At 40.6% G+C, this 144,179-nt stretch overlaps 3 protein-coding genes across 3 annotated transcripts in view; 1 reads left to right on the top strand and 2 right to left on the bottom strand.

The window, feature by feature from the left end:
• Positions 1–1,228, bottom strand: part of C5H7orf78 (chromosome 5 C7orf78 homolog) — an 89,542-nt gene extending 88,314 nt beyond the window's left edge. The window contains exon 1 of the mRNA XM_075211414.1: positions 1,075–1,228. The gene's annotated coding sequence lies outside the window, so the exon portion shown is untranslated. The remainder of the gene's footprint in view (positions 1–1,074) is intronic.
• A 25,244-nt stretch (positions 1,229–26,472) lies between these two features.
• VWDE (von Willebrand factor D and EGF domains) lies at positions 26,473–106,812 on the top strand. Its single transcript, XM_075214044.1, has 31 exons — positions 26,473–26,774; positions 41,820–42,004; positions 46,603–46,834; positions 49,850–49,912; positions 51,309–51,559; positions 54,306–54,395; positions 54,772–54,916; positions 57,126–57,340; positions 57,985–58,058; positions 60,134–60,407; positions 63,644–63,852; positions 64,712–65,679; positions 65,775–65,911; positions 68,039–68,194; positions 70,299–70,403; positions 71,788–71,902; positions 73,058–73,308; positions 76,532–76,751; positions 78,050–78,184; positions 79,907–80,041; positions 81,316–81,882; positions 85,480–85,575; positions 85,665–85,760; positions 86,856–86,951; positions 89,539–89,634; positions 90,753–90,848; positions 91,530–91,625; positions 92,874–92,969; positions 94,595–94,690; positions 94,793–94,896; positions 102,783–106,812. Exons 1-31 carry the CDS (start codon positions 26,696–26,698, stop codon positions 102,795–102,797), a joined length of 5,493 nt encoding a protein of 1,830 aa, XP_075070145.1. The 5' UTR covers positions 26,473–26,695; the 3' UTR covers positions 102,798–106,812.
• Positions 106,813–115,599: 8,787 nt separating this feature from the next.
• TMEM106B (transmembrane protein 106B) lies at positions 115,600–136,569 on the bottom strand. Its single transcript, XM_075214042.1, has 8 exons — positions 136,469–136,569; positions 132,341–132,562; positions 127,658–127,721; positions 123,384–123,543; positions 123,084–123,224; positions 122,940–122,989; positions 118,742–118,795; positions 115,600–118,046 (listed from the first exon to the last, which is right to left on the bottom strand). Exons 2-8 carry the CDS (start codon positions 132,552–132,554, stop codon positions 117,941–117,943), a joined length of 789 nt encoding a protein of 262 aa, XP_075070143.1. The 5' UTR covers positions 132,555–132,562; positions 136,469–136,569; the 3' UTR covers positions 115,600–117,940.
• Positions 136,570–144,179: the final 7,610 nt, after the last annotated feature.

The following is a 144,179-nucleotide window of genomic DNA, read 5'->3' as shown; positions in this document are numbered from 1 at the left end:
ACTGTGCGGAGGTGGTGCGCGGAGTAGTATGACTGTCAGTGAATGGAGACATGAAAGATGTGTGAAAGGTGTGTGAATGGTCAGTAACAATGGTTGAAGCCTTGGCATGGCGTTACTGCTCACATGGAGGATATCCATGTGCTAATTCAATCTGTATGTGTGGCTGGAATATCAGTATAGTTCTCAAGGGGGGGGGGGGATCCGCGCAGTGTATTACTGCGCAGTGTATGACTGTCAGTGAATGGAGACATGAAAGGTATGTGAATGATCAGTAACAATGGTTGAAGCCTTGGCGTGGTGTTACTGCTCACATGGAGGATATCCATGTGCTAATTCAACCTTTATGTGGTTTACTGGTACCCGGATCTGGCTCACGCAGCAGCAAATAGTTACTAGATTGAGGGCTGACTCAAATGTAGGCAACTATGCATTTCCTGCAAAATACCAAACAATACACAGATAGAGAAGTAATGTTAAATATATACTTTTACATTCCAACTTCCCACAGGACACTGGGTGCAGACGACTTCTACACACAGTTTCTTATTTCAAGGGCTCCTTAAACTGATAAATAGGCCGGAGTGGTGTTTCTGTGGTCACAATGAATCATGGATCATGGTTATTAGTAATTTTTCCAGCTGCCCAGTTGGCTGTAATGCTTTAGTCACCTATTCATTATGGAGGCACATTTGATATCAGCATTATCTGCACTTAAGTAAGGCAAAATAAAGCAAAAGGCTATATGGACTATAGTCAAATAGACATACAGCACAAACATCTCAATGGAGCCTAATTAATAATTGCCTTATAATAATAAAGATACTTTAATCCTATAAAAATAAAAGTTTGATAAAAAATGCCTATTTATAAACATTGTGATGGATCACTTTGAAACATTAAAAAAAAAATTGTGTTGCCAATATTCAGATGTGAACGATGATGATAGATCATTTACTCATGTAGCGCCAGCATGTTCTTTACAATTGGGACAAACATTGCAATAAAACAATACTGAGTAATACAGACAGGTAAGAGGTAAATGAAAACATTACTACTGCTACCTACACAATTTACTGTCAGATCTGTGGTCTTCATCTCTCATAACCATCTGCTGAAAAGATTGAAATCTCTCTTTTAAGTATCATTTCAGAAAATCCTGAAAATGTTCTATTGGGTTCAGATCTGTTGAGAAGGAAATTACATATGGATAACATCGGTGTCATGATCTCCAAATCATTAGGTGACAACATGTACTCTGTGAATGGGGACATAATTATCCTGGAAGACACCCCACCCATCAGGAAAATAAAGCTGGACCTTGGCGAAGCCACCATTGGTGCAGCAGGTGAGTTGCCCATGGAGATAATGGGGCCCGCTGCACAGGGAACTAGTGAGCTGTGGGCCCCAGTTCCCTCCTCCTCACTTCCCTGCACCGGGGCCCACAGCTCTCTAGTTCCACCTCTGATGAAGATGATTGCTCAGTAGCTATGATGAGCATTGGCATTTTCTTCTAAGGGAATAACTGCTCCCAAACTATGCCAGGAAAATGTGGACATTATGGAGCCACTTACCCTCCCTGCCGGTTATAGCGTTTCTGACCCAGTCTTGCTAACCTGCTCCTGTTGCTGTACTCTGTCCTGTGGATACTCTGTTGGATTTCCTGTGTGTGACCCCTGCCTGGACTTTGGACTCTGCCTGTGTGCTCGTGACCCTGACCCTTTTGGCCTGTACCTTGGACTCCACTACCTTGCCTGTGACCTCGACATTTGGCATGTTTATTGACTACCCTGCTTGCCTGTGACCCTTGACCTTGGCTACCATTTGACTATGCACTGCTTTCTACCAGTCTCCTGGCCTGCTGCCGTTGTCTGCACTACCAACCCACACTACATCTGGAGCTAAGTCCTGGGGGTATCTCAGTAGCATCAAGCTCTAAGGGAAAGGCTGCTGCTATAGGTGAAAACCTCCGTCATATATTTCTGTGGGTTGGTGATCATACCAGCAGCCTAACACTCTGTTAATAAGAAGCACTCAGGGCTGTAGAGTTCTTTAGGTTGGCGCAACATATACACTTGTCCATTGGTTAAGAGCATGGTGAGGGATGACGCATCTGACTATATCTTCCACTGCTCAGCAGTACATTGCCTGTGCTCTTTGCACTACTGAATTCTCATATATGCATTGACAGGTATGATGGGCAGTTTGTGCACTGCAACCCAACTACAATATTCTGCTTTGTGGGGTTCATATCAGATGTATCTGGTTAACGCGGATATTTTCACCTTGGATTCCATGCAGACATTATCTTAGACACCATTGTCCATGAAACATTAGCAAGTTATTTTTAGAACTGACCCTGGTTGGGTGTCATTTGCTTAATTAATACATGGCCCATATCTGTGTGTAAGAACTTGTTTTATATATGCTTAGTGTCCCTCAATTACCCCGGTGTTTCTGATAGTATGCATAGCTTACAACATTCAAATATGCAAAATCAGGATAAAATAAGCCCCGATCCTCTCCAAACTACACCCAAAATATGCCAAAAAAAATGCCCACACTGGGAAGAAACTCCATCCATTTTTGAGTAAGCCTGGCTTATCTGAAAGTGTAGTTGGGGCACATTCCGACAAAATCAGGACAGTTGGAAGGTGTGATCTGAGTCTGGGAACCCCGGCTTAGTGAGCAGGGAACATTCTTTGCCACCCTTTCAGATTGGGCTGTCATACCTTAAAAAGGACATAACTCCGCCCAGTTACATGAGGAGGGGGTGGAGCTATCAGACTCCACGGGGACTTAACCCATTCCTCCCCCAGCTGTTTTTATAAAACGCAAAATAATCCTGGTGGCTTCTACCCATTCATTGTGTACATGTTAGACAGTTAGTAAGGGTCATATTCACTAGTTACAAATGTGCCACAGCTGTGCATTGGCCATTAGGTCATGGTGACATCTGTGGTGCTGCAAAAGTCTTGCATCTTCTGATGGCAGTAGGTGGCCGAATGGGGTGCCCCAGCCAATTGGAGACGGAGTGCATGAAACTACCTCACATTGTGCTCCATGCAAAAACAGGATTTAATTTTGTGGCACACGATATTTAAATAAGATTCAAGGGGTGTAGAAGGTATATCTACAAGGACCTACCTAAGTTTTAAGCTGTTGCAGTTCATCTCTTTTTCTGCAAAAAAAACACTTTTCACAGGCACTCAGGAGGTGCCGATAAGCAGGACTCAAAGGGATCCCTCTATTACATCCAGGTACATTTATATGCACATAACTACCCATGTAATCAAAACAGTCCTGAACTCCCATAACTCTCATTATTAAAGACATATATGAGACTGAAGCAGTATTTTAGAAGAAAAATGAAAATGTTTAATATAATGAAGGGAGCACAAGTAGGCCATATGTTATACTTATACTTATTTTAAATTATGCTTTTCCAGCCATCCCGCAATCTTAATTTCCAAAACAAAGCGGTAGATTTAGCAAACCGTCTAAAGAGGGAAAGTGGAAGTGTTAACCATCGCAACCAATCACCAATCAGATTCTATCTATCATTTATCTAGTACATTCCTGAAAATGGTAGCTAGACTCTGATTGGTTGCTATGGGCAACACCTTCACTTTTCCTTTTTAAATGGTTTGATAAATCCCAGCAGCATGGTGGCTAAGTGGTTAACACTTCTGCCTCACAGCGCTGGGGTCATGAGTTCAATTCCTGACCATGGCCTTATCTGTGTTTGCATGTTCTCCCCGTGTTTGCGTGGGTTTCCTCCTGGTGCTCTGGTTTCCTCCCACATTCCAAAAACATACTAGTAGGTTAATTGGCTGCTATCAAAATTGACCCTAATCTCTCTGTCTCAGTCTGTGTGTATGTTAGCGAATTTAGACTGTAAGCTCCAATGGGGCAGGGACTGATGTGAGTGAGTTCTCTGTACAGCGCTGCGGAATTAGTGTCGCTATATAAATAAATGGTGATGACGATGATGATGATCTATGCCTTAGAAGTGACAGAAATGGTATGTTCCAATTGGTCATGTACGTTCTATAAACAATTATTTTCCCACTAAGCACATATTAAGGTAAACAGCAGGAAATAGTGAGTTTTGTGTGACGTTTTAAAAAGTTTACAAATGAAGTTGAGTAACTTTTATGTACATTAAAATAACTCAAACTAGATGCCTAAAGGTGAATTTTTATGTATTTTCCACCCATTTCATCTATCTTACTTAGTAAGTCTCTATTATATGAACATGACATCTTACAGGCACAATTCTTCCAAAACCCCAAAGGTGTGTTTAGGACTCTGCTCGGTTCTTTTTCACTTTTATGCAACGTGAAGCAGAAAATAATCTACGCCACTGATATTTACTTAATACATTCCATGTCACTCTGCCATGCATTAGTATAGCCTTAAGAATTGCCCATGCAAGAATGCATGCAATAAACTGATGTACAAAGGTGTTCATGGCTGAGACACAACACAGTCTCCTGCCAGACACTACAATAAACTTGTGCAACTTTGACCTCTCAGACAGGCATAAAATGAAGCAGAGTTAAAGCGGTAAACGCCAGTGATGTGAGAGTTACTTATTCCCTTCACCCTTGTAACAGTAAAATGAGTCCTGCTCGTGTTGTACAGATTCCATCATTTTTATTTTCCCTTCAGGGTTTTCTTGGAACCAAAAGATGTTTGTTAGGAGAATTCAAAGCATGTAACATTTCTAAATAGAACTTAGGAAATAACCGAAGGCAAAAGGACCAGGTTCATAAGTTTAAAGGCTGAATCCATCCATTCCATAAATGGAAATAATTATGTACCTGGGGTCCAGAGGTACACCTCATCTGTTGGGTCCTTCAATGCGTACAATGGTCGACGGAGGCTCCTACCGTTGCGTGTTGTTGATGGCCAACACACGTCCTCTATGATAAACTCCCGCGTTGACTAAAGCTGGGAGAGCGTCCTTGGACCATGGCAAATATCAGTGGACGCTCCACACTCCTGTTAAGGTAGCCTTTAATCTTACATGCAGCGTGTTGCCCAACGATAACTTGCAGCCAGCAGGCACAACGTCAGCCCATGACTGTGGCCAGACGTTGGGGACACCACTGGTTGAGGTGAAGACAGTTAAGTAATATTATACATTTATGTTTATGAATTATTTACTTTACATGAGAACTATGGGGACTTTTTTTTATCTATCTCATTACGCTAACTTGCGGAACCCCTGAAACCTGCACTGTAAGCTGGTGAAGCACCCCAACTTCAGATTTCCTATTTCAAAAGAAACTTTTTTATGATCTATCTTTACTTGTTCCAGTGAGATTACCTCCATAGTATTGTCCTTTCTGAGCAAAAGAACCATGGAAATACTCTTTTAGGACCTGAGTCATAAAGGAGAGCATAGAAAAAAAATGAGTAACTTTACACCTTGGCAAAACCATGTTGCATTGAAGTGGGAGATACATTTAAACTGTGTGGATAGCTTTATAGTTGGGGTAGGGCATGTCCTAAATCAACTTTAAATTTCAGTTAAAAACTAAAGCTATCAAGTATTTGTGTGCTACATGGATAAGCAGCCAGTATTTACCTTGTATACAAAATAATAAACTAATTTGCACCCCTTGCATTGTAACATGGTTTGTCTTGAATCAATTTACTTCTTTTTTTTCCTCACTCTCATTAATGAATCAGGCCCTTAGTTGACAGCTCAAGCAGAATGGTTGCTATGATCAATCATCAGGATGAGAAATTAGTAAATATTCCAGAACAATTGGAACACTGCATTACATGATAATGCAGTTTAGAGTCTGTGCACATGTCATGTACCTTATTCAATAAATATTGGCATCATTGTAGTGCCCCTAGAACAGAGATGAGACACATTTTCAAAACTGTTCCGCAAAACATTCGCTTCATTCCCCTTTTGGCCCAGAAATTTTACATATTTGACAGGCAGAAATATCCTATTCCTTCCACTACTACACCACACAGCAGAATTAATTGACCATCATCAACCCAGCTTTATTCATAGACTATAAATTTCTAAGAACACTTAAGGCCGAATTCCGCTGGTAATTCATGGAACATTTTAAAGTCAAATGTGAATAGTTTATGGAACAATTTTGCAAATTTCGGTCATCTCGACTGCTATCCAGCAGTTTAGGTGGTATGTAGTGAATATAGAGGAATTACAGTTATAGATATTAACCCATAGCATGACTGTTGGGAATAAGGAATAATTATAACTGCAGTGTAAATATGGCATATCAAATGAATCAATTAATAAATTGAGCTACTAAGGTGTAAAATGTGAAGTCAGAAGGTCTGATGTGCGTTTACTTGGTGGTTCTGCCCACCTCTATGTTAAAAGATAACAGCATCACTTTCAGGGAAAGCTGAGCAGCTTCCCTGAGCAGCTTCAAATGCCCCTGGGGTGAGCTACATCCTGACATAGGAGAGTTTTTTGACACCTAAAGAGACTTTGGACAGAAGAGAGGGAGCCGTTCACAGCTTGTGGTCTTACACAAGGAGACCATGTGATGAATGGCTATATTGGGTATTGGCAAATATATTTCAGTTTCCAAAATACCACTTAAAATCAATAATGGTAGTGATAAACCACATATTCTGAATAACATAATGAAGGGCAGCCCATACGTCAATTAAAGCATTCTGTCACGCAGAGAAGTTGAGACAATGAGTAAAAACTCAACTAATACACTGGACCTAGGCCTGTTTGGTATCAATAAATTGGTAAATTCATAGTGGAACTATTAAGAATAAAATTGGGTCTAAACAGGAAAGTTAGGTCACATAGGCCTAACCAAGTAGAATTGGGTAGTAAATCAGGTAACATGCAAATGATGATTGTAAACAGTGTCACAAACCACATCCCCTGGAGGTGGGGACAGGTGTGGAAGTGTCTTCAAAAAACATTTACAAGAAATTGTACCTTGGCACAAAATATACCACTTGTCTGTAACATATACGCTGAAATTAATACCTTTATTTTAAATCTGTTTTGCTTATGTATGTCATGTCAATTGTTTATTAATTGTTTTTTTTATAACCTGTAAGCATTGTACTATTTGTATATTAAATCTATAATTTAATTAGTGCTGTCTTTATTGCTCTAAACGAGTTCACTGCCTGCTTAGAAGAAATAAATTGCTTGGCTGGGTTAACCCTTTAGATACCAGTATGTTAAGTGTTAACTGTTTAACTACCAGAGCTCAGAGAATAGACATATATCTCTAATAATAACAAAACAGGTTTCAAGGAGATAACTGGTGGAAAATAGTAGACATATTAAGAGTGTCAACCATGGTTTATATTTAGAGAGGAGAAGGTAGCAGTACAGAACAGGAAAGCGATCAAGGGAGGAGGGAACGGTATAGAGCCCAGGAGGAAGGTGAGTAAGGGAAGGGGAATAGGTATATGAAAACAAAATGTTTTATGAAGGGGAAAAAGCTTAAGATATTAAAGGTAGTTGGATATTGTTATGTGGCACCCAGGGTTCCCAGGTGTTTGTAAAATATTTTACAGAATTATTAATAATGGTTGTCATGTGTTCCATATATATTCTCTTTAAAACGGCAGCGAAAGAAGGGGGGCTTGTGATTTCCATTCTGCTGCAAGCTGGCAGGTGGCAGCCATGGCACATTAGCTTGATTAGGTGTTTCGTGGCATCAGGAGGTGCTAAAAGAAGTAGGAAGAATTTAGGGGAAAGTTAAACTGTAGAACAGAACTAATTAGGTCTCTCACAGCAATACAGTAGGTCATTAACTTGGGACAAGATCACCAAATTTGTAAAAACATACCAATAGCTGAGCACCCTCTCCTGCATCTGTCAGAAGCATCAGGAATGAGTTTACATAATCAAATTGGAACATAGTATCAATGGTACAACAGCTTCTAAGCATTTTCTTTGATTTTTACAAAAATGGAGATGGAGGAGGTGCGCTCCAAAATTTCTGACTAGTCCTCCCCAATATCTTGTTCCCAAGCACTTTCATGCGGGTCATCAGACAGAAACCCGGGGAGAGAAAGAGAGACCAAGCCTTTTGTGGAGACCTGTCTCATACAAAGTGATTCAAATGTAGTGGGAATCCTTGTCACAAATCGAAAAAACCCAGGGATGTGTGAAAGTTTCTGATTTTGAGTGGAATGTTGAGTGAAGCTTGTAAGTCTGTGAATTGATGGAAAGAGGTTGAACGTGTCAAATCGTTAAGAAACTTGACGCTTGCTGCCAACTAAGGAGTGGAGAATGAGGGGCCAGGTGAAAAGTTGAGGCTGCCAAAAATTGCAGAACAATTGTGGAAGGTTCTGTGGCTAGAGCATAAACTGTATTAACCCTTTCCCGGACTGAGAGGGATAGCGCCACTACAGGGTGGGATTAGACTTGTATAGATTTACGAGCTGGAAGAAGTGATAGGAGAGAGGAAAATGAATGAACCTGATGGAGTCAGCTTCCAAAGTAATCCAGCTTTTTAGTGTGGATATTCCATTGGACACACTGGGCGAGCAGAGCTGCTTGGTAATATATTTTAAAGTTTGGAACTTCCAGTCTGCTTCAAACCAACCCCAGGCTGTTTAACACGGGGCTGAGTTCCCTAGGAAATGGGGTCCACTATTAAAGTATGTGGGACCCACCTCTTGGGAGACCCAGCCTTGTGCTGAAAGAACTAGGACTCTTCCTACACCCCTGGGGCGGCAGGTGTAGGGTAATAAAGTGTAAAATAAGAAAGAAAAGGTATAAAATGCCATTTTATTTTGTGGAACTGCAAGTTCCAGCCAGCCCAGGCTGCCATTAACAGTCTGGGTATGCTGTTGCTTGTTTAACTACAAGCACCAGCATACCCATGGCAGCCAAATCATGCTAGCACTTGAAGAACCACAAATGCCAACATGCCCTGACACCCAGGGCCCACTGAGCCATGTAGTCCCACAAAGTAAAATTTAAATAAACCATACAACCTTCGTTACAACCACATAACTTTAATAAAAATAATAAAACCCCAAAATTAACTACACACCACTTTAAAACCACATATATTTATTAAAAATAATAAATCCCCAAATTCTTACCTTCTGATGTCTTCATCTGTAAACGATCCAATCTTGAAAGCTTTTACTCCAATAACGCTTGTAACCAACCACAAAATAAACCATACTATTCCAATGGTCCTGGAGTAGTCCAAAAAATAGCATTCAAGGTCCTGGCGTAGTTCAAAAAAGAGTGAAAAGTATGTATGTAAAAATGGTGCACATATCTGAAAATCACTCATAGCAATATTATTAAAAAATACTGGCATTGTGTACAACTTCCACAACCCATTATGTTTTTAATGTTTTGAATTATCAATAAAAATATTATTTTAATTCACTTTGGGTTGTGGAAGCTGTACACAATGTGCCATTATTATGAATATGAGTTTTACTATGAGTGATTTCCAGATATGTGCACCACCTTTACATACATACATACTTTTCTCTCTTTCTTTGCATATGTTAATTTACGTATGTTGGTAGCACATCCCAAAGATAGCCAATGAATGCTACTTTGAATATATCAGTTTGAATAGGGAGCATCTGACTCAACCTCTATAAATTCAATTTATTTATTCTGGTGCGACAGTTACCTTTCTTCTTGCCAATGTAGTTAAAAAAAAATAAGCCACAAAAATATTCCAAATGGTCTTGAAAATAATCTTCTTTTCTTCATTCTAAAAGACCCCAAAATAATCCAAAGGATCTGGCTTGGTAAAGTAAAAAAAAAACCTTTTAAGAATGAACGCACTAGGATCTTCTATGGAAGATCAACCGCCGCAGAATGAAATATCAACAGACGCCAGGTCTATTTATACTATAGGAGAATTCTCATGACAGTGTTTGTGGGCCCTCATAAAACTCCCACGCATTTTTTCCCCCCGATTTACCCCAATTTCGTGGCAACCAACCAGCACTAGGTTGGCAGCACTAGGGTTAGTAGCATTAGGAGGGGGGACCCCACACATTTTTTTAAAATGTATTTTTAACACTGTTTTAAAGCCGGCGGGTCAGCCGCTGCCAGGTACATACCTGCACCATCCTATGTAGTAGAGAAGTCCTAAACCCGAATTCAACAGGACACAGATCTTAAGATCCGTACTTTGACAAATTCGGGTACACTCAACGCCTAAATACGGGTGTGTAATACTCAGCGCAGAATGCGCTCAGAATACGTGCCCTAATAAATCAGGCCCTCTGTACCAATTGTGGAATTTTTATAATCCTCTCTGGTATAATAATGAGGATAAGATTCAGAATTCTTCTTTTACTGAAGATACCAACAACACTTTACACACCATCATCTTCATATCCTCTTGTAAAAAAATAAAAGAACATTTCAGCATCTGTGTCCAAAGAGCTTTTTTATTTAATATAGATTCAGATACAGAAAAGACAGTTATAACATAGCATGACGTCCCTCAGGGTTGATTAACTCTAACATCTGCGTGCCAATTTCTTGCCAGGAATGCATGGCCAATTTTTTAACAAGAGATCACTCAATATAAGTAAACGCTGAACAGTGGCCCCACAGCAGGTGTTCCTCAATGCGTTGCCAGCTACGTTGGCTTCATATGGGAAAGTCAATCTTCTGTCATTCTGCTTTGGAAAAAAAAAATATAGATAGATTATTTTGTAACAATATTACAACAATATTACATACAATAATAATTAAAGTGTACCTATCACCTACATACAGTGGAGACCGTCATTTCATGGGCTAAATCAAAATTCATGAGAATGTAGCTTAGAAACTAGGTTTCTGTTATCTAATTAAACTAGATTGTGATATATATAATTGTGTATCGCTATAGCTCAAGTTGTTTTAGATTGATGCAGGGACTCAAGTGGAAGCAATGTTGCAGTAAAGATTGGGACTGTTAAGAGATAATGCTAGTGAAGCTATAGAGCTTGGGTTAATGAGTATGATTGAGGAGGAGCCGCAGCTCGTGGGAGGAGCATTGCTCCTCATAAAAGAACTATATTTGAAAGAACAATTCATAGACCAATGCATCATGGATGTGTAGGGTGCTACAAGAAACACACAAACATACAGGGCCAAAATAAGGGCCACATGGACAAGGGGCTGAAAATGACTAAGGGCCTAATGTCAGCAGCCATGTGTGCCGCCAGAGGGGGTGTGGCCACCATCATGGCGGCCATGGGTAGTGACACTCTCCAACCACCTCCATCTCCCTATCTCTTACTATACCAACCAAAGACTCGTTGAACCCACACAGAAAAAAACTCAAGAAAACATTATATCCAACATTCAAACATTGTAATTAGAAAATACTTTAGAAAAGTTAGCTTAAGAGCTTGTATATAAAACGACAGTTACTGTGGAGATAACAAGCTTACACACCCTTTTCGAAACTGCAGCTTTTTATGATGTAAAGTCTGAAATAAAGGTAAATCATATCAGACCTTTACAATATTCTTTCTAGGGAAGGAGCTGCCTTGAGATATGCAGAGACTCTGTAAGTTCAATATCTATTTCGACACAGAACAAGCCTTGAAGTCTCACTGGGGTCGTGAGTTCAATTCCCGACCATGGCCATATCTGTGTGTGTAGTTTGTATGTTCTCCCCGTGTTTGCGTGTGTTTCCTCCAGGTGCTCCCACATTCCAAAAACATAGAAGTAGATTAATTGGCTGCTATTAAATTGACCTTGGTCTCTATCAGTCTGTGTGTGTGTTAGGGAATTTATACTGTAAGCTCCATTGGGACAGGGACTGATGTGAGTGACAAGTATTCTCTGTACAGCACTGCGAAATTGGTGGCGCTACATAAATAGATGATGATGATGATGATGGTGATAATGAATCCAGGTTTGAGGGGATAATTGGCCTCTATGCACAGGCTGTGCAGAATATTATATTAGGTATCTGTAACATTGTAGGTGAAACAGAGTAATGTTCTGCAGATCTGTAGAGAGGTGAAAACTAATAAACAGTAAGTAATTAATACAAATAAGGAAAAGACGAGCATGAAGACATGTGCACAGGACTGCGGAGCAAACACTGGGTAAGGCTGGGAGGGAGAAATACCATAGTGAGTCCTCTAGTGGTGCGTTTAATAACCCCACTGATCCAAATAATATTCTTTCACAAAAGGGTTTCACATTATCATTCTGCCCTTAAAATAAGTGCAGAAAATCAAATTAGGATAAATATAAAAAACAAAATAGCTGTCAGGTACAAAAAAATGATCCCTCCTAAATACATTTATTCCCTAAATGGTCCCTTCTGTGTTTAACACAAACACAACTTTGAAGAACACTGTGGCAGCGTATGTACAGTCATGGCCAAAAGTTTTGAGAATGAGTATTGGTTTTCACAAACTTTGCTGCTTCAATGTTTTTAGACCTTTTTGCCGGATGTTATACTGAAGTAAAATTACAAGCATTTATAAGTGTCAAAGTCACAAGGAAGGTGCCAGTCTGAACAGGGCAGCAGGAAGATGTGTGACATCCCCGTCACATGCTTCATACTAGAAAAAGCTGCATTCTCAGTGAGAAGGCCCTCTCCCACCAGGGCTGCTGATTCAATTCACCGATAGTGAAGCCTGGCAGCCTTAAGTTACGAGTCATGAGTACCAGGGCCCTCTTAAGAACCTCTTGGGCCCCCGGGCACAGCAGTGCACCGGGGCCCCTATATATACAAAGAAAAAAAAAATGATTATATATATGGGCCCTGCAGCCCAGGGGGGCCCTCCGGAGGCAGGAAAAAAAAAAACCCTGCAAAAAAAGTAGAAAATACTTACCGTGCTGTCAGCTGGCGATCCGGCTCCCTCCCTGGTCTCCTCCTCCGTCGCGCTCCGCAATGGATGTCGGGCGGCCGTGATGATGTCACGCCCGACATGCACTGCCAGCGCGACGGAGGAGGAGACCAGGGAGGGAGCCGGATTGCCAGCTGACAGCACGGTAAGTATTTTCTTCTTTTTTTGCAGGGTTTTTTTTTTTTCTGCCTCCGGAGGGCCCCCCTGGGCTGCAGGGCCCCCGGGCACCTGCCCAGCATGCCCAATAGGAAAGACGGCCCTGATGAGTACGACTTATAACTATCAGGCCCATCCGAAAGAGGCTTTCTTGGTCACGGCCAGGAGGACCGAAAGATTCAGCAGTTAAACATTGTCTAATATAAAAAATATAACAGACGCTGATCTTAATGGGCCTAGTTGACTGTGGAGGCCTGGGGCAGCAGTCCCATCAGGCCCATTATAATCCTGACATGCAGGCATAGACGAGGCTTCTAGATTGGTAAACAAATTTACAGACGTTCAATCCCAATCTTGGTTGAGGAAATGGAAACGCATGGGGGGTACATCACGTTGGAGGAGAGAACAATGACCTTTCGTGAAAAAATAAATCATACCGTCTAGCATGTTCTGTTCTGTTCCGTTTGCTAGGTTTCAATCTAGTTATCTCCTATATACCAATACCAATAGAGCTTGCTTCGGACATGGTTCCTCAGGTCATTTGCAAGCCACCTACCCCTTGAGAAAATCTTACTTATGTCATCTTAGAGCTCTTTGACCTGTAGCTTCAGCAATGCAGAATACTTAAGTTCAGATAATGCGTTGACCATTGCTATAAGAGATAGTCCATTGTGATGCTGATCACAACCATGGGAGTGTATGGCCTTGTTGGTCCAAAGCATCATCTCGTATTAGGAATGGACTGAAGCAATCTGACAAAGAGACAGCAACATCTTGTGAGAGTTCAGTAAATGGACATAGCAATGTTCTGAACTCTTTGCTGAGCTTCATTTTATGCTGTATTTCCAGGAGATCAATACCAGTAATACCGACTAGAGGAATCAGCTAGGACTTATGTGTAGTCCATATCACCTTGGACTGCTTATATAATTGCTGTAATGCAGGATTTATCTGTTTTTTGGCAATGATGAGGTCAATCCTGCTGCTGACTCCTTCACCCACTTTGGGCCCAGTGCAAACAAATTGTTACGAACTTACCTGTTCCCCGCCGCTCCGTCCGGAAGTCACACTTCCGGTTTCAGCGGTAACATGACCGCAATCCGGAGGCGGGAATTTTGAATGCCCGTCTGTATATAACTTTCACTCTGACACTCGGTGAGTGTCAGAACAACCTTACCTGTTCCTGGTTCCTGTTTCCCTCATGGATTCCTGTGCTTCCAAGCCTCCTGTTTGCCTCCTGTGTATCGATTCTGCCTGTCTGACTATTCTACCTCTCCAGCCCCTGTGTACCGACCCAGCTTGTTGACTACTCCTCTAATCTGGTGACCCGTGTACCGACCCAGCTTGTTGACTACTCCTCTAATCTGGTGACCCGTGTACCGACCCGGCCTGTTGACACCGAGCCTGCCTGCTGATTCTGTCTTCATTCCCTTTCTGTGTATTGACCCGGCCTGTCTGACTACGCTTCTCCTGCTCCTACTCCCAATGTGCTACATCTTGAGGCAAACCTGAGGACCGCGACCTACGACTCCTGGCAGCGAAGCCCATCCTGCCTTGCCGTGGTTCCCGGTGGAGATAGTTTGACTCCGCACCTCAGGTAAGCCAGCGCTAATCAAGATGAGTGGTATTATCCAGTAAATCCGTTACACACACTGAGGGATGCAAGCAGTGGTAAGCAGAAGGGGAGGTGAATGGATTTTATGTCCAGGCTGAAAACGCTGGAATTCAAAATGAAACAAAGACAATAGAATAAACTTTGCATGGAGAAGTTGAAAAATTGAATTTATAAACTAATGATGCGATAAGGCTAAAAAGAGTAAATACTATCAAATGTCAGCTCAGGATTGCAGAAATGCCGATGTAGAAACCTAAGCACTAGTATGATTACATGAAAATGATGCAGAAGTCGGTCGTTTTAGAGTAAGAGAATAAGAAATGGCTTCTACAGCAACTGTAATGGAATCGGATCTATCTAAGAGCAATAATAAAATAGTCACACTTAGAATATAACTTCAGCAAGAACCAGAAGAAAAGGACATGACTTTAAAGATGAAAATGTGTCAAAACCACATTTGAAGCCCAAGAAAGCGCAGACTAGAAGCACAGGAGCTCCAATACAGACTATACTAAAATATGAGATAAATAGAATTCATCATCTTGCTTAAAGGACTGACTTGAGTTTGTGTTTAGAGAGTCAGAAAGTCAGATAACAAAGATATATCTCCATGGACCTCAAGATGCAGCAAGTTCACAGACTTATTATGGAAAGACTGAAAAAAAAGACCAAAGAAAATGTTATGACACATTCACGTAGCAAAGTGAAGAAAAGTTGCTTTAGAATTTGACTTGTATGGTCAGGAATTTACTGTAATTACAGTCTACAACCCATTAACTTGGCTCCGCCGGGTGTCTGGGGATAATGGCAAGTTATTAAGCTGTAGTGTGGTTTTACTGTGACATACTGTTCAGCATTGAAAAGGACGAGAGCTAAGGAATGCTAGCGGGCTCTCTCACCAAGAAAATGTAGGGTTAAATATATGTGTGAGATCAATTTTGTCTGAAATAAAGGTGGGTGGAAGTGTGTGACACATATATACATGTATCTGTAGAATGTGTAACATTCATTACATTTATTTCTATAGGCTGGTTGCTCAGTGGAGTAGAAATGTTTAGTGAAAGGTTCTTTGAGTCAGATGCTGTTGGTAACTCTATGGTATAGACTGGGAAAAAATGCTTAAGGTGACGATGTGTTGTGTTTGTATTGCACGCCTGCATCTTGGCGGCTCTTGTTTCGGTGTTGTTCATGTAGGCACTTTGGATTATGGGGCTGGTCGACTGATGTCATGGATCTCCAAGGGCATGGAGGTTGGGCATGACGGAGACAGGAATCTAGCATCTTGGGGTGTATGTTGGATCTGTACTTGCGACACACAGGAGTGATAGCAATATCTATATATATGTATATTGTCTGATAACCACTAAGCTGCAGTGCAGGTGAAGGTAACAATCTGTAAGGATATAAGTATCCTTACCATTAAAAGTGTGTCAATGGAACAAAATTGATAATGATATAATAAGTATTTGAGTGAGATAAATGTTGCAATAATGTACATATATATCCAGATACCCAAACAGATCTCTACATAGTCCAAGGAGAGGTCATGTATATCATCATCATTCATTTATATAGCGCCACCAATTCCGCAGCGCTGTACAGAGAATATTTGTCACTCACATCAGTCCACCCCCGTGCTGTAGGGCAGAAGGACTAACCACTAAGCCACCGTGCAGCCCATATGGCTCTGTGTGCCTATACATGTGCATATATATATATATATATATATATATATATATTGGTGGTACTCGTATTTACAGTTACCACTATTCCAACATGAAGAAGCCCTACAAAGAACATCCGAAATTATGAAAAATTATTGGAAAATAAACAGACTTACCTTCAACCCGATGCTGGAGACCTCCGATGGGAGCACCATGCTGACAGCAAGTGATACCGGTTGGAGAAGTGTTCGGCACTGACGTCATTGCGATATCTTTGTGCCTATTACCACCACACTATTTCAGACCCTTATCACTAAGCTATATCAACCTCCACTTGTGCTAATATGCCACTAACCTGTCTCAGACAAATAAACTGACTATCTCAACCCCTACATGTGCTACTATATCACTGACCTGACCATCAGCCTTTATTTATATTATAATACCACAGCCTCTTCTTAGGTTAATAGCCACTGACCTGACTCTCTCAGCCTCTACTTCTGCTTTTAAACCATTAACCTGACTGTCTTAGGCCCCTACCTGTGTTATTGTACCACTAACCTGACTATCTCGACCTCTACTTATGTTATAATTCCACTGACTGGAACATCTAAGCCTCTTTTTATGTTATTAGACAACTGATCAAACTATCTCAGCCTCTACTTATGTATAATACCATGATTCTGAAAATGTCAGCCTATACCTGTGTTACTATACCACTATCCTGACTATTTCCAACTCCATTTGGATTATTATAACACTATATTTCAGTCCCTACTTGTGTCCAGGGAAGGGCTGGCAAATTTTAGCCCGGGGGGGGGGCAAGAATCGACTCAGCAGCCTATTAGGAACATGTGTTCTATTTGTGTTTGTAGACCAGTAGCCAGTCTTCTTCATACTTTACTTGTATTAATATAGAACTGACTTGACTATCTCAGCCTCTGCTTCCGTTATACTGCTGAGCGGATTCTCCCAGCCTTTACCTGTGTTATTATGCCACCAATCTGACTCTCAGTCTCTGCTTGTTTAATTATGACCCTAACCTGACTATCTCAATCTTTCTGTGTTATTATACAACTAATGTGTTTACCTAGTAGCCTAATTGTGCTATTATGCCCTTACTCTGGTTACCGAAGCCTCTACTTATGTTAGTATGTCACTAGTCTCAGATCCCTTCCGTTTTACAATACCACCAACCTGACTATCTCTGCCTTGATCTCCTTTATTAAACCACCAACCTGACTATCTCTGCCTTGATCTCCTTTATTAAACCACCAACCTGACTATCTGTGTCTTGATCTTTTTTATTATACCACCAACCTGACTATCTCTGCCTTGATCTCCTTTATTATACCACCAACCTGACTATCTCTGCCTTGATCTCCTTTATTATACCACCAACCTAACTCTGCCTTTATCACTTTTATTATACCACTTAACTGATTACCTCTGCCTTGATCTCCTTTATTATACCACCAACCTGACTATCTCTGCCTTGATCTCCTTTATTATACCACTAACCTGACTATCTCTGCCTTTATCTCCATTATTATACCACTAACCTGACTATATCTGCCTTGATCTCCATTATTATACCACTTAACTGATTATCTCTGCCTTGATCTCCTTGATTATACCACTAACCTGACTATCTCTGCATTGATCTACTTTATTATACCACCAACCTGACTATATCTGCCTTGATCTGCTTTATTATACCACCAACCTAACTATCTCTGCCTTGATCTCCTTTATTATACCACTAACCTGACTATCTCTGCATCGATCTGCTTTATTATACCACTAACCTGACTATTTCTGCCTCGATCTCCTTTATTATACCACTAACCTGACTATCTCTGCCTCGATCTCCTTTATTATACCACCAACCTAACTATCTCTGCCTCGATCTCCTTTATTATACCACTTACCTGACTATCTCTGCCTCGATCTCCTTTATTATACCACTAACCTGACTATCTTTGCCTCGATCTCCTTTATTATACCACTAACCTGACTATCTCTGCCTCAATCTCCTTTATTATACCACCAACCTAACTATCTCTGCCTCGATCTCCTTTATTATACCACTAAGCTGATTATGTCAGCCTCTATCTGTTTTGTTAGGCTACTGGTTTAAATATATCAGCATCTATTACCCCATTCACACTGCCTCAAAAACCCGGGTTATTGCTGGGTCAAGCCCTGATAACCCGTTTTTTGGAGGATTATTCCCGGGTCCAACCCGGGAAGCCTCCAGTCTGAACCGAAACCTATTGTAAAGTTAAAAAAAAATCACAAGAGGAGCCAATCAAAGCTCCTGTTGTGATGTTGCCATGGAGACCCAGAAAGACCCGTGTTCAGTGTAAACACGGTCTACCCGGGAATTTGCCAGGGTGTCCTGCACTGTCACCCAGCAATATCCTGGGTTCATAAACCCGGGATATTGCCAGGGGGCGGCAGTGTGAAAGTGTTATATGTGTGTTATTAAACTATTAACTGGACCATCTCAGCCTCTATATGTACCAATATACCACAAACCTGCACATGTCAGCCTCCACTTAGACTACTAAACCAATTCCCTATTTGTATTATTATTATTATTATACCACTACCCTTTCTATCTAAGCCCCTACATGACTTATAATATCACTAACTTGAAAATCTTAGCTTCTAGATATGTTATTAAACCTCTTACTCGATTATCATAGCCTCTACTTGTGTTATTATATCACTGGTCTGACTATCTCAACTTCTTCTTATGTTATTATGCTACTGACAAAAATATATCAGCCTCTACTTGTGTTATTATACCACATACCTGACTGTCTCGGCCTGTACATGTTTTGTAGACCTCTCTAAGTGTCACTAATATTGTCTGTACACTTTGTTACTTTACTACTCACCCAATATTGATATTTTCCCAAGGATTCTAACTACATTATGTCCCATATTCCTCTCTTTTCATCCCAGCACTTAATGGCCATGCACATTATCTCTCCCATTCATTATCCTTTTCCGCTCTCTCATTATCTGTCTGTTCCCATATACACATCAGTGGTACGAGAACGTGGTGTCTTAAACCAACTGTAAAGAAACAGAGATTAAAGGAGAACTGCATTCCTCCAAGGCAAACCAGTGTCTTGGCCCTCTGCCACTTTGAGATATTCTCACCCCCTCCCCGTCCGAAGGTCTTCACAATGGTTCAACCCAATGGTGTCGCTGTAGCCGTTGAATTGTGAATCTTTGCTTAGGTGACACTTTTAAGTTGGTATCAGCGATTGGCAGCGTTACTACTGACTTTCAAAGTTCTCCATCTAGAAGCTGCAGGACAATTAGAACTCACTGTAGAGAAATCCAATTAAAAGGTAAACATTTGCACCTGTACTTTCCATGTGGTGGAAAAGGAGGTGCAAATGCAAATTTTTGGCATATAGAGAAAATACTGCAGGCTTGATACATAGAGGAAGGCAAAACGACGTATTGTGCGCTTTTTTTAAAAACACATATATAGGTTATACGTCCGTCCGTATTCAACAAGGAGCGTATCTGAAGATACGTCTGGTGATGAATACAGGTCTAGGTGCGCTGTGCTCTAACAAACAATACACTGCAGGATACGTCCGATACATATGTGAAATATCAAGTCACATAAGAACGCACAGGAAAAAAACTATTCAATAAATGTCACCTGTTAATAATATATTCATCAATGACAAAACATAAAAACAAAGGTTTTGGGTTTTTTCATTCCCCCCCTTCCCCCCCCCAAAAATAAATTTATTAGGAGATTATTATTGTCTACTGTACATAAAATAAATTTTTACAGTTGCGCCTGAATGCAGACACATGATATACACAGCTGTCATCACTAGTAATCAGCACTTACACCTGACCTATAGCTGGTGCAAGTGATATGACTGAAAAACACTTTGAGAAGCGCAATGCTTGAATCAGACACTGCTGCGTGCGCTTGAGCTTGGCACGCCCATTCTGTACATTGACTACATGCATGAGCCCCTTACCCTCCCCGGTCCGCCCCTGAAATGGTAGGCTGTAGTATGTGTGCTTTGCGCTTGATGATGAATTGGACGTTTCTACATCCTCTGGCGTATGATTCATTTCTGGGCACGTGCAGAGATATTTTACACAAATATGACACGTATCGGCGTTTTACGTTCCTTAATCAATCAACTCCTGCATGTAGCATCATGCACACAAATACTGGGCAGCTTTATTTTTATACTGTGATTTGGTATTGAGCTCTCAACTCTAAATCTGTCCAGACTTTTTAAATGTGCCGCGCCTCTAGCGTAACACGCTTTTGCCAAGGAGCAAATTCCTTACACCTATCTCTAAATGAGGCCCATAGTGAAGTGCTAGGTGTGAATATATACTTAATAGATGGACTAACATACTTTATATTGCTGTTCTGCAAGTTGAAGTGATGGTTGATCTGCCCATATCCACTCATGGCCAACAACAACATTTTAATGGCTGCTATTCCATCTTACTGTACATGCAAAACAGGGACAGCCATTTGCCTCTCAATAATTATTAGCTATACTATCAAGGGAGAACCAGTATTTTAATTTGCGGCTAGAAGATTATTTTCTTTTTAAATTGTTTCCATAGAAATGTTTATGGGGTCTTGTAGGTCTCCAGGTTGCAAATGCTGCGAGGAAGAAGCTGTTTTCTTCTCTGTATTACAAGCGGTGTCTGACAATACAACATAGATGACCATACACCAAAGTTACCATGACCAACTGATGACAGAAAAGTGGACCTAGGGACCAGTAAAAACGTTCCTGGGGGTTCGGCTGTGCTGAGCCTCCACATGACTTGGGCGATATCTGCAATTTCTGGGGACAACCAGCACTGTGACTACCTCTCTGCTTCTTTGTACAATACATGCTCGCAGCACAGGGTGAACATAAAAGAGTGCATGCATCATGTTAAGTCCATGGTCAATAGTTACAGGGTTGTCACTGGGAGTCTTCATATTGGTCAGTGCAGAAAGTGGGTTCTGTGTAATGACGATATGGTGTATGCAATATGGTCCTGATTATGGATCTGCCATTGTGGTTTTTGCAAAGTGCTTGTCGATGGGTATGTCAATACTAGATGTTGCAGGCAGTGGTGTCTGCACTATATAGCTTGTAATAAGGTCTGTACTATATTGCTAGTAATGTCACATATAAAATAAATAAAAATAATTAAAATGATTGCACATGATATACAATCAGATGCTTGGACGTAAAGCATAGAATGACAATAAGTAGGCAAAAATCAAAATTTGGACTGAAAGCAAATGAAAAAATCTGCAATGTACTCGCTAAGAATTAAATGGTCAATATCAACAGCCAACCAGAGAATTCAGGGACCAATTAGGTTCCACTTCAGGTGCCTTTTAGGCCAATAATGAATGGTTATACTGTGCTCTGCAGTATGTCAGCAAACTGGACTATGTTCACAGTCCCACCAAACAGAGAACATATCTCCAATACATAGAAACAGAATACTGAAAGTGATTAATCTGTGATCATGTATAGTAAGTGCTAATAAAATATATTGCAGAGAAATGTGTAGCAATCTGTCCTCCAAATGCCAGTCAATAATAACATGTACATGTACAAAACATTGTAGAACTACATAGTATTTTTGATGCAAGTAGGATGAAATAAGTCACTATTGTATCAAGGAACAGCCACCAGTGATAATAACATAAATAGATATGCAAACCAGATCTAAACGTCTTAGCTTTATGAGGGGACCGATGCGTTTCTCCATTTCCTAATTGGGTTTTCATCAGAGGAGAAGTGAACATGGTCTCCAATGACCGGCATTTAAATATTCATACTGGCTAATAAGCGGGCTTATTGGGAGAACAAATGCTTAATAAAGACTAAGGGGTCTATTTATTAAGACCTCTACATTAATAAAATTTATAGTCACTGCTCATCGCATGGATTAAAAATCTTTTTTTGCCCAATTTATTAAGAAAATATCTTTGGCACAGCTGTGCGATGCTCAGTTCCTTGGAGATATTGGCTGCAACATTAAGAGGAGTCTTACTGCTTGCCAAGCCAGTCCTGGGACCCTTTGCACATGCTTGAGTGGATTTTTTTTTAATAATACGGCACTTTTTCCAGTGGGATGGCATTAGTGATTTGAGGACAGTGGCTGTACTTTTACCAGCTCTTTTTCTTGGTAAGGGAGGACCCCGGTTATGGCTACCCATGGGCAAAAGCATTCACTGGAAGGGGGCCTTGGTAATTAGCTAAATCCTTTGAAAACATATGTATTTATGTTATAAAAATTGTATAAAATTTAAAAAGCATTTTAATGATACAAAAGTCTGCGAATCACTAGATTACAATATGGTATAGAGTTACAGTGTAATAAAGTCCATGGGTTACTTAAAGCAAAACCTGATTGATCATTTTACCCCCAAATGTAGACTCCAACAATATAAGTATATGTAGTTAGATTAAACATATATATAAATAAGTAAACAATGAATTGTGCCTAAACGGAAGAATGATATGCATATAATCATCATCATCACTTATTTATATAGCGCCACTAATTCCGCAGCGCTGTACAGAGAACTCACTCACATCAGTCCCTGCCCCATTGGAGCTTACAGTCTAAATTCCCTAATATACACACACACACACAAACATAGAGACAGAGACTAGGCTCAATTTGAGAGCAGCCAATTAACCTAATAGTATGTTTTTGGATTATGAGAGGAAACCGGAGCACCCGGAGGAAACCCAAGCAAACACGAGGAGAACATACAAACTCCACACAGATAAGGCCAAACTCATGACCTCAGTGCTGTGAGGCAGAAGTGCTAACCACTTTACGGTGGTATGTCATACATTCACTTCTCCTACTACCATCATTGTAATTGTATCACATTCCAGTCAATATATATATATATATATATATATATATATATATATATATATATATAAACATAGATAGATATATATATATATATATATATATATATATATACATACAGAGCCGTAACTTAGAATTCTAGTGCCCTGGGCCAGAAAGACAAATGCCGCCCCCCTACAGGGGCAAACTCAGGATTTGTAGAGGGGGGTTTCCACACCACACCGCCAGTGGGCGTGACCAGCATGCATGGGGGCGTGGCTATAATTTTAGACCTTGCTTGGCTGCTCTCCAACTCTTCCTATCCCCATAATATACATGAGCAATGCTGCATGCACTACTGTTAGGTGCACACAGCTCTCCCTTTTCAAGCAGAGCTATGTGTAGCGGGAGCAGAGTCCAGCCACCTCAATTATACAGTGCCCCAGGCTTGGAGGGGGGTTTCCAGGCACTAGGAAACCCCCTCTCGGTTTGCCTATGCCCTAGCCCTCAATTTTAACCAAATTAACCTAAAATATTCCTAAATTTCGCCCTGGCGGTCGCCCCTTTCGCACAGCCCTAGTTACGCCCTGTATATATACAGTGGTGGGAGTGGGGGGTATACAGGGGTATGTCATACAGCCACTTCTCATATTCTCATACTGCTATCATTGTAACTCTATCAGATTCCATTCACTTACATTTCCATTACATTTTTAATGCTGTCACTTCTAAATTTTCATACCGCCACTTCTAAATGTCCACTTCGACCACTGGTTAGAAGCAAGAGTGTAGACGAGAAATTGTCAGTGTCCGTGTGCTCACGACACAGCCAATTTTATTCTTTATAATAACCTGAGGAAGTTATTAGAAAGTACAAGACTTTTGTCAATGTCATTCTAAGTGCGAGAAAATTTTTGTGACTCGGGAGTATCTGTAGTGTGCTATAGGTGAAGTCTTGGTTGATGCTGAGAATAAAGAGTAGCTGTAATCATTTAATGAATTACTAGGCTTATTTTCCTCTCTCGCCGTTCCACCTCTGTCTCCCCACTCTACCAAGCCCTTCACTGGCTCCCCTTCCCCTACAGAATCCTTTTCAAGCTCCTCACTCTGACTTACAAGGCCCTCGCTAACTCCACTGCTCCCTACATCTCTAACCTTATCTCTATTCACACTCCCTCCCGCTCACTGCGATCGTCCAACGATCGTCGCCTCTCTTCCCCTCTGATTACCTCCTCTCACGCACGTATCCAAGACTTCTCCCGCGCCGCTCCCCTCCATTGGAACAAGCTCCCCCGCTCCATCAGGACTTCCCCTAATCTGTCCTCTTTCAAACGAACATTAAAAACCCACCTTTTCCTTAAAGCCTTCCAGTCTCATGCCTAAACTCCCACCGGTCGGCTACCTCTCTTTCTCATCCCTTCTTCCCTTCTCCCCCTTCCTCCCGTCTCTCCGTCTCATCCATGTGTCTGTCTGTCTTTCCCTCCCTTTAGATTGTTCGCTCCTTTGAGCAGGGCTCTCCTACCTTCTGCTTCCATCACTTTTAACTGCGCTCTCCAGCTACTCAGCTCACCTCCTCTCAGTCCCTCTGCCCTCTGTCTCCTCTCGCTTCTCTCCGCTCCCCTCAGTGACTCTCAACCTGTCATCCGTGCCCACCCTCTTGGGCCATAGTTACCTGCCTGTACTCACTTTTCCCCTCCCTCCCTCTCTTTCATGCTGTGCCTGAGCCCCCAGAGTTATAGTGCTTACTGTTACTTGTACTGTGCTGTTTCACCTTGTACTGTGCCATTGTTTGTCCTTGTACGGCGCTACGGATACCTTGTGGCGCCCTATAAATAAAAATTAATAATAATAATAATAATAATAATAATAATAATAATGAAGAGATGTTGCTAGGGTTTGGTTAAGACGTGGTACTGGCAAATTAGGAAAGGAGAATGCAGAAATTGAGATTTCTGTGGGTATGAGATACAGTATCAAGGTAGTAGCCATCATGCTGAGAGAAAGATTAAGGCACTATGAGAATGCGGATATACAATTGGGCTGTTGAAATAAAACAAACTGATGATGGGGATGTCAGAGAATAAGAAATTACACAGCCAAGCTGAGACATGTGCAATGAATTTCTGGTATTGTCCAAAGGGCAATAGATCAAAACAACACACATTGAGAATGGGTATATAAATAGATGCTGATATAAGTAGGTCAGTGGTCTAATAACACAAGTAGAGGCTGAGATAGTCCGGTTAGTGGTATAATTATATGCACACAGATGCTCTGTGTGTCATGTTAGTGTTATAACACAAGTAGGCAGGGAATCCCCGTGTTTGCGTGGGTTTCCGCCGGGTGCTCCAGTTTCCTCCCACACTCCAAAAACATACTGGTAGGTTAATTGGCTGCTAACAAATGGACCTTAGTCTGAGTGTGTGTGTGTGTGTGTGTGTGTGTGTGTGTGTGTGTGTGTGTGTGTGTGTGTGTATGTGTGTGTGTGTGTGTGTGTGTGTGTTAGGGAGTTTAGACTGTAAGCCCCAATGGGGCAGGGACTGATGTGAGTGAGTTCTCTGTACAGCGCTGCGGAATTAGTAGCGCTATATAAATAAATGGTGATGATGATGATGATGATGATGATAATCAGGCTAGATTTAAATTAACACGAACAGGGGCTGAGATACTCAGTTTTAATTTTATTCATATTTAGTGGTATAACTTATGAAATTACAATATCCAAGTATACACATCCCTTCCTAAATCCTTTTGAACGCCTAACCTATTATATCTTGCATGCTAATATATGTGTTTGACCTCACAATTCAACAAAAACAGTTTATTTTTATTTATTTTACCTATAACTGCTACTATGACATTAAAAAGATATTACTCACAGATTAATATATAATTAGGTGCCCTTAAATGGTTTTCATATTTTTTTTCTTATAACTTTTGTTTAAATATGCTTCCATTTAGTGCATCATATAATTAAATGTTAATTTAAAAGGTGCAGTTATTAGCATTTATAAACAGCAGTTGGGAATGACACTTGTGCGCACTAGGTGCAAGTTCTGTAGCTAGAGATTAGTAGAATTGCATGCATTGCTTGTTACACTATTTGCATTTAATACTTAGCAACAATCAATATTTGAATTAGTGAAAAATCAATAAAAATTGTTGCAATTGACACAAGATCGAGAACAGATACAGACAAAAGAACATGTACTTTTTTTGTGTGTAATTTTCAATAAGAAATCCATCTCAGCTCTTCCCTTATCCCCCTGTGCTGGTCTGTGGGGGGCGTGTCAGGCTAGTATTAGAGGTGGACAAGCTCACAGTCCTGTACTCTGTGCTCACTACAATGTTGCTGGAGTGTGGATACGTTCACATAAACTGACCTCAAGCACTAATGGTATCCTCACCGCTTTGATTGTTGCTATTCTTCAGCTTTTTGCAACACTGGAAGGAAAAGGGACCAAACTGGATTGTTTCTAGTTTTTACACTACAGGGAGCTAATTCTGCATTATCCCTCTGTGGCTGTGTATTGCAATGCTGCTAAACTCTCTGCAGGCACATTCTGTCGTCTGGAGTCTGTGGATTATTCTGCAAACTGGGAGCTGTCAGCAAGGTAACCAAAAACAATTATACTACTGATAGCATAGGAATGTGACTGTTAATACGTTTCATCAATTTAAATCTGTCAAATTTTTGGGGAGAGAAAACAAGACAAAAAAACAATTTCAGATTTATAGCACAGTAATAAGTCAGTTACATGTCAATTATATAATCAGTGTATCAGTTTAATGTGAATAGTGAATGGTTGGAATTTAACATTTTTTTTTGTGCTCTGATATGATCGTCAGTTTTATGTTGTGTGCAAACATATTGTCTTTTGCATTCATTAATGTGATGATCCCAGATTTGACATCTCAGGGATCCCTATGAAGTAGCATACAAGACATATATGTCTTGTATATTTCTGTATATGACATGTGGAATTCTCCATAGAGATCAGTGGTTTCTATTCAAATTATGTTGATGGTGCATTCTGCATGAGGCTGAAAGTAAATAAGGCTGAACAGACCACAAAACATTAAAACAATTGTTTCATTAAAACAATCTATGGGTTTGATTCATCAAGGGATGTAAACAGCGATTTTGTGCGTTTTATCAGCAAAATCACCCAGGACCCGACCACAGCAGGCAGTCACGTTTAGTTTAAGGACACTTACTACAGGCTACGATTCCAGGGAGGGGACTGGGTGAGGAAGGGGTGTTTGCCCATAGTGTACGTGAAGGGCGTGCCAATCGCGAGCGCACACAACAGCCTCCAATCCAAGATCTGGGCATCTCTCAGGTACTTGTTTTTCAGCCGTATCTCTTGCTCCAGCTACAGGTCAGGTGTACGTGCCGATTACTAGTGATGACGGCTGTGTATGCAGCTAGAACATGTGTTTCCAATCAGTAGCAACTGTAAACAAATATTTTATGTACAGTAGACATTAATAACAAACTAATAAATGTATTTCATAGCGAAAAAAATAAAAAACACTTTTTTAAAAAATGTTTTATTGTTACTTCTATGTTATTAGTGGGCAACACGGTGGCTCAGTGGTTAGCACTTCTGCCTCACAGCACTGGGGTCATGAGTTCAATTCATGATCATGGCCTTATATGTGAGGATTTTGTATGTTCTCCCTGTGTGTGCGTGGGTTTCCTCCGGGTGCTCCGGGTTCCTCCCACACTTCAAAAACATACTAGTAGGTTAATTGGCTGCTATCAAATTGACCCTCATCTCTCTCTCTCTGTCTGTGTGTGTATGTGTGTGTAGGGCAGCACAGTGGCCTAGTGGTTAGCACGTCTGCCTCACAGCACTGGGGTCATGAGTTCAATTCCCGACCATGGCATTATCTGTGTGGAGTTTGTATGTTCTCTCTGTGCTTGCGTGGGTTTCCTCCGGGTGCTCCAGTTTCCTCCCACACTCCAAAAAACATACTGGTAGGTTAATTGGCTGCAATCAAAAATTGACCCTAGTCTCTCCCTGTCTGTCTGTGTGTGAGTGTGTGTCTATAGTAGGGAATTTAGACTGTAAGCCCCAATGGGGCAGGGATTGATGTGAATGAGTTCTCTGTACAGCGCTGCGGAATTAGTGGCGCTATATAAATAAATGATGATGATGATGTGTTAGGAAATTTAGATTGTAAGCTCCAATGGGGCAGGGACTGATGTGAGTGAGTTCTCTGTACAGCGCTGCGGAATCAGTGGCGCTATATAAATAAATGGTGATGATGATATTAACAGGAAACATTAATTGAGTTTCGGGGTTTTTCTGAGCCTTCTTTTGAGATTTTATATTCCATATATATATTGGACGTATCCAGCAGTGTCCGTTATAGTAGAACACAACAAACCTACAACCGTATTCATCGCCACACATTCCTTGTTGATTTCGGACGTACCTATACCTGATTTAATTAATGAATCAGATCCAGTAGGTTCATAGCCTTAGATTGTTGTCTTACAATAATTAGATATAGTTTTATATAATCTAGAAACTCCCAAAATAAAAAAAGGTTTGCTGAGAGTCCCCTCCCTATATTAGTTCGTTTGTTATCCTTTCTAGACAAATGCAGAGCATTGTTTTGTTCCAACTATCCTTACACATATTAATATACCCTGCAGAGTATCTCAGCTGTACATCCCAGCAGGAGTCCAGGAAACTTTTTTGACACATTAATTATTAAAATTACTACTTTCACCACTGATTTGTGAAATAAAGTAATTGACCATGAATAATAAACAAAGCCGGTTTTATAGTGAATTTGTTCCATTTTATTGGATGTGTTTAATGAAATACAGCGCTAGCTAAAGAGGCTACTGACTGTGTAAGTGAATGTAGATAGAAGATGTGAGCAGACTTGTTGCCGGCTGGAGTGCATGTTTATTGTACCAGGAGTGAGTTACAAAGACTGTCTACAATTCATAGTAATGCCACACATGGCTTGTTATCAGCCATTTATCTCTCTCTTTCTGTAAAGTGTTCCTGGGTGCTTTAAATTGCTTTATAACCTTCAGTATCTGTGGACAGATGTTTTTGGTTTTGTAAATAAACCTCTTCAGATCAGTCTGTTATAGTACAGATGTCATTGAAAACATCTCTTTAGAATCACCACGTTCCCTTCTGGGTAATAATAAATAATAATTGTTATATAAATATCATTCAGTTATAACGGGCTGCAGTTACTTTGTAATATTGTTCCTACAGTGTTGTATTTGGCTGTCTGTCACATTAGAAAAAATGGTTTCATCACTGCAATAAGTGATATATTGTAGCTGTTTTACCTAATGTTTCCCATATTATAATAAGATATTATATATAAAATAAAGTAAATAGCGTAATGATTAGTAATGATTAGTACACTGTTTTATGTGTATTTCAAATGACAACATTCTGTTCATTGTAAATATGCTTTACACGTAATATGTTTACTTTTTGTTTAAGTATTGTGACCTATAATTTACTTTATACATAGCTGATTTTCTGTATACTTATATTTATCGACAAGCTGCATATTATTAAATAATTCAGTCCCTAGTGCAGTGGTTCCCAAACTGTGTGCCGTGGCTCTCTGGGGTGCCACGGCCAGGGCCAGTGGTAAGCAAGGTGGGGGACTACTTGGCAGTTATTTTGACTTAGGGGTGCCTTGAAAAAATTATGGAGACCTTAAGGGTGCCTTGAACTGAGAAAGTTTGGGATCCACTGCTCTAGTGGCTTATATGTGTCCTGATTTTTCCATAAAGCCAGTTTTTTTGCACAGAAAAATGTTTCAATTCTAGAATGCTTATTAAGAGTTCAAATAACAGATGCAATGACATTAAAGGATTAGTGAAAATAACTTTATATATCTATGTTACTTTCTTTATCAAGCAAAAGGAAAGCTCCATGTTACATCGGAATCCTTGGTTTCTGTTCCAATAAAAATGGGAATTTCAACTTGCTGGTCATGTACAAAACTGTACATATGCAATTGTAGCCATGATATGCTAGTAAAATATGTAATATTTGGACAAATGAACTTTGTTTAATATAGAGATGTATATGATGGCACAATCATGCTATTTTGACAGGAGCTTCACGTCACTACTCTGTGCTGTTGGGGGACCCTGCTCCTTCTACTCTGTAACTCGCAGTCTGTGTCTTCCTGCTGTCTCGATTCCCCTCCTCACATCATGTCACTGCCCCTGTCACATACACACTAACACATCACTCATCTCCTGATATACTCTGTGCTGCTGGAGGAACCTGCTCCTTCCACTATATAACTCTCAGCCCTGTCCTCACTAATGTTTTTTTAAAACAATCGATAACTACTAAGCAGATATGGAGACACATTTCCACTCTTCCCTCCATATTTCCTTTCTCTCTGTTGCTTTGCTTTGCTTGGCTGTCTGCTGGGATCGGCAGGGAGTAGTCAGGGGGAGATAGGGTGCACACATATGGTAATGGTTTTATCATTATAATATGACATGTGCAACACTCCTTATCCTGTTCTCTACACCATAACCAACCACAGAAGTGCTGGTGATCAGCTCTGTTCCATTTTTCTGCAGAGCTGCATTGTATGTAAATAACATAAGGCATCATCTTGTCCAAAAACTGAACTCACTGGCTTTATTTGCTTTAGTACATACTTTTATTACGTACACCTTTCTAGCAGAGCCGTAGGTTAAAATTTTAGCGCCTGGAGCAAGAAACAAAACTGCCTCCCCTAGCCTTCAATTTGAACCAAATGGACCTAAAATATTCATAAACTGCGCCCCTCTTCAGCGTTGCGCTCAGGGCGGTCGTCCCTATCACACAGCCCTAGTTACCACCTGCTTTCTAGCACTGGGTAGGGCCCCCTTTAGCCTCAGAAGAGTCTGCATTCTCAGTTGCGTGGATTCTACAAGGTGCTGGTAACATTCTTTAGATACTCTGGTCCATGCTGACATGATAACATCACGCAGTTGCTGCAGATTTGCTGGTTGCACATTCATGCTGTCACTCTCCCGTTCCACCACATCCCAAAGGTGCTATATGGGGCTGAGATCGGGTGACTGAGGAGGCCATTGGAGGACACTGACCTCATCGTCTTCATCATCATCATCATCATCATCATATCATCATGCTTGTGGAACCATATTGAGGTGATGTGTGCTTTGTGACATGGTGCATTATCCTGCTGGAAGTAGCCATCAGACGATGGCCTTTACCATTGACACAATGCAGGATGGATCCATTGATCATGTTGTTTATGCCAAATTCTGACCCCTACCTACAGCAGAACTTGAAATTCACCAGACCACTATAGCCTGTCCTGTTATTAGCTGACAGGAGTGGTCCTCGGTGTGGTCTTCTGCTGATTTAGTCTATCCAGTTCAACGTTCAACATGTTGTGCGTTCAGAGATGCTCTTCCTCATACCAATATTGTAACACATCGTTATGGAGTTACTGTCATGTCAGCTTGAACCAGTCTGGACATTCTCCTCTGACCTCTCTCATTAACAAGGCATTTTCACCCACAGAACTAACGCTCAGTTGATGTTTTCTGTTTCGAGCACCATTCTCTGTAAACTGAGACTTTTGGGTATGAAAATCGTTTCTGAGATACTCAAACCACCCGGTCCAGGCACCGACAATCTTTCCACGATCAAAGTCACTGAGATCACATCTGCTCCTTATTATGGTGTTTACAACTTAATAACAACTGAACCTCTTGACCGTGTCTGCCTGCATTTAGGCATTGAGTAACTGCCACATGATTGCCTTATAGAGTATATTTGCATTACCTAGCAGGTACAGGTATACGTTATAAAGTGGGCACTGAGTGTAGAACCATTTTTTTTTTGTTTGAACCAGTAATTAAAGATCAGTGACTCTATATGCTAAAAGGCAGAACTGGAAGCAAACCACAGGACACTCATTCATTTTTGTCATTAATCTACAAAACCAGCACTTTCCACTCCATAAGATGCACTGGGATTGATATCAGCTTTAATATGAGCTTGCAAAGCTCTTACAATCAACAGACAAACACTTTAAAAGAAGCCAATCAGAGCCATTTGGATTGCAGTTTGAAAATCAATGTGTAAGGTCATGTTGCTTCTAACATTTTAATGTATGTATCAAAACCAATACTACCGTTAAATTCTATCATGTAGCATACTAAGGTTAGTCAGCTACATGACTCTATTGTTTGTGAAGTTGCTGCAAAGATAATGACAATATTTTGGTTCATGCATTTGCAAAATCCCTGTTTATACAAGTTGTATGGTATTCTATTATCCATTGACATGTAAGCTTCACATAAGATTGATGTCAGAGAAGTACTAAATTGACATTTGTTTCCTAAAATTCCTGACAGGACATTGAGCAGATGACTCTATGAACTCCAAGTAGGGATATTCAGCACATTAACATTAAAGAATCTAAACTCAAAGCTGCCTGGGGGTTCAGATAAGGCTTAGTAGACATGTGGTTAGGGGCAGCTCTTGTTCTGTAAAATGTACATCTCAGGCCTTCTCTTCTTTCAATTGCAAGAACCACAAAACTGTGACAATACATCTGAAATTGAAAAAATATGTGGATTTATTTGGAGAAAATTCCTACAAATTTCAAATTTACTATAACAGGACTAGTATGTATGGCTATAGGAAGGTAAATCTCCTATTGTCTCCACCAGGAGAAAAAAAATTAAAAACAAAATAACCACTTCTCATTCTATCACAACCCCCCACCCCCACCCCAAATTGATAAGTCCTAACCACTGTTGCTGCAAGAAATGTATAGTGTTTAGTGATAAGTTCTGCATTGGTGTGACTAGGTTATTGAGAATGGTTGTACGCCCCTTAGATTGTACGCTCCCTTGAGCAGGGCCATCTCTCCTGTTTCCTTCACTTCTAACTCTGCTCTCCAGCTACCTTTCCCCCCACCCCTCTGGGGGTCTCCCCGTCATCCGTGCCCTTCCTCTTGGGCTCCAGCGCTTGCTGGTCTTCCCTCCCCCTCTCTCTAGCTGTGCTTTGAGCTTACTGAGTTACTGTGCTTATTGTTTACTGTACCGTGCTGTCCCACCTTGTACTGTACTTGTTTGTCCCTGTACGGCGCTACGGACACTTAGTGGCGCCCTATAAATAAAAATTAATAATAATAATAATGGTTTAGGGTGCTCAATGTTGTCAATTTAGTTCCGGAGGCTAGGGACATTCTGAAGAATTTTCCGACCACCGTCTTATCTACAACGATTTTACGGACGACCATAGGTCCGATTGCTCCAGCTATTCATGCGTACGCACTTACACGATTCACCTTCAGATCTGTGCTCTTCATCTGGTCCTCTAGTCCTTCAGAGAATGACAGCACAATAGTCACTCATTTATTCCTGTCACACTGGTTCAAACCGCCTTGTTATAGCTATCCACATGTCCTTACGAATATCGTTAGCTTCTGTGACCCTGAAACAAAATGTTCAGTCTCCGAACGAACAAACAAACTATTCCATCTACAGCGCTCTACATTTAGTCACCGGGAACTTGCCCGCATCGGCTGAAAAGACCACGGAGTATATTTACTAAACTGTGGTTTTGAAAAAGTGGAGATGTTGCCTATAGCAACCAATCAGATTCTAGCTGTCATTTATTTAGTACATTCTACAAAATGACAGCTAGAATCTGATTGGTTGCTATAGACATCTCCACTTTTTCAAACCCGCAGTTTAGTAAATATACCCCCATGACTCTGTAAACTCTATGGACATCGTGAGTGCATACACTCTGAATGATTGGAAGGTGATTGGAACGAGATTGTTAAACAGTACGACTAAGTGAATGAAACGACAATCGGCACTTTAGAACGATTGTCCTTCATCGTGTGATTATACACACTAACGCGATATGTGGACGAGCGGTTCGTTTGTCGGGTGATTGACCTCCAGTGTATACCCAGTTTTATTTAGTTTCCCTGCCAAACAGAGCTTGCAATCTAGTTTTTTGGTGCATCGATGACCAGGTGGTCAGTGTGATAAACCCAAGGTCTCCAGCAAAGCTTTGTGTTAGTCCCCTTAACCACTGGGTAACTTCTGCTGCATGTCTCCTGAATTACCAACCCTTGTAAATACTATATACTGACAATGATATAAAATTGACTGACAGTTTATTAAAAGGTTATATCATTGTATCTTGAAGAGTGAATTAAGTAATATCTGGGAGATCAGTAGGTTCGGTGAAGGCAATAAAGGTTTATAAGCTTTTAATGTCTCTAATTAATTTGTCTAGTGCCCCTACTTGCGGTGTAAACATTTTTGTGATCTCTATTTTGCTCTTGTTGGTGGATGTACATTTTACTAACAGTAAATTTACTGACGATTGGTAGCCCTGTATCTCTCACAGTTGCCTTAGATAAACTCATTGCTTGTATTATGCTCAAATACGTATTGAAAAGTCTTAGAAACTAAGTGAAGATATTTGACAAAATGCTGTAATTATGGGAATAATATTTAGTGCAGATCAGACATCATCTCTATAACCCTTGATGGACATTACAGAGAGAATTTCAGACCATATATGCTGGCTCATAATTGTGAACACCAGCTTGCAGGCAACTGCTAAACCAAGGACTGTAAATCATGCTTGCCAACTTTTCCTCGTTGGCTTCAGGGAGATCCCGGGGGGAGGTCGGTGTGTGGGCGCGGGGCTTGACGATTCCCATCATTTTGGCCCAACCCCCTAAACGTTTGTCCCGATTTTGCCCAATTACAACAGGGGGCGGGGCTAAGATGACACAATATTTGCGTGATTAAGCCCCACCCCCACAATTGTGGGGACGAGAACCGGGAGGTTGCTCTGCTCTCCCGGGAGCCCGGCAGGTCTCCTGGACATTCTGGGAGAGTAGGCAACTATGCGTTAAAGAAAAGCAGCTAATGAATCTCTAGAGACTGAAGTGTGTTTTACATTTCTGTCTCCATTACTGAAGTCATGTTATCTTACCTGTCAGTCTTTGATTAAATCTTGGTCTCCATGAAAATGGCCACCTCCATAGGCATCAATACATGGACATAGGACACAATTTCTGAACTGTGTCATCGTGCCACAGATGGTGAAGCCAACCACGTCTTGTACTGGCTCAGCATCAGGGAGAATGCCAGACTCTTCAGGGAGTGCGGGAGATCACCCCTATTTCAGGGAGTCTCCCTGACATTCAGGGAGAGTTGGCAAGTATGCTGTAAATGCCAAGCAACTTAATTAACAAATATACAGGGCCTTTAGCATATACAAGCAGGGTCACCCGCCGTTATACGGGTCCAATTTGTAATGTGTAGCAGTTTCTATATATTAGCAAATAATTTGGTAAATAGACCAAAAATGCTATTTAGAAATTATACAAAAGCACAGTTTAGACAAATAAAATACAATTTTAAGTAAACACAATTTTAGTTCTGTAACATTATATTTAATACTGATTTGATTTTAGTGATCTGAGTGCTTTATATAGTTTTAATCTTGATTTAAGAATCTTCTAGAAATGTAGATAGTTTGGCTGAAGATAATGGTTGACTCTAGAAAAGTGTTATGTATTCTATACGTTTCTGAGATGAAATTGAAAATCATAGTACTGAATTTTATATCTGGAAAAATGATAGAATTTAATAGAACCTACTTAGGTTTTTTTTCCAAGTTAATAGATTATGGGGTGTATTTACTAAACTGCGGGTTTGAAAAGGTGGAGATGTTGCCTATAGCAACCAGTCGGATTCTAGTTATCAATTATTTAGTACATTCTACAAAATGACAGCTAGAATCTGATTGGTTGCTATAGGTAACATCTCCACTTTTTCAAACCCGCAGTTTAGTAAATATACCCCTATGACTTATATGGTTCTGTGCACAAATGGCATCAAATTTAAATATGATTTAGCTTAATTTTGCATCAATCATAATGTAGATTATTCTAAAAATTATCCTTCTTTGTGACATAATTAAGGGACTGAATTTTCTGGACAACACTCTGAAAGTACCCAAGTAACATTTTAGCAAATTATGGTTAAATATTTTTATTATTAAAAGAGATGTAAGCTTCAGGCCGTAGTAGGATACTTATCACTATTAGCTGGGAAATTTAGCCAAAAAGGGTGTCATAATATTGGCTGTGACATCAGATTAGTAGCTCACATCCGTCGCTGGGGCGCCCTCTTCAAACAGGTACCCCGCTCTGCTACAAAGTCCCCTCCTGCAATTTGTGATGAATATTGTTATAACAGTTAGGGACTTCCATGCCATTTAGGTAAACATATACTTATATTTTGATAACGCTGTTAATGTAACAATATAAAAATGTCTTTACTATCTTTTTTCAAGGTCACCTTCTTCTAACCAGAATTATAGGGAGAGCTATGTGTTGTTCTGTTATTACGAGGACGTCAGATGACAGTATCAAGATGCTAGCAGTGATGGGCAGAGGGTAAACATACATTGACAGCAAATGATACAGGTCAAAAGTCACAGAGAGGTCATAGAGAGCAGCTGTCATTTGTACAGAGATAAAAGCACAGTAAGCACAAAATAGGAAAGATTAAATGCACGCACCGGGGGGCGGGGGGGGGGGGAGTGTAGAGTGTGATCCAGCTGCCCAAAAACCACCCGCTTTTGGCCCAGAACTTGGCTTTATACCATAAGTGAAATTTAAATAAAGCTTGTTTAATATATAAAATTTTATTCAAAAGAAAAAAAATAAATATATATATATATATATATATATATATATATATATATATATATATCAAACGGACACTTTATTACAGGAGGATTTTGGAAAACCCACTTTTACCGTTGACCCTGGATTTAATCAGATACTGACTATTGCAATTATAATAATAGTCTTCTTACAACAGAAGGTATTCACATGCTTCCTACTGTAAAATAACATTGCCTCTAAATTATTCCTTATGTAACTCTTGGTGTAGATGTAGAAATTGCTTTGTATAAGTCCCTTTTGACTAACTCAGTGTCCTGAACATAGGTATAATTAGCTGAAATAAAGCCAGATATGTACAGCTATAGGATCTCATTTAGAGTTGGGCTCTCATCATTTCATATCTAGATTTATACATGTATTAGGCTTGTGCCCCCTTATGCCTGGAGAGGAGTGTGGTCATACAGTCATAGGAGGACTACAGACGACCGGTGGCAGCGCACCGACAACACTGACTCCTGCACAATCTACATCACTTACTGCAGTCAGCACTTCTGCTAAAAGTCATGTCAATCAGACCTCACTTGTGTGCAGCCTGTTTAAGGCCCTCTCTCCTGCCAAGTTTTGCACAAGCAAAGTTTAGATTGGTGTATTTTTGTTGGCCCTTCAAAATTCTTGTTTTGTTTGCATGTTTATCGACTTCATCCATCGCTATTCTACCTTCTACAACCCGTTGGCTTCAGCTTCGCATCTCATGTTGATATCTTCTCCAACCCGTTGGCTTCAGCTTCACATCTCATGTTAATACTTTCTCCAACCCGTTGGCTTCAGCTTCACATCTCATGTTGATACTTTCTCCTACCTGTTGGCTTCAGCTTCGCATCTCATGTTGATACCTTCTCCAACCCATGAGTTTCAGCTTTGTTCCTCTCAATTCTGCCATTTCCAAGCATTGGCTTCAGCTTTGTCCCTCCCAACCATCCTATAAGGACTAGGTAGCTTAACCAGATGTGTTGTACTGAGCTATCCCAACCAATTTTTCCTCTCCTGGGAGCAGCCAGCGATGTGACACATAAGTTGAGTACAGTAAGGCCATGTTCACGTACGTGGAGCACACTTCCTGGAAATACTACATAATTAGATATGGAGTTATCCCTAGGTATGCCACTTATGGATGTATCATTTTTTGGGTACTGGAGGCCTGGTGTAAAGAATAAGATACACAAAAATGGTGTTGACACCTGTAGTACTATCTAGCCACTTCTTATTGGCTGTTTGCACATTCTCCACTCCAGCTGATAGTACTTATGTCATTAGCATCACATCTAGATTAGGACTAGTGACTGACAATTTTTACCGGATTACCTATTTATCTACATAAACTACATTAGACTACAGCAGGAGAGACACATAAATGCTGCCATTTTGGAGTTGGATGTATCTTGAGATACCTGTGACTTAACATACACACTTACAGTTTTTTGAGAATCTTTATATATTCATTTGGAGAGCAAATGCATCAAATGATAATGGAAGCCCATAATATCCAACCTAAATAAAGTAGTTTTAGCTTTATTAGGCTTCATTAATGAAGCATGGGCCCCTGGGCGGTGAAAACATTGTCATGACCATTTGCACTTTCTAAGTACTTGAAGTTTACACCAGCCCAAAGCTGGCGACCTATGGGTCTTGTCCTATACTTTTAATGGGGCACATTTTGGTGGGGGTCAGTGTAACCACATGATTCCCATCCTCATGGCCCAGCCCTCCACTGTGCAACATGGCAACGCACCATTGATGAAACAATTATCTGAAAATCGTATCGTCAAGCCCCACCGTCTTACCCACTTTATGTGGATGAGTGGACAATTCCAGGAGGGTTCCTGCCCATCCAGGAAATTCCCTTAAATTCAGACTTTCCGGGAGAGAAGGCGAGTATGATCCATTGTCTCATAAGTAAGCAGATTGCAGAAGTTGTTAACTCGTTTTTCATTTTGTTTGTTTTTTTTCTGGGGAGAAATAGTTTGTTAGTGACTGTTTGTTAGTATTATACATCTGTGTACTGTCTGTAGCTCTGTGTATCTTTACAGGTTTTCTGTTTACTGTCTTGTTTTTTACTGGCTGGATATCTTTTTTTTAATGTGAAGTTACATTCCATTTAGATGTGATGGTGAATCAGATTTTCAGCTAATAAAATGCCACCAGTTTGATCAAGGACTGGCAATGATTTGGATTGTTGAATACAGATGGAGCAGAATGTATTGCGGAAAATTACCTGAACTATCCTAGGCCAATCACAAATAATCTAGTCAGAGATATGTCACAGGATTTTACACCATGTACCAGTTGGCAGTAGTGCATCATTTACTGTTATAAACTCCAGTCCACTACCTGCACCCACTATTAGCATAGATCTAGTGCAGTGAAGTCCAAACAGAGCTACATTCATTTTTATTATTGAACTAAGAGCAATATGCTCAATTCTGATTTAAAAAAAGAGTATATCTAAGGCATCAAGGATGCATTGATGCCTCAAATAAATTTGTGATACTGTGTTAATAAATTGTACCATTGCATTTAAGACAAGATTGGGACGGTTAACCCAAAGATACAATTTGTTCAGTGATAGGAAAATACGATTGTTTAAGGTAAGTAGTAAGCTTAGCTCAGAGCACCGAAACACCCCCCCGCCCTCTTCCATTCATCCTACCCTCAACCCATTAATATATGCCTCCAGTTTAAAAGTGCTTGTTGCCTGGTTCTTGTCAACGTTGGGTGCGTTGCCTATCTATGCCACCACCAACACCACGACCACAGAGTAACTCATGACCTGACCATACTTCTGCTGTCCCTGATGGTTCCACAGTATGGAGAGGTCAACAGCACTCATTTACTAACCCATACCTCCCAACTGTCCTAATTCAGACTGGACAGTCCCAATAATATACCATCTCGACAGTCGGGACTGTTGACCTTGGTGACCTGACAATTGTGCTCATCCAAAAGCAGGGATAATTATTGACAGTGCTAGGTATGCCCTTGGAGACACGGCATGCCCAAAGATGGCCATACCCCCAGTGTAAAGTACTCACTTTATTTGGAGCTGAACCGAATTACAACAACCGTTGGGAGGTATACTAACATTGCATCCAAACCACAGCCACTAATCAGACCCTTGCTTTCATTCTCCAACTTGCACTACATCGCCCCCTAGCTGCTGATTGGTCGTCATGGATCAGTGAAGATGTTGCACCCAAATGCAACGTCAGTTAAATGTACATTGTAAAGTTAGCACATCAGTACATCTCGTACATAAATTTTAAATCAATTAGTTGCTAACCACACTGAGATCCTCTCTGTAATGCTACATGCAGGTCTTGTTAACTGTATCCACTTTGGTCACACAATATTAAAACCAGATGAAGTCTAGCGTTATAAATTGGTTACGGACCCCAGTCCAGATGTCTCACACATGTGTTTTGCTTTACGTTTTATTCGTATCAAAGAGGTTTAAAAAAGTAACACACATGCTTTCACGCCCTGTATTGTGAAGTGTATGATACCTGCAGTGAGTGACGTTTGATATTATGATATATATAATGAGCTGATGCTCAGGGTCTTCATAGAGCTGTACTGCTATCTTCCTCATTAGAAACATTTGTTTCCTTCAAAATACCTGTGATAACTACAGAGTACCTGTGTAGGCTTTAAAAATAGAACTACATTAAAGGTGAATGCCTATTTTAATGGGATTATCCACTTTCAATCATCAAATCAGCCCCATGTGGAGGTTCCTCCATCTGTACCTTAAATTATACTTCATAGATCTGCAAAATGTCCATTTGAGGCTTGTGCACATATGCGTTATTTAAGTACTTCTCAGCCACTCATACAGACAGATGCAGAAGCTTGTGAAGTTCATTGATCTTTATGGGGAGAAACTTTTGCAGTGTCGTGCTCCCTTAGTAAGGCAGGTTACGGAGCAGGAACAAGGGGAAGTAGTGTTTTACTAATCACCGTCCCACGTCCACCATCAGTTGTGGTAAACGTGCACTGCATAGGCATCGTTCCATAGAGATCAATGTTCTCTTTGGGATCTTCTATCTCTCTTCTGTTCACTGGCCATAAATGGAACAGAAGAGTGTGGACTTAAATAGCACACAAGCATTTACTGTGATTAGGAAGGGGGACTGGTCAAGTGTGGAAATGTTGCATCCAAAGGGATGAAACAGTAATGCACAGCATATCATTGGACAAATGAGAAGGTTGTTATTTAAGGTAAGGCTGGTGAGGCTTCATCTCAGTGCTATATAGTAAGTACAAAGTCGAAGGGTCAACAGTGGAAATTCCTTCTTAAATCAAATCACATGCCTTTATGACATATCTAAAGCTAGCAACACATATTATATGATGGTTTCTCGTATGTGGGTTAGAATCTATTGCATTTGACTTCTATTTGGATTTTATCAGGCAAGCCAAAATATCTTGTCAGTCAATAACCACATTTGAGTCTGTGTGACCTCAGTTGCCCATTAATAGTTAATAGCTCAGTTGCCCATTAATAGTTAGTAGCTCAGTTGCCCATTAATAGTTAGTAGCTCAGTTGCCCATTGATAGTTAATAGCTCAGTTGCCCATTAATAATTGCCCATTCGATCAGACCACTGAAGGATGACTTTGGGCAATCTGGAGCTTTTTATTTATGCCCAAAATTGGCCACAAATCTGAAGAATGTTGCCGAACAACAACGTCAGTGCTGATGGGTACCATTAACCTTACTGATCTTCCAGATACTCTTATTGATCTCCATGGTAACAAAACTTGGAGACATCGCGCTTCTTGTCAGATCATTCAATAAACTGTTACAATGTTATTTTATCTTCTTCTCTATGGTTGTTTTGATCATTGTAAGTGTAATCCTCTATAACATTGTATAATGTGTCTCTGCAGCTCCGGAGTGCTTGTCCACCGGACACAAGTTCCTGCAGAATCCTTACAGAAGTCTGGACTTTGACTCCAGCAGGCTCCAGCAATCTGCTATTCATGACCTGATATGTGATCATTCTCTGTCCGCCGGATGGTACCGATTTATGATCTTTGATAAACCGGCCGAGATGCCAACCAAGTGTGTGGAGGTATTGGTCCTACTAATCTTGATGAATGTTCTGCCTATTCTATGTAAATACAGTCTTGCAAGCCAGAGCCAAGTAGCACAATATTATACACCCTACACTCCTGATTTGCATTGAACAGTCCCAGTTTCCCGTGGGAATATGATACAAAGCCTAATAACTTAGAGGTATAGTGGAGTGTTGTTGGATAGATCATGGATGTGGGTTGGTAGATCTGGAGCATGATCTCATCATCATCATCAGCGCCACTAATTCCGCAGCGATGATCCGGGTAGATGTTGCATGCAGACTGATTTGTCTCGATTTTGGAATGTTAAGAGTTATACAACAGACAGTAATTTCTGATAACTGAAAGTCTTAAGATGGTCAAACTCATTTTTTATTATTATTATTAATATTTATTTATAAGGCGCTACAAGGCATCCGCAGCGCCGTACAGAGACAAACAAAATCACAATACAATGGGAGACAGCACAGTACAGTAAACACAGCAACTCAGTACGCTCAATGCACAGCTAGAGAGGGCGGGGAAGGGGGAGGGAGGATCCGAAAATGACGGGGCCCAAGAAGGGGGGCGTGGAAGACAGGGAGACCCCCAGGGGGGAGGAGGGAGCGAAAGTGGATGTGGGGTGGAGGACCTTTGAGGAGGAGGGCTAAGTAGCTGGAGAGCAGAGTTAGAAGTGGTGGAAACAGGAGGAGAGATGGCCCTGCTCAGAGGAGCGTACAATCTAAGGATTGAATCAGCGTACATTTGGCATGATTACTGTACAGTTGGCCACACAAGTAGGTTCCATGTGGTCCGGTGATACCCATAAGCACAGTCTGATTATTGGTGACCTTCTGACTGCTTTGATTGCAATCAGATTATTATTTTCATGTCACCCAGACTGTATTATCAGAAACCAATTGTAGGCTGTGGGACAGTCATAAGCGGTGGTACTCATTATTACGGCTCTGGAAAAGCCGACATAGTTTTTAAACGAACCCAGCATAACGATTGGTACAACAGCGATACTAATAAAAAGCCTACTTACTATATGACAGGTACTAACTTTGACCGAAGGTTTCAGTGAAGGTTTTAAATTTTGTCATTTTCCATAGACAGAGTGAAAAGGCCGGTTTCAAAGCGGCGATACCCACAACCCACGCATGTATAATGCAGTACACATGTGGGGTCCGAGTATCGCCGCTTTAAGACCAGCCTTTTCACTTTGCCTATGGAAAATTACAGAATTTAGCACAGTACCTATTTAGGACATTCGGATCTTACACGCGACGCTCATTGAAACCTTCGGTCAAAGTTAGTATCTATCATATAGTATCTGTGGAGCCACGTCCAAGTCAGACTCAGGCGCACACAGAAGTACGCTGGTTTTCTGCCGTATATCTTGCTCCAACTGGGGAGCTAATTTAAGTTCTGAATACTAGTGCTGACGGCTGTGGTGCATGCTTTAACATGTGTTTGCAACTGCAAAAAATGTATTTTATGTACAGCAGACATTAAGGACAGCCTAATAAATGCTTTTCAGTGGAAAAAATATATAAAATATTTTTTTTTTGAAAATGTCCATGTATACATGACTATATTATTCACAGATAACAATAATTGATTAACAGATTTTTTCCTGTGCATTTTGAGATTTTATATTGCACATAGGTAGCATACGTATCCTCTAGTAGAGCAAAGGAAAACTACACCCTTCCTTGTTGACTTCGGGAATATGCAAAGCCGATTTACGTGCGGTTTAAAACAGACGCACATTGCGCTCAGTATGACGACCTTAATGACTCAGACCCAGGAAGTTTTATTTGGCTGCAACAAGAAACTATAGAGAACTAGTCCTATCCTGTTCATAAATAGACCCCTAAACTAAATGCAAATGATCATTGATACAAAATAACAAATCATATTACAGCACGTTGTTTAAGCAGCGTGGACACAAACAGGAGAATGGACTTCTGCTATACCCCATTAGTACGTAATAAGCACGAACTCTGGATATCATGCATGACACACGATAAATCTCTGCCTACGGCATAATATGACTTTCATAAATCATCTGAAATACCAGCAGGGTGGTGTAAAGTGTTTATCTTAAAGTAGTACTTGTCTCTATACTGCCATAACTAAACTCCTGTGTTATAGCCTAATGCAACTTGTAAGTAATGACAAACATATGCTCAGTGGTCTCTTTTCACTGTTGTTCATGTCCACCAACGTAGGTCTGTGCGGAAAATGAATTCCAGATGGAAAACGAATTATGCAGACGATCCAGTCCGTTATATACAGTAGTTATTATTAGTTGGATAACGGTGGATATTTTTGTTTGTTTGCTTTTTAAGGCTTGCACTACTTTCATTATATTTCCAAAACACAAGATTATGAACCAATGAAAATATTGACTTCAGTTTTATTCTAAATCCTAGCCACCATCCCCATACTTACGCCTTCTAAATACCGTACTATAAATACTACCACTATTTTCATGATATTATGTAAAATGATAAATACATTGTGGCAATGAGTCGCTGTTTTCCTTCACTTTAATAGTATAATATAATATTTTTCATTCACCTGAACATAACTATCTATATATCATGATAGTCATTGGCTTCAGATATATTATATTTTAATAACTGTTTTTGGTGATGGTCCAAAGATACTCCGGTCATTTTATATGAATATGGCTGAAAGACTTTCGTCCCTTTTTATCAATCTGCGGCGATAAGGATGATTTTATATTGACGCTTATTGCGACGATAGTAAATACTTATTGCCGCAATTTGTCAGTAAAATATCGCAGAAGCAGCTTAGCAATACCCAGTTGCCTCAACGAGACTCGCCAGGGTGGGTGAGGCTTAAGTAATTGCTTTGTCGGGTCAGTCTCGGGGGAAATACTCTCCAGGTTTGATGCATATTGTGTACCCTTCCAAAAAAGAGCCATCGTAGAAGCTTCGGCAGACTAGACATGGTACAATGGGATCAATGGCTTCCCGATACTTATGAGGCCATAATTGAAAATCCTTAGACGGCTGACACCTGGTGGCCAAATCTGCTCATCAGTTTAATTAGGTGACACTGTGATTATGTGGATATGGTTATAAGGTGGGGTGAGGTAAGGTGAGTTAGAAACAGGAGCCGGGAAGGACTCCGTATAGTAAGTGCTCATTAGTGCTTCCAGGCACCCAATAGCACAGGAGCACAGTGATCTCTACAACTCCCCAGTGCGCCATGAGTAGTAACGGCTGCCGATGACAGCAGGAGACCTTGGTAATGTGATCGCCAGGTTTACGGTAGGAAAGTGATGACACACACGTTACCGCCCTACAGCACTCCTAGTGGTTGCGCTTCAATACCAACAATAATGCATAATTTATCAAAACCAAAGATTAAAATAATACATAAGTAAACAAAATATAATTTAACAACTAAATACACATATTAAAAATTGGAAATATACATAAAGACTTCACTATGACCAGTAGCAGAAGTGGAAATCTTGATGTCTATAATGCCAGTATAGAGATGTGAGTGGCTGGAATGTGATTATGACACACCAACATGCACCCCACTTCCACCATGTATATATATAAAGAAGTGACAGTATGACATATCACCATATAGGCCCCACTTTCATCCACTGAAAATACAGATCGAATGAAGTATCATCATCATCATCTATTTATATAGCGCCACTAATTCTGCAGCGCTGCACAGAGACCTCACTCACATCAGTCCCTGTCCCATTGGAGCTTACAGTCTAAATTCCCTAATATAGACATATACTCACACACAGACATAGACAGACAGAGAGGGAGACAGACAGACAGAGAGGGAGAGAATAGGGTCAATTTTGATAGCAGCCAATTAACCTACCAGTATGCTTTTGGAGTGTGGGAGGAAACCGGAGCACCTGGAGGAAACCCACGCAAACACAGAGAGAACATACAAACTCCACAAAGATAAGGCCATGGTCGGGAATCAAACTCATGACCCCAGTGCTGCGAGGCAGAAGTGCTAACCACTAGGCCACTCTGCTACCCACAGTATAGATATTTGTTATCCCTGTAAACAGAAGTCACAGACCACTGAAAATGCAGTTTTCCATTTTGGCTAGAGAACATTTTGCTAAACCATAAATATGAATATTTCTGACCTTGATCAATCTGGGTCCCTGATGTCTATAACAATGATACCCTCAGATTTATTAACAGCAACTGCAGTTGTTAAACCCTCTCCTCTGTGAACTACCCGTTCCTGTGATGTTCCCAGTGGGAGGGGCATTGACAACACACTCTTTGAATGAATATCTTCAAAACAATAGTAAAGAAGTTTTGGAACCCACTGGATTAGGAGAAACCCCAACTAAGTAGTATTCAGTATTATTTATACTTCATTCGATCTGTATTTTCAGTGGATTGTTTACACAGTCCATTCAGTAGACACCCGGCAACTGCTGCTTCCCTCATTAGTTTTTGATTATCATACTAACAAAGAAATAGTTAAGATGGATTAACGTGTTCCTCATCTGTGTCTAATAAAGTAATACATCACTGTTTGGTAATAATGCTCTTTCCATCCTCTTGCTTCTCCCCGTCAGATGAATCACTGTGGGACACAAGCTCCTGTATGGCTGTCTCTACGGGATTCGGAATCTCTCCCTCCACCTGGGGAGATAAGACAGCTCACAGCCTGTGCCACCTGGCAGTTCTTCTTCAGCAGTACAAAGGATTGTTGTCTATTCCGCATCCCAGTGACAGTGAGGAATTGTGGTGACTTCTTTGTCTATTTTTTGCAACCTACCCAAGGATGTATGGGATACTGTGCAGAGGGTAAGGAATGATTCAAGTCTACCATGTAACAAGGGAGAATTGGCTAGGTTGGAAGTATGACAATGGCCTCTAGGCCACTTTTGGTTTAACAGTTAATAGAAAGGGGCCATTGTGCTCCAATAATCATATGTAGAACTTCCCATGTTACAAGAAAAACCATCCTAATAAAAAATGTTCCCCCATGTATAGTAAATAGGGGGACTCTCCCATTTACCGTAAGCTGTGGACCACCCATCAACATGGCTTTTGTTCCTAGGACTCACAATCCATCTATATCTCTGCAAAAGAGCTATAGAGGTTGGACCAAAAAGCTATGGACAGTGAACTAGCTGCCAATTGGAGTCCCTGTGTTGTTCTAGCACCACCCACTTTGTCTCCTGCTCATCTGCTTATTTAGTTGCCACTGTGATTATGTGGATATGGGTACTGGGGTGTGTGGGGGGGTGAGGTATGGTGAGTTAGACGGAAAGAGAAAGGAAAGCCTAGTTGGAGATGCAGCAGAAGCAGGCGAAAACAAAGTCAAGGGAGTGTCCATCACAGTGAGAGGAAGCTAAGACCAAAGGAGTTAATAATCGACAAACTTTTGTGGCAGCAGAGACAGTGAGTTTGGCAATGGGAATGTTGTAATCATCTTGAATGAGAGTAGAGTGGTCAAAAGATAGGAAATATGTGAACCAGGCAGCAAAGTTGTCAAGGAATCGGGAGAGTGGTCCTGGAGGGAGACAAATGACAGCAACAGGAAGATTGAGTGGAGAGAAGAGTGGTGTGGACTTCAAAGGAAGAGAAAAAGAAGGAGGTTTCTGGGGATAAGTCTTGGAAGATGCAGCATGGAGAAAGTATCACCTTGTCTTCCTCCCAAGTATGGGAGTATGATTTATGGAGGGTCTTGCCTAGGACAGAGATGAAGGGAACTTATTCAGGTTTCTGTAATGGCAAGGGATTTTTAAATGAATAGATCATGGATGGATGTAAGCTTGCTACATATGGATCTCACGTTCCAAAGTCCACAAAAGCATATGGGGGATGATTTGTAGGTGTGAGGTTTACTTCTGCTCGTGCCAGTGGGAGAGGGAAAAATGGGATGCTGGAGAGAGAACAGGGGTTTGAAGGGAAGTGTGATGAAAGTGAGTAGTAGAACTAGAGATGGTAAATGTATTTTACAAGGTGAATTGATGAGAAAGATGGGAATGAATGGAGATTAGTTGGGGTAGGTATTAAGAGAGTGGGGAGGAACACATGATCTAGGTAATACAGAGTAGTTGAGGAGGTGGAGTACCCTTTGGCATCCCCTAGTTGGGGTAATTGTGTAGGTAACGTCCGGAATTTGGACACAAGTTCCAGGGCGCTGATAGTTGAGCAGTGCTTACAGCAGATGAACAGAGATAGAGGTCTAATAGATTTCTTATTATGTGGGAGGTAGGGCACAGAGCTTAACTAATTCACATCTATCACAATCTGCCACCCGCATTTCAACATAAGCAATAATTAATCAATGATAAATTTTTATCAAGCTCACATTGTAGTGATTGTGGTTCTAGAGAACTAACTTCTGGATCGGAATGACTGTTAGCCACACTCCCGGAATACACATGGACCATCTGAGGTTCTGAGCACTGACCCCTTTATATAGTTATAGATGTTACATTTTAGACATAAATCTTGATTGACTTTAAAATTAATGAGAATTTGTGTATAGTTGAAGAACTTAAAATCTGGAATTCCAAACCTGTTAAAGAACTCAGAAAGTGTTAATCTAGAACCATTGGAATATAGATGGAGCAGTCTTCTACCAGGTAGACGTCAATTCAGAGTTCACTTGAGGAAAAGTGGGCAGTTAAGCAGAGGGAGAGAGGAGAAATTGAATTACTGAAGCCGCAGGTTTGTAATGTTTGTAACAGTATTTGGAAGAGGAGCTATATTATGGATGGTACAGTGGATGAACCCATGAAAACCCAGTATCTGAACAGGGGGAAATTACAACACTAAAACAGGCACAATGGAGGCTCTGGGTCACACTGCGCCAACCTGACAGACCAGTAATGTCTTTTTTTAAAAATTTAGGACCAATACTCCCCATTTCTCTAATTACATTTTTGTACATAATTTGACAGTTGATCCTCAGGATTTTATTTTTGCTGAATACTTGTACTTGAACAGAGCTGATTCAAAATCTGAAAGGTGTTTAATATTAATTAGACATATTAATAATAATGTCTTTGGCCGGGTCGTCGTCCTAATAGAAAGAATACTTCCAATCCTTAATATCAAAAGCCCCTTCCCTGCAACCAACACAAAGGACATTATGGGGCATATTCACTTAGCTTCTAGGGTCGTGGCTGCGCACATACAGTGCAATTACGGTACTGCCTTTGGGCTGTGAAGAGAAGTCTGTTAAGTAGCAGTATCGGGAAGGGGGGCAGCCGCTCGTATCCACGATCCTAGGAGCTAAATGAATAGGTCCCTATGACCCAGGAAATTCAATACATTTGACAACTATTCTGTAACAGGGAACATTTACAGAGTCTGGGAAATATTGTTTGCTGTGGAATAAAATTTTCCCATAATGCACTGATGCGTGTCTAGGAGCCATGAATTTCCCCTCCTCAGTTACTGGTCAGGATACCGCAACACCCTTACAGGAAATCTACTTTTCCTTCTATAAGCTCCTCCAGATTCCAGAGTCTGTACTTAGGATACAATATTTCTATGCTAAAACTGCAATCAAACCAGATCAGAGAGTAAATTTATCAAGTTGCAGGTTTGAAAAAGTGGAGAAGTTACCTACAGCAACCAATCAGGTTCTAGTTCTAGCATTTATTTAGAACATTCTACAAAATTACAGCTAGAATCTGATTGGTTGCTACAGGCAACATCTCCACTTTTTCAAACCTGCAGTTTAGTAAATATAACCCCAGGCGTTGTCTTTTATCAGTATCTTCTGAACTTAATTATTTTATATACTGTAGCGATAGCTCTGCTGTGATTTCAGAATGATTTATGTGACGAATGTTTCAGTGGTTTCAGAATCCAGGTCACAGTGCGATGATGATGAGATGGAAGTCAACGGTGTATGTACAGGTAAGACTGGTAAACATTCACATTAATAATATAACTGACATTGGTAAAATGCTGTACAATGTGTTTTTATAATACACAAGTGATGGTAATATATTATAAAGTTCTGTAAATAATATTTGTATAAAGAGTGAGCTCCGATGTCATCACATATCAGTGAGTTCTGATGTCATCAGTGTTTTATTGGGAAAACTTGTATATTATAATGAATAATGCACCCTCTACAATAAATAATATGAGTTAAATTTCTGTGACTATTATTATTATTACCATTTATTTATATAGCACCACTAATTCCGCAGCGCTGTACAGAGAACTCGCTCACATCAGACCATGCCCCATTGGGGCTTACAGTCTAAGTTCACTAACACACAGACACAAACAGTCACACACACTAGGGTCAATTTGATAGGAGCCAATACCAGTATGTTTTTGGAGTGTGGGAGGAAATCGGAGCACCCGGAGGAAACCCACGCAAACACGGGGAGAACATACAAACAAACACACAGATAAGGCCATGGTCGGGAAATGAACTCATGACCCCAGTGCTGTGAGGCAGAAGCGCTAACCACTTAGCCCGGTGCTGACTTGTATAAAAGATCTCCGTCTGTGACCCTAGGCCTAAGCCTTTATGTGGTACTCCTTGTTGGATTCTAATATCTTATACTATACATTATACCATATATAATCCACAAGTGTAAAAAATATGTGATGATGTAAAAGTTGCCAAGTAGCTCTGTGACTATATAAAGACACAAGACCGCAGGCCAAGTGCTTTTATACATGTCCTGGAAATCCAAAGTTCCAATAACAAGCAGCATGGGATTAGGGGGTATATTTACTAAACTGCGGGTTTGAAAAAGTGGAGATGTCGCCTATGGCAACCAATCAGATTCTTGCTGTCATTTTGTAGAATGCACTAAATAAATAAAAGCTATAATCTGATTGGTTGCCATAGGCAACATCTCCACTTTTTCAAACCCGCCGTTTAGTAAATCTAGCCCTAGATGGTTTAACCTGAAGTTCAATAATGGTAAACAATAATATTTTTTATTGTTTGTTATTCAGATAGATATATTATATATATATATATATATATATATATATATATATATATATACATATATATATTTCGATATCTTGGAAAAATATGTATTATCTGTTATTACTGATGATCAGGGGCTGGCTAGGTTGGGGGCAGGAGGACATTGGTCACATAATGGGCTAGCTTGGGCTGGGCCACTGGGCTAACTGCATTTTTTTCCCTTTAAAATGTTCCTAATAGGCTGCTGAGCCGAGTTTTACCCCACGGGCTTAAATTTGCCAGCCAACCCCTGCCGATGTTTTTATTAATAATGCAGCCAAGATTTAGACATTGAAACTGGGTTTCATTGTGCAGGTAAACTGAGCTCGCACAGTCTGCTGTCTGAACCTCCAACCACCCCGGAGATTGTGGCAGAGATGGTCGGCTCCAGCGTCTATCTCAGATGTTCCTTTGATGCTCCCTCTACAAACAGCTCAATGGGATTTATTATCAGATGGTCCAGACTTGTCAGTGATGGTGCCAAGGAGGAACTGAGGCAGGAGGCCGTAGTTCTGCCATCTTCTACCATTGAGCTGGATGGCATCAACGTCAGGCTGGGCGACCGGGTGAGGACGTTATTTACTTGTAGTGTCTTGATACAACTTGGTACATGACTGTCATGGTGGAAAAAAATAATACCTGAAATGTAAATGATTTGTAACCGTGTTTATTTTATTTTTTACTACAGGGGCAAAATTATGTCTCTGGGACGTGTTGTTTCTACCATATTTTTTATTTTAATTTTTAAACTATTTTTAACATTTCAGTTTACGTTGTTATTAGAGACCACAGACCATGTATTATGATTAATCATTACATTGTCTTTTTATTATTAGTACTGATTATTATTATTATTATTATTATTATTATTATTATTATTATTATTATTACTGTTTAATGTTGTTATTATTGTTGTTATTATTATTATTATTATTATTATTATTATTATTACTGTTTAATGTTGTTATTATTATTATAATTACTATTTAATATTATGAGTGTTATTATTAGTAGTAGTAGTAGTAATGTTTGTTATTATTATTATTATTATTATTATTATTATTATTATTATTATTATTATTACTGTTTAATATTATTATTATTATTATTATTATTATTATTATTATTATTATTATTATCATATTTAGAAATGTTTCCATACATTATGTTGGTATATGCCTAGTGACTTGCTTCTGATTAAAGTTAAATGTACATTAAACTCCACTTTTTTTTTCTTTTACAATATCCTGATCATTGTGTATCTGCCAAGGTTTTGGGGGCAGAACCTTACATCAGAGAGCAGAGTTTTAGGGGCAGCAGACAAGGATATACTTTACACAAACAAAAACTTTCTGTTGATAAAAATGCTGTGTAAAATAAAGGGCAGGTAATGGCAGAGTGTGATATGCTGGTATAATTCATTTGGGAAGTGCAGGTGTAATCAGTGGGTGCAGAGCTGATATCGTCAATGTCAGTAATGCTTTTATAGCTACCGGGGAGTGCGCTGATGTTATAACTGCAGGCACCGCTGAGATCAATATTCAGGCACTTCCAGCACCATCAATATGGTGGTAGAGTTAATATCATCATTGTTTATTTGTAAGGTGTCATAAGACTATACAGCATGGAACATTCAGTATTGGTTTTCACAAAGTTTGCTGCTTCAGTGTTTTTAGACCTTTTTGTCAGATGTTACTATGTTATACTGAAGTAATATTACAAGCATTTCATAAGTGTTGAAGGATTTTATTGATAATTACATTAAGTTTATGCAAAGAGTCAATATTTGCAGTGTTTACCCTTCTTTTTGAAGACCTCTGCAATTCGCTCTGGCATGCTGTCAATCACCTTCTGGGCCACATACTAACTGATAGCCGCCCATTCTTGTCTAATCAATGCTTGGAGTTTGTCAGAATTTCTGGGTATATGTTTGTCCACCCGCTTCTTGAGGATTGATGACAGGTTCTCAATGGGATTAAGGTCTAAGGAATTTCCTGGCCATGGACCCAAAATTTCGATGTTTTGATCCCTGAGGCACTAAGTTTACTTTTGCCTTATGACAAGGCGCTCCATCATGCTGGAAAAGGCATTGTTTATCACCAAACTGTTCTTGGATGGTTGGGAGAAGTTGCTCTTGGAGGATGTTTTGGTACCATTCTTTATTCATGGCTGTGTACTTAGGCAAAATTGTGAGTGAACCCACTCCCTTGGCTGAGAAGCAACCCCACACATGAATGGTCTCAGCATGCTTTACTGTTGGCATGACACAGGACTGATGGTAGCGCTCACCTTTCTTTCTCTGGACAAGTGTATTTCCAGGTGCCCCAAACAATCTGAAAGGGAATTCATCAGAGAAAATGACTTCACCCCAGTTCTCAGCAGTCCAATCCCTGTACCTTTTGCAGAATATCAGTTTGTCCCTGATGGTTTTCCTGGAGAGAAGTGGCTTCTTTGCTAGCCTTCTTGACACCAGGCCATCCTCCAAAAGTCTTCGCCTCACCGTGCGTGCAGATGCACTCACACCTGCCTGCTGCCATTCCTGAGCAAGCTCTACACCCGCAGTTAAATCAACTTTAGGAGACGGTCCTGGCACTTGCTGGATATTCTTGGGTGCCCTGAAGTCTTCTTCACAACTATTGAACCTCTCTCCTTGAAGTTCTCGATGATCCGATATATGTTTGATTTAGGTGCAATCTTACTAGCCGCAATATCCTTGCCTGTGAAGCCCTTTTTGTGCAAAGCAATAATGACTGCACGTGTTTCCTTGCAGATAACCATGGTTAACAGAGAAAGAACAACGAACACTGATTTCAAGCACCACCCTCCTTATAAAGCTTCCAGTGTTATTCTAACTCAATCAGCATGACAGAGTGATCTCCAGCCTTGTACTCATCATCACCTGTGTTAATGAGAGAATCACTGACTGATGTCAGCTGGTCCTTTTGTGGCAGGGCTGAGATGCGGTGGAAATGTTGTTTTTGGGATAAAGTTCATTGTCAAGGCAAAGAGGGACTTTGAAATTAATTGCAGTTCATCTGATCACTCTTCATGACATTCTGGAGTATTTGCAATTCGCCATCATAAAAACTGAGGCAGCAGACTTTGTGGAAAATAATATTTGTGTGATTCTTAAAACTTTTGGCCACGACTGTATAGCAATGTGTCAAAACTGCCACAAATCCAATAAAAACCCCTGGATATTGTGTAACACTCAGCTAATCCAAATATCTCTGTTCTGTGAAACCTCACATTGCCAGACTACTGATTATTGTTTCTATTAATTACACTGTAACAACATTTATTTTATCACAGATATATTGCAGTGTTTCCAGCTTTTACTTAGAGCAACCAGATGTTCACGGACTCACGCTTGAGAGCGAGGAATTTTATGCTGGCATTAAGGTAAATTGTAAAATAATATTCTATAGTCTATTGTTACAGTGAGACAGATTTTCCAAAACAGCCTTTGTTCATGACTAATTGCATAGCTAGACCAACATTCCGCCTTGACCAGCACCAAGCTGAGACCTTGGTCCTAACAGAGCATCCTATAGTCAGCTGTTACTCCATTTAATGAGGAGCAGTCTGCTACTAATTTATTAATCCTGTACTTGTTCAGTGTTGAAAATGAATTTATGTAGAAGTGATTTTGTTGCTGTAGGATTATTTTTAAGTACACATGATACAATTGTGCAAATTTATATTTTATCTACTTTTAAAGGTTTGTCCATATTTTTATTTATTTGTGTAGGTTCTAATCTTCTATTTACTCTTATAGCTGCATCCAGAGTCTCTGAGCATATCAGAGGATGGCAGAGAATACAAGATGACGTTGGAGAGCACGGTTCCAGTCTTATGCTCAGAGTCAAGTCACTTACATAATGAGTGTAAGGTCACACTGAGGTTTCACACAGTCAATGAAGGTACGTAATGATATGGACACACAAAGGATCCATACATTATATTAAGGTCACACTGAGAATCCATACATTATGCTATGGTTACAAAGAAGATCCATACATTATGTTATGGCTACAATGAAGATCCATACATTATACTATGGTTGCAATAAAGATCCATACATTATGTTATGGCTACAATGAATATTCATACATTATAGTATGGTTACAATGAAGATCTATAAATTATACTATGGTTACCATGAAGATCTATAAATTATACTATGGTTATCATGAAGATCCATACATTATACTATGGCTACCATGAAGATCCATAAATTATACTATGGTTATCATGAAGATCCATAAATTATACTATGGTTACCATGAAGATCCATACATTATACTATGGTTACAATGAAGATTCATACATTATGTTATGGGTACAATGAAGATCCATTCATTATACAATGGTTACAATGAAGATCCATACATTATGTTATGGCTACAGAGAAGATTCATACATTACATTTTGGTTACAATGAAGATCCATAAATTATACTATGGTTATCATGAAGATCCATAAATTATACTATGGTTACCATGAAGATCCATACAATATACTATGGTTACAATAAGGAACCATAAAAGATCCATACTTTATGCTATGGTTAAAATTAAGATTTATTCATTATGTTATGGTTACTATGAAAATTCATACAATATGCCATGGTAACACTGAAGATCCATACATTATAGTATGGTTACAATGAAGATCCATTCATTATGTTATGGTTACAATGAAGATCCATACATTATACTATGGTTGCAATGAAGATCCATACATTATGTTATTTCTACAATGAAGATTCATACATTATAGTATGGTTACAAGGAAGATCCATACATTATGACATGGTTACACTGAAGATCCATATATTATAGTATGGTTGCACTTAAGATCCATACATTATAGTATGATTACACTGAAGATCCATACATTATAGTATGGTTACACTGAAGATTCATAAGTTATACTATGATTACAATGAGGATTAATATTGACACTGAACAATCACCTGCAGACAACCTTATTTAACCTTGCCACTACACTGCACTTATCTTGAAGATGAAGAGTAATGCTGTTGTACAGTGAACTGGTGATCCACCCGATAATGGCCTATGGCCAAGAGAATGGCAGGAAGAAAGCCTGAGTTGCTATGTATTCCTGGAGATGTCTGGACAGTCACCGAGAGTTGTGAGCTCCCTCATTGCCATAGTCAGCAGCCTGGCACTGCAAGTCTACTTTATTTCTGTTACATTCTTTTCCATGTACTGTGTTAGTTAAACAGTTGGGGCTTGACTTATGTTGTTTCAATGTCTTCTTTTAGAATGTTGGGGTTTAGAATATGAGAATACAATTTTGACTTAAGTATTACATACTGTAAACATAACTTGAGTAACAGCCCAGGAGGCTTTGTGTACCCTTTTGTAGGGGGTCAGGGGAACCCCGAGGCAATTCAAATCAAAGGACTTAAGGAACTTGAAACTAGTTAAAATGTTTTTCCTAAGACGCAATAAGTGTTTTTGCCCCAGGCACCTGAATATTAGATTATGTTGGGGGGAAGGGGGTTATTTCCATTTTTCTTGACTTTATGTAAACTTTCAACTGTTTGGACATTCCTATAGACAGGAGGAAGGAGATACAATATTCTTTCCATTGGGATTGAGATATTGAGAATTTGAGCACTGCTTTAGCAATTTTCTGATTTAAAGATAATTGGAACTCCCAAATCTGAGATAATGTGTAAAAAAATAAAAAGATATAAAATAAATCAAGGCTTGCAACAACAGATCTTTAAATAAAACCAGGTAAAGTTTGTGATGCAGTGACATTTATATAATATAATATAACAGTGTATTTATTACAGTGCGATCAGCCATTAAGATGGATAAAACAGCAGTAAAAATGCCATCACACAATTTATAAACGGTTTAGGGCAGGAAAAATAATACATTTGCTGCATAGATCCATAGTGAGATATGAAAATGAAAATAAACACATAAAATATTTATAAAAGTAACACATTGCTGGACAATATTTGGCATTTTGCTGGTTGAGCACACACATTGCGGATTGTTTATTTTGGATACTGTTTAATGAACAATTGCTTCACTCTGGCCTCATAGCTGTAGTGAACTTGGAAATGTCCCATCATTTTGTTTTTAACAGCTGAAGAAGAACATGACTCAGATTTGGCCCTCTCCTCTTGTGCAGTGGATCTCCTACAATCGCTTTGCCAGAACGGAACGTGCGGTCAGGCCGTTCTCTATTATACTGCAGTGACAGACTTTGCAGCGGATGGAGAGAAACTGACCCTCATCGTCGCTGATCCCATCGTCGACACCAGTTTCCTGTGGAACGGTTATACACCAGAATCCGTACAGGTGCTGCCATCACAACGAAAACTGTAAACAACAGTAATATATAGGATAACTGCGCTGATTGATCTAAAATCAAAGGAAAATATATTGTATTCCAAGGTCAACTGTGTTTCCACTTAATTTTCCTATAAATGTTAGTAAAGTAAATCACTGTATGATATTCTGAACAGAAATCCTGATCTCTCTCTTTGATGTGTTTCATTATAAACATATCTGTGACTTCAATATTTTACCTTCGGTTCAAATGAGTTTGACCGAGATTAATGACCACGGATAAGAAGCACATACAGTGTGAATAGGACACTTGATCTTGAGGAATAAGCGTTGGTCAGAGTGCAGCAACAGTGTTGCAATAATGTAAAACTCTTACAGAAGTTTACCAAGTTCTACTGTAGTGATAAGTGAAGGAAGCAACTCCCTACCACATCTGTATATGTGAATGTTGCTAGTACTAGTAGCTCTTTGATTTAATGCAGGCTGCTTTTATTATGTGTTCTGTTAAACACAGCTATAATTCATAGGACACATTCAGTGTGCTCAGTAACCCAGGGAGCCACAGTTGGATGATTCAGGTGGATATATGTGATAATATTTATTGAATGTGTTACAATGCAGTGTTACTATCCATATCTCTTCTTTTTGGTTAGATTACAGTGAAGGACGTTCCTACCGCTCACTGCTACTCATTCACTGACCCTCATATCATCACGTTCGATGGCAGGTAATGTGCTATATATGTATAGCATTCTCATTATAACATAGGCATAGTTTGCCAAGTCTGTGTGACACTGGGTTTTTTTTCTTTGGAAATGTGCCAGTGTCCTCCAAAACCCACAAATTGTCAACTCTGGCCCTTAAACTAATGCTGGACACGGTGAATGAATGACCTAAGCTGTTTCCAATTAGGCCATGCGTAATTGGTTAGGGCTGGTTACTCTTCGTTCAGGCAGAGTGACCGGATCACATGGAAACCAATTAGTGCGGTTGACAGATGACCGTACACACAGGTATAAAGCTGTCATCTCAAGTGATTCAACGATTCAAGTGATTCAACGATTCAAATGAATCACAGATGATTCAGCCAATTTGACATGATTTTTTTTTAATCATTACATTTTTTTTGTGTGTGTGTCCAGATTATGTCTTTCCTAACTCTTCCTCTGAGCTCCTACTGATTTATGTACAAACACTTCTACAAGGGGCACCCTGTCTATGAGGAATTATACATATACAGTCAATGCCAACAGACAAGTTATTAAGATATTAAGACCGAAGTGCAGAGATCAGTTACGATTTATTGATGTACTGTGTAGGGTCTATAGGGGTATTAGCTACGACCTAGCACAAAGTCTCAGGGCATATTGGGTCTGTGGTGGACCTGGGCTCATTTAACTGTATTCTATTTCTGCCAGAATTGCTAGTAAGCTGGTGCCCACAAGCTGACCCACGGTCTTACAATATATGAGGAATTGATGAAGATGGGGCATAGGCAAGTGCAACATTTTGGAGGGGATTCCAATTGTAACATACAATAGAACAGAAACAATCAAAAGAGACAAACACACCTTACTTTTTGCTTAATTCCAAAATTTTCATATATCCATAACTTACATATAATATATATAGACAAGTATGGTTCATATGAATGTTGCAATGTGAAAATGATTATACTGTGTTTATAACATACTTGCCAACTTTTCCTTGTTGGCATCAGGGAGATCCCGTGGGGAGGTGGGGGTGTGGGGGCGGGGCTTGATGAATTGCACCATTTTGCCCCCGCCCCTAAATGATTGACACAATTTTGGCCAATTACAGCAGGGCGTGGGGTTAAGATGACGCGATATTTCCATCATCGCCACTTATCTATTGCGGGGGCGAGACCTGGGAGGTTGCCCTGCTCTCCCATTCCGGGAGAGTAGGCAACTAAAGAAAAGCAGCTAATGAATCTCTAGAGACTGAAGTGTCTTTTACATTTCTGTCTACCTTACTGAAGTCATGTTGTCTTACCTGTCAGTCTTTGATTAAATCTTGGTCTCCATGAAAATGGCCACCTCCACAGGCATCAATACATGGACATAGGACACAATTTCTGAACTGTATCATCATGCCATAGTTGGTGAAGCCAACCACATCTTGTACTGGCTCAGCATCAGGGAGAATGCCAGACTCTTCAGGGAGTGAGGGAGATCACCCCTATTTCAGGGAGTCTCCCTGACATTCAGGGAGAGTTGGCAAGTATGGTTTATAAGGACTACTGAATTTGTTTATCTAGGAGAATTCAAGGCACCTCATGTTTTGCTTTTATACACGACAACAGATGAGTAGGTAACCAACAAGTCTATGCATTGGGCAACATGGTGGCTCTGTGGTTATCACTGATGACTCACAGCGCTGAAGTTCTGAGTTCGATTCCAACCAGTGATCTATCTAGTTTGTGTGTTCTCCTGTGTTAGCGTGAGTTTCCTCCCATCATTCCAGAGACATCCTGATAGGTTAATTGACTTCTGACTAAATTAACCCTAATCTGTCGGTGTGGTAGGGAATATAGATTGTAAACTCCACTGGAGCAGGCTCTGTTGTGAATGATTAAATATTCTCTGTAAAGTGCTGCTTAGTATGAGCTATATAAATAACTATTAATACATTGGAAAGAGCAGCTGTCGAATCTATGAACAATGAAATTTTTCTGGGCACTAGAAAAGTTTAAACTTTTTTTTAGTGTAATAGACAAACTGACCCCAAAATAACTTATCATTATTATTATTATCGTAACATGAAATTCATTTTTCTCTGCAGATATTATGATAATTTTAACACCGGCACCTTCGTGTTGTACAAAAGTGCATCCCGAGATTTCGAGGTTCATGTCCGGCAGTGGGACTGTGGGAGCGTGGACCACCCAGCTTCATGTAACTGCGGCTTCGTCGCCAAGGAAGGGGGAGATATTATCACGTTTGATATGTGCAGCGGGCAGCTCCACGAGTCCCAGCCCCATTTATCTGTGAAGAGTCAGGATTCTACCGATGCTAATTTTAGGATTACTGAGTCTTACCTTGGCAGGAAGATCACGGTATGAGATCACCTTAGTAAACATAATATACAACCACTAGCATTTTAATAAGTGTAATAATTTCACTGGACCTGGGCACAATCTCATATATAACGAACATATACACTCTAGTAAGTAATATTTGTATAAACGTCTGCTCAGTGATGTCATCACTTATAAACAGTGTTTTACTGATTCTACATTTCTATGTAAAAATAATATAACACTTTTTTTTTTAATTATATGGATATAAGAAGTAAGCGTAGCTTCCATTCCCTGTATAACAGCCCTCTGTCTGGAAACTAATTAATTTATTATGGTCACAGAAATGTTCATTCAGTTTAAATTACATTGTGCAATTCTCACATATATGATTTGTATTATTTGAAGTCACTTGTTCCTGGAGAATTGATAGGTTGACTTTTGGTCCTGTCCTGATAATAGCTGTCTCCACGGTGTAGACAGTGATTCATTAAGGCACGCTGAGCGCAATGTTTTAAAACGCACGTAAATCGGGTATACGCAGATGTGAAGATACGTCTGGTGATGAAAACGGGTCTAGGTGCGCTCTGCTCTAACAGACAATACCCTGCAGGATGCGTCCAGTATATATGTGGAATATCAAGTCACAAAAGAACGCACAGAAAAAAACACTATACAATTAATGTTACCTGGTAATAATATAGTCATTAGTAATAAAACAGTAAAAAATAAAGAAGTGTTTTTTTTAATTGTTGTTTTTCCCATGAAATAAATGTATTATTAGGTTATTAATGCCTAGTGCACATAAAATGCATTTTTTAAAGTTGCTCTTGATTGCATACACATGTCCTAGCTGCATACACAGCCGTCATCACTAGTAATTGTCACTTAGACTAGACCTGTGACTGGAGCAAGAGATACGACTGAAATCCACCTACCTGAGAGACACCTAGAGCTTGAATCGGACGCTGCTGCATGCGCTTGCTCTTGACACGCCCTTACTGTACATTGACTACGGGCAAATGCCCCTTTCCCCTTAATCATAGGCTGTACTAAGTGTTCTTTTGCGCTCGAAGATGAATTGAACGTGGCTGCGTTCTGTGGCGTATGGTTCTGGAATTGCTCAGAGTGATTTTGCGGATTGTACGTACCTTAATGAATCAGGCCCAATGGGTGCATTTTAAAGCCTACATTCTAGGAGATTCCCAAACTTCGGGTAGTTTTCCTGGACCCCGGGTGAGCAGTTCTTTCTCCCTCGAATTGCTGCCCCCCTTTCCAGGTCTTCAAAGTGTGCTTTAAAGACCTTTTATGATCTGTTCCATTACAAATCCATTAACTATCCTTGACCCGTCATCTAGACATTTTACACACTGCAAACAGATGTATCATTTCAAGGACGACTTAACATATCAAATTATCTGACGTTGAAATACATATGTATCCCCCTGTGCGATATTAACCTTGCACAACGAAACAACTGGCAGCGAGTAGCCTAGAATGAGCCCCATTCTATCCACATTGGATGTACGATATTTGATACATGAAAACTGAAAATAAGATTGTGTATCCTTTGTCCTATATATCAGTAGTATATTTGCTAGAACATGTATTTTATTTTATTTAGTCCTCTTAAAAACCCTCCAATAAGGATCTTTCCTGCGACATTCTGAACACATCTGTTTTCTGACAAATAGATTCCTACTTTCCCACAGGCCATAGACTTAACCCCTTAATCGGTGGAAGCCGTTAATCACATTTCAAAGTGTTGCAGTCCCCTCCGGCCTTGAGCTTGGTAATAAATCACTTAGTTATTCCCCGGTATTTGAAGGAATATATATACACAGTTACAGTGGAAGTGATCACAGCAGCTACAAACTATATATTTAACTTTGGGGAACATAGGAGACCACAACAAGCAGTGATAATTTGCATGTCCTTATGGAAATCAGCCGTATCTGCACAGGCTTGAGTTACCAGAGCACATGCTTAATGGTCCTTGTAATGTAATACAACATTGATTGACAGCTGGCAACATTTTTTGGGAAACAAGAGAAAGTGAAATCAGCGATATTTCTGCCAGTTTCATTTAATGTAATCAGTTTTGTTTTTCAATTTTCTTTGCGATTCCAAACTGCTTGTTGTGAATCTTAAACACACAAACCTACCCAGCAAATATGGAGGTTTACAAACTGATTATTTTAAGAACCATCGAAATGTCAGGTTTTAATGGCAGCCTGACTAATTAGAAATATAATGTATATCTGTTCATTGACAAACCTGGTATAATACAGGGATAGGTCAAAATGATGTCATTGGTGCTTTGCACAGGGAAGCCCAGCGATGGTTACCCACCTAGGAGACCAAGCGAAGCCTTTATTGGCTGAGGGCTTTGTTAATAGGGAGGAGCCCTAAATCCTGCGAAAAATCCAATTTTCACAGAATTTAGGGCTCCTCTCCCTTTCATAAATAGACCCTATATTCTTCAGGACCTGCAGAACTGTATAAACGCAGAACTGTGCATATCCAGAACCCAGGTACTATAGGCAAAATATTATTAAGGACATCCAACTTTTTTTGGAATAAGTTGCACAACGCTGAATATATTTCCCACTCTCCCTAAAATTCAAGTTGACTTCTGCATTAGCTTTCTGACTCCGAAATTCAAATGACAGTAAACAACGCTGCTGCATTTCACAGTTTTAATGAGGTGGGTGGTTTTGCTCAGTCTGAACTTGCATATTTGGGGGCTTCGATTGTTTTTTAAAAGGACCATGCCATCCTCTGTGGGGATCTCCTCTCCATACTTGCCTTCATAGTCCAGCGGCTTTTCTAAACACCATAGTCCCACCATTAGCATTACTGTACATTGACAGCAAAATATGTTCTGTACATAGTGTCAGAGCTGAAATTAAAGTCCATCAAAGACCTTGGGCTAGATTTACTAAGCTGCAGGTTTGAAAAAGTGGGGATGTTGCCTATAGCAACCAATCAGATTCTAGCTTTCATTTATTTAGTACCTTCTACAAAATGACAGCTAGAATCTGATTGGTTGCTATAGGCAACATCCCCACTTTTTCAAACCCGCAGCTTAGTAAATCTAGCCCCTTATGTTGTTGGATGTCCAGGAAGAAACTACTGGAACCTGTGACTGTAGGATTTCAGTGTAGTCTGCTACTTATAAAAGCTTACGTCTCAAATATTCTGATTAAAGGAGAGTCTACATTTTACTTGGTTTACATAACATTAATAAGTGAATGTTCTTCTTTTGGGTCCAGATCTCTTTCTCGTCTGGGGCTTTTATTCGGGCCGACGTCAGTGAGTGGGGATTGAGTTTGACTCTCAGGGCGCCCAGCTCTGACTTCAAGAAGACACTGGGACTGTGCGGAACATTTGATGGAAACGCAAACAATGATTTTCATGACACCAAAGGAGTCCAACTGGAAGAGACTGCGCACAGCCGCCTTTATTTCATCAACGAATGGAAGTAAGATATTTTCGGCCTGATTTAGAGTGAGACGCAAGCGTAAGTGTAACTTGTGATTGAAAAAATGCTAGTTCAGGTGTTTGTCATCATATGATACTTACACCTGCGTCTCACCACCCGCAAATAAAACCGTGTTTTCAGGGGTATCAGTGACTACGTCCCAGTATGAAACTATATGCAGTTTTTCAAACTCACCCTTACTGTACATTGCCTACGTTAGAACACGCTATCCCTCACCCGTCAACCCTATTCAGGAGTAGTGAGCAGTAAATGTCAAAATGTCTCAGGTCTGAATATCTGCAGTTACGAACGTTCACATTCTGAGCAATGCGCAGTGCATCAAAAACGCAAAGATACGTTATGCCAAGGGGTGTATGTCTCACTCTGAATCAAGCCCTTTATCCCTATTCTTTAATCCTGCTAATTGTATGGACATGTATAGCTTAATGTGAGTGTATGCTCATCTAAAATAACACACTTCAACATTTGTTGCATAGTTCTTCATGTTCGTCGCCATCATCAACATTTAATTATATAGCGCCAGCAAATTCGGTAGCGCTTTACAATTGGAGACAAACACAGTAATAAATAATACTGGGTAATGCAGACAAAGAGGTGAGAAGGCCCTGCTCACAAGCTTACAGTCTATATTCAGCCAATCTGTCTGTCTGTCTGCCTGCATGTTCCCAGGAAACAGACCCCACCCACTACAAGAGATAATCATTCCAACGAAAGTGTTCTATAGTGAAAAGCATAATCAGCTTAAGCTTGGAAGACTAAACACACCTAGAAGTTCTGAGCATTTCTATAAACCATCTTTTGATTTAAATTTCTGACAACTTTTTTCTTGCCCCTATAGGATTGCAGCAGGAGAAAGTTTCTTTGATAAAATTCCTACTTCCAAGCCGCCAAGCATGAAAAATACCAAGTATTGCAGCTGCTCAGCAAAGAAAAACATTCCGCATCAATCCCACGGTATGCTGTTCAGCAATTCTCCGCAGGATGATCCCATCTGCACAGGCAAAGAAAATGTGAGGTTTCCTATGTTAATACCAGTCTTGGACGTTACTAATGAGTACACCTTTTCGGCTGACGAAAGTCGAGATCTAAGGAAGCGCTCATTAGACAACGTTCCTCTGGAGCACGGCACCTCGTCTGTTGAGGATGGCCTCCAGGAAAGTTCCTTCAACTATCTACAGCATACGGATGAACTAAGGAGAAATGTCATCTCCAAGAGACGAACACACAACCCGGGAAACAGTAGAAGCCAAGGTAATCGACTGATTGGCAAAGAACATGTTACTGGGAAACGCACTAAACGTCAGAATTATTATGAATACCTTTCAACGTTTCCATATCAAAGTCTTAGTCAAAGTGACTTGGAAGGGTTCAGTTACTTTTTCCCCGAAGACCATTCCACCGGCCCACACCAAGAATTTTTGCCATCTTGGCCCACTCCGTCAGGGCTGACTCATTCCTATGCTTCAGTTATTTGCCAGCAGGCAGTTTTTAATTCAAGTATTGGGAAATTGTGCATTGGATTTCTGGAGAAACGACTTATGGATGTGATTGACATGTGCATTACGGATATATTATTAAAGGACGACCTTGGCTGGGTTGAAGCGGGTGTGGCCCTCCTAGAGAATGAATGTGAAAGAAAACTGTTAGAAGTAGGACATGACGCAACAAAACCCTTCCGAACACCAGTGGATCGCATTGTCCTAGTTCTGAAATGTCCCAACCTCTGCAGCGGCAATGGGCAGTGTATGGATTGGGGTTGTTTGTGCTTTGAGGGTTATGGATCATATGACTGCAGCGTTTTGTCTGGTAAGTCTGTCCTTCATCTGATCACTAAGTATTTAAAAGTATGTTTAACTGCTTATATATTTAATGTATTGGGTTTTACTGTTATTCTTGTAAAGACCAGGTGCCTGAGATTTCTGAGCTTGAAAATTTTGGACTTTGTGATGTTCGGAATTACGATTGTACGTCTGTTAGAGTTTTTGGACTGGGTTTCAAAGAAGCAGCTAGTCTAAAATGTGAATTTACAAAGCAACAGGTATGTAGTTTCTGGGAGTTTGGTTTCACACAAATTTATCAGTAAAACTTATATCAGCTGTTCATTCTTCTGAGCCGGGGCTGTCCAACTGGGAGGTGGGGTGCACAGACCACATCCGTCCCTCCAAAGATTTTTTGTGGCCCTCAGATTCCATGAAAGCCAACATAGACTCTGATATATGACGCCATTCTTTTGAACATTATTTGGCTTGTGAACTATTTTAACTGACTAGGGCATGAATGTGCTTACTTATGCACCCATAGAGGAGCGAGATTGCTAACATGAGATAAAGGGATGACAATGGAGTTTTTTTGGGGACATTCTCTGTTTTAGCGTAGAGTGCACAGCTTATGTCTGGTAATCACCTCTCACTCCCGTCTACAGGGAGTGAGAGGTGATTCTTATGTCGCTACCCACTTACAAAATTCCCTACCATGCCTGATCAGACACCTCTACAGCCTTCAAATCTTTAAATGCTCTCTGAAAACTCACTTTTTTAGAAGAGCGTACCCTACTCCACCTATACTACTTACACTAATGCACCGTCACACCTACCCTACACCCACCTATACTACTCACACTGGTATACACTATCATCTTACCCTACTCCCACCTCTGCAACTCACACTAATGCACGCTCACACCTACCCTACTCCCATGTATACTACTCAGACTGGTACACCCTAGCTCCTTACCCTACTCCCACCTATAGTACTCACACTGGTACATCCGAACACCATACCCTACTCTGACCTCTGCTACCCACACTAATGCACCCTCACACCTACCCTACTCCCACCTCTACTACTCACACTGGTACACCCTAACACCATACCCTACTCCAACCTCTGCTACCCACACTAATGCACCCTCACACCTACCCTACTCCCACCTCTACTACTCACACTGGTACACCCTAACACCATACCCTACTCCGACCTCTGCTACTCACACTAATGCACCCTCACACCTACCCAACTCCCACCTGTACTACTCACACTGGTACACCCTTTCACCTTACCCTACTCCCACCTATACTACTCACACTGATATACCCTTTCACCTTACCCTGCCGCCACCTATACTACTCACAATAATGCACCCTCACACCTACCCTACTCCCACCTATACTACTCAGACTGGTACATCCTTGCACCTTACCCTACTCCCACCTCTGCTACCCAAACTAGTGCACCCTTACACCTACCCTACTACTATCTTCACTACTCATACTGGTACACCCTAACACCTTACCCTTCTGCCACCTATACTACTCACACTGATATACCCTTTCACCTTACCCTGCCGCCACCTATACTACTCACAATAATGCTCCTTCACACCTACCCTACTCCCATATACACTATTCACACTAATACACCTTCACACCTGTCTTACTCTCACCTACACTACTCACACTAACAAACCCTCTCACCTACCCTACTCCCACCTATACTACCCATAATAATGTACCCTCACGTCTACTCCCATCTATAATGCTCACACTAATGCACTCTCACATCTACCCTACTCTCACTTATAGTACTCACACTAATTTACCTTCATACCTACTGTACTCACACCTATACTACTCACACTAACATACCCTCACACCTACCCTACTTCTACCTATACTACCCATAATAATGTACCTTTACACCTATCCTACTCCCATCTTTAATGCTCACACTAATGCACCCTCACACCTACCCTACTCCCACCTACACTACTCACACTAACACACCCTCACAACTACTCTACTCCCACTTATATTAGTCACACTAATACACCCTCACACTTGTTACAGTCTCCACTCTGAGCCACAAACACTCTGCTTGTTTCAGCTGTGCCCTCCTCCACTTAGAATGTAAGTTCTCTAATGAGCAGGGTCTTCCATTCCCTTTCTTTTCAAGTCTGCATTTATTTTGTCTACCTTGTATGTTCCTGTTTTATGTATGTACTGTTTGTCCGACTGTACGATTCTGCGGAGCACCGTAGCCTACAAATCAATGATAATAGAAGTAGATATAAAAATAAGTTACATGAATGAAAGAGGGTTGTCATACTTTCAGATAATATGATTTTGATGTTTGCAACTAAGCAGTTTCATAGCCCATTTTCTCTCAGTACAGCGGTGGCAAGTGGACTCTTCTTGAGCCAGTACTGATGGATGCCATCTTCCGCAATTCCAAAGCTGTTGACTGCCATATTCCTGCAGATGTCGCCCAGTCTGACGGCATAGATCCTGTAGATGACAAGCCCATTGCAAGGTGGCTAATTAAGGTATTTGCTCCAGCTTGTAAACTTTGGAGGGTGTAAGTCAAAATATAGTAGTTACTTCATCCCTGCTGTTCCGCTTGGTAAAACAAATTGACACAACCCTAATGAGCATGTAACCTATTAGTTCACTAGGGACAAGTGGCAGTCTTTGTGCCTCATAAAGTCAGCAGTGTCTAGTGAATTCATAGTCTGCATTCTCATGGATATTGGTTGAGCCCACATTGAGCAATGGTCATGGGTGGTGCTGATACTGGGAGGAATCTCTGACTTCCCATTATGCCAAACAAAACTGGGCTTTGCAAAAACTTTATATAAAAGGGATAAACCGTGCATCCTAAAGGGGTATGTAATAATGCTGCCTTTACGGGAAATACCTTGTAATAAGGGGGGGGTCCATTCCCCTATAGAAACAGAAACAGCAAAACGGTATAACCTGGTGCAAAAAATGAAGTGGATAAAATCAAATGTAAACAAATAAAACAAAAACATGATTGGATGATAAAAGCATCACAAGTGGTCCGGACCAAAAATTACCAGGTATTACTACCCATGTAAAAACACACAAGGGGTATAATGAATCCAATAAGTCCAAAAGATATATGTATGTATATAAATTGTACACCTTGAATGTATCCAAACTAGATGTTCTCTTCGAAAGAATGGATTAAGGTGACAAAAGTAGCCAATAGGCGTGTGACCGCTTTTATTACCCCTTTATGTGTTTTTACATGGGTAGTAATACCTGGTAATTTTTGGTCCGGACCACTTGTGATGCTTTTATCATCCAATAATTTTTTGTTTTATTTGTTTACATTTGATTTTATTCACTTCATTTTAATACGCCAGGTTATACCATTTTGCTGTTTAAAAAAAACTTTGCTGGCTAACTACAGGGAAAAATTAAGTAGCCATCTGGAAAGGAATTAAATAGCCAGTGTACAAAATTATTTAATATAACCAAGTTCATTAATAATGTTTATAGTTACTGGGCCTGATTCATTAAGGAAAGTAAGGCAAAAAAAAAAGTTTTCTACTGGACTAAACCATGTTACAATGCAAGGGGTGCAGATTAGTTTACTATTTTGCACATAAGATAAATACTGGCTATTTTTTCATGTTGGATGAAAATACTTGATATCTTTATTTTTACACTGAAATTGATCTAGGACATGCCCTACCCCGACTATAAATCTGTCTTCACATTTTAAATTTGCCTCACCCTCTAATGCAACATGGTTTTGCCAAGGTGCAAACTTACTCATTTTTTTTGCTTTACTTTCCGTAATGAATCAGGCCCATTATGTTTAATTACTAAGTCATTATTCACCTTACATACTACATCCTTGTCCATTTAAATATACTAAATAAATCAGTTACCATGGAAAATATTAAAATACTTGGCTTTAACAATTGACAATTTGAAAGAAAATGTATAAAAGAGACACTGATTGTATAATGATCTGATTATCTGATTTCTCAGCTTAGTTTGGGTGTTGATACAGATGGAGCAGTTTTTATTGCAGTGAACAGATAATTTGTTTTATGTTGTGACAGATATCTACTTATACCCCATTCATACTGCACCAAAAACCCGGGTTTTTGCAGAGGCACGCTGAAAAACCCGGGTCTTGGTGCAGTATGAGTAGTCCAACCACAAAAATCCCGGGTCTAAAATCCCAGTATGAAAGTTGTATTAGTTTAGCTGTAATTAGCTTGGAATATTAGAGCAACTGTAAGCTCTGCTTGTACGTGGGTGATCCATAAATTGCCATCAGATTATAGGTGTTGCAGAGCTCAGATTTCTCAGGTTACTCCTGGAATAGTTTAAATCACATGAAAGAATAAATTATTTACCCAATTCAACCCTTTAGTTAGTGTCACTGATACGCAGAATAAAAGAAGGATTATATCCCAGTTATTAAATTATTACTTCTTATAGAAAATAATAACAATCCACAACCTTTGTTAAAAATAACTAAAGAATAATAAAAAAAACTAGAGCTTGCAGCTATTATTGTGTTACAAATTGCACCGATTGTTTGAAGTATAACGACACTCAGTACTTATGTGTTCAGTAGTAATTTACATTCCACACATTTATCCGCAGGTATCGAATGATGGTTCTATATTTAGTAACTTCAAATCAATGATGTTATACGATGGAGCCTGCCAGACCTGTGACCCCTTGTCAGATGGGCTGTGTACACTAAAGGTATGTTAATCACTCGTTATCTACTGCTTGAGTGGCAGAGACCTCTGCTAAGTTCTGCAAATAATGGTCTTTATCTTGCATTATTTTAGTATTGTGTTCTTTTTTTTTTTTTTAAATCAAGCTGTTAAAAGCCAAAATAGAAAATCCAGGTTTGTGTTGAAATAAATAAGTTAAGCATAAATGCTAATTTTTATTTAACTGTGTACCTGAGATCTTCCTGATTTGGCAGAGTAGCAGATGTCCCCTCGGTCAGGGGGCACTGTCCTCGCTCCTGCCAGTATTGTCAATGTACAACATCATCATCATAATTTTTTTATATAACGCCACTAATTCCACAGCGCTGTACAGAGAACTCACTCACATCAGTCCCTGCCCCACTGGAGCTTACAGTCTAAATTCCCTAATATAGACACACACAGACAGACAGACAGAGAGGGAGACAGAGAGACAGAAAGAGAGGGAAAGACTAGGGTCAATTTTTGATAGCAGCCAATTAACCTACCAGTATGTTTTTGGAGTGTGGGTGGAAACCGGAGCACCTGGATGAAACCCACGCAAACACGGGGAGAACATACAGACTCCACACAAATAAGGCCATGGTCGGGAATCGAACTGTTAGGCAGAAGTGCTACCCACTGAGCCACCGTGGTGCCCAACATGCCGCCTCTATTGTAAAATATTTCCTTGGCAAGAGGTAGAAAGCCATTCTCAGACTTCAGCAGACATTGGATACTCTTCTTACTCGTGCCAAGAGAGCAGTCGCTGAACTATACCCCATGCAAGGGCTACATAGGGCTTGGAGGTAAGGGCGGATGTACCCTCCACACTCCCATGCATTGGCGGTAGTTCCTGCACCCACTATCAGGACAGAGCAAGCACAGCGAAGACAAAACAGTCCCAGTGCATGCTCATAAGAGCAGAGTGTGGAGGACGGACTGCATCACCTGGTACCAGAAGTGTAGTGATACAACACTGCAAAGGGTGTCTTCATAGAGATCCATTACAACACACTGCTAGCGGGAGCAAGGAAAGCCCTGTTGACGGCAGCAGAAGTCAGAGGACTTAATCGGATAGATTGCCGGAAAAGAGGCAAGTAACATTATACATATATGTTTAACTTATAGACCACCACCCATAACTGAATTATTAGTTTTAAATGCTAAATGGAAGATCCTATTCTATGATGTAATGTCAGTCCCCAGGTGATTCAATAACATTTGGCCAAAATGGGCGATGAAGTCACCGCTCCCAAACTAATAACTTGAGGGACTCTGTCCAGCTGTGGTGACGTCACCGGGTGGGAACGGATGACTCAGTAACAGAACAGCTGACTCATATTCCAGAACAGTCATCTTTTGTGAAGATTATTTCCATTGTCTTCCAGGACAAAACTTGTAACATCGATGGACTGTGCTATGCTCAAGGTGATACAAACCCGAGCAGCCCATGTTTACTCTGCAAGCCGGATGTCTCAAAGTTGACGTGGTCAGTCGCTGAAAGTAAGGTCTTCTACTGTAGCTCTGTGGAATATTCCTAACTCTGTAGAAGACAATATAGCGATGAGCTATTAATAAAGTATTTGTTCCAAAATAAGATATTATTGCATATGTAAGCACCCTATGCAATTAGTTGCTCACTTCAGCCATTTAGCATTACTAGAGAAACCCAACAGTAACTGCCTTAAATTAAACTGAAATGTAATTACTAAATTACTTTATTGACAGAATTCAATAACTTTTTTATACACTACATTACGTGTAGAAATTCTACCAAAAGAGGGTAATGAATAATTAACTATATTATCAATCACTATATTAAAGCAACTAAAGAATTTCGTTATACACTACAATATATGTAAAACTTCTTACATTGCTGGGCATGGCCCCTGCAAGACGCGCTGATATATGTGGCTGTAAATAACTGTCACAGTTTCCAGACCACACAGCAGGCCATAAGTTCCAGGTCACCCAGTAGAGTCGCAAATAACTGTTACAGTTTCCAGACCACCCCACCCAACAGGTCACATGTTCCAGGTCACCCAGCAGGTGCACAGGGAGAGTGCACTAACTGTCACAGTTTTCAGAGCAACCACGGGTGTATTGCTAATTGTCACATTTTCCCGAAGACAATGGTAATGCATTGTTGTAAATGGTGGGCAGACGTTTTGAGAAATAACTCTGCAACGATGCAACGGATTATAATGCCAGTATGTTTCTGCAAATCTACATACCAAGACCTTTGTTTTGGTATATGGTGTGCCCTGCACAATGGCCACATAGAAATAAGTCACTCATAAAAGTCATACTTATGGTATTAATATACAGATCATTATTATTATCCTTTATAGAGCACTAACATATTAAGTAGCGCTGTACATTGAAGGGATCATGAAACAAACAAATTAACAGATAATGACATGAAACAGAAGATAAAGATGGCCCTGCCCAAATGAGCTTACAATCTAAGAGGTGTGGTGAACACTTGATACATACACAGGGAGAAACAGGTGGTTGGAATAGATATTGTATAAACCCATTTGTATCTTGCCCTAGGAGTGTACCTAGGTTGTCTATTTAGTAATTCCAGTGCTACTTGTTTGTTACAAATAATTCTACATGATGAGAGGTATGATAAAATACAGTGTTCTCTTCCAGGTAACCGGCCTCCTGCCATTCATTCCTTACCTGACAAATTGCAGACGTTTTACAGTGAAAACTTCCTGTACCAATTCATGGGGTCAGATCCGGAGGGCTCAGCCATCCTATTCACCTTAGAATCAGGTCCGGAGGGGGCCACATTGTCTCCGGCAGGACTGTTAATCTGGAAAGTGATGTCGCAGAGCACAGAAAAATTTGTGTTTTCCGTATCAGATGACTGCAACGCAAAGACGACAGTAACAGTGGAGGTACGTAACACTTTTACAGAGATAAATCATCATCATCAGTTATTTATATAGCGCCACTAATTCCGCAGCGCTGTACAGAAAACTCATTCACATCACTCCCTGCCCCATTGGAGCTTACAGTCTAAATACCCTAACACACAGAGACACAGAGAGAGAGAGAGAGAGACAGACAGACTAGGGTCAATTCTGATAGCAGCCAATTAACCTACCAGTATGTTTATGGAGTGTGGGAGGAAACCAGAGCACCCGGAGGAAACCCACTCAAACACGGGGAGAACATACAAACTCCACACAGATAAGGCCATGATAATGGACTTTATACTGATTTCCATCAATTCTATAATTGTTGCTTCTATTGATTATATTTCTCAAAGTGGCTGGTACAGTGGTGTATATATAAGCATAGGGTGCTGAGGCTCTCCATTTGACCCTGTTGAGTGACTTATATCTGAGACACTGATGTAGTCTCTAAAGTACTGCTACACTCGCTCAGTCCTCTGTTATCATAATAATACTGCGCAAGGAAACTGAGGGAGCCATTGTTTGGAATGAGTTGCTCATGGGTGCAGACTCAGCACCAGATAAACAAACCACTGGCAATGGCTTATCCATAACTCACATCTCAAGAAACAAAGCCTCAAGAGACTTGAGTACAACCACTAGGAGATACTGATGCAGATAGCGCCAAGTCCGTGATCTCCGAATATATAAATATGGCATCCCCTGTTGGCAGGAATGCAGCAACTACCTTCCTTGTTCCGTAAGTGCAAGTCTAGATGAGACCTTCTGGCCCTGCGCTTGACACCTCCATGCTGGTATGTTGCTCCAAGAAATAGAGCAGATCCACAAACTATACACACCTTGTGTCAAGGTCTGGAAGATGTTAGGTGAGATGTTGGCCTAATCAACATGTTTTATAAAGACTACTCATAGTGGCATAACACTCAATCGCCAGCTCTTAAGTGGCATCCATAGCGAATGGATCAGCATCGCCAGGGCCCCTCACTGCTGGACCCTATAGAAACCTTGTGGGCTGCTCCAGCAATAGTTCTGCCGTTGGCTGGTAGACAACAGTACTATGAAAGTATAAGTGTCACGCTTCAATGCTGGAAGCTGGAAATAACAGCTATGGAGCCTGGGATATGATGAAAACATAATATTTGTTAGAACTGCTATGAACCAGAGAATGCAGGAAATTATACAAATTGAGTACAGCAGACAATAAACAAGGATTCAAAAGGTGGGAGGAGGATGCACTGGACAGCAGGTGAAAGTACGAGCTGCAATATGGACGGGGGTAACCAGTCCCCTCAATTACATTGCAAGAATAGGATGGCCCAAAAGAGCTCAGTACTATAATGATAAGCAGAACCAAAACAAAACAAAACAAAAACCAATACAAAAGTAAATTCAAAACAGAAAAAATAAACAAAAACAAACGAAAGACTAGAGCAAAAACACAAGTGATTCAAAAACAAGTAGATATGTGACCATGAAATAGTTCTTGTTACAATGCTGTGCATATGTAAAGGTGATGATATTGACCACGTCAATGGTCCTCATTTTTGTGACATCATCATTTATATAGCGACACCAATTCCACAGCGCTGTACAGAGAATATTTCTCTCTAACATCAGTCCCTGCCCCATGGGAGCTTACAGTCTAAATTCACTAACACACACACACACTACCATTTTTGACAGCAACCAATTAACCTACTGGTATGTTTTTAGAGTGTGGGAGGAAACTGGAGCACCTGGAGGAAACCCACGCAAACGAATTAGAAGTTAAATTTTTTAATCATAGTTGATTCCAGCTGACTATCACGGTGTGGTGTTTGTGCTTAGATCCTAACCACAACAAATAAAAATAAATAGACCGCATAGCTGCATTAATCTGGTGATAACTGAGCATGTCTTGGAGACAGACAGACGCTTTTAGGAGCCAGTAAATGGGGTTTTCCATAACAATAATTATACAAGTCCCAAAAGAGAGACATTAGGACAGTCTGGGTTATATTTTATTATAAACATACAGATTGAGGTACCTCAAACGTTTAGCGGTTGGAAGAGGCTGCGATCATTTATAATGTCACCTGGATCAGAGAGATACAATCCCTTTGAAGTCCACAAGGTGGTGATTTATTTAGTATAGTCACTCAATAAGCTACTTCACCTGACATTTCCTGTACATCAAAGGCCCAAACATTTCAGAGGAGTGCTCGTGACTGCATCCTTATCTACACCCTCAAATAAAGGGAATTAAATGTATTCTGTCTGTCTTTTATGACAGGTTTCAGTGCTAACAACAGATAAGGCTTTTATTGTATGTCCCTAAATGCAGTTCAATTTGGGGACAAAAATGTGCAAAACCAAATGTCGGTACAATCAGGGAAAAAAAGTCCATCTGTATCATGAAGTACCTTTATTGATAAATCATAACAACTCCACTTTTTCCTCCATAGTTTCTTTATTTCTTTCACAAATCTCTCCACTGTCATTATTCTGTTAAACATTACGTCCACTTACTACAACTAGTTTGTTCGGATTTAGCGTTATACACAGAAGATGTGTTTAGGGTGCATTGTGGCTATTTCCCTGCACCGAGCAGAACTCAGTGATTTTCTTCTTTTGGGGCCTATATAACAATTAACTGGGTTTTTGCCCCGTAAATTATCATCTGTCATCGCAACCATGATCATTGAAAATTATGGGGACTGCCGTTTAATACGAAACTTAACCTAATGCAGTAGATATCTGTGATACCTCCTTTGTTGGGCTTTGTTAGATACTTAATAATGCCTAAGCCATACATAAAAAGCATAAGGACGTGAGTAGGTTGCGGGTGATTGCCCTGCTTTCCTGGGAGTCCGGGAAAACTCCCAGAAATTGGTGAGTCTCCTGGACATTTCAGGAGTATAGACAACTATGGCCTAAGTACATGGTCTGGATTTGTTATAAGGCTGTATAGGCCTGTTGCTAAAGAGACATAATTGCATATGGAAGAGGTGGGTGGGGCTGTCCCTTTTTTGTAATCTTACCACATTGGTGGCTCAGTGGTTAGCACTTCAAATGGTCGCTATTGCCATCAAAAACCCGCGGGAGATTTTTTTTTTTTTTTACGCGGCAGGGGAAAAAAACTTGCTAACAATTGAATACCCCCCTTAATATATGTGATAAGTACATCTCAAGGTAACAATTTAATGTTACAATGTCTTTGTAGGTTTTTGTCAAGGCCTGTGGCTGTCTGAATGGCGGATCCTGTGTAGCCAACGTTAACTTCCCACCTGGAAAAGGGGAATATCTCTGCATCTGTGCATTGGGGTTTGAGGGAGACAACTGTCAAACTGACATTGATGATTGTCAGCCAAACCCCTGCGGTACAGGAAAATGTGTGGACGAGACTAACGGTTATCACTGCCAATGCCCCCTTGGTCTGGAAGGTAGGAAATCCGGGGTAACTTCACGGTATCTCCAAGAGAAGGTGGAGAAATCATTTTTAAGTATTCTTTAGAGTAGAGGTGCTCAAAACCAGTCCTCAAGAGCTACCAACACGTCATGTTTTCAGGATTTCTGTCTGTAGGAACAGGTGGGATAATTACTGAACCAGCCAAATGGATGAACTCACCTGTGCATGATTAAAGAAATCCTGAAAACATGAACAGTTGGAAGCTGTTGACTTCTGAGTTTGGCCACCTCTGTTTTATAGGATGTTGGTTTTTATACATTTTGTTTCATATATAACTTGCAATTATGGTTACACCAACTACCCCTTTAAAAGTACTATAAAGTTAATGCACTGTAGTTATATCATTTATGTCATGCATCATTGTTGTGTCATATAATTATATGTAATTCAAAGTATATTAGATGGATATATTAAGTCCACACATTTATTTATATTCCACAAGTAATAATGAGATGATTTGCTAATTATTGCAATTAAAGTGGTTAAGCGCACAAGAATAAGTGTGGAATTTTTTTTAAAAATAAAAAAGAGCCACTTACGCTCGACCCACCTGCCCTGATGCTGTTTCCCATGGGGGGAGATGCAGCGGTTACTATGCAGGAGAGCCCAGCATGGTAATCTGATATAGTTCACTATTCATCTGCACGGAATGTGGATATTTATAGCAAAAATGCCACACGCACTAAAATATCAAAATATGTATATGCTGCCTTCCCGGTGAAAAATAAGCATTTGTTAAAGTTGTTTTTAATTGTAAGCAGAATATTTTTGAATGTTTCAACCAGGGCCTGATTAAGGGTCCATGCTGTTCTTGGCTAATAGGGTCGTAGCGCCCCCCTCGACAACAACGCTAGACTACTACGCAGTAGTTTAAAACAAACTTGGCCTTAATTTAACTGCCCCCCCCCCTCCCAAAAGTTTATGTTCCATTGTTTTAAAAACTCAGTCGCAGTTGGCTTTTTAAAGGGGTAACGGAAATCTTTGCCACTCATTTTATTTTCATTAAAATCAGGACTGTATAGTAGTCACAATATTGCACTCAAATTTTTTTTCTATGATTAAATGTGTTGTTTTAACTTATTACTGAGATTAAAGGTAATGTGCGGCCCGTTTGACGTTTAGAGGCCCCCCTATGTGTCCCCTGACGGGTAACAGGTTGCCTATCACTTAATTTTTTACTTTGTTGAAACAATGTTGCAACTCTACAGAACAGTTACATTTATTCATGCGCAGTTCTACAAACACATAAAAGAAACGTGTGCTCTCTTCCAGGAAAAGCCTGTGAGGAAGATCTGGATGAGTGTTTATCCACCCCTTGTTATTCGGATGTACTTTGCACAAATACATTTGGTTCATACGGCTGTGGTCCGTGCCCAGAGGGTTATGAAGGAGATGGAAGAACATGTGGTAATAAAACATATTATATAAATGCCATATTATTGGGATTATCTACCAGCAAATGTGCAGGAAACCACAGCAACCAATCAGCAGTGAGCTTTGATTGATTGATCTGTTAGACAATTTAAGCAAACTTCTGACTAACAAAGATAATTGACACTTTGTTAGTCAATCACATGCTTTGTGTTATTTGCTGAATTTTCACATGGGGCCTGATTCATTAAGGATCTTAACTTGAGAAACTTCTTATTTCAGTCTCCTGGACAATACCATGTTACAATGCAAAGGGTGCAAATTAGTTTTCTCTTTTGCACATAAGTTAAATACTGCCTGTTTTTTCATGTAGCACACAAATATCAACTTTAAATTCAGTGTACAAATAAGCTATCAAGTATTTGTGTGTTACATGAAAAAACAGGCAGTATTTAACTTATGTGCAAAACAGAATGCTAATTTGCACCCCTTGCATTGTAACATGGTTTTGTCCAGGAGACTGAAATAAGAAATTTAAGATCCTTAAGGAATCAGGCCCATAGTTACTAAACTGCAGCTTATGACAACCTGATCTATTGCATGTTTTTCACATAGTTGGGGAGGGTGCATTTTTTCTGTGTTTTTATATTTCAGCCTTTACTACTGAAGGTGCTCATACACGCTGTGGTTTTGGTGTATGGGCCCCAAAACTACTGCCAATATTGGTCTGATCAGGCTCTGTCAGATGTCTGTTGGGCCGGACAGGAAATGTAGTCAGTCTGACTGTGGGTCACATTACAGAGGCACTAATTGTGCCCTGTCCCATTAGACCACCCGGCTGAAGAGCTGAATGTCCAGTAACCCTATACATTTATGTCTGTGTATGACCAAATCTTACAGAGAAGTGGACAATTAGAGATCGAGATGATAAGTGGGATCTAAAAGAATGTGTTTTGCCAGATTAAAACAAGTTGGATGTGTGAACTTTGTTTCATATAGAGTTACATTGAACACCACAATCTTCTTGAACTCATTTGACAGGAACATCATGTTACTTCAGTTGAAGACAATGCTCCTTTCTTACAGCCCTGTCCTCACCAACATAATCACACGAATATAGAGGTCACTGACTCTCACAAGTTTCGGCACACTTTTCTCCTGAAATACTCTGTTCTGTGGACTGCAAGTAACAGGGGCAGTGACATGATGTGAGGAGGGGAATGGAGGCAGCAGGAAGCCACAGACTGAGAGTTATATAGTGGAAGAAGCAGGGTCCCCCAGCAGCACAGAGTATATCAGGAGATGAATGATGTGTTAGTGAGGACAGGGCTGCATATGACAGGGGCAGTGACATGATGTGAGGAGGGGAATGGGGGTAGCAGAAAGCCACAGACTGAGAGTTATATAGTGGAAGGAGCAGGGTCCCCAGCAGCACAGACTAAATCAGGAGATGAATGATGTGTTAGTGAGGACAGGGCTGCATGTGACAGGGGCAGTGACATGATGTGAGGAGGGGAATGGAGGCAGCAGGAAGTCACAGACTGAGTTAGATAATGGAAAGAGCAGGATCCTCCACCAGCACAGAATAGTGATATGAGGTTCCTATCACACTGATGTGGGAACATTGTGATACCAAACACACAAAGTTCATACATACAACTTGTTTACATCCTTAAGTAACACTAAAACTTGAAAATAAAATATATTTCTTGTACATGATATTCTAGGAATGTCACCTGTTTTCTTCATCTCGTACAGTGCAAATATTTTTGACAACTCAGATCCCCACAACTGAGCTCCCGGGAGATTATCACGACTATAAGAATAACGGCAGCGGGAGCAACAAAAAAAATGGTCATAATGAAATTATTCAGACCCACACAGAACGAAATGGTGAGTTCTGCAAATAGTCCATAGACATATTAGTTGGAGATTCTAATCTATTTTATATAAAGTTAGAGAGGGGCCATTTCTAATGAAAGGACTCCCAGAGAGAGCTTTGATGGTGCAATTTTATGTATTAATCTCTTAAACATGACATAATAAATGTTACATTGTATTTACTTATAGTACAATGAAACATCTCTATTATTATTATTATTATTATTATTATTATTATTATTATTATTATTATTGGAGCTTACAGTCTAAATGCCCTACCACACCCAAACAGTCACATACAAACTAGGGTTAATTTTTTCAGCAGACAATTAACCTACCAGTATGTTTTTGGAGTCTGGGAGGAAACCGGAGCACCCGGAGGAAACCCATATAAACTCCACACAGATAAGGCCATGGTCGGAATCAGGGGCGGGCCGGGCCGGGGGCCAGGGGGGCATCGGCCCCCCCTAGCCGCTCAGAATCACGGCTGTTAGGGCCGCCCGCTCCCCGGAAGTAATTTCAATGTGATGCGGCCGCGTCATTGATGACGCGGCCACATCACGTGTCATGTGATGCGGCCGCCTGTGCGGCGTGTGCCCCCCGGGTTGATGGACGTCAGCCCGCGCCTGGTCGGAATCAAACTCATGACCCCAGATTAGTAATTGTAATATTTATGGTGATTGATCAGAGGGCTCGGCAGCAGCAAGCCGTTCTTTCCAGGGCTGGAACAGTGTATTGTTGGGTCTTATAGCAAAATCTGGGTAAGTCCCCAGCGATTCCCACTCTAGCCTCCAGGTCCCCACCCCCCTCTACTCTCAAAATAGTGTTTGTATCTTCAGAAGTGGTCTGAGTGGGATTCTCGGATGGAAGCAGGGGCCTAGAATCGGTGGGGCTCAAATCTGACCCTCGGAAGCCCTCTTTGGCTACGTACGCCCCTCTGCTGCTAAGCCCCTCAGACAGTTACAAGGATGGGTGTATTAAGCAGTAACTCTTAAAGGTTCACATCTGCTAATTATCATGTCAGGAGATCTGGAAAAAAAGCTCTGAGTAGGGGTGAGGACAAGTGACTATTGAATTCATTCATCCCAATCTATAATATTTCTGTTGCTATAGGTGAAAAGTTACTTTTTCTCACGGTATCTATACATATATACAAAACGGAACACATATGTACAAACTCAGTCCTGTAATATTCTATTGTTTCTTGCAGAACACAGAATGGCCAAGGTTTTATTTTTATTTGTAAAGTATAAGTATAAATCTCTTTCTCATGTATATTCACGTAGATTCTCCTGCTGATCCTAACTACAAAGCCAATGATAAGGGTCCAGAAACTGTAACTGTACCAACCACTCGGAAGGTTCCATCACTTCTGACCATCAGTGACCCAAAGAGAACCACATTTTCCAAGGTGCTGAATGGTCGAAGGACGACTTCCCACCTGTCCCGCAGTGGATGGATCACTAGTCACCTATCCAAGTCTAGTTACAGAGGAACTAATGCACATGGGTTTCCTACTGCACAAACTGTAACCAACCTCTCCAGATATCGGCCATCCTTTCAAGAGAAGACATCGAGGGAGCACACTGCTAAGAGGACCGAGGACAGCTTAATCCCAAACAGAGTCATCGATGACAAACTAGAGCAGAGTTTTCATGCAGAGTTTTCACCTCCCTTCAACAGAGTGGAAGGGCATGGAGAGCTGAAGAGTCCGTTTACTGTGGCTCCGGAGAAACTAACTTGTGCCGATTCTCCATGTTTCCGCGGAGTTACTTGTGAAGCAAGTAAAGATGGGGGATTTAAATGCGGAAGATGCCCGTACAGCTATTTTGGAGATGGAGTTACTTGCAAAGGTATAAGATAACAAAAAAAAAACCTTTAGTTTAGGAAACGTGTGATCCCATTTGTAGCTGAGCTACAGTTCCCAGCAAGTTATGCAGGTTTCTGTTGAAGGCGCATGCTGGGAGTTTTAGGTTTTGGAACATCTGAAAAGTGGTTACTTCCCTACCTTAGTGCTTCAGTCGTGGTCCTCAGGGTCCACTAACAATCGAGAGAAAGAGAATGTGCCACAAGTTCATAATACTGCTTGCCACTGAAAGCTGGCTGACTACAGCAGGGTGAGGAGCAGAGGTGCGAGTTCCAAAAGTTATAGTAAGGTAATGCCAGGGGATTTCACCTAATTGTGACATGAGAGAGCGAGGCCGGGGTTGGTGCTACAACTAGATGACTTAGGCAGTCGCCTCCAGTCCCCACACTGAACACAGCCCACTTACATGGAGGGGCCAGCCCTGGGGAGGCCATGATTTAGGCATCCCCATTAAAAAGAACATGCATTCAATTATATATCTTACTGCTGTTGTAAAGTTTATACTTTGAGTTTATGTTTTGTGGGGGTGTCAAAGCATTCCTAGAATTGGGTTTAATTGTATAGAACTTTTTTCCTTTTTTTTGTGTTTTTAATATGTACTGTACAGTAACCTCAGTATTCATCTTATTGGGGGGTTCTTAAAAAAAATGGTTGCGTTCCAAAATATGGGTTACTATGCCATTTAGGGTTGGTACCCAGGATGATCATAGAAACACAGAATTTGACGGCAGATTAGAACCGCTTGGCCCATCTAGTCTGCCCATTTTTTAACCTATTGTTACCTCAAACCCTATTTGATCCTTAGTTCTTTATAACGATATCCTTATGTCTATCCCAAGCATGTTTGCATTGCTCTACTGTATTAGCCTCTACCACCACTGATGGGAGCCTATTCCACTTATCCACTACCCTTTCTGTGAAGTAATTTTTCCTCATATTTCCTCTGAACCTACTTCCCCCCAGTGTCAGTACATGTCCTCGTGTTCTAATACTTCTCTTCCCCCCAGTGTCAGTGCATGTCCTCGTGTTCTAATACTTCTCTTCCCCCCAGTGTCAGTACATGTCCTCGTGTTCTAATACTTCTCTTCCCCCCAGTGTCAGTACATGTCCTCGGGTTCTAATACTTCTCTTCCCCCCAGTGTCAGTACATGTCCTCGTGTTCTAATACTTCTCTTCCCCCCAGTGTCAGTACATGTCCTCGTGTTCTAATACTTCTCTTCCCCCCAGTGTCAGTGCATGTCCTCGTGTTCTAATACTTCTCTTCCCCCCAGTGTCAGTACATGTCATCGTGTTCTAATACTTCTCTTCCCCCCAGTGTCAGTACATGTCCTCGTGTTCTAATACTTCTCTTCCCTCCAGTGTCAGTGCATGTCCTCGGGTTCTAATACTTCTCTTCCCCCCAGTGTCAGTCCATGTCCTCGTGTTCTAATACTTCTCTTCCCCCCAGTGTCAGTACATGTCCTCGGGTTCTAATACTTCTCTTCCCCCCAGTGTCAGTACATGTCCTCGTGTTCTAATACTTCTCTTTCCCCCAGTGTCAGTGCATGTCCTTGTGTTCTAATACTTCTCTTCCCCCAGTGTCAGTACATGTCCTTGTGTTCTAATACTTCTCTTCCCCCCAGTGTCAGTACATGTCCTCGTGTTCTAATACTTCTCTTCCCCCCAGTGTCAGTACATGTCCTCGTGTTCTAATACTTCTCTTCCCCCCCCAGTGTCAGTGCATGTCCTCGTGTTCTAATACTTCTCTTCCCCCCAGTGTCAGTACATGTCCTCGTGTTCTAATACTTCTCTTCCCCCCCCCAGTGTCAGTACATGTCCTCGTGTTCTAATACTTCTCTTCCTTTATAGAATGTTTCCCTCCTGCACCTTGTTATAACCCTTGATATATGTAAAAATTTCTATCATGTCCCCCCCTTTCCCTTGTCTGCTCCAAACTGTACATATTAAGATCTTTTAGTCTTTCTGGGTAATTCTATTTATTAAGTCTATTATGTGCCAAACTCTAAAATAAGTCACCTTCCATCCTGTGCGTAAAATTCTGGCCCCCGAATTGCCCATTTAATTTACAATCGAAGTACCTGGGCTGAGCTAATTAATTGATGATGAGGGGTTTTTTTTAACATGCATTAATTAATTATACCCAGGTAATTGCAATAAGTGAGAAGTTCAGGTCAAGAGCTTTGTATACTGTTGTAGAGTCTGATGTATTATTAATGTAATATATTAATTACATATCTTAATAACATTAGAGTTCCCCATAATCTTTTCATTATGTTTTTAACAATACTATAGATAAAATTTGTAGACAGCAGTAAAATCATGAAAAGATTACTCTACCATTGGGTGTAAAAATGTAACGTATTATCACTAACCCCCCCCCCCCCCCCCTTTCTACCCACTACCTTAACTCATACTTACCTACTTTTCCTACTGATCACTGAAGATGGGTGTGAAGGGAGGGTGGAAGGGGACGGGGTTTTGTGATTTGCATCATTTTGCCCCCCCCGGTGATGTATGCCTGTTTGGGGTCTTTTTGCAGTGGTAAAAAGACCCAAAGCAGGCAATTATGTCTCTGGGGGTGGGGCCCTTCCGCCCCATACACCCCTCCATCCCAGCAGATGCGGGAAAATAGCCAGCTCTCCAGGGATAATGGGAGACCTACTCAGAATTCGGGAGTCTCTCGGACATTCCGGGAGAGTTGGCATGTATGCTGTGTGTGTGTGTGTGGGGGGGGGGGGGTTCTCGTCTCTGAGACCTCTATCCTTTATACTGTCGGGTTCCTTTAATCATTTTGGACCCTTAAACGAGGGCCTCTCTTCCCCTATTCCCGTCATCCGACTTCTTTAGGTTGCTGACTGCAATGTTCCCAGTGTGATAATGATCGACGCTGGAACAATAAACGTTTGCGCCTATAACGTGATGACAGGGTGGTGGGCCAACTTGGGGTTCTGTAAGAGGCCTTCTCCAAATCAGCCCTTTTTTGAGGAGCCTAATTGTTTCATGGCTCCCTACAGCCCTGTGGATAGGGGTACCAAGATTTCAATTGAATAGTAGCAGACGTCTGTATTTCATAAATGGTGTATTTGTCCTTTAAATTATCCCTTAAAAAGAAGTAAATAGTTCCTAAAAATTAAGCGGTGGATTTGATGAGTGAAAATAGCTGTGTACCCTTCCGTAAAGCAAGGAGCACCCTAAAACTTCCCTTTCTCTAGCCCTTTATCGCATGTTAATAATCTCAATCCCAAAATAAAAGTGTATTCCGTAGCTAGAAAGGAACGCCCTCGCTCCTCCCAAATCCTTACATCTATTTCTTAGCCAACAACGCTCTTGGAAATCTAAGTGCACCTCTGCTGTTTTGCTCTTCGTCAATGATTCACACATAGAACTTGGGTCCCGGGTGAAAATGGTTAAGAAGCTTTGGAATAATTCTCTTAAATATTTTTAGAGGATGTAATAAGTTGTTAAGGCATGCGTTAAATACTTTGATAGATATTGTTCCAAGCTGTTTTTCTCTCTTGTTTACATGTTTGACTTATGTTAATATAGCTTTAATCCTCTCATTAATTATCCGCCCTTAACGTAGCAATTTGCCGGCATCCATGTGGAAAAAATATGGAATGTGCAGCGCCGAACGTCTGCAAATGTAAGCCTGGCTTCTCTGGATACAACTGTCAGACGGGTAAGCGGCCGCTCACAGTCATTTGTCCCAGTGAATGTTTACAGCTGAGAGTAATGTGCATCCTTATAATTAGACCTGATCTCCTACAGCTGTGTGTCGGCCAATCTGCAAGAACCGTGGGAAGTGTGTGAGTCCCGATGTCTGTGAATGCGCTGCGGGATACGGTGGGGCCACGTGTGACGAAGGTGACTGTTACCTGCTGCTAACCATCCATTTATTAGCCATCTTGTATTGTGTGGTTTGTATGTACCGGTTAGATGCCACAAACAGTGGTCGAAGTGGAAATTTATAAGTAGTGGTATAGAAAATATAAGTGACTGGAATGTGATAGTGTTACAATGAAGGCAGCAGGTGAAGTGGCGGTATGGCATACCACTGTATATTAGCGTACTTTGACCACTGGCAACAAGCATACCCAAAACATTCCCAACAAGGGTGCTATTGCATTATTTTTACTTTTGCAACTTAGCATTACGGACTGTAACTTTGTACCATTAAGAACTTGAAGTACCCCTTTACAAAGTGCCTGCATACAAATACTTGATAGCTTATTTGTACACTGAAATTTAAAGTTGAGATTTGTGTCCTACATGAAAAAACAGTCAGTATTTAACTTATGTGCAAAACAGAATACTAATTTGCACCCCTTGCATTGTAACATGGTTTTGTCCAAGAGACTGAAATAAGATCCGTAATGAATCAGGCCCATAGTCACTAATGAAAAATACATTTTTTACGTGAAATTAGGATTTTATGAATGTCTAATGTACATAAAATGCATTTTTACAGGTTGCTCCTGATTACAGACACATGTTCTAGCTGTATACACAGCCGTCATCACTAATAATCAGCACTTACACCTGACCTGTAGCTGGTGCAAATTATACGACAGAAAAACACGTACCTGAGAGATTCCCAGGGCTTGAATCGGACAATGTGCATGCGCTCGAGCTTGGCACGCCCTTACTGTACATTGACTACGTACATATGGCCAGTCCCCTCCTCGTTCCGACCATGAAATCTTAGGCTGTCAGAAGTGTTCCTGTGAGCTCGAAGGTGAATTGGCTGTATCTGCCTTCACTGGCGTAAAGTCTGGTTCTGGGCTTGCACAGAGCAATTTTCAGTTTCTTAATGAATCATCCGAGAGTGTTTTATTCCACAGAGAGAATGTTGAACAACCATTACAACTGTCCTAGGTGTAAAATTCCAACATATTCAGCAGCAATAGCTGTGTAGTAATTGAAACTGCGTATTTACGTCATAATTATCATTTTTGTTAGCATATTGCGATCCGCCCTGTGACCACGGAGGCATCTGCCAAGCTAGAAACGTCTGTTCCTGTCCATTTGGTTACGTTGGACCACGGTGTGAAACAAGTGAGTGTTGTACAATATTCGCTGTGTAATACAATTGTACTAGTGTAACACGATAAAACTCTGGGCTTCCTTTTGTTATTGATTATCCTAAAAATCCCCAGAGTGTGTAACCGAAGTTATCTTACATCCTGTGCGGGACTAAAGTGTCCCTTTCACAAACCTATAATAAAGCTTGTGGTCGATCTCCAAATAATTCCTCTTCCTACTAGCCCCCTCCCCCCCTTCAGGGGCAAACACAGGATTTGTAGAGGGGGGGTTTCCACACCATGCCACCAGTGGGCGTGACCAGCATGCATGGGGGCGTGGCTGTAATATTAGACAGTGCTTGGCTGCTCTCCAACTCTTCCTATCCCCATAATATACATGGAGAATGCTGCGTGCACTACTGTTAGGTGCACACAGCTCTCGCTTCTCAAGCAGAGCCGTGTGTAGCGGGGGCAGGGTCCAGCCACAGGGCCGGATTAACCCGAGGTCTAACTGGGCTATAGCCCAGGGGCCTCGGGCATCCAGGGGGCCCTTCAAACTCCTCAGCAGCATTATTGATCGGTCGGGGGCGGGGGCGCCCCCGGCCCGATCAATGCTGCTGAGTACTGTCAGTGCAGTCCTCCGTCCCAGCGCGCTGTAGTCTGCTTACTGAGGATATCTCGCGAGAGTTCATGAACTCTCGCGAGATCTCCTCAGTAAGGAGCTTACAGCGCGCCGGGACGGAGGACTGCACTGACAGGTAAGCGCTTGGGGGGGTCCTTGCGGGGGGCGGCGAACGGCTTACATTGGGGGCCTCGCGGGGAATGGAGGGCCCCTTAGCCCAGGGGCCTCCATTCCCTTAATCCGGCCCTGTCTAGCCACCTCAATTATACAGTGCCCCAGGCTTGAAGGGCGGTTTCCGGGCACTAGAAAGAAACCCCCCTCGGTTTGCCTATGCCCTTTACAGCTTTGTGTGATGAACTTTTTCGGGTATCCAGTGCTGCTTGCGCTGCCCCTCCGGCTCCCTCTGAGACAGCGCAGTATAATATATATGAGGAAATGCACCAGTGCTGTGATATATACAGATATCAGGGGTCTCTGAGGAATTCTGTAATGTAAAAATCTTCTCTACGGCGCTTGGAACTCTGAGGTCTCTTCTCACATCCTTATATGTCTCTGTAGCGAGTTTTATTCCCTAGAAGGATTCCCAGGGTTAGGGCCACATTGTAAATGATGTCATCAAACAGGGAAACTGGGAGCACCTAATCCCACAATTTGCTGCCAGGGTGTGTGGGTCACATAGGTGGGGCAACAGCGTGCCAGCCCGGGACCCCAGCACAAAACGGGCCCCACAATCTAGAAAATGGCTTGCCCACCCTGCCAGGAAACGTTGGCTGCAAAGCATCATGGACTATGTGGACTGATATTGCTCTAGGCTGCGTTCACAAGACCAGCACAGAACCCCTGGGGAAAAAAACGATGACCGGGGGCCCCCATAAATCTTACTCCAGCCATAGTGGATGGTGCATTTTATTTGAGATTATCAACAATAAAAAAATTTTGGTCAGAACTATTTATGTAGTAGACATGATTACTATAGATGATCAGCAGCTTGGTTTTGCTTTGCTGTAGTTGACGTATATAGTTTATAAAGGTTTTCAAGGTTTAATGCTCCGGAAGCAGGGGCAAACGCAGGATTTGTAGAGGGGGGTTTCCACACCACGCCCCCAGTGGGCGTGACCAGCATGCATGGGGGCGTGGCTATAATATTAGACAGTGCTTGGTTGCTCTCCAACTCTTCCTATCCCTATAATATACATGGACAATGCTGCGTGGACTACTGTTAAGTCCACGCAGCTCTCACTCCAGTGCCCCAGGCTTGGAGGGGGGTTTCCAGGCACTAGAAAACCCCCTCGGTTTGCCTATGGGAAGTGAGAAATAACCAATAATTTCTAGATAATTTCTGAGTGTCTGGTTCAAAGCTTACTGATTTCTCAGCCCGTACACAGCAGCAAATATACAGTGTCCTATATACTGTAGATAAAATCTAGACTCAGTCAATCAGGAACTTGATCAAAGCCAGTCTAATAGACGTTGGGTGAAAACAAACTCGTCCTTAATTTAAAACCCAGCTTCCTTCACCTCCCACCGCCCCACAACCAATTTTTATGTTCTCATCTTTTCAAAATTAATCTCAATTTGGCTTTTTTTGGGGGAATACTTCAAGATTAAAACCTAACTACATTTTTTATTTTACGTTTTGTTTTTTACTTTAGAGAACAACTATTCTCTTATGTTTTATAATGAATTTCAGTTTATACCTCTCCCTACCACAATTTTGCATCCCTTCAAAATTTTGCACCCCCCCCCCCAAAAGCCTTGCACCCTAGGCTGCAGTCTAGCTAGCTTATTGGATAATCAGGCTCTGCTTGCGGGTTAAACTATATTATACTGTAATTACAACACTCTCTAAAGGTCCGGGAGCATAGTATAAACTTAAAGTGCACCTGTTACTAGCACATGGGGGACGCACTGAGTGTTAAATAGTCACCACAAGAATAACGCCTCCTGCTCAACATTCGAAGTGACACATTTCTAACTGATCTCTTATTGTCTTGGGTAGTGGTCTGTAATCGACACTGTGAAAACGGAGGTGAATGTGCGTCCCCCGATGTGTGCAAGTGCAAACCTGGCTGGAGTGGTCTCACCTGCGGCACAGGTACAGTGTGTGTCACCGCTCTGCGCTGTATAGACAAGCTGGCATCACTTTATGTCAGCAATAATAAATTACTGTTTGTTGGTGGTGGTGGTGTGGTGGGGGGGGGTATTGGATAGCACACTGGGTCTGAGTCATTGTGAACGCAACTGGCGTCTAAAAAAACCGCGCGTAACTTGTATGTACGTATACAAATCCGAGCAGATCTCAAGATGCGTTTCCATTTGAATCTGGGTATAAGTACACTGTGGTTACACGTTACTTGTTGTATGTAGACAGATAGAACACACTGCAGGATACACACATGCATGTTAAATGTGTCCCATTAGAATGCATGCCAAACAAATATTCTATAAAATAAATTAACAACTACTAATTCTAAAATCGGATATATATAAAACATATATGTTATAAATAAATTATAGATATGTATATTTTTTTAAATTTAAAGACATAAGTCAGGATGTTCTTAATATGTACTGTACATAAAATGCATTTTTATAGTTCCTATTACTTGCAAACACATGTTCTGGCATACATACGTGTAGTCATCACTATCAGTCAGCACTTACACCTAACGTGTAGCTGGTGCAAATGACGCGGCTAAAAGCAAATGAGTGCAAGATGCCCTGAACTTGAATCGGTCGCATCTGCGTTAGCGCCTTTACTACGTCCATACGCCAATTCCTCACCCTTTCCTCTCTTCAAGTCGTAGGCAGTCCTAAGTGGCATTTGCGTACAAACATGAATTGCATTCAGTTGCGTTCACTGGCGTAAGTCCTGTTCTGGCGCATGCCTTTCACGCAAGATGCGCCATGCAAATGGACTTACTTGCGAAGATGAATCAGGTCCGTCGTTATTAATTCTTTGTTTATGGGGGGGATTCAATTAACTGCAAAGTGTCTTAAAGACTTTCAGGAGACACTTTGTGGCGGAGATTTGGCAGAAATCTCCGCTCATCATTCCTCGCACCCCATAGAGGTGCAAGTTAAAATGATCGGAGATTTCTATTGAAATAACCGCAATGTGCGCAGCGCGATTACCGTGCGCCACATCGCCGCCAGTTGAATTCCCCTCTAAATGTGTCCAAGTAATTTTTTCAGTTTGATTTCTTTTCCTAGCGGTGTGCCAGCCCGTTTGCCTCAATGGTGGCATTTGTCTGAAGTCCAACGTCTGCCTCTGTCTCAACGGCTTCTTTGGTGCCCAGTGTCAGAATGGTGAGTTCCACGTTGTATTATATTATGTATAAAATATGTTGGGTAATGCGCTTGTCACTACTGAGAAAAACCACTGCTCAAAATGATTGCCTTTACAAACACGTTACATATTTGTATAAACATCTGTAGATAATATTTGTATAAATAATATCTAGTGATGCCATCAATTATGGTGGTGGTATTATTGTAACTTGTGTATTATTATAAGAAACAATCTACCTTGTCACTGGAGATTATAGGATCTATGGCGGCAGGGAGTGGTGACCGCATTACCCCAGTCCTCCACCGCTGTGAGATGGCGCATTTTGCATCATTACAGAGCAGTGAATAGGCCATGATCGTGGGATCATAGGGAACTCTTCCCCCACCCACTTCTAACACCATCCGGGAGCATTGTAGACTGTCTCAGAGCCCCAGGAGAACAGATTCCTGGAGTCTCCTGAATATTCCTGGAGAGTCAGCATATATGAATTTTATAAAGATGTATTTGTTTTCAACTGCAGTGGTGACAAACATTTTTTTGGGCTGAGCTGATTCATGACGATTCAGCTTATCTGGAGGACTCCCCAAATTTCAGGAGAGTAGTCAGGTATTCTGTGTTTAGGTGACAGATACGCTTTAAGTCTAGCAGCTAGTACATGAATGCAAAATAATTCACCGTACTGTATTGTTTTCCCCCAGCGGTTTGCAGTCCTCCCTGTAAGAATGGCGGTCTGTGCATGAGGAATAATATATGCAGCTGCCATGATGGATATGTGGGTAAAAGGTGTCAGACAAGTAAGTGGTAGCTCTCACCAGTGAAGAGATCCGGTGGCTGTCTCTGGCGGTACATGTACTGCGCAATCCTCCTATCACTATCGCAAATGAAAAAATCAGATCAATCTGCAAATAATTCTTTATATATACAACAGGTCTCCCAGTTCCACTGCGCACGCAGAAATTATTTTGCTACTTACACAAGAAGAAATATTACATCTGCTGTATTGTATTAAGTGAATGTGTTTTTCGCTATCAAAATAAAGGTTAACAAAGTTTTCTTGCGCTTGCAACCTGGTTGTGTAAATGTGTGTGGGTGTGTATGTGTGCCTGGCGTAAACCTGGTGTATATGATACACGTGCAGCATGTGTACCATATACATTATTTTTAAGAGCGTCTTTATTGAGCGTAAACTACACCGAGCATGGATCAATCAGGCAAAATTGTATCGAGCCACTCACTTTTTTAATAAGTCACCATAAGCAAACAATAAGGACTGAAGCTGATAGAGGATCGGTTGAAAGTTTATACCACGACAGCAAAGCTGTTGAAACAGTGTTTTTAAGAATTATATCCCCCAGTTGATAAGCATGTATACATTAAGTTGTCTCTAACAATTTTATTGTATTTACCAACATCTCCGATACTGAATTCATTTGGGGCCATAGACTTTAACCTACAGTAGAACTTTGCAGACAGAGAGCTGTTGTTTTTATTTTTACCGTGTTACAACTCTGCTAAACCGTTTTCAACTGTAAGGAAATTATATAAAGCCAGAACCTCTGTCTATCCCCTTCAGCAGTAGGGAGAGAGTGTCAGGACCATACTTGCCCATCTTCCCGGAATGTCTGAGAGACTCCCGAATTCCGGGGAGGTCTCCCAGGCTCCCGGGAGATCAGGCCAGTCTCCAGCATCCTGCTCGCTTCCTTTTGATGGGAGCCTGCATGACGTGACTCTCAGTTAATCATGTCATTTTGGCCCCACCTCCCACAGCAAAATGACGCTTTTGCATGATTGCATCACAGGGCTTAGGCAAAACAACGCAATTTGAGGCGCCCGCCCCCTTCTGTCCTTACACATCACCTGCCCTCTGTGATCTCCCGGAGGGAACGAGTAGAAAGTTGGCAAGTACGGTCAGGACCCTTCTATATATAGAGAATGGTGGGTGTGCTGGGGAGAGGTGATATAGTTACATTTATATTATAAGCTGAATGCTCCTCTACATGAACAACGTGACATCTAAATTCTGAACCTATTATTTGTTTTAGGTATTTGTGACCCAACATGTATGAACGGAGGGAAGTGTGTGGGACCCAATATTTGCTCGTGTCCATCGGGCTGGAAAGGGAATCAGTGCAACACACGTAAATGTTTTATTAGTTAACAATATGATCTTTAATAAATTGCAAATTGTAAATTCCATATCGTTAACTGTGTTTTAGTAATTTTATCTTTTCAGCAATAATAATGCTTTATTTTATGTATATTAAATAAAAGATAGGGTTTTATTTTTTATGTAATGTTTATTTTATGAAACGGAATTCTTGTGGGCACCTTTGTGAGCCCTAGGTTGGGTTCTAACACTGGGCATGGTTCAGGGCAAGTTCTGCTTCCTAAGTTCTGCAATATTGCTGTGTCCAGTGTAGAATCAGAACACGCACTGTGCATCTGCTCATTGTCCTTTGTGATCTGTAATTTATGTACACGGGGACTTTCTGTAACGTGGTAATAAGGGAGAGAGATAATATACAGGTGTAAAGTTTATTGCAGAGAACAGGACCTCCAGCTGTCTCCACAAGCTTACAATCTATTGGCATGCATGGTATATACAGTCTTTGGTAAATACATACCTCCCAACATGCAAGCCCACCCTCCGCGGGAAAGGGGGCGTGGCCACCTCACAACGGGGGCATTGTTAACGCCCCCAGAGGGTTTCCAAGTTAGGCTGCCCATTAACTGTCTCCATTCCGCAAACATGTCCCCGGCAATATAGAGCCCTAAATTTGGTACTGTCCCACTGAAATTGGGACATCTATGAAGTTATGGTAAATAGGTTTCAGAGTATACTGTTCTAGATAGAAGATAAGTAACTACGTATTAAAGTCAGGACTTTTAAACCTCCTGGCTGTTAGTCTGGGCAAATCAATTAATAATAATAATAATAATAATAATAACAGTGATAATAATTATTAATAATACATATACGGTGGCTAAGTGGTTAGCACTTCTGCCTCACAGCGCTGGGGTCATGAGTTCAATTCCCGACCATGGCCTTATCTGTGTGGAGTTCGTATGTTCTCCCCGTGATTGCATGGGTTTCCTCCGGGTGCTCCGGTTTCCTCCCACACTCCAAAAACCTATTGGTAGGTTAATTGGCTGCTAACAAAAAAAATTGACCCTAGTCTGTCTCTCTCTCTCTCTCTGTCTGTGTGTGTGTGTTAGGGAATTTAGACTGTAAGTTCCAATGGGGCAGGGACTGATGTCAGTGAGTTCTCTGTACAGCGTTGGGGAATCAGTGGCGCTATATAAATAAGTGGTGATGATGATGATGATGATGATGATATAAGCGTAGCTCAAGTACAATTCTGGATGTAGATGAAGATATTATCCCTGCCAGGAAACATATTTATTGCGGACACTCTACCCCTGGTGTAAGATACCAACTGATAATGATGAAGATTTTCTGAGAAGCGTCCAACACAGGATACTACATAAAATGTGTCTTTTTTCGGACTCCATTTACACCTACATTTTAAATTGCGCCCATCTCTACATAATGGCTCTTTATGTATAGACCTTGTGCCTAAACGGATCATAAACAACATACGTAACTGTTCACATTAATCTTACACAGTAGTTATTGTTGAAAGAACAAATATTTCTGTTCTGCACAGAGCAGAATTACATTGGATGTGAGTTTACTCCACAGACTGTGAGTCTATTCACTGTGTATATTTTGTTAATTAATTGCAGTTTTGCATTCCAACAGCGATCTGCCTCCAGAAATGTAGGAACGGGGGTGAGTGCATTGGACCTAACATGTGCCACTGCCCGGCGGACTGGGAAGGGGCTCAGTGCCAGACACGTAAGTGATACTTTGCTTTTTCGTACTTTTTGTTTCTGTTTATTTAAATAATGTCCTTGAAAAAATGTTTCTTTGTTTAATGTGTTTCCTTAATTATTGCAGCTGTCTGCAATTACAAGTGTTTATACGGAGGTCGATGTACGTTGCCTAATATCTGTTCCTGCCGCCCTGGATACGCCGGAGTAACGTGTAATCAGAGATCACAGGTAATAGGCGTCTTCTGAGATGAAGTGTGATATGAAAGAGTATTACTGTTGTGTCATGGGTGGGCTTTGTAAGAGAGAAAGATTTGCTGAATGAGACGCTGTTATCAAAATTGTAGTTTAAATGTATGTTTACACACAACCTTTACAAGGACACAGCTGACGGCTATTCTGTGGGGATAAAAGTTTGCAAACAAAAAATAAATCTTAAGTGTTTACCGTCTTATTGTTGGAGCTGCAGTGGGCTTTTATCATCCTATTGTTGGAGCTGCAGAGGCTTTTATTGTTGTATTGTTGGAGCTGCAGCAGTTTTTAATGTCATATTGTTGGAGCTGCAGCGGGCTTCTACTGTCATATTGTTGGTGCAGCAGCGGCTTTTTCTGTTGTATTGTTGGTGCTCCAGCGGCTTTTACTGTTTTATTGTTGGAGCTGCAGTGGATTTTACTGTCGTATTGTTAGAGCTGCAGCGGCTTTTACTGTCGTATTGTTGGAGCTGCAGCGGCTTTTACTGTCGTATTGTTGGAGCTGCAGCGGCTTTTACTGACGTATTGTTGGAACTGCAGCGGCTTTTACTGTCATATTGTTGGAGCTGCAGTGGGCTTTTATCATCCTAATATTGTAGCTGCAGCGGGCTTTTACTGTCATAATGTTGGAGCTGCAGAGGATTTTACTGCGGTATTGTTGGATCTGCAGTGGGCTTTTACTGTCATATTGTTAGTGCTGCAGCAGGCTTTTGTCTTATTGTTTGAGCTGCAGTGGGCTTTTACCTTCATATTGTTGGGGCTGCAGCGGTCTTTTACTGTCATATTATAAGAGGTGCAGCAGGCTTTTACCTTCATATTGTTGGTGCTGCAGCGGCTTTTACTGTCGTATTATTGTAGCTGCAGCGGGCTTTTACCATAATATTGTTGGGGCTGCAGCTGACTTTTACTGTCGTATTATTGTAGCTGCAGCGGGCTTTTACCATCTTATTGTTGGAGATGCAGCGGCTTTTACTGTCTTATTGTTGGAGCTGCAGCGGCTTTTACTGTCGTATTGGAGTTGCTGCGGGCTTTTACCGTCATATTGTTGGGGTTGCTGCGGCTTTTACCGTCATATTGTTGGGGTTGCTGCGGATTTTACTGTCATATTGTTGGGGTTGCTGCGGGCTTTTACCGTCTTATTGTTGGAGCTGCAGCGGCTTTTACTGTCGTATTGGAGTTGCTGCAGGCTTTTACCGTCATATTGTTGGGGTTGTTTCGGCTTTTACTGTCATATTGTTGGGGTTGCTGCGGCTTTTACCGTCATATTGTTGGGGTTGCTGCGGCTTTTACCGTCATATTGTTGGGGTTGCTGCGGCTTTTACTGTCATATTTTTGGAGCTGCAGCGGCTTTTACCGTCTTATTGTTGGAGCTGCAGCGGCTTTTACTGTCTTATTGTTGGAGCTGCAGCAGCTTTTACCGTCATATTGTTGGGGCTGCGTACCTAGACCTGTATTCAACTAGAAACGTTTCTTCAGATCTGCTTGTAGTTGAATACAGACCTGTGTATGCCCGAATTATATGCATATTTTTTTTTAAACGTGATTTACCTTTGTTTTGCATGCCTTAATGATTCAGGCCCAATAACTCAGACACTGTAATGCTGCGCACAAACAGTACTTGCATACTTTTATACTAATTTTATTGACAGATTTAGAAGGTAATTTAACATATAGTAACTTACCTTTGCCAAAAAATAATCCTGATTTATTTCTCTCTATTAAAGGGTGATGTTTGGTTGGCTGAAAAAGCTGCTGGGTTAGTCCCTTAAATTTCCGCCCTTTAAATTTCTTTCACAAACAAAATTGCAGAAAAGAAAAGCAGTGTGTAGGAGGGGCACTCCTTAGGCCACAACATAAATAAAACATATCATTTTATTAGGTATACATTAAAATTAACTGGTAGGACAAGAGCGAAATAATTAAAATGTAAAACACATAAGGACAAAACAGTGTTTAAGTGAGTTAAAATGCAAGATAGATTGCAATGCCTCTGCTACTATTAAATAATGCACCTTATTAAGTGCAAACAATAGCCAGCTATAATGAAAAGTAGGAGATGCCAATATAATGTAAGATAGGTTACGTGTATCTGAGAGTATGGCTGTTAGTGTCTGGCCATATAACCTAGCAGTAGTGGCATCGCCAAGCAATAGTATGTTAAAGATCTCCCCGTAAGAATAAACGGAGAGAGCTATGTTAGCAAATACCCGTGAGACGCGGGTCTAAACTACCCACAGTTGCCCTGCTGAGGTTGGAGTTAGAAATAGAACTGAGAGTACCGTGGTTGGTCAAAATCTCCCATAAATATTCCCATAGATAAAGGGTGCTCGCACCGATCAGCAACAATGCAACATGAAATGCGGACGGACGGGTATGGATTAACTCCCTGTGATCGCGGGTATATGTGAAATGCCCTGTCCGAATCTGAAGCTGGCCAGCGATCAGAGGGAGATTGCTGCTGGCTAGAAAAATTGAAGTAGCAGGGCAAAACGCCAACGCGCGTTTCGCTCTATGGCTTTCTCAAGGCTGCAGCGGGGAACAGACTGACAGCTCTTAAATAGTAAGTATAGTGGGCGTGTTGAGTGACGTAATCCTAAGTGGTACAATCAGAGTCAGAGGGTTGGATCATCCCTTGATTGACATGAGAGTCGGCCAATATAGAGAAAGTATCGTAGATTGCTAGGATTTGCATGTACATAATATAATTGATCTTCATAGATGTAAGCAAAACGTTCTCATGACTGAAGTTATTAAGGTCTCGTGGCCCTAAGGATACATTAGTGTTGTGTATCCAAATAGTCGATGTATACGCTATATCTGTAAGGAGTGGGCAGATAATTAATTACCTATGATAAGGAGACCTGTATTGCGCTCCCAGCCAGAAGATACATAGTCATAGATAGTGCTAGATTAAAGATGATATATTAGTAAATCCAATAATATCTAAAACGAGGCACAGTAAATAATTGATATATAAGGGAATAGGTGAAAACAAAATTCTTAACTAAGACGGTGTGTATAGAAAACTGTCCATTGATTGTCAAAAAATATATTACTATCATTCTTCCCATAGAATTTAATTTCATATAATGATATCCCTTATGATGAATGAAAAAACATTACTCCCTAGAAGGAGTAGTGTAACATGAGGTACAGTATTAATAAAATCTCCCTCAATAAGTATTGAGTTAAAGTAAAAACGGTTCTAATGATGTATAAGATAATGTTAATAAGGAATATTACCACTAGAGCTGGTAAAGTAAGGAGTTAATTATAAGAAGGCCATATAACTATTGTAGTCATTTAAACCCTTAGGGACCATACTCCCCATTAGGAAGATTTTTCTGGTTTCCTTTTTTAATAATTCTTTTTGGATATCACCGCCTCGTATTCCCATTTTGATTTTCTCCATGGCGTAGGCTTTAATAAATTTCGGATTGCTATTATGATGGAGCATCAAATGTTTAGCAACCGTGGTAAGAGTTTTGAAATTTCCTTGGTCCCTAACGCTGTTTTTAATATTGTATACATGTTCAGATATGCGTTTCTTAAGGGGCCGTGTCGTCATCCCAATATATATTTTAGGGCAGGGGCATGAAAGACAGTAAATGACCCCTGCAGAGTTGCAATTGAGGAAATCCTCTATTTGCTATGTTTTTTCCGAATTGATCTTGGTAAGTTTTAGTGGGGACCATGTATTGACACGTTTTACACGTGCCACATGTAAAGAAACCTTTCGGTCTCTACAGTAGTGATTTTCTTTTGTAAGTGACTATGAACCAATTTATCCTTCAGATTTCTGGCTCTTCTCCAACTGAAAGAGATAGTATTGTCAAGATTATTCTCTAGATCTCTATCAGTAAGCAATACGTGCCAGTGTTTTTGAAAAACAGTTTTAATTTCTTTCCATTGGTTACAAAAAGTGCCAACCATCCTGATCTTAGAATCTTTAGTTTCTAAGTTCCTTGAGGGGTATACAAGAGACTCCCTATTCCGTTTTGACACAGATTTTTTTAGCTTCACTTAGCATCTTATTGCTGTATCCTCTGTTTTTTAATCTTGTTGTAAGTTCACCTGCTCTATTCATGTATGTGGTAATGTCAGAACAATTTCGTTTAATTCTCAGATATTCACCTTTAGGAATTCCCTTAATAACAGGTGGGAAGTGTGCACTTTTTTTGTGTAAGATGGTATTGGTGGCGGTCTTTTTTCTAAACATATCTGTAGTTCGAGTTCCTTCATCAGTTTTTCGGATGGTTAAATCCAGAAAATTTATGGCAGATGAACTGATCTCTGATGTCAATTTGAGGTTTAGATCATTAGTGTTGAGAACAGTTGTGAAGGAGTGAAAAAGATTAGTATCTCCATCCCATAAAATCAGGATATCATCGATGTATCGTAGCCACATTATCACGTGGTTAGTAAACTTTTCATTCCTTTCAGTAAATACATGTTCCTGTTCCCACCAACCCAGGAATAAATTAGCGTAAGTTGGTGCACAAACCGTCCCCATTGCTGTCCCTCTAACTTGGAGGTAGTACCCCTCGTTGAAGACGAAATAATTCTTAGTTAGACAGAAATGATTTTAACACTTTTGAAATTTATTCTAAGTTGGTATCCATGTTCAGATAATATTGAACAGCATTTAGACCTTGTTCATGTTTTATGTTGGTATACAAGGATTCAACGTCATACGAGGCAAGTTTAACATCGGTACTAACAGTTATATTTTGAATTTTAGAGAGAACATCAAGGGTATCTCTAGTGTAGCAGGGGCAAACGCAGGATTTGTAGAGGGGGATTTCCACACCACGCCACTAGTGGGCGTGACCAGCATGCATGGGGGTGTGGCTATAATATTAGACAGTGCTAGGTAGCTCTCCAACTCTTCCTATCCCCATAATATACATGGGCAATGCTACATGCACTGCTGTTAGGGGCACACAGCTCTCCCTTTTCAAGCAGAGCTGTGTGAAGGGGGAACAGGGTCCAGCCACCTCAGTTATACAGTGCCCCAGGCTTGGAGGGGGGTTTCCAGGCACTAGGACCCCCTCGCTTTGCCTATGCAGATTGTCTATAATACCTATTATTGTAAATTAGTGGAGAGTGCCTTCTTTCTTTTTTCCTATACAGGAATACAGACAATCATTGACACCTTATGCATAAGTGCAGACTTGTGCATAAGTGCAGGGAAATGTATGGATCTGCAGGCCAAAACGGCGGCGTCTGTGAGAGATGCAAAAGTTTGCACAAAAGGATTCTGGGAGAAGTTGGGTGGATCCAGGGAGTTTTTCTCCATAAACATGGATTTAGAGCAGAGAATATGGGACATTTAGTAGATCCAGTCTTACGGCCAGCCATCTTCAAAGGAATCCTGACTCGTTTACACTCATACCTATAGTAGAGGTTCTAGAACAGGAAGGTAAAAGAAAAGGCTGCTGCTCTGAGTTGAGTCCCCCTTACACATTGCAGTACAGAAGATATCACAAGCATATTGGCCACATTTAAACAAAAGCAGTTCCAAACAGAATTCAATGCTAACCTATGAGTTCCTGAATAAACCATGTCATCAGGAACAACTCATAAGCTCTTTAGCCAAAAGCTCATTATTAACAGCAAAAAAAGGAAATAAATGAAGTAAGTAATAAGTCAAAGAGCAATATACAGAAATATGGAAGAAAGAACTAAAAAAAAGAACATTTGGGAAACTATCAATTTACCAGACATTACAAAGGGATTACTGGCACCAATATAAAAAAATCTTAAAAATATGAAACAGAGACATGCACCTTCTATACACTAAGTGCCCAGAGCCTGGATAGTGAGGCACAAGAAAAATTATAAACCTAAAGAGAACAGACTGTGCCATAAATGTGAGCAAGAAGTACTGGAGAACAAGTCTCCTTTACTGTTACAATGTACTAAATACTCCAGCTTAAGGAACAGTCAGTTGCACAGACACTCTACTCACATCCCAGACTTCGGTTCCATGGAGGAGCAAAGGAAACTATACAGTAAATCAACTCCTGGCTCGAAGTGAGAGGAGCCCCTTACACTCTAAAGAGCTTAAATATCATAAGGACCCATTCCCTGTGTATTATCACAATGCTAAACATGCTTTATGTCATTGTGGAGGACAGTGTTAAGAACCATGGATGATTATTGAATATTCTCTAAAGTTAAAAAAAATTGTGACAAATTCTTGAACTTTTATAGGGCCTACCGTGCTCCAGGGAAGCCAGGATGAGTGATGCTGGGTATTCAAGGGAGGAGCTGCTGCGCTTGCATATGCGCAGCAGCTCCTTCTCGCGAACGTGAGTTATACAGCAGCCGCGGCGCTGTGACAGAAGCGTCGCGGCGGTGCTGTAATAGAAAAAATCTTTTGCATGTTTAAAAACATGCTTTTGCCGACTAAGATCCGCGGAGGGGGTGGGGGTTTCTGGAGACTCAGAAACCCCCCCTGCGTGCGCCCCTGTGTAGGATGGTAAACTTACTACATAGGGTCGCATATGATGGTCTACGAAGCGGCTGGCATTTTCTGTAAGACCATCAATACCTGAGATTATTGGCCGGGGGATTGTTTTCATTTTTATGTATTTTAGGTAACATATATATTGTTGGCACCTTTGGATTTTTAACTTCAAGAAAATTGTGGTCAGATTTTGAGATAATTCCCCTTTGAAAGGCTGAATCTATAATTCTTTGATAAATGTTTAGGAAATTGGCGGTAGGATTAAAAATCAGACGCTGGTAACAAGATATATCGTTTAATTGGCGTTTCATCTCAGCAATGTATTTTTCGTACGGCCATAAAACAATTACATTTTAATTATTTCGCTCTTGTCCTACCAGTTAATTTTAATGTATATCTAATAAAATTATATGTTTTATGTATGTTGTGGCCTAAGGAGTGCCCCTCCTACACACTGCTTTTCTTTTCTGTATTTTATGTACCTACCAAGTGTTTTGGGAGCACCCCCTGGGAGTCTCTTTCTCCTAGGTAATGAATTCACATTTATAAGTAGGTCACACTACATTACTGGTGCGGTCTCCATCCCTCTTTGTCTCTAACAAACAAAATTGCGCCTGTTAATAAACCTATACCATGCTGTACCATTGCTCTGATGTATTCTTTACCATTTAGTAGTTTTCTTATGCTACAGCTGGTCGTATATTTAAAATTAAGTACATTTGTTTAATCCTCCTCACCCCATGAAATATAGCAAAACCCCAACACTTGCAAAGGAAACAGTAAAAACTGGTTACTGTTGTTATAAAACCACTACAATGATAATTCATCGTCAGGAGACACCATCGTAACACCTGCAGATCCTATACCGTGGGCTTAGGCAAGACACAGGTCTTCAGTTTATGTTGAACTACTATTCCCAGCATGCCCCAGAAGCCCACCTTAAATAAGGGGTTAGTTACCCACCATAATCACCAGGTTCTGACATCAGAACGTGTTGATTATACAAATATTATTTTCAGTTATGTCTGTGGACATGTAATAAAAAAGGATTGTGGGGAAGAGAAGATAAAACATGGCACCTCTACTGAATGATCAGCTCTGTAAGCAAATTAACCACTACCACAGACATTAGGTAAATTCCTATGAGAAGGATTATTTTTTAGACAGTAATCTTTTAATAATTATATTAGACAAATATAAAAGGAGAGAGTTAGCATCCCATTAAGTAAAATAATTTTAAAAAATAATATGCAGGACTTTAAAACCAAATATTAATGTAAACATTACAAAAAAGTGTATTTTTTGTGTTTTCATAGATATTTCTAATTGTCATAAAGTGATTTTACTTAAAGCTTTGTGCTTAGTATGTTTTGCTTTTTTTATTTTATTTACAGGGCTTACGGGGTTGAACACGTGTTTTTAATAAGGATACACAGATGTGAATTGAATATTTTGATAAACACTGAAAAAAGACCAACAAAGTAATCTCCAGGATGGATACAGGATATGTCAGATCAGCGTGACTTTGTAGCACATCGAAACATTACTTCTCGGCAGGATTCGGAGAAGAAATATTGGACAAGAAAAAAAGAGAATATTTTGCAGCAAAATCATAAAGTTTGATGAACACTTACTGTCATTTTCAGTTGCATTGTACCATTATGCTAATATAATGACTAAACAGCTTTCATTCCTACTGCTGCATTCAACATTCAAACATTAATACTGTACAATTGGGAATCTTGGGTTATTATCATGGGTTTAAGATCAAGTATAAAGGACCATTAAAAAGCAACATGTTTCTATAAAAAAAAAGTTAGAAAAAGGCGTTTACAAACATTTATGGCAGATGGTCCGATAGGAAAAGTTATGTCATTTGCTGACATTGAATTTAGGTGCAGGATCGTAACAACCAATCAGAAAATTGCTTTCATTGTCTCACTTGCACTAGACAGATGAAAACTAATTGCTGATTGGTTGCTGTGCAATGATAGCAAATGAGCTGTAATGTGTGGTGAAGGTATATATTGTTCAGATATCATAAATGTTCAATATCCTAATAGTGTCCAATCAGAGCATGGCTTTTATCACCCTGTAAAAGAGATAGAAACAAACACCTGATTGGTCAGTATGGGTTACAGCACATTTATGTCATTAACACCATGTTATTAAATGAAATGTCCACCTTCTACTTAGTATCAGTGGCGGATTAAAATAACCATGAGCCGTTGGTGGTGGTATGGCGGCTACGTACTTAGATTGCCAAACCTGCCTACAACTAGTTTAAGTTGGGTAGATAACCTCCTATGTTTCACACCAATGACCTGACCGTTCCAATAGTTAGAGTAGCAAATTCGCCCACCCCCAATTCTACCCAGTCCACTCCCTGTTCCATCCATACACCTATCCCATGTAAATACAGATCACGATCAATTCTGGTTCTCAGAATTCCAATTACCTTGCAAAAAAAAGCGGGATTGGTGGGGAGTATGCCGTTCCGTGCTGCAAGTTGTAGTATTAGTACTGGCCATCGTGTTAATGTTGACAATAAGAAATGGGAGCAGTGTTGGTAGGACTGCACTCTGCCAGCCTTTCTATTCTCGCAGCTAGGAGACACTTTCAAGCAGATTAATCAGTGGTTGCAGTTAGGTTAGAACAGGGTTCAACTTTATATTTACAAAAGGACTATAGTGCCATATTGGATCGAAAGAATGATACTTAGTAGAAGATGGACATTTATATATATTTGTAATATTTTTTTTTAGTTTCTCTGTGTCGATAACTGTTTGTATTATTATAGGTCCCCTGAAGAGTTCAACTGAGAAAATTAATTTTATTTAATATCTCTATACAACATTTATACAAAGTTCTATACTTTTATGCACATCTAGTTTTAGATGTTTTTTCTAGATTTTATTATACATTTCTAACAGCATTCCAGTTTTTTTTTAATAATTTAAGAATAAATAAATACTTTTTATAGTATTTTGTGTTTTTATATTGTAGTTGAAGGGTAGATTTGTGATAAACCTTACTTTATGACCTGTATATTTAACAGCACACACCAGTTGACATCTGAGCTAGCTTTTTTTATACTATAATACATCCTGGAGCCTGTCCCCTCTCCGTAGAGGTAGCCGTTATATATAATTCTCATATTCTCAATTCCCAAAGGCAGCACGGTGGCTCAGTGGTTAGCACTTCTGCCTCACAGCGTTGGGGTCGTCATTTCGATTCAGGGCTTTATCTGGGCGGACTTTGTATATTCTCTCCGTGTTTGCGTGGGTTTTCTTCGTGTGCTCTGGTTTCCTCCCATATTCCCAAAAAGATACTGGTAGGTTAATTGGCTTCTGACAAAATTAAAAACTGTCTGTGTCTGTCTGTGGGGCAGGTGCTGATGTGAATGAGAGAACTATTCTCTGTACAGCGCTGCGGAAATGGTGGTGCTATATAAACAGATGACGATGATGGCTATATCACTGAGAAAAAAATAAAACTATTCAAATAATGTAACCTGGTGATAATATAGTCATTAATGATCAAATAAGCATAAATACACGTAGAGGAAAACTGAATTTGCCACCTTACTACCGAAAGTAACGCGGCCTGCGCTCAATTACCATTAACACAGTCATTTTAATCCGGATTTCTGCTCACGGCTCAGAAATCCACTTAATCAGCATTAAAAATTAGCTTACTAAGGGTAATAACGCGCACTAACGTAGTTACTTTTGGCAGTAACGCGGCCAATTAAATTCCCCCCATAGAAAACATTAGGATGTTATTAATATCTATTGTAGATATGATAAAATTTTACAGTTGCTGCTGATTGCAAACACATGTTCTAGCATGTATACACAGCCGTCATCACTAGTAATCGGCACTTATACCTGACCTGTAGCTGGTGCAGGTGATTTGATTGAAAATCACGTATCTTAGAGCTGCCCAAAGCTGGAATAAGACGCTGCTGTGTGCGCTCAAACTTGGCACGCCCTTACTGTACCAGGGGCGCACGCAGGGGGGGGTTCTCCAGAAACCCCTCCCCTCCGCGAACGAACGGACACTAAACATTGCCCCTACACAGCACCACTGTATACTGTACAGCAGCCGCGGCGCTGTCACAGAAGAGTCTGCGGTGGTGCAATACAGCACCTGCTGCGGATGCTTCTTTAACAGCGCCGCGGCTGCTGTACACTAGAGCATCGCCAATAAGGAGCTGCTCTCTCTCTATATATTTTTTTTTTGGGTGGGGGAGGAAAACCCCCCTTAAAAATCCTGCTTTTGACCCTGTGTACCTTGACTACGTGCATACGCCCAGTCCCCTCCCCATTCTGCCCATGAAATTATAGGCTGTAGTAAGGATCCTTTGCGCTCGAAGATGATTTGGACTTTGCTGAGTTCTCTAGCTTATGGTTAGTTTCTGGCCATGCGCAGATGACTTTACGCAAAATACGGCACGTATCGGCATTTACATTCCTTAATGATTTAGGCCCATTGTTTTGTTTTTTTCAATGTCTCTACACTTTACCGTACATTTTGGGAAATGTAAAAAAAAAGGAAGCAGCTTTCTTTTTAAACAACAAGAATACTTGTTGTTACTCTCCTCCTTTTAGTTATTGTTCGGTGCTAGTGGCCAAGTAGATATAAAAACTAAACAAGGGTAACAAATGAAATGACTAGCATGAAATGTTATTGAATTTGACAATAAGTTTAACATTTAATGACAGTTATTAATCTTAATGTCATATCCAATTTCCAATGTTCTACCACTACAATGATGGGTGCTCTTATTTATTTATTTAATATCTGGAATTTCACTAGGTATACATTATTTAGAATATTTTATGAAAGCGCAGCAGCTAGGTGCTGACACATGGCTTGAGTTTTCGGTTGTTTGTGGATAGCTCGAGATTCACAAACATTTAAATTTATTAATGCCTTCATTTAATTAGCAATGCATATCACAGGGACTTGTATTTACACCAAAACATTGTCTCTACTGAGCATGAGAGAACACATTATTTAGAATATTTCATGAAAGTGCAGCAGCTAGGTGCTGACACATGGCTTGAGTTTTCGGTTGTTTGTGGATAGCTCGAGATTCACAAACATTTAAATTTATTAATGCCTTCATTTAATTAGCAATGCATATCACAGAGACTTGTTTTTACACCAAAACATTGTCTCTGCTGAGTGTGAGAGAAATGAAAAGCATAGATCTCTATAATATGGAGTGATTTTTCCCTAAAAATAACCAAAATGAAAAGATTGATTTCTCTTAGATTTATACCTACAGTATAGCTGGCAAATAAACATGTTTTAATTAAGGTTAGGTTTGAACATGCAGAGAGTTATCCATAATTTGCTGCACAGACACTACGATGATTTGAAATGATTTTTTGAAATAAAATTTGTTCACAGAAATTGTGTAGGTTTCGTTTGTTATTAGAATAAGAAAATACAGTTTTTGATATATGTGTCTACTTTTGAAAAATAATTGAAGGGAGATTGCATGCCTTCCAACCATCTAAATTTAGTCGGGCACGGTGGTTTAGTGGTTAGCACTTCTGCCTTACAGTACTGTGGTCACGAGTTCAATTCCTGACCATGGTCTTATCTGTGTGGAGCTTGTATGTTCTCCCCGTGTTTGCGTGGGTTTCCTCCGGGTGCTCTGGTTTTCTCCCACACTCCAAAAACATACTGGTAGGTTAATTGGCTGCTATCAATAAGTGTGTGTGTGTGTGTGTGTGTGTGTGTGTTAGGGAATTTAGACTATAAGCTCCAATGGGGCTGGAATTGATGTGAGTGAGTTCTCTGTACAGCGCTGCAGAATTAGTGGCGCTATATAAATAAATGATGATAATGACAGTCCCGATTTGAGCTCTCCATCCCGCAATCCTAGTCGGGACAGCTTTGTTCCGATCAGTGGTGTAATTTGGTAAATATTCTGTTCGCTGTTGCTCTGCATAGTATGGTGTCTTGGTGCACATGGAAATGGAGGGGAGGAGAGAACAGGGCAGTCCAGCACTTCAAAAGTGCTAGCCACGCCACCCAGGTGTGGCCAAATGCAAGGCACACCTTGACGTTCAGCATAGTCAAAAGAGGGAGTGTACTGCTTAACGCAACGGGTGTGTCTAGATCCACCCCTGAGGATATCTAGTGACTCCACAGGGTGGAACTTATAATACTGCGATAAATGTTTTATCATATTTGTAACATAAGTAGGCCCTGACTTCTTTAACAGTCAAAAATCAACCTTTAACAAATAGATTATGGAATGTAAATAAATTATTGGTGTAAACCTCCAATCTGCAAATATCAGAGCGGTCGCACGCCATCACAGAATAGGGAGTCCACTTCCCCAAGGTGAGTACTCTCTAAACCGTGCCCGGGAACCCAGTGGTTTAACTAGATTGCAATGTAGACTTGATAGACTTGAACCATGCCTCATACAAACCATTTCATACAGCTATGAAACTGGATCTCGAAAAATATACTGCATGTTGCCTGATATTAAGAGATTCAAGTGTGATACCCCAGCCAAACTCTAAATACCTCAGATGCGTACATTAAAGAAACTGATGTGTGTTGCCACTGCTCATATACATTTTTCAGTGACTTTTGATCCTTTCACATATACAGTGGTGATATTAGAGGCGGACAATCCTAGATGATGCATAGAAATAAAAGGGGTTTAAAACTGAACTGATGACCCCTGAGCAGCTGTTCTAGGAGAAAGTATGGAGCATCTGAGGAGCAGAGCCTGTTTTGTGTTTGTTGGGAACTGAGGTGACAGAGAGAGAAAAGTGAGCGCAGCCAAGTTGTCTTCAGCAGCGAGGAGGAGAGCACACGTAGCTGTCAACACAGTGAAGTGTAGTGAACTTTCACTTTAATCAGTAAATAATGATTGCACATAATTTAAATGTCAGTGATGCTTTCTCTTATGTTCTGAATGGCAAAATAGTTTGTTTGAGCTAACAAGCCATTCTGAAGCAGTTAAAACTGTCCTGTCCTGTCTTTTGGATGGCGGTTTGGACAAAACCGCCGGCGGTTTAGCTTTTTCAATCCGCCACACATCGCCAGTCATTTTAAATTGAAGCCTCAAACCGCTCTACAGTAAATGCAGCGGTTTGGACCACTAATCCGCCGGAAATAGATGGCGGTTTCAAACCACCAAACTCGATTGTTAGTAAATCTAGCCCTAAGAGCATAAACCCAAAGAATTATTGAAAAAGGCCACAAAGAAATAGTTGTTTATCGAGACACTTTAATATAAAGCTGGTAATGACCTGTCAGACACTGTTAGCTACCAACATCATCATAACATACTCATAAATACAGTTGTCAGATATCCTCTATTTTAATTACATGATTGTTAATTAGAGGAGAACCAGGAAATTCCAGTGCTCCCAGGCTCCTCACTGACAGCTCTGTATAAATCATTCTGTCCCTGTTCCGCTGAACAGATGGACTGCCGGCCCTGTGTGATAACACGTTATACAGATAATTATATCACACAACAGGCAGACCACATGTGAGCAACGCGTTTCATGCCCAACAAATGTATGTTTCCTCCTATTTAGAAAGTCATTAGGGATTGCTAACGGCTCACTATTGTCCACAGAGATTATAATGCTGCTGTTTAGAATCCAGATGTATTTGAAATAGATAGATAGAAGATATAGATACAGATAAATATGATACAATATATAGATGTAGATATGATATACAGCTAAATATGAAATAGGTAAATATGAGATCGAGATCTAGATAGATAGAAATGTATTATCGTAGATTTGTAAGGTGCCACAGTGCTCCGCAGCGCTGTACAGTAAGGAAAACAGGACATACATAAAACAGGGACATACAGGGCAGACAAAATAAATGCAGACATGAGAAAAAAGGTATGGAGGACCCTGCTCATTGGAGAGCTTACATTCTAAGTGGGAGAGGGCACAGCTGAAACAAGAGGAGCGAGTGTGGCTCAGAGTAGAGATTGGGACAGTTGTGACGGTGCATTAGTGTGAATAGTGTTATCGAGGATAAGGTCACCTCTATAAAAGAGATGGGTTTTCAAAGAGTGATAGGTATGAGATAGATATGAAATAGATGAGATATAGAAAGATATAATATATAGATAAATATGAGATCAATAGATATGAGATAGATATATAGATATTTTAAATAGATTGCTATGAAATAGATTTAAGATACAGAGATGGGTAGAAAGATATGAGATTGGGCAGCACAGTGGCTTAGTGGTTAGCACTTCTGCTCAGCGCTGGGGTCATGAGTTCAATTCCCGACCATGACCTTATCTGTGTGGAATTTGTATGTTCTCCCCGTGTTTGCGTGGGTTTCCTCCGGGTGCTGCGGTTTCCTCCCACACTCCAAAAACATACTGGTAGGTTAATTGGCTTCTATCAAAATTGACCCTAGTCTCTCTCTCTCTCTGTGTGTGTGTGTGTGTGTGTTAGGGAATTTAGACTGTAAGCTCCAATGGGGCAGGGACTGATGTGAATGAGTTCTCTGTACAGCGCTGCGGAATCAGTGGTGCTATATAAATAAATGGTGATGATGATGATGATAGGTAGAGAAATAGATATGAGATAGATATGAGAGATAGATGAGATATGTGATAGATATCAAATAAATATGAAATATAGATATATGAGATAGATAAATGTAAGATAGATAGATAGATATTGGCCATAGATTGGTTCATTCGTCAATCACGGTGAACCAGAATACCACATGTAATTGCAACTTTACTACCACAAGTTGTTTAATGTTTAGTCTGTGAAACAAACAGCATTGTCATATTAATGTTGCTCCAGTTGATAAAGGGGTCGGCCCTGGCACAGCGTTAGGAAGTACTGTATGTAAGCCACACAGGACAGAAACAGCAGATTCCATCAGGTAAACTTATGTGTATTGTACGTGAGTAGATGGAACCGGTGCACAACACATCATCACTTCCATAACAGAGCCCCAGCTCAGTGAGACAGGACCATAAAGATTGGGATGAGTATATTCTTTTATTTTCACCTGAGTGCACAAATCCTTAGGATGGTAGAAAGTTGGGAAAGTCTTGAGTAGGCGGAGAAACACTGGGGTCATGGCACAAGTTTTGGAATCTATTTGACGCAAATTCTTGAACTTAAATTGACTAAAAAATGAGAGTTTAATCTGAGCAGTGTGAACATGTTCGAGCTTTAACATTTTAACACTTTTCTGAGTGAACCTCAGAAATGAAGGACAAAGTTTGTACACAGTGATATTATTTTTGAATTTAAAAAAAAAAAGTTAAAACTATAAAATGTAGCAATTTAAGCTTGAAGAGGCGCATATTGAAGATTGTGCCGCAAACATGTTCAAGACCGTTGAACTGGTGAAATTCAGCTGGCGACCATGTTGAATGCTACAGTAATCACCTGGTTAGAAACCACATGGGTTCTGGGCATAGCGCTGGGTACGGAGGTTGGTTCCAGCACTGGGTGGAGGAAGCACCTGATCTGGAGACATTTTTACATGACATTTTTAAACAAAATCTCAGGCTTCATTGATAGTCAGAAAGCGGTTAAGTGAGACATTCACATGGCCGATGACAACACCAGATAAAGCACTGATACATAGTATCAGGACTGAGAACTAGAGATTACATAAACATGATTTACAATTCTCCATTAATTACTTTGTATCAGAGCTTCAATGACTAAAGCCCATGTTTTAAAACTCGTGTTTCAATCTTTCATAGGATGTCAGGCTACATCCAGACGTATGGTTTATTTCTTTTTAAACATGCCAACGGCCTTTCCACATAAGTAACTCTTTTGAGATTCCATTCAAGTGAGTGAAGGGCCGTAAACATAACGGTTACCTGGCTTCTGGCAAAATGGACCCGTGTGTGTTTTTGTGTTAAAGAATTTAGACTGTAAGCTCCCATGGGGCAGAGACTGAGGTGAGTGATTACATATTTTCTGTAATGGGCTTCATAATGAAGGGGCACTATATAAAGAAATCAGGATAATATATTATCTGCAAAAGAAAACAAAAAAGGGGCTTTTAAATGTTCAAAGCTCGTAAATGTTTACAGGGGATTTGTGGGTATATAAAATATTCAAGGTCAATAATATATAATACCGAGTCCTTTTGAGAGGAGCAGAAAATGTTTAAGTCTGATATGACATTAGTGTCTACGCTGCACCGATGACCGACTATTGTTCCAAAATCCATCGTATTGTTTCATTTGATTTTTAAACCGGACTAAAAGTCTCGTTCAAAGATGGAACAATGTCGTTCCAATTCTGCAGTGTGTAAGCACTCCGGACCGGCAGTGTCCATAGATCTCTATGGAGTGTGCAGAGTCACCATCTTTTCAGCCGATGGTTATGACAGATGAAGAGCACAGATCTGAAGGTAAATCATGTAAAACGTGTACACAGGAATCGGCTGCTGATCGGAACTTTCAGTCGTTGGTAAAATCATTAATGATATTACATCGGGAGAAATTTTCTGTGTGTACCCAGCCTTAGACTAAGAGGACCCAAAACACTGACCCTCAGAATTGGACTACAAATTATAGGGGGTGAGGTCAAAGGTCAGTCATTTATTTAAGTAAAGCAGATTTCAGAGATGAAAAGGAAACAGACCACACTCCTTATCTTTGGTTATTTTAAAGAGGGATAGCAAAGAACGCTATAACAAAAACCAGACACTTTTTGGGAATGCAAAGCTTTTTAAATAGACCAGGAAAATATGGTGTAAAAGCTCTATAAAATAAGGAAAAAGTCTAAATACACCCCACAGTTAAGGTGAAATAGGTGAAAAGATGAAGAATATTTACGATTGACAACACTGGATTAACTTTTTTCAAATAGTTTGTTCCAGTATGTAAACCGTAAATACAGCAATTACATAAAAAAATAATAAAAAAATCAAAACTTGCCCTCATCTGGGACAATATATTCAGCCATGTATATTGTAAGTATTTAAGTGACTAAATCATGAATTACTCTATTGTTCACTTGTACTAATATACCAAAAATACTATATACTGCAATAAAAATACAATGCACTAAAAAAAAAAAAAGATACAAAACAAACGAGTGTGCAGCACTGCGAGTGTACAAAAATACTATATCTGGGGCTCGTCAATATAAAAAGGTGTAAATTCACGGTATGCAAAACTAAAACATTTTGTTTCTTGGAGTTTTTCACAAAATGTGTGTTGGTGCCATCTGTTGGTAGAACTGGAATTGTTTCAGTTCAACTGAATTTTACACAAGGATCATTTTATGGGATCAAACCTTCTGCATGAAGTGTTCACACAGCACAAACAGTGTGTTTGTTAATGGTTGGCTAGGTAAAGCCACACAAAAGCCTTTTAAAAAGTTCCTCCATGTGGTTCATCTAATACAGTTAGAACGGATTAGATTTTGTAAACATTTGTACATAAAGTCCTCAGCACACTCAGTGACAGTGGCTGCTTTAACTTCAGCTGAACACACAATTTGACGCACCACCAGTGTCTTGCTTTAAGACCATCTTCTATGTATAAGCTAAAAAATCCCAGCGCCCACATCTTCCTGCACCATTCCCCATCCCAGCTGTAGGTAGATGCACTTTATATTTTTAGGGATACGAAAGAGAGGAAGCACAAGGGTCTTCTTAAGACCACACCTGGCTGCGTGAAAACAATCTAGCACAAAATTCCAAACCAAACAATTAAAAATGAGTGAACAGCATCAAAATGCAAGGAGAAGTAAATTTTGTGGTGTAACAGGCTTTTTGTCGAGCAATCAAACTCAATGCAGCTGTTGTAATGGTAATTTCAAAAATTGATCTAATAAAGAGGGAATAGTCATGCTGAAATGAGCCAGACAAGTGCCGTAGAACAAAATGATGCATCAGTAAGAAGCAACCAGAAGGACATCATGCTCTCATTTAGTATTCTGGGTGATGTTGACATAAAATCAGAGGCACCAACTACAGGTTACAGCATTTGAAAAGCAACATATTTCTTTACTGGTTCCAGTAATGTAGAAAAACCTTGTCAGTCATGATTTACTTACATTCGGATAATCATCAAAATACAGAGATTGAAAGTTAGGGTGGCGATAATGGATCAGTTTGCTTGTTATCCCCAAGGTTGACTCCCCCCCTCCCCCACGTGCCCCATATAAAGTGCTTCTGTATCCTTCTCCCCCAAATACAGTGCTGCATGATGTGATAACGATTAGATTATTTCTGCTGTTTCATTGGTTACCACCAGTGATGACAATGACGACGCAGTTAACCAGAAATACAAAGACCAATTTTAAGGCTATGTTGAGGGAGGATGAAATCAATTTAGAAGAAGTTATATCTGCACTGACTGGTCTTGAAGAAACCAGAAGACTTTTTACCTCAATCTATAATTATCTTCCCTCTTCCGAATATCACCGACCTCTCTCTAGTGTCCCTCATAGTTGACAACATCACACTCTCCAGTTCTCCAAGCATACTGCCTTGGTGTCAAAGAGATATTACAGTTAAATATAAAAATGTGAATTCATTTAGTCCCATTCAATAAAAGCACTCCAGACCACTTACCAACTTCAACCTCTGAATGATCATAACACAAAGTAACAAGGCAGTACTATGTATGTACTGTGCTAGATGACACGGCCTGTAGGTAGCATCCCGGAATAGAATGTGAGTGGAGGGTGGGGGGTTTTAATCCTGCAGAGGAATCCAGCAGGCAACCTAAAAAGTATTCATATAATGGAGGACATTATTTGTAGGATCCAGGAGCAATAAACTGAGCCCCAAGAATCTATAACTCAATACCCTCCATTTCTGTAATCACAGAGACAAACATGTAGCTGGTGCTTCATCTCAGAGAAAAGCCCATCGGTAAATACTGATCAAGGGACCAACTCTAATTTATTGTAATAGACATTAAAGTAAGAAGGTCTAATGATTCAGGGCCAAAGTCTGCAAATAGTAAATCCAGCAGGCTTCAACGTGAAGCAGTCTACTACCCCAATTCCAACCTCAGGAGATAGCCGAAACTTGTTCAATAATCTTACACCTCCGACGTGGCAAAGAACGGCCAATCTCTAACAAAAAAAAACGCCTTGGAACAGGCTTATCTATCGTTGTCTTTTCAAAGGCCATCTGGTTAGAAGACTGACATTGTTGATGTTTTTCCCAAGTAATAATTTCCACAAGAGAATCTTAATAAGTGCACAATATATTCCAAAATGTAGGACTTTGTTTAATAGGGATTCAGCCTTGTAAGCACCAGATCAGTACTGGCAAAAGTCCTGTGATTGATTCTTTCGTCATTATGGTTCATTTTAGGTGCCACCAAACTCAGCAGTGCCAGACAGCTAGTACAACTACTCTCATAAAAACAAATCATACATAGAAAAAGAACAGGGACATACAAGGTAAGATGCAGACTATACACAGAGGGTAGAGAGAACCTGCTCTTGAGCATTTACTAGAAGACCTATGAATGTTCCCAGATCATACATTGCACTTGCCCCCCAGTAGGGAAATTATCTTGTCCATATTTGCTTTGTTTCATGTAGCACTGGTTCCCGCAAATGTGTCTGCTGACTACAAGGCTTGAAATGACCTTGGGAAAGGTCCGAGATGAGAGAGTGATGCCTGTAAAATACCAAACAGCTATGGTTAGAAGAGCAAGCGCGCACTTGGAGGAGGAGAAGAGTGCGAGCGAGCTTGGAGGAGGAGAAGAGTGCGAGCGAGCTTGGAGGAGGAGAAGAGTGCGAGCGAGCTTGGAGGAAGAGAAGAGTGCGAGCGAGCTTGGAGGAAGAGAAGAGTGCGAGCGAGCTTGGAGGAAGAGAAGAGTGCGAGCGAGCTTGGAGGAAGAGAAGAGTGCGAGCCAGCTTGGAGGAAGAGAAGAGTGCGAGCTTGGAGGAGGAGAAGAGTGCGAGCGAGCTTGGAGGAGGAGAAGAGTGCGAGCGAGCTTGGAGGAGAAGAGTGCGAGCGAGCTTGGAGGAGGAGAAGAGTGCGAGCGAGCTTGGAGGTACAAAAAGAAAGACCTTAGGGAACAAAAAAAAAATAAACACTTGTGGCAGCAAGGAGAGAGTTTGTAACCATTTAACTATTAACATTGTCTGTAGCAGGCTTATTGTATTAAGTCTATGTGCAAGTTTAAAATAAAAAAAAAAAAAAAAAAAAGAGTTACATACATAAAGATCACTTTTAAACAAACTTTATTATTACTTGTGGAATATAAACACAAATACACAATTAGTAACAGAATACGTGAGTGAATCATAACCACTTCTCCAACCAGTGCATGTGTTAAAATGCAGATATTATGATACCACATGTGAACACCATTCTAATTAACACATAATAAAAGATAATCAGGGCAGCTTAATATACCTTGACAATAAAATACCACTTACAGATTGTATACATTAATAGCAGCCGTATTTAGGAGTTTTCAGTTTCAAATGCAAATACAAAATGAATGGGGTTTTTTTTGTATCCTTCAAACTGATCAGACAATTTCTCTTTAAATGTACAAATTACACCTTAAAGAATGTATAGTACAGTCATTTACCACGATTAAGCATTGGATGCATTGGAAAAGTATTTGGAATAGTAATTCCAGCTGCAATGTAATTTCCAGACAATAACCCCCCACCCCTACAAAATTAGCAGAACAGTGAGGGTGACATACTGTGCCAGGACCCCCCCCCCCCCCCCATCAGTCATTGCTGGAGGTCCTGATGTTGGATATCCAATTCTCCACTACCACAAATAACGGATTATAGGTTCTATACGGTGACAGGTCATTATAATCAACTACAGGTGAGCACCAGGAAGCCAGATCCTAAAACCTCCATCCTAAGCGGTAGCTGAAACAACTTACCCCCAGGCCCAGAGAGTTTTGTAGTTGAAGTCAGCACTGGATTGTTGTAAGCATGAGAATTAATTATTATTATTATAAGAAGTTAGTTTAGAACCGGCCAGCAGATGGGTAAACTAACTTTATTTTTTAGTTGACCCATGTGATTTTCATCTTGTTTTTTTTTTAATGCAGTAATAGTGATTAAGTTAAATACTGTATTGGAATAAATATATTTTTTATTTTAAGTCTATTACATAGGGATTTGTAATTTTACACTTCGTGAACCCAGATGATTACATCTTTCAGGTTCATTACAGTAGAGAAATAACAATTGTTTTCATTTTTAAAGAGTGGTTTAGGTAGAACATACAAGTATATACTGATTTTTTTTACATGTTGCTTCACTTTTTCATCCACATTTTAATTTAGATTTTAATTTTTTTTAGCATCCTTCGTTTTAACTTGTAGCTGGTTTGTTTTAGTGGATTCCCGTTTTGCCAACACTGAAGTACCCACTGTAGAGTAGACCTAAGGGAGCCGCTGCAAATCCGGTTTACGGGGGACAGACTGCACTAGAAGACCCTGATACTCTTCCCTGGGATGCCCTCTGCGCTGGGGTGCGTGAGGATTCCCTCTTAAAATATGGAAGCAGTCTGTAGTGATCGCTTTGAACATGTGTGTGCTGCAATCATGGGGACGGCACCTAGCACCATCTTTGGCATGAATGTCAGTAGTGTTAGTGCTTTTAAAATGCCATTTTGCTGCAATGTGCCGCGTTGGTCAAAATGACGATTCAAGTCATTGAGGCGTCCCGTCCCAGTAAAGTGTGCGGGATCCAGGAGAAAGGTCAAAATTCCGGAATCTCACGGACATTCCAGGTGAGTATGTAAGTAATGGCAGAGACTAAATCGAATGCTGGTCATAGATCAAATGTGTTATAAATGATGAATTATACAATGGCAGAAGAAAAAAAATCACTGGGTCATTAATTCATTCAAGGTAAACTAAACTGCATTAAAGAATACAAAAAAGTGGTCAGAGTACAGTGATTGTTACACTTATTTTCCAGGCACAGCGGGATAAATTGATTACGTGGTTACTTAAGCTAAACGTATAAACCCTGCAAGTCAGCTCAGAACAAAAATGTGGAGTTTAGGCTTCATAACATGTTAATATCAGGGAAATAAACAATTCTCTCACATACTAAAAACACATGGAAAAAAAATAAGTAAAACAAAAAAAAAATACAACAGCGTGTGTCATTGTTCACCTAACAAAGAAAAACGAACCACAAACAAAATCATAAAAACAAAAACTAAAAATGTAAAACTGCCCAGTCCATAGCTTAACTAGTTGAGTGTCCTATAAATTAAAAACAAAACTACTGAGAATGTCTTACATTATTAAAAGAACCACTAAGCTTAGTATGTTACATACACTGCATTCTTAGACATTTAGAGAAACAATTTTACTATATCAAGGTTATTTATTTGACGGACCTTCCGTGACGAGTTTGTGGATGGAAACCATCAATCTAAGTTAGTTATAGGGTTAGAGCTTTGTCTAGATGCCCCGGCAACCAGCTGGGAGCTCTCACTGCAAATGACTCATAGCCACACTGTACAGAGGGCCACATAAAGTCAGCATCACACTGTTTCTTCTCCAACCTCGCAGGAGTTATGGGCCAAGATGGTAGGTGGCGTTGCCTCCGCAGTCCACGTACTGATAGGCTTCTTGGGATAGTTGTTCAGGGTGACCCAAGTACGAGATGGTCACCGTCACTCTGCAAACAGCGACACAGAAAAATGATCTTGTCAGATTCTCCATGCTTACATCATTTGTGGTTTCCATTGCAGTTATATCAATGCTTACACATATATTTGCATTGACACCTGTTGGCTGCAGTTTTGTTGTGTTGTAGGTTGAATTCATGTATTATTTAGTGGCAGTATGTACCTGGTGTCATTAAACTTAGGTCCTTAGCACTTGATCTTCCTTATTGTATTATATTATATTTTTTCTTTGCCACAAGATGGCAGCACCGAGCATTTACAGTTATATTGTGAGAGCTGAAAGTAATATTCTAATGCAGGGTTTCCCAAACCCAGTCCTCAGGGCTCCCCAACAGTGCAGGTTTTCTGGATCACATGAGACATAATTAGGACCACCTGTGGATCTGTTACAATGTGTCAGTCAGTAATGAATACACCTGTGCTCCAGCAAGGAGATATGGAAAACCTGCACTGTTGGGGAGCCCTGAGGACTGGGTTTGGGAAACCCTGTTCTAATGTCTACATTCCAGTTGCATTGTATCATCATTGTCCTCTCTTCCAAAGCTTTATATATTATAAAGTACAACGTCTATTTATATTACAACATGTAGCTTTCATTCCTAAGGAGAAAAATACATTTGTGCGTGTTTTTATCTTACTAGAACTTTGTAATGATGTTGCTATAGACAAAAAGCGCAATACTTACTGCATATTCACCACAATGTTGTGAACTTTAATGCTTGGCAGAGTACAATAGGTGCTGGAAGGATAAAAAAAACAATGTGATGAGTGCAAGAAAGATCCAACCAGGCACATTACCACTGCATGTTCCATCCCTGTACAGCAGGTTGTCCTGCTATGGTGGTATCACACGGACATGTCAATTCCTAGCAGAGCTAGAAAAGATCACAATCGCTCAAGTGAATGGCTTAATCACTCGTGTGTGACAGAAAGGAACATCCTCCCTTAATTTCAAATGACAGGAGAGGATCTTTCCCACTTCACATCAACCTCTCACCATGGGAACAACTGCTTTTGTAGCTGGAAAAAGTGCTAAAGATCAAAGAGCTAAAGCAGCACAAATAGGAAGGATTTACTCATCTCATCTGAGCTAGCAGAGTGGGAGTGACAGGCTTGCAGACTTGCTCTGCAGAAGTGCACTGCGTGTATATCTGGCATTATACTCCGGGACGGGGCCAACAATCTAAAATTTCTTAACAGACAAGATTCTGTATTTTGATCTGTATCTGGGATGTGAGAAGGTGATACTGTATTAAACGTTGTTGTTCCGTTTGTTTAACTACAGTGGAATGTCAGGGTAACAATGAACAATTTGACCTTCATACTTAAATGAAAAAATTCATAGATGATTTAATGGTCCTACACTCTTCCTTTTATCGATAGCAAACTAAAATTAATTCCCTTCATTAATATCAAATGAATATTTCTTAATGCTTCACAAATTAACAAAACAGTAGATAAATACAGTAAAACTTTATAATAAATTACAGTAATACAAAAAGGTATTAGGCCCACAGACAATGAATCTAGATAGTGATAGCAAACTATTAAAATAATAAAATTTTGTTTCTTAAGAGAGTATAAATAAAAAGGGATGGTCATCAAAAGGATATTCCAAACTCGTTGAAGATTTGAAGAGAGAAAAAACTATGGCCAAAAGTAAAACTATGCAAACTTGTCACTGTACAAAAAAAACCCAATACCTTTAAGAATAAATGAAGATGCGAACATCATACACCCAACAAAACTCAGAGATTACCCATATTTCTCTAAATACAATGGTAAAATCATTCAATATTAGCCACAAGTGATGTTTAGTTTCGATAATCTTGCATCGGTCAACAAGAATCTATCAGAATCAGACTTTTGTTGGGGAAAGATGCACAACTCAAAAACGTGATCAAATCATTTTAATTGTAAAACCATATTGATTTCATTCTCAGACATAATTATTTGTGGTTTCAGAACCAATATTACATATAGCAACAAGGCACAGCCATGGGCACTCAACTTGTGCCATGTTATACTAATCTATTTACATGATCGTGGGAGGAACAATCCACTTATTTATTAATAATAATATTATTTATTCTCTGTTTGGACCTGATCTAATTTTTAAAATGCTACATAGACTCCATAAAATTTGTTTGGAAAGGCCTTTAACAATCTTTCATGAGATTCTATACATACAACACCAAAAACTACAATTTTCAATTCACCACTACTTTCAGCACAAAGAATTTAGAAATTTTAGTCACACAATACAAAAATTAAAACACACCAAATGACCAACTGGTTGGACAATATCCCTCGAAGACAAATCAAATGACTTTGGAGAAATTGCAAATACAGACACGCACGCTCACTGAACAAGGAGAAGCAATAATACATAAAATTTAAGACCACAGACAGGAACTTGTAACTGGTCTACAAAGATAGTAAAAAATCTACCACATTACACAACTAGGCATCAATATAATACATCACATAATATTCTGACTCCCTACAAACAATAAAATCCATTGGCACATTGTTTTCAAAGATGATGCACTACCCATCATTATCCACAGTGAACCAAATAAAAATGTCTAAAAAAAAAAAAAAAAAGCCAAATCTCAAGTAGTAGCTTTCTCTCATCTGGAACCAACACAATAATAACCGATAACAACCACACTGCCAGGTGTATTACTACAAAAGCTGTAAAACACCTACAAACGCCATCACAAAACCAATCAAACAGTTTAAAGCCAACATCACTAGCAGAACATTCAACCCACAGGAAATGATGACTTACGTGTGACACCATGAAGACATTCTACCGGGTAGTCTATGTGGCCTCCAGTATGTAGGCACTAGCAGAACGGTAGCTTAGTGGTTAGCACTTCTGCCTCACAGAACTGGGGTCATGAGTTTGATTCCTGACCATGGCCGTATCTGTGTGGAGTTTGTATGTTCTCCCCGTGTTTGCGTGGGTTTCCTCCGGGTGCTCCGGTTTCCTCCCACACTCCAAAAACATACTGGTAGGTTAATTGGCTGCTAACAAATTGACCTTAGTCTCTCTCAGTCTGTGTGTATGTGTATATATGTTAGGGAATTTAGACCAAACTCCAATGTGGCAGGGACTGATGCGAGTTCTCTGTTCAGCGATGGGGAATTAGTGGCGCTATATAACTAAATAGATGATGATGATTATCTGCAAATGCAAGATCAGACTAGCTGGACACATTGGAGATATAACTTAAGCAATTATTTCTGGTTAGATATCAACAATTTGATTTCTGCAGTACTTTAACTCATGATTCCACTAGAACCTTAATTTTTCATTACAATTGTGGCCCCTCTAACATAAAATTCAGAGGAATTTAAAATATTAGAAAGAATTGGAGGGAAGGAAATTATACCCAAAACAAAAAAGTCAATTAGAAACCAAACGTATCTACAAATTAAACAAACACCAACACCAGCAGGCCCTAATACGGATTTTGAATTATATTAATGTATATACGAATAAACCACCAATATGTAACACAACACATTACTGATGATCCCTCCCTTAAACATAATTCACCTCCTCCACATTCCATTCATGACCATTACACTTTCATCAAAGCACAGCACTGCAAACATCCTTCACTATTGCAAATCCCTGAGGAAGTCTGATTATTGTGACAAAATTAAATCATGGAGCCACCCCTCAAACCAATACTTTGCTCAATTTGAAGAGAACATTTTGGGCAGGCTCCTCGCCTCCCCAAACATACCCCCACTTTCAGCTCAAAGTCTGGAACTTCATTGTAAGGTGAATATTTTTTTAATATGCTGAAGCACATTATCACCATCATCACCATTTATTTATATGGCGCCACTAATTCCGCAGCGCTGTACAGAGAACTCATTCCCATCAGTCCCTGCCCCATTGGGGCTTACAGTCTAAATTCTCTAACACACACACACACACACACACACACACACAGACAGACACAGACACAGACACAGACACAGACACAGACACAGACACAGACACAGACACAGACACAGACACAGACACAGACACAGACACAGACTAGGGTCAATTTGTTAGCAGCCAATTAACCTACCAGTATGTTTTTGGAGTGTGGGAGGAAACCGGAGCACCGGGAGGAAACCCACGCAAACACGGGGAGAACATACAAACTCCTCACAGATAAGGCCATGGTCGGGAATTGAACTCATGAACCCAGTGCTGTAAGGCAGAAGTGCTAACCGTGCTGCCCACTAATGACTACACTACACTAATGACTACAGCTTCTACACCAATCAAATCTTCAACCAGTTTGAAATATTCTTTAATATCCTTAACAAGCTTTTACACTTTGTTTGTACTTCTAAAAAGACAATTATACTACTTTATTTCGGTCGTAGTCATATTTCCGACTGTAGAAATACCAATGAAAATACGACAGACACGAAAATACCGATGGGCTAAATACCAGTATGTAAATGTTTCCGACACATACAAAATATCAACACAGCCGCTGGACCCGTTGGCATTACCGTTTTAACGCCGGCATTTTCACTGTCGACAATCACAAGGTCTGTATCTTAGCCGTGTTGGGAACATTTACATACTGGCATTTAGCCTATCAGTACTTTTGGGTCGTATTTCGTCGAAATTCGTACCCAACCCCTTTATTTTACTAGTTAGCAATCAATTATCATATGATTCTTAAATAAATTATTACAATTTGCTATAATTTTCCTATGACTATCCACATTAATGTTGTATTCATACAATATCTTTGTTTTCTTGCATTTATTGAAGTTCTGCGCAGTAATCTGTTTCTATGTAAATCCAAGCACGGGTCATCCTGCTACTGTCTGTACTTTATAATTAAATTACTTACTACATATAGTCAAACTCTTTCCCTATTTTGGTAGGCACGGTGTAGTCAATCTGGAATAGACAAAAAAAGAGAAAAAGAAAAACATGACAAAAAGTAACTTAAAAGGCACAATCATACGATAACACAACAAGAGAGGCCACTTACTTGTTTTGTATCAAGGGGTCCGATCTTAGTCACGTTGTTTAATTTCGACTTCCCAATGACAGTCTTATAATACTGTACTTGTCCGGTGATGTTTTCCACCTCTATAGGGTAGAAGTTGTTATTGGTTATATTCAGCGTGTTCTAGGGAAAAAATAACACAAATAAGCCCCATTGTGAGAGTGTGTTATATGCATGGAAAATAAACAAAGCATGTTAATAATAAATGCTGCTCTGGGGAGGGGGTACAGATGTAGACAAAACGCTAGCGATTTCTCAGTTAGACTTGTCAACGCGACTCACCGTGATGTTCAGAAACACAGCTGCGCCACGCTCGTCATATGTGACGACAACGGCCTTAACGCCAATGTACTCCACGTCCACAGAGCGCGGGAAGAAGAAAAATAACGCCAGTCCGGAAAGCAGCAAGCAAACGCTGACGGAAACCATGACGTACAGCTTTCTGCAACAGCATAAAGGAAAAAGTTACATTAAATTCTTATTGTAAGTTCATAGCTGAAATTACAGGGGCTGCAATTCGATCTTGTGTAACCTCGACAATCCATGTAAAATGAAGACTGGGAAATGAATATTGTTGGGGGGTGAGCATCACATAGAGGAAGAGAAATAAACACACACAATTAGTTCTACTAGACCAGCTGTTCCCAAACTGTGCTCCTAGGTTCCCTGGGGTACCTCGGCCAGGGCCGGTGGTAAGCACGGCGGGGGACTACTTGGTAATTATTTTGGCTTAGGGGTGCCTTGAACTGAAAAAGTTTGGGATGCACTGTACTAGACGTTTTAATAAATGCCGAACATTTAAGGGAGATGTGTAGTTGATAATAAGTTATTGCCAGATGAAGGATAAAGAAGAAGAAAAACCAAAACAATTAAGAGGGAAGTGATGGAATTATTGGAAAAATGAAGCAGGAAAAGTGGTGGGATAGAGACACATTTTGGTAAGGCTGCCAGCAGTGCCTCGTGCCACAATGTACCACTGTGCGGAAGGAGTTAGAGATCCAGGCTCTCCAGTTTTAGTTACACAAAGGCCTCATACTCGCTGGTATTCATTACATGGTTTATTATTATGTTTCAGGGGCCTAGTTACTAATTATCGGGTTTTCCTATGATAATTTTTTTTCTCCGTGGCACTTTTTTCCTCAGATTTATCGGAGCCATTTATTATTATTTTTAAGCCGGGACAGAACTTCTGAAAACGGCTTCCCGGAGAAGTACTCCCCTCCCCTCCCTCTCTCCCACTGACAAGCGGTGGGAGAGAGGAGGGTGCTGGGTCCCGGGCGACGCAGGATTGGCAAGTTTTTTGTATTTTTTTTCCTCTTCCTGGCCCCCAGGATGCAGAGGGCACAGAGTGTGTGGATGGAGGAGGGCACAGAGTGTGTGGATGAAGGAGGGCACAGAGTGTGTGGATGAAGGAGGGCACAGAGTGTGTGGATGAAGGAGGGCACAGAGTGTGAGGATGAAGGAGGGCACAGAGTGTGAGGATGAAGGAGGGCACAGAGTGTGTGGATGAAGGAGGGCACAGAGTGTGTGGATGAAGGAGGGCACAGAGTGTGTGGATGAAGGAGGGCACAGAGTGTGTGGATGAAGGAGGGCACAGAGTGTGTGGATGAAGGGAGTACAGAGTGTGTGGATGAAGGAGGGCACAGAGTGTGTGGATGAAGGGAGTACAGAGTGTGTGGATGAAGGAGGGCACAGAGTGTGTGGATGGAGGAGGGCACAGAGTGTGTGGATGAAGGGGGCACAGAGTGTGAGGATGAAGGAGGGCACAGAGTGTGTGGATGAAGGAGGGCACAGAGTGTGTGGATGAAGGAGGGCACAGAGTGTGTGGATGAAGGAGGGGCACAGAGTGTATGGATGAAGGAGGGCACAGAGTGTGTGGATGAAGGAGGGCACAGAGTGTGAGGATGAAGGAGGGCACAGAGTGTGTGGATGAAGGAGGGCACAGAGTGTGTGGATGAAGGAGGGCACAGAGTGTGAGGATGAAGGAGGGCACAGAGTGTGAGGATGAAGGAGGGCACAGAGTGTGTGGATGAAGGAGGGCACAGAGTGTGTGGATGAAGGAGGGCACAGAGTGTGTGGATGAAGGAGGGCACAGAGTGTGTGAATGAAGGAGGGCACAGAGTGTGTGGATGAAGGGGGCACAGAGTGTGAGGATGAAGGAGGGCACAGAGTGTGTGGATGAAGGAGGGCACAGAGTGTGTGGATGAAGGAGGGCACAGAGTGTGTGAATGAAGGAGGGCACAGAGTGTGTGAATGAAGGAGGGCACAGTGTGTGTGGATGAAGGAGGGCACAGAGTGTGTGGATGAAGGAGGGCACAGAGTGTGTGGATGAAGGAGGGCACAGAGTGTGTGGATGAAGGAGGGCACAGAGTGTGTGGATGAAGGAGGGCACAGAGTGTGTGGATGAAGGAGGGCACAGAGTGTGTGGATGAAGGAGAGCACAGAGTGTGTGGATGAAGGAGAGCACAGAGTGTGTGGATGAAGGAGGGCACAGAGTGTGTGGATGAAGGAGGGCACAGAGTGTGTGGATGAAGGAGGGCACAGAGTGTGTGGATGAAGGAGGGCACAGAGTGTGTGGATGAAGGAGGGCACAGAGTGTGTGGATGAAGGAGGGCACAGAGTGTGTGGATGAAGGAGGGCACAGAGTGTGTGGATGAAGGAGGGCACAGAGTGTGTGGATGAAGGAGGGCACAGAGTGTGTGGATGAAGGAGGGCACAGAGTGTGTGGATGAAGGAGGGCACAGAGTGTGTGGATGAAGGAGGGCACAGAGTGTGTGGATGAAGGAGGGCACAGAGTGTGTGGATGAAGGAGGGCACAGAGTGTGTGGATGAAGGAGGGCACAGAGTGTGTGGATGAAGGAGGGCACAGAGTGTGTGGATGAAGGAGGGCACAGAGTGTGTGGATGAAGGAGAGTGTGTGGATGAAGAGGGGCACAGAGTGTGTGGATGAAGGGGGCACAGAGTGTGTGGATGAAGGGGGCACAGAGTGTGAGGATGAAGGGGGCACAGAGTGTGTGGATGAAGGGGGCACAGAGTGTGTGGATGAAGGAGGGCACAATGTGAGTTAGCTGTAAATTATTCTTTGACAGAAATATAATTGAAAAAAATAAATAAAAATATTAATTTTCCCTTGGATTTATGTGCATTATTTTTGCATAGAACTAAATAAGTATTTCTGTCCTGACCTAAATACTTATTACATTTTTTTGACCCAACTACTTATAAAATGGGACTGCTCGGTAATTATTTTGGAGGGGTGTCTTGAAAAAATTATGGAGACTAAGGGTCCCGCCAACTGCACAAGTTTGGGAACCACTGGGTTAAACAATGTCGCTATCCTTAGCGCTGCCAGAAGCGGATTATGCTATATGTTTGTTTGTCAGTCATAGGGCTGAATAAGCGCTACTTGTGGTTGCAAGTTGTACTGTAGTATACAAGTGATGGAGCTGGATGTGACAGAGCTCAGACTACGGTTATTTCAAATTGAATTGATAAATGTCAACTCCAGCTCTCAGGTACATAGGTTAGAAACAACTTTAAACACATGCTTCTTTATCCACAAGAAGGCAGCAGCAATGTAAACAATAAATTGCAAATCACTTTATCAATAAGCCATACTTGCCAACTTTTTACATCTGTACTCCGGGAGATCGAAGAACAGACCATGTGAGAGGGTAGGAGGGGGCGTGACGATGTCATTGCGTCACTATAGCCCCGTCCCTACCATTGAATATAAAAATTCACAGTATGGAATAGCAGGGGGCGGGACTTAATGACAATTAATCCCCTCCCCGCTATTCACCATTTTACAGGGTACAGGAGGTTTGCCTACTCTCGCTGGAGTTCGGGAGGACTCCTGTTCTACTGTATAGAAATGAGATAAAGAGATATGAAACAGGAAGTTGATGCAATATATGGGCAATATGTAAAATGATTGTCTTCCACCACATGTGCTCATGTTGCCGAATCTGCTGGAGGCTAACCTCAAAGTGAGATTCCGTGAAAATATATTTCCCTGTGGGGAAGTAGAGTGTAAATTAAATGACACAAGAAAACACCAATCCGGCCACCGGTCAGCACCACTTAGAGGAGAGATAATGACAGGGCCTGGTTATCTAATAGATTGACAAGGCTGCAGCCTAGGGCGCAAGACTTTTTAGGGGGCGCAAACATATTTTGGGTGAAAAACTGTGACAGGGAGAGGTATGAAGGGAAAGTCATTTTAAAATATTTGAGAAAAGCTAAAATATGAAAGAAAAAAAATGTAGTAAGGTTTTGGTAACAGCAGAAGACAATAAGTCATCCTTGGGCGCAGGTGTGACAGCCCCCTCCCCCATTACATCTTCACGCTCAGCAACGCTCGTTCACGCCTCCGTTCTGCTTTACAGTTATGAACTTAATGAAAATTAAGCGAGTGACAAAGATTGCTGTGACCATTTTAAAAAAATCAAGTGTAGCCGAGTTTTTAAAAAAAAATGTTTTTAAGCTGGAGGGGGTTTAACTGGCAGAACCCAAAGCGCTTATTTTTGTATTCAACTCAGCTACAATTTACTTACGTTCGCCTGGGACGAAGTCTCTGGTCGCTGTACGGAATCAAAGCCACCAGCTGGTTTTCGCGACCTGTCGTAAGACAATAAATGCCCAGCTGTATCATTGAACACATGGTAATAACAGGTGTGTATTATATATGGACAATAATATTGGTTTACAAAATACACCATATAGGAAGAAGAAAAATAAAAAAGGTTCAACAAAGATTTTACAGTCCAAAGATTACTTTTTCATAAAAATAAAACAAGACTTGGACATAAGCTTTGTTTCATATGCCCATGAATGTCCCACAGAGGAAGGTCCATTGAATTTGTTAATGGAACCTGCTGATTGCATCAAAAGTGTCTGAAAATCCAGCTAAACATTTTGAGGCTTCATGGATGCATGTTTTTCCCCATTTAATTGAACCGCGCCCTGGTCATAGGACACTCACAATTCCACTAGTGGGGGAGGAAGGCAAGTGGAAAAATATAGCTCGCAGTCAGAGATCCCCTTTAATCACATTCTGCACCTATGTGCAGAATGTTTCAGTAGCATTATATGAGCTCAGGGAAGAAAGGTGGGATTTAGGGACTCTGCTAGTCAGCGTTTTATCATCTGATATATGTTTCACACTAGTGTTTTTAAACCCTTTGGGTGGTATGCAGAACACATTGTGTAAGTCAACAGCAGCTCCTAATAACTGGCTTGTAATAAATGTAAGGAAGTGTGACAAATCAGACAGCGGATAAGAAAATGATTACTATGTAGCAGAAGAGAGGAAACACTGGGGGCCTTTCATATAACTAGTCTGTGCGAGAACACGCCACACGGCCACAAATCACATCCAAATAACTTCTCTAATTCATACAGCAAAGACCCTAAGACCAAGACAGCCATTTCTAATCACATTATTCCCGTGAAACATCATCTTCACAACTGTCACTGATAAAGAGGTTATTGGTTAGAGCCGAGTCGCTGCATCAGTTCAGCTGCTGCCAACATCTAGGGTAAACTTGGGCCACCTGCGGCTGGTCTTGTGGGACTACAAGTCCCAGAGCACACTGCCAGCCTTTGTATGGTGTTTTAAAAAACAATAAGTTCATTATTTAACTAACTACTGGAGGTCAGTGATGGGACAAGGAGTTTTGACATTTAACGCAGTTGCTCAGGGGCTGCCTGATCTGGGGGGCATCAGTCCCCGTGGCCGGTCCCTTAGTGAGCTTTTTTCGTGTAGCACACAAATACTTGATAGCTTATTTGTACACTGAAATTTAAAGTTGATATTTGTGTGCTACATGAAAAAACAGTCAGTATTTAACTTATGTGCAAAACAGAAAACTAATTTGCACCCCTTGCATTGTAACATGGTTTTGTCCAGGAGACTGAAATAAGAAGTTTCTTAAGTTAAGATCCTTAATGAATTAGGCCCCTAATACTTATTTTGATACAAGCTTTCTATCTGCCCAAGAACAGCCACCACATACATCGTTTAGTAGCATTGAATTTAGGAGCAAATGTTGCAGTATGGCACAGCATCCAAATCGGACACTTGATTTTATTTTCTAACTTGCACTAGACAGGGAAAAGCAAATTGGTTGCTGTAGTTTAATAAATGTCTAATGTGTTTAAAATGTTCTACAAATCTTATTTACTTACTTAAACTGCGACCTTCAGCCCTGATCACAGAAAACAAATGGTTTGACAATAACAATCCTCCCAGCCCTATTGTGTCAACACTAAACTGTATCAATGAGTTCCTCAAACAGTGACTCATTAGTTGGGGAACAAATAAGAAAACACACAAAAAGAATAGATTTACAATGTGATAAGAAGCAGCAGAAGGTTTCCGTGGTCAGCTAAATAGTATCTGTTAATTGGCTTTGTCTGGACTGAGTGAAACAAATGCTGTCTGTTGCAACTTAGTATCTTAGGCTGGGCACACAACACAGGAAACTTCTCCTGATGCAACATTTTTAACGATTTTACCAACAACTGACACTGCCGGTCCTGAGTGCAGACACACTGCAGGATTGGAACAACATTGTTTCATCTTTGAACGACGTTTTTAGTCCGGTTTTAAAAATCAAATGAAGCGATACCATGTGCTTTGGATCAATAATTATTCATTGTTGGAGAGCACACACTAATACGATATCGGGCTGAACACTCGTTTAGTAGTGTACTCGGTCTTAGTTGTTGGTGACGATTACGACAAGAAATATATTTTTATGTTTTTGTTTCCTGCCTCCCTCTGTTCCGCTGCTCTTACTGTACTCGTACATGCTCAGATACGGCTGCCAAACTCGGACAATTGGGCAGATATTGTAGAGCGCATGGGCTGAAAGAGAGAACCTTAATGATGCAGTTGAGAGATGACCATTGATGGCCTCTGTGTCACCCTTCACAATCACAACTGCAATGGAGACGGAAAAGAGCCGGCAGAGGGGCCAAAATGTTGCAGGATCTCCATTGTGTGGTCTGTTTTAGTCATATAACTATTAGCCGTTCTCTCTTATATCACAATCTATATAAAGCATCAGCACATACTATACGATGCAGTCTCTGGAAGTCTCCAACCGAGACCTCTATGACTGGGGGCGTGATCTGGCCCTACAATGGGGGTAGGGGGCTAGGGGGGGGGGGAATTTTGCCAGGCCTCATACTGCCAGGGGGCCTCACAAATTTTCCAAATTATTGCTTGCGTGTTCAGAATTTTTTATTTTTTTTTTGTAATATTCATTCATTTGTTAATTTGGCAATTTCCAAGTAATAAAAGTTCCAACCTAGCGCCTAAACAATTTAATTGGCTAAATTGCCATAACACGCAGCTGTGCATGCGCTTATTACACTCTCTGTGCAGGTGAATATTCTGTACCAAGACAAGTCTAGAAACGCAGTGAGTGGGACACAGACTCACACATCTACCATATAATCGGCATTTTCCTGAATTCCTTTGGATAGGATTATTGAATATTTTTCCAAGGAACCATTGCCTGAAAGTCTCCATTTCACTACTATACCTGAAGTCATAAATGGAAGCTGCAAAGTGCTTGTAGAATCCCAAGTCATGACCTGGTCAGCTGGACGTACATTCTACACCGAGTCCCACGGGTTCCGGTACAAGAGAACTCAGAAAACAAATATGTTTAATGCAGCGACATAGATTAGGGGTCTGCACACCGTTACTGGTGGAATTTGCCTGCGATAACCATAAAATTGATGGGAGGGTCGGAAATGCTGCCAAAAGTGGCTGAAGGGGGAAATCAGGCATAGGCCAAGGAAGAAAGAGTAAATGGCAACGGAGAGTCAAAGCTCTCATGTGGGACCAGTTATATACAGAAGGATGATACATAGAAGTGATGAGGACAACTAATTATTAGAAATAATGCCACTCTCTACAGTGCCAGGTCATTTATTCTTTTTATGTGTGTTTAAATTTAGTTTTTAACTGTCTTTTTATATGAGTGACTGCTTTTTTTACTCTGTTATTCAGTGTTGCTGTTTAGTAACTGGTCATCTTTCAAACAGTACTTTGAATTTTTGTGGCAATACATTTTATCAGTAGACCCCCCCCCTTCCTGCAGTACTGCAGGAGTCAGTTAGAAACATAGAATTTGATGGCAGATAAGAACCTCTTGGCTCATCTGCTAATTTTTTAACCTATGGTAATCTCAAACTCTATTGGATCCTTAGATCTTTGTAAGGATATGTCTATCCCAAACATGTTTACATTTTTTCTCAAATTTCCTCTGAACCTACCTCCCCTCAGTGTCAGTACATGTCCTCGTGTTCTAATACTTCTCTTCCTTTGTAGAATGTTTCCCTCCTGCACCTTGTTATAACCCTTGATATATATGAAAGTTTCTATCATGTCCCCCCGGTCCCTTCTCTGCCCCAAACTATACATATTAAGATCTTGTAGTCTTTCTGGGTAAGTTTTGTGCTGTAGGCCATGCACCATTTAGTTGCCCTTCTTTGTACAGTCTGTAATGTATTTATATCCTTCTGGAGATATGGCCTCCAGAACTGGACACAGTATTCTAGATGAGGCCGTACAATGACCTATACAGTGGTATTATTACTTCTTTCTTTCTGCTATTGATTCCTCTCCCTATACAACCAAGCATCTGACTTGCCTTCCTCATTGCTTTGTTACATTGCTTACCTGCCTTTAATTCACCTGAAATAGTGACTCCTAGATCCCTTTCCTCCTCAGTAGTTTCCATTATAGTGACATTGGGCCTGATTCATAAGTGATCTTATCTGCCGTTTTTTGCTTATCTTAAGCAAATCCACTCTGTGAATGCCCAGAAAAGGGAGATAAGAAGCAAAATCCACTGTGTAAGTGAATAATTTCTTAAGTTAAGATAAAAATCCATCTTAACTTCACTCTTATCTTCCCTGTTTCTTCTTAAACTAAGCATCTTAACTTAAGATAAGATCGCTAATGAATCAGGCCCATTAATACTATATTTAGCCTTTGTGTTTTTGAGACCCAAGTGCATGATTTTATGTTTTTTGGCATTAAACTGTAGATGTCTGGACTATCTGTGATTTGGCCACTGCGAACCTCTAGCAATAGTTCTTCCTCCAGGTAAAGGAGCCTGGCGGTGATTATTAGTACACAGGCTAAACTAAATTGCGAGTTTCTTAATAGAAAAGGAGAAAATCTAGATTATTCTTCACCTCCTCTAGAAAGCTCTCACCTCTCGGGATGCGTCCAGTTCCTTGGCACGTGGCGCAGGTCACACTGTCCTTCCCGGTAAACTCCACATAAGGGAAGTGGGACACGTCTCCATTCCTGCTCTCCTCGTGAGTATCCGAGTTAACGAGGGCACTCCTGTCCTCGGAGGGAAGACACTGCTCCTTCATCCCGTCCTTTTCTGCCTGATGTGGAACGTGAGAGTAAGACTTCCCCATAACGATTACTAGAAGAAAACAGAAAGCGATTGTGACAGAAAATGAAAAATCTTTAAATCAATGAAAACGATGTTCTCAAAATTTCCATCAATGAGTTTAATGTGGATCCATCACCTACAAATGGTGGAGGCCGCCATTAAACTGGTTCCTAGTGAATGGATAGACTGACTTCATGATTGTTGGTTCTGCCCACATACTGGCTGCCTGCACTGAGCAGAGATGATCAGGGGCAAACGCAGGATTTGTAGAGGGGGGTTTCCACACCACGCCGAGAGTGGGCGTGGCCAGCATGCATTTGGGGCGTGGCTATAATTTTAGACAGTACTTGGCTGCTCTCCAACTCTTCCTATCTCCATAATATACATGGGCAATGCTACGTGCACTACTGTTAGGTGCACGCAGCTCTCCCTTTTCAAGCAGAGCCATGTGAAGCGAGGGCAGGGTCCAGCCACCTCTATTATACAGCACCCCAGGCTTGGAAAGGGGGTTTCCAGGCACTAGAACCCCCCCACCCCCTTCCTGCAGTTTGCCTATGATGATGGGTGCACTTTAATTAAAGAGGGAATACACTCCGATAATATGAAATGAAACAATGCATCTTCCGATTAAACAATGGTAGGAAAAATAGCTAAAATGACTAAATTAATGCCAACTTTCACCTTTACCTTATTTACCGGTGACCCAAATGTTTACTTAAAAACATCTGTCAGTATCTTACCAGACGTATAAGTGACCAATATGTCATTACAACATAGCCATTTAGACTTCTGCCTTTTTGGCCTTGGAAAGTTCCAAAAAAATGTGTATTAACCCTAGTGATCCTCAAGAGATTTAAAGCCAAACAAGTTATAACTGTGCCAACAGGTCCAAAGTGCCCTAATGCCAACCGATCGCTTGGTGGCGACTCAATGATTTCTGCACAGGAAGGTAAGGCAACATAAATAGCCGATATAATGGTCATTCCTAGCATATAACATGGTGCTATTCGGAGGATATTTATAAAAACAAAACTGTCCCTGCCTCCCCCCATTACTGGATGGGTTATATTTGTGCACTAAATTTCCTCTGCTCTGTTATTGAAGGTTATTACAGCTCCACTGGGGCAGAAACTGATCTACTTTACAGAGAATGCTGTGAATAATTCACAATACATTGTTGCTGCTTGAAGATTAATAAATACATAGCATAGCTAGACATAGAGAACATGCATTCGACAAAAGCTGCAGCTAATCTTCTAATAAAAATGTTGACACGGAGGGGGGTATTCAACTGTTAGCGAGTTTTTTTTTCCCCCGCTGTGTAAAAAAAAAAAAATCTCCCGCGGGTTTTTGATGGCAATAGCGACCGTTTTGAGTTAGCGCAGCGGGAAAACTCCTGCAATTGAATTGAAAGAGAGGGAACGCTGCCCCTGCGCGTTACAAATTGTGTTTGCAAGATTTTAGGGAAGTGAAGGGGAGGTTTAACGCGGTCATGTATAACACAAGAAAAAAGGTTTTGCTTACATTTCCATTAATTAGATTGCATTACACATTGATAATATCTACATTACAGTACTTTCTTTAGCATATTTATTAATTGAACTATTTTTTACCATACAATCATCTATACCATGTCACAACACATTACTACATTCATATTTGTACCAAAAACATACATAAATAATGCATGATTTTATTTTATTTCATTATTTTTTCACAAGAAAATCAACTTACACACGTTAAACTTATGTTTATCACTAATTCCTAACTTTTTTTTCCACATTTTTACATGATTTCAAATACTTTTCAGAGGTTTTTTATTTTTAACACACCCCAAGGAGGTGCGAGATAAAACAGCATATTTTCCTGTTTTACCCACCGCATTAAAAAACAATTGAATTGCTTTTAACGTGCCTGCCTCTCGCACACCCTATACTTTCAATAGACCTTCTACTGGAGCGCAAGAGGGCCGTTTCATGAAAAAAAGTAGCGTTAAAAATTGAATTGCGGGTAAAGTTAACCTGTTTGCAAATGATAAAAAAAACAGCGTTAAAATGACTTAACGCGGTCTAAAAAAAAACAAATAAAAAAAACAAAAAAACTTGCTGACAATTGAATACCCCCCTGAAAATGACATTGTTAGCTCATATTACACAATCGTTGTCAGTTATTTTCAACAACAACAATATCCCCTGTAACAGGGTACAACAACAGTTTGTCTCCCCTTACAAGAACAGCAATAGTATTTATGAAATCACCAGAAAATTGGTATTGCTATTTAGTGCCGATAAATCCATTGATCAAATACTTTTTTAAATGGAAGCATAACATTACAGAATTAGAAAATAGTTTGATGTTCGGAAAGTTTAAACTAAACAGTAAACATACTTAAAACCCTACAAACATATTAGATTATATTTATGTGGATGGTTTTTATGAGGCTTTGAAGCGTCACAATCTCCCGTATATAAACGTAGAAACTAAGCACAGGATACGAATCACTGATTTCTCTGCAGAAGCAGCATCCAGGGTACACAAGATTTTAGGAAACAACATGGATCATAGTCACACATGTTGCAGCATTGATTTGGCATGTGTTTATTGTGCGGAGTTAGTGCTGCATTCACACATGGGAGAGTACAGAGGTTTAAACTTTGATAATTACCCCCTTATACATTGGGCTTAATACTGATGTCAGATAATAACGAACTGGCACATGATGTCTCCCCAACCAATTTATTACTGGTTTGCGTTCAGGATACACAGATGCTGTTTCCTATCAAAACTTCTCTTTCCCTCTAACCATCAGGTCAGTAATATAGGTTATTCCCTACCATGAAGCCAACCAGATGGAAATATCATGTTTTTTCTGTACTGCCTATTATAATTTGTTTTTTTAAAGTTACTGTAAAGTAAATGTAGTAAATAAACATAAAACTGCCTAACAGATGTTATACTGAAACAAATATAGGACAATGTAACACAGGAAACAACAAAATAGAAGTGATGTAAACAGCACTAGTCAGACGATCAAAATATTATTATTATTAATTTTATAAGGCACCACAAAGGGTCATGTGAAGGTTTAGGGAACTGTGCAACCCACTGACATCCATAGAAATTACACCTAAGTAGTAGAATATTCAGAACCATGGCTACCTGCTTTCTATGAGGTATACAACCCCTGCATTAGAGCATTAAATACAATAGGCAAACTATCTCTGGGCTCTGATTGTCTAGACATCCTGAAACTTGTAGTTCCACATCAGTTGCAGAGAGCCAGGTTGCCAACCACTGTTTAGGAAGTTCTGCATCAGCTGAGCCCATCAGACCAGACCATAAACTAAGTAACAACTGGTGTCTCTGATCAGCTGTAACTGATGAGTGACAATAGCCAGACACGTTTGTTAGGTAGATCGTTGGAATCTCGTGAGTGATACAATGTATCTACCCTGTCGAGTGATACAATGTATCTACCCTGTCGAGTGATACAATGTATCTACCCTGGCGAGTGATACAATGTATCTACCCTGGCGAGTGATACAATGTATCTACCCTGGCGAGTGATACAATGTATCTACCCTGGCGAGTGATACAATGTATCTATCCTGGCGAGTGATACAATGTATCTTCCCTGGCGAGTGAAACAATGTATCTACCCCGGCGAGTGATACAGTGTATCTACCCCGGCGAGTGATACAGTGTATCTACCCCGGCGAGTGATACAGTGTATCTACCCCGGCGAGTGAGAGTGTATCTAGCCTGGCGAGTGATACAGTGCAGCTAGCCTGGCGAGTGATACAATGAATCTAACCTGGCGAGTGATACAACGTGTCTATCCTGGTGAGTGATAGAACGTTGGGATCTCGGCGAGTGATACAATGTATCAATACCAGTGAGGCCGACAAGGGAGCATAGAACAGGCTGTATACTCACAATGTCTGAGCACGGATCTCTTCCCTCTCTCCTCCTCTCCGTGCTGTGTTGTGTTGTGTTGTTGTGTCAGGCCTCTCACCGTGACGTCACGAAGTACAGGGAGGCGCCTGGGACAAACTTATTCACACTGCCTACATAACACTGTGTGTGACTCACAGCCGGGCTGCTAAGCTTGCAGTGCAGTATATCTAAGTTCAGTGTGACTCAATCGTTAATCGTTAATATGCTGAAATCAGCATATGTTTCTGCATGTTATGGTTAATATAGCAATGCTGTATTTCTACAGATGTTTAATATACTAGTCAGGCCCGGCGCTCCCATTAGGCAACGTTAGGCAGTTGCCTAGGGCGCCGGGCTCTGAAGGGCGCCACAGGATTAAAAAGCAGATATACTTTATACTGTAAAACTGTGCCGCGACTGCGGGCATACCTTCCACGGCCGCCGCACAGCTATGGATCACCATCGCCTCAACGGCCCCCTTCAACAGCTGATGGGGCGGGCGCACCTCCATCTCCTCCACTCCCCCTCCCCTCACTGACTGTTGGGCGTGACATCATCATCAGGGCCCGACAGTGTCAGTGAGGGACAGGACCCTGCAGAGAGGAGCAGCGTTATGGAGTTTAAGGTAAGGAAAGTCCTGGGGGCGGATATTTTGGGGGCTGGGGGGGGGAGGTGACGGATTTTTTTTGGGGGGCGGGGGGCGGATTTCAAAATTGCGCCTAGGGCGCCGGGGACCCTAGCACCGGCCCTGATACTAGTACAAAGAGTAGATAGCACCCTTTAGGGTCTGTTTTGCAAATTGAACTCCTAAAACTCCTCAAAAGTTGAGCTTACCTTACCCTTGCTCCATCCTTTTTGTTCTGTGGGATTGCGCTCCTCCTTTTAATGTTGCAGCAGCAGCCCCTTTCAATAGGTGAGGCAGACAATTGGTCCTATTGTTTCTGGGGGCACAGGGTCTAGACCAGCAAGCAGGATTGCAGGCTGGACCTGACTAGCACCAGTATTTAGGTATAGGTACTATAGGTATTTATAGCAGGCTCATCATCTCCCGTTTGACACTTGTTTCACCACTATCTACTTGATAGCCTAGTGGCCTAGTGGTTAGCACTTCTGCCTCACAGCACTACAGTCATGAGTTCGATTCCCATCCATGGCCTTCTCTGTGTGGAGTTTGTATGTTCTCCCTGTGTTTGTGTGGGTTTCCTCCGAGTGCTCCGGTTTCTTCACACACTCCAAAAACATACTAGTAGGTTAATTGGCTGCTATCAAAATTGAGCCTAGTCTCTTCCTGTTTGTCTCCCTCTCTGTGTGAGTGTGTGTCTATATTAGGGAATTTAAACTGTAAGCTGAATGAGTTCTCTGTACAGCGCTGTAGAATTAGTGGCGCTATATATGATGATGATGATGATATGATCGTTGTAGTTTCAATACAAAGTGGACCCCAGGTTGATTGGGGGTCCCTGACAGCAGCTTGTTAATGACTTGTGGTTCAACAACTTTTTACAAAGAGCTGGGGAAGGTGTTACTTACAAACTTGTATAAAGTATCTAAGCCTATTTCACCATCTGTTTAATCGCTCATGTAACAGGTGTAGGGAAGATGAAGCAGTTTTTGCCAGAGCTATTTATCAGCTGCTCCTGAACGCTGCTTACAGCATTTTAAATCTGTGTGAACCCTGCAGACAAAGCTCATTCATTTCAATTGGACAGAATATTTAAAAAAATAAAAAAAAAAGCAAGCAAAAGAACCCCCTCCATGTAGCACCCCCCATGTATTTGTGACATCTCACTGGGTGGGGGTGTAAAAGTTTGCACCTTCCAAAGTGAGGAGTTGAGCAGATTGGAGGTGCCTAGTTTTGTACTTAAATATAAAATACGATTTTATTTTAAGGAATAATACTAGTTATATTAAAGGATGGGTAGCACGGCGGCTAAGTGGTTAGCACTTCTGTCTTACAGCACTGGGGTCATGAGTTCAATTCCCAACCATGGGCTTATCAGTGTGGCGTTTGTATGTTCTCCCCGTGTTTACGTGGGTTTCCTCCCACACTCCAAAAACATACTGGTAGGTTAATTGGCTGTTAATGAAATTGACCCTAGTCTGTGTTTGTCTGTCTGTGTGTGTATTTTAGGGAATTTAGACTGTAAGCCCCAATGGGGCAGGGACTGATGCAAGTGAGTTCTCAGTATTTTAGGATATAAGCATAAAGGGGTATGGTCTTTTAATAGAAATAGCTTGAACTTTGTAGTGATATTTTCCCTATTTCCACTAGGCCAATTTTCTGTAATATCTACAACCCACGTATACACATTCCCCTTTATGGAGAAGTTTTAAAGACCAGAATGTGACGACTTACCATGATATGTGCTAGGCGAACAATTCAGTGCAGTTATGCTAACAAAAATGATTGCAGTTCAGATATAGGACTCACTCTCAGGTCTCCAATCATTCAGTTGAGATAGAAAATAAATAATTTACAGTTAAAGGGGAAGTAGGAGGGAGGTGGAACGGGGCAAGATTGAAAAAAGTAAATTGTAAAAGATTTTATTTCAGATTTTGTAACATATCAAACATATAATTGTGCATGCTTTTGTTCTGTTTTAAAGATTACATTTACTACTTCTACAATATATATGTGAGGATTTAAATTTGTACTTTGTACATAGGATAAGTAGTAGAAATGGCCTTTTAGTATTTTAATCAGGGAATAAAATCTATTACCATGGATATAGGATAGAAGCAACTATAGTATTCTACCTTCATCATATAAACATAGCTCTACTCTCGTCTAGCAAGTGCACTGCATTAGACAAGAAAACTTGTCTAATGCAGGTGTGGTTTTATATAGTCAATAAAATATATGAAGAATTGTTGCGTGGAAAAGCTAAAATACAACACAGCTCCATCTGACCAGTAAACAATGCAGAGACCATTCAAATGATCATACAATGCAGAGAGAATCCTACAATACAGCTTCCTGCCCTGTGATTGGTGGATAGTTCCCAGCATACCCAGTGACCGTTCCGATTATGTTTTATTAACAGATACAACTGTAATGGCCCAGGAGCATCCAATGCCTGCCTGATGGCAGGTAGCGAAGCCCAAAATGACACCGGTTTCTTGGGAGGATTCATCAGTTCCCTCTTCCCACAGCACAACCCAACCCTGATTTGCACATTAGTATTAACGCTTAAAAATAAAAAACAAAACATCCACTTTTTACTCTATATTACCCATCTGCAAAAGTTGGGTTCTGGATCAAACAAATTTGTTAGATCAAGATCGTAAGTGATGTTTTCTCCGCAGTCTACAATCTGATAAACATCTTCTGACAGCTGCTGCGAGTGCCACATATCTGAAATAGTCGCTGTCACTCTGTAAGAAAGTTGTTGTATATATTAAAACTCTGAATATTTTTCCAATGAACTTCAGCTTTATATCGTTTTACAGTTTTCCCAGACCAGGCTTAGGTGACCAGTGGCTCTCTATCTAAGGAGAAATGTATCAGCATGCCCACAATGTATTGGCTGAAGCGCCACAACAAGAGCAGAACTAGCAATCGCTGGCCTATCTACTTACCCCAACCAGAGGCCTCTGTATCAGATGGACGCGCATCACGTGGCTCTTTCACTCTAGGCCCCCATAGCCATTGCATGGGCTGATCTGAGGGTAATTATGCCTCTGGTTTACATGGGGGAGTTTCGGACTACATGTAGGATTGATCTGAGGGAATGAGGGCATGTAAGGACATTTTGTGGCAAATGGGGGTATGAAGGCATTTCAGGATATTTTGGATCGAGTGACAAGTATGAGTGGCATGTGGTGTAATTTTGGAGAAAGTGAGGGGCACGAGGGTGCATTCTGGAAATTTGTTATATTTTTTAAATTAAAGGTAATGAAGGTTGGAGGGCCGCACAGTCGGCCCTTGAAATATGTTGGGTTGCCCATCAAACAGTATTTCAATGTGCCTCATAGTACACATTGTTTTAAAGTTTCCTTTTACTCTGGAGGTGACTGTTGTTTTATGTCTGCATCTACATTAAGTTGTCCTTTGTGAAGACATCGGCACGGGACATATTACACATTTACTCACTGTAGTCAGTGTAGTCTTAGAGAAAGACCTGAGAACACGGAAGTCTAAAGGGTAGATTTATCAAAACCTTTTAAAAATGACAAGTGGAGGTGGTGCCCATAGCAACCAATCAGATTCTATCTATCATTTCCTAGAATGTACTAGATAAATGATAGCTTGTATCTGATTGGTTGCTATAGGCAACATCTCTACTTTTTCTTGTTAAAAGGTTTGATAGATCTACCCTCAAATCTTTTAACATGTGTCTTTGGAGTCTGTAAGTACTGCAGGGAGATTTATCAGGCACCATTATCAAAAGGTAGTCAGATAGTCAAACATTGCTCCTCACTGCTAGACTAGGGTGTCTAGGGCTCTAGTACAATAAAACACCAAACAATGTACAATACATTTTTTTTTACCACTGGTAGAGAATTATAAACCTAGGTTGTTTGGGATTGGTGTGGGTTTGAATTGTGTGCCCAGTCCCCAAAGATGCAACTTATATAAATAGCTGCTGCTGATAATGATAGGTTTAGTTAGACAGGATCTGGGGGTAAGGGTGGGACTGAGTAAAAGGCACAGGGGGAATGTAAAACAGAGAGAGAAGCAGGAATTAGGCACAAAGGAGAGTAGGTGGGGAGCGAGAGAGGGGGTACATGGGGAAGTGAGAAAACACAGGGAGACATTAGAGATATGTAAGAACTTGGGTAGATTAAGGACAGGTCAGGTAACACAGGAGACAGGGGGGAGAGGTGGAGGGACAGAAGGTAGGAGGGGGACACAGGGCAGAGAGCCTTACACAATTTAATATATTTTATTATACATTGTTTAAAAAAAGCCTTTAAAATTAATTCTACACTGTCAACATCCCTAACGTCTTCAAATTTCCATAGCAGCACCTCTAAATTTCCAGTTCGAACACTGACCATAACCTTATCGTAGTCCCTATAAAGATATTGTGGAGCAATACTTACTGCATGTTCACTGCGAGACTGTGGACTTTCTGAACTGGAGACGTGCAATAGGCACTGTATGGACAAAAACATTTCTGTTGTGACAGAGATCGGCAAGTTCTAGCCAGGAGATTATTTACTATATGCCTACACTCGGAATAATGTGAATTTATAAATAAATAAGAGACACATAGCTTTTAATATCTGTATTTGTTCATTTTCCCAGAACTTTGTGCTAACAAACCGTAAAGCTTACGTATTATCTATAGAGAGTGAAGAATACTATTCTCACCATTTCACCTATCAGTTCACTGACTAACATACCTTTTGGCTGGACTGTCCCGACTGTCCCGATTTTTGGACCGTAGCAACTCTTCAATGGAATATGGCTGCACTGAAGGGGTTGGTGTGTGCTGGCTGGGGGTGTGGGTTTTAGCTGATCAGGGTGAGGTTAATTTTGACATAAATATTCTCTTTTATTATGTTGGGAGCAATGAGAATAAGTAACATCCCTGAGGAATGAGGTATGAGGCACATACAGTCATGGCCAAAAGTTTTAAAAATGACACAAGTATTGGTTTTCACAAAGTTTTGCTGCTTCAGTGTTTTTACACCTTTTTGCCAGATGTTGCTATGGTATACTGAAGTAAAATTACAAGCATTTCATAAGTGTCAAAGGCTTTTATTGTCAATTGCATTGTTTATGCAAAGAGTCAATATTTGCAGTGTTGACCCTTCTTTTTGAAGACCTCTGCAATTCGCCCTGGCATGCTGTCAATCAACTTCTGGGCCACATACTGACTGATGGCCGCCCATTCTTGCCTAATCCAATGCTTGGAGTTGGTCAGAATTTGTGGGGTTTTGTTTGTCCACCCCCTTCTTGAGGATTGACCACATGTTCTCAATGGGATTAAGGTCTGCGGAGGTTCCTGGCCATGGACCCAAAATTTTAACAGTTTGATTCCCGAGCCACTTAGTTATCACTTTGGCTTATAGCAAGGTGCTTCATCATACTGTAAAAGGTGGACAAATAAAACCCCACAAATTCTGACCAACTCCAAGCATTGATCAGGCAAGAATGGGCGGCCATCAGTCAGTATGTGGCTCAGAAGTTGATTGACAGCATGCCAGGGCGAATTGCAGAGGGTTTCAAAAAGAAGGGTCAACACTGCAAATATTGATTTTTTTGCATAAACTTAATGAAATTGACAATAAAATCCTTTGACACTTATGAAATGCTTGTTATTTTACTTCATTATACCATAGCAACATCTGACAAACAGGTGTAAAAACACTGAAGCAGCAAACTTTGTGAAAACCAATACTTGTGTCATTCTCAAAACTTTTGGCCATGACTGTACACACGAGGTGGTGACGGCATTCTCGGCTCCTCAGGGCTGGGAGTGTGATCCTTGGCTGTGACATCATTGGTGACATCATACATCACATGACACAGACAAGAACAGGAGCGGACAGCTTTACGTGTCACGTCAGCGGCCAGCGCTCCATATGGGGGCACCGTGGGGACTCTTAAATTACTGGCTGAGTTATAGTATGTCCTTTATTCTGTATTTTAGGTGCCCCCTAGAAATTGGCGCTCTAGGCAACTGCCTAGGTTGGCCTAATGATAGCGTTGGTCCGTTGTAAGAATAAAACACTGAAAACCATAAACCTGAGCATTGTTCCAGAAAATGTCATCAGATGTGGAGGGAACGTCATACCCTCACTTGTATCTTAAATTAATCGTGAATGAGGGAACGTTGGATCTGTCTATTACATGTGGCATTCATTTTGTGTTTGAAGCTTTTATAAAGCCTGGCCGTTGCCCACGCACGGTGACCTCTCCTTACTTTTGGGTAAATGTAAAAAAGATTTTCTTCGTACTGGAAAGCAAATTGTGTCTTCCTCATCCTATAATAACATTATCACATACTGATAATGAATTATCTGTGTTGCATTATTAAAATACTTACTACATCCATCCAAACTCTGCCCCGATTTTGGTAGACACATTGTAATAAACCTGGAAATAAAATAAGAAAGCTTATGTCAAAATCAACGTTAAAAAAGCAAAATTAATAAGAGAACCCAACTCAGGGAAAAACTTACTTGTTTTGTCCGCAGGGACCTGATTTTAGTGACCCTGTTTAGTTCTAACTTCCCGATGACTGTTTTCCTAAACTGTACTTGTCCGGTGATGTTTCCCACTTCTATAGGGTAGAGGTTATTATTGGTTATATTTAAGGTGTTCTGAGGAAAAGGAGAAGGACATAAGACATTTATAAGGCTATGTACCAAGCTGCAATAATGCAGGCTGGCATAGTAAATTGCATTTTATGCGCCAATTTTTACACAAACACTTTTTATGGGCATTGATCTGTCAGTGTAGACATCAGTGCGGTGTGCAAAATGTTGGGTGGAAGTGGGTGTTACCTTGATGAATGGCGCACTTATGTGGCTTGTGTTACACACACATGCAAAATGAGATTTCAACTCGTGGGTTGAAATATTTAAGTGTGATTTAAGTTGTGGAGTGTGTGCATTTTATGAGGGGTGCTCTTGAAGGACAGGACTCATCCTTTACTTTCAATGATATAACTTTTGAACCTTCCAGTATCACTTTTTATAGGAAAGTTCATTTCTACCAGTGTGTAAATGTCACGAAGTCAATGCAGGAATACAGCTA

This window comes from Mixophyes fleayi, chromosome 5 (assembly GCF_038048845.1).
Source record: "Mixophyes fleayi isolate aMixFle1 chromosome 5, aMixFle1.hap1, whole genome shotgun sequence".
Lineage (NCBI taxonomy): Eukaryota > Metazoa > Chordata > Amphibia > Anura > Limnodynastidae > Mixophyes > Mixophyes fleayi.
Note: the sequence above shows the minus strand (reverse complement) of the source record. Positions and strands in the feature narration are given on the sequence as shown.

Coding starts and splice junctions, on each gene's coding strand:
- VWDE (XM_075214044.1), top strand. CDS start 26,696: ATGCTGCTAAACTCTCTGCAGGCACATTCTGTCGTCTGGAGTCTGTGG. Junction 65,680..65,774: donor TGACTGCAGCGTTTTGTCTG/GTAAGTCTGTCC, acceptor ATTCTTGTAAAG/ACCAGGTGCCTGAGATTTCT. Junction 80,042..81,315: donor GACCCACACAGAACGAAATG/GTGAGTTCTGCA, acceptor ATATTCACGTAG/ATTCTCCTGCTGATCCTAAC.
- TMEM106B (XM_075214042.1), bottom strand. CDS start 132,554: ATGGGGAAGTCTTACTCTCACGTTCCACATCAGGCAGAAAAGGACGGG. Junction 118,796..122,939: donor AAAGAGTTTGACTATATGTA/GTAAGTAATTTA, acceptor TTATCCTTCCAG/CACCTATTGTACTCTGCCAA. Junction 118,047..118,741: donor AACATTGTGGTGAATATGCA/GTAAGTATTGCG, acceptor CGCTGTTTGCAG/AGTGACGGTGACCATCTCGT.